This window comes from Protomyctophum parallelum (assembly GCF_964188405.1).
Source record: "Protomyctophum parallelum genome assembly, chromosome: 18".
NCBI lineage: Eukaryota > Metazoa > Chordata > Actinopteri > Myctophiformes > Myctophidae > Protomyctophum > Protomyctophum parallelum.
The window spans coordinates 12192631-12336809 of NC_139716.1; the positions used below are offsets into that span (position 1 = coordinate 12192631).

Below are 144179 nucleotides of genomic sequence, written 5' to 3' on the forward strand. Positions count from 1 at the left end.
TTTATAATATAGCGCCTTTATCCAAGGCGCTTTACATAAATTGTGCATTACATTCACCCATTCACACACACATTCATACACCGATGGCGGCGGAAACCATGCAAGGCACCAACCAGCACATCAGGAGCAATTTGTATGTATGTACGTCAGGGGTGGGCAACTGGCGGCCCGGGGGCCACATGCGGCCCACCCCCCACCTTCACTTAATGTGGCCCTCAGGTTAATGTCAGAATACGGATATAATATTGGTTTCAGCTGTTTACAATTCCACAACATGCAAAAATGACCCACTTTAATTACTTCAGTCTAAATTAGTAGCTCAATGCTCAACACATGTATAATTGAAGGCATTTGAAATTACATAAAAAAATATTTTCAGGATTTAAAAAATAGCAAGAAATAATTAAAGATTTCAATTCAAGCCAATCTACAAGCTCAAAACGTGTCGCGCTGCGACGCGTTTTGAGCTTGTAGATCGGCTATTTTTTGCTATGACAGTATAATATGGCCCTATAGGGAGTGAGTGTGTAAATACAGTTTCCCAGCCCTGATGTGCGTCATTCGTCCCTTTTACTGGAAGTGAAAACATGGAGCTGCACGGGAGAGAAGAGAAGAGCTTGGAGGAACCTTTGGCGGGCACTGAGGAGGAGAGTTGTGTTGGTGTTCTGAGGGAACTGTTAACTTATTTAGGCCTGGCGTCAAAATAAAAAAAAACATTTGCTCTTAAAGAATATATTCAAAGATTTGTGCCGCATTTTTACGATTTAAAAAAAATAGCAGACCTACAAGCTCATAGCACGCCACTCTGTGGTGCGCTATGAGCTTGTAGATCTGCTATTTTTCAATAGCTAAAGTATAACATAATGCTTAGTTAAAACACCAAAAGGGGTTCTCGCCCAGAATGGGTTAAGGCACTGATGCAAACAGTCATTGTGCCCAAGGAAGGGGTTCGACTCATGGATGGCTGGACAAGGCATTTTTCTGGGGGATATATACTTCTGTTCTATAAGATTTCTCACAGGAGTGTCGCCATAATTCAGCACAAAGAAGACGAGAGAGGAGATGCCGTGGGAGACAAAGGATATAACTTGAACTGATATTAATTAACCACTGTGAGTGAGAGGCGAGCACTGAAAATATAGAAATAGATACAGCGCTGCATGTCTCCAACTCCCTGGAGACACTCTCCACAGAATAGGTAAAAGAATGTCTCCAAGAATGGGGTAATTTTGTCTGGAGTGCCAGTTACGATAAGCATTAATGTAACTGGAAGAAACTATACAACATCATCACCAGTTTTCTCGTGAACAATTACCACCTTTTTTAGCCTATATGCACAAAAAATACTTTTGGAAAGAGAGAGCGATTGGCATCAGCCATCAACAACGTCAATGTGAGCTAATAGGAATACATTATGAATGAATCTCATTTGCCCGGATAGACCATTCTGCTTGTGATCTCATTCCCTTCCAAAACCCACGAAGCCACAAATATTGTTAATTTCCTAGTTAATGAATGGGTGTATAATATATATTTGGGTTTCATTAAATCAAGGCCAACTTTCACAGCAGACATTCGACAGGTAAACACAGCTGAATAACAACATTCATTGTGGGTGTGTGTCCATGCAGTTTCTGTGCATCATTCAGCGTGAACTGTGTAGGACCTGTCTATGCAGACCCCTATATGAAACACTATTATTATTATTATCATCATCGTCAATTACAGCTCTTACAATTTGTTACATCACGAATATTATTGATTTGGTCAGCTGTGTTTACTTATCAAAAAACTTGTCAATGCTGACATTTCAACAAGGCAAAAAAAAAGTATAGTATACAGTTTAGCCATCTCCAAACTTAAGCATGATTTATCATAGTCAATTAGTCATACTGAGATCATTTAAATCGATCAGAAAACACAAAAAGTACAAAATCCCAAGACAATAAGTTGATGTTTATGATAGGTGATAATCAGTGTAGCTGAGTTTCTTTACCAGTGCGGAATCAATTTTTTTGGAGTGGTGCAACCACTCCAAGGAACAGCAATGTTCCCATGTCCCTCCCTATGTTCAGAGTACCAACAGGGGGCGCTGTTGCACCACTCACTTCAGAGTCAGACTGGTCTGATTGTTTTTCTCATGATAAGAGATGCAGGCATGATGCAGCCTTCCTTCCACTCAAACTAGTTGGAGAAACGTTGAAAACGGAACTAACTGTCTCCTGCTCCTCAAGGACATGGGGGGGGGGTAATTAGAAGCCAATTATGTATGCATATACACGTTAAACAAACATTGACCTCAGCTGAGTGCAATTAGGAGTTAACGGCTGTTCAAGTTACGAGAGAAGCCTGAGGGAAAATAAGCATTATCCTGGAACACTGCCAGGACAGGAGCTGCTGGACAGTGGACATACATACAGAAACAGAACCACTGGTGGAGTGGTTCTGAAACCTTCTCCTGTGGACCCCCATCTAAACATATGCCAGGGGGTCCCTCGACTGACTAACCAGCAGGCTCTTTCTGACTTGTTCCGCCCCTAGTTCCACCTTGTTTATGTTGAATTAGCTATAAGATCTTTTTTTTTTTGGGAAAAACAAACATGATATGCCCTGCAGTCACCATGCTGCACCTGTGATGTTCCTTTTTACTGACACCAAGTTTAAAATAAGAATTGAACGCACAGAATATCAATATGAAGCAAATTTAAAAAAAACACGTTATTTCAATGGTAGTGGATGGAGAGAGAGGATTTTTGTCCAACCACGAAATATAGGCAGGACTTGACAAAAGGGTGAGGGGACCCCCCCTCAGTCTCAAGGACCCCTGGGGGTCCCCCTCAGCCTCAAGGACCCCTGGGGGTCCCTCAAGGGTCCCTCAATGACCACTGGGGGTCCCCCTCAGCCTCAAGGACCCCTGGGGGTCCCTCAAGGGTCCCTCAATGACCACTGGGGGTCCCCCTCAGCCTCAAGGACCCGTGGGGGGGCCCCGGACCCCACTTTGAGAACCACAGGTCTACTCTACAACACAGTAGGCCTATAAACTGCAGTGCTCAACCAGTAAGAAATGGACTCAAATAACCTGTGGGGTTTCAAACAGAGTAAAGCACATAGAGTTTGGCCTAATTGGAACAGAACCTTAAGGCCTAATTAGTAACATTAACAGTTAACTGTCTACCCGCAATGAATTGTTAATTAAGGATTGGCAGGGCATTTCTCAAGTTCACTGGCCACTAGTAAACCAGTATAGTAGACCTGCCTATCTATTCTAAATTATAGTATCGGTGGCTCAAACTGGCATAATATAATATAAGTCACCGTAAAGGAAGTTATTTTCTTTCTTAAAGAAAAGGCAAAAAGTGCGGACAAGACTGTCACCACGACATGCTCATGGCTTATAGGTTTCAGGTGCATCAATTAAAACATGCACATTTGGCAATATATGATATTATTATCCCCCAAACAAGATAAAAACAGTCAAATACAAACAAACTAGCCCTTTTCGGGACTAGTTTGTTTGTATTTGTCACTCTTTGTTCACCTTTTCTGTATTTGGGGACACAGAAAAGAAACAAGACAAGAGTCCCGCCGTCAGAAAGGGCGCTAATAACAAACATCAAAGAAACAGGCGGCATGCACCCTGTTGTCCTACCCTGACCAGGAGAGGAACTCGCAGCCTTCTTCAAGTTCTTCTTGTCCACTCTCTTCTTGGACTCCATACTTCTTTCTTGGGGGACTTGAAGTAGATTTGTTTGAGGCAAACAAACAAACAAACAAACACCTGCAGCCAGCCGTCGGTCCGGTTCGGTTCGGTTCAGCGAAGTTTCCTCTCTGTCTGTCGAGTCGAGGTCCACGAGGACTGGAGGACTTCCCTGTGCCGTGTGTGTGTGTGTGTGTGTGTGTGTGTGTGTGTGTGCAGGCTGGTTGTTGGTTTTAGCTTTTTCTTCCAACACAGGTAAGTTTCTGACGGCTACGAACCGAGTGGACTGACTGACTGTGACTGGACTGACTGACTGACCAGCTGACTGACTGCACTGAACTGATTCTGATCTGATTGGAGTCTGCTGCGAGTGCACGTTCGCGCCACTGTTCACGGGAGCGTGCATTAATGATGACGACGGAGGGCGCGTTAGGAAATATGGAAAGAGCGCACTGAGCGCACTGTGCAATGCAAACTGTGCGCACTGTGCGCTCCCGGTGTGCCTTTCCGAACGCACCCAATGTGTAGCGATCACTGATCAGAGATTCAGAGGGGGGCGGGCCGGTGCGTGCGGGTGCGCGACGTTTTAAAACTGTTATTTACAGTTATATTAAACCTTGAAGGGTCCCGAAAAGGGCTAGTTTGTTTGTATTTGACTGTTTATCTTGTTTGGGTGATACTGACTGATATCATATTACAATTATTGCCAATCTTTGCATGTTTTAATTGATGACTGTTACAACAAATCGTTTAAACTTTTTTAAGCCATTTTCTTCTGATAGTTCGTCAGACTCATCTTTTTTTTTTTCTTTTATAAATATTTTTACATTTAAAAACTGTACATTGGTGACTAGTCTATCTATAACTATAATCTACCTGATATTGTGTCCTTATACAAAATCTATTTTTCTTTTCTTATCAACTAGTCTACTAGTTCCAACAAGGTCGACTAGTGCATGTACTAGGCTAGGCGTCTATTTGCTTATAATAATAATAATAATAATGTCTCCTTTAACCTAGTAACCATTAACCATTAAAATAATGTATTGGTCAAATCATAATTTAAATATTTAATCAATAACAATATGAAATGGCAATGTATATATATTCTGGTTGCCAACTGTCTTCAGCAAATCAGGAGATTTATCAGCTTCAATTTAGTGTTCCAATTTCTTTGTTTTATTACTTCCAATTTATCTTGTTTAATCTCTGTATCCTGTTTAAGTTCTCTCTCATTTGATAAGATTGGTATCCAGGTCAGTGTAGTATGTCAAACTCACAGATGTTATAGTGCATTTCCAAAGTGATACAATTATTTTGTGCAATTAAATGGTCAGCTAGATCAGGTGGGGACTCCTGGAAATGCTCCCCCCCCCCTCCCCCATACAAACTAACCTTTCCAGCCATTCAGTTGCAAAAATTAAAAAAACATTTTTATTTATTTATTTGGGGAAACCATGTAAAGGCTCATTCATAGTCTAGATTTTCGGTGGTGAGGTGACCACCGAACTACAACATGACGTCACTGAGCCGCGGTGAAGAGCAAACCACCGCCACCGCCCTTCTCTCTGTTTTTACTCACCACCGCTCAACGTTATTTCAGCTCTGGTGGTCACCAACCTGCTCAGCAATTAGGGGTTCAGTGCCTTGCTCAAGGACACTTGTTACACTGCAGTAACTCTAGAAGAGCCCGGGTTCCAACTGGGACCTGATGGTCAAGATTCAATGTATCCTCTGAGCAAGCAGGCAGCCTTTATTAGCTCAACGGTACCGTATAAATGTCCAGCACTTGCACCAGGAAACCGGGTTCAAATCTGGGGTAGGAGAGGAAAGTTACACTGTAGTGCAGTGTTGTTTTTGGCAGCAAATTTCGATTGTAGTTTAGTCATAGTCTTTGGACTGAAACTCCATTTAGTTTTAGTCACATTTTAGTCACCTGGAAATGTCTTAGTGTTAAGTCTAGTTTTAGTCGACAAAATGTCATAAGATTTAATCTACAGGTGATTTAGTCGACTAAAATGTGTTTTGGTGGACTTTGATGCCGTCGTAATGAGTGTTTTTACACTTGCTGAAAATAGCCTATTCTACAGCTATTTTCAGCATGCAACCAAGTGTAAAATGACTTATACTGGATCTCTTGTACACTAGTCTCTTCCTAACATTTCTCGACGAAATTGTCAGTATATTTAGTCTTAGTTTTAGTCATCATAGCTTAGTTTTAATTTAGTTTCCATTTGTTTTTTGTCAGTGGAAAAAGGTAGTCGACGAACATTTTTCGTCTTAGTTTTAGTCGACGAAAACAACAGTGCACTGTAGTGCGGTGCAGTGCAAGTTTATAAAAAGAAGAAAGAGAGTAGAATATCTGCAGCCCTCGACAGTTTTCACAGTTCCATCTCAACTCTCAACGGCTCAGATGTCATCGTGGCCACTGAGCACACACGGCCCACGGGAGGAAATGTATCTCCCAGCTGCTATCAATTACCACTTTAGTATTGTTAATGTTTCTTTGGTGCACTAACAAAGTTTGACTCTTACTCCTGTTGTAGATTAAATAATCTTCCAAAGATGAAGGAATGACGAAGTGAAGTGTTGAGACTTTATTCAGAACAACATACAGAGAACAATATACAGAGAGAGAGTGAGGAACAGGCCTCCTTGCCTGTTCCATCAGCCCCTCCGGGCGCAAGCCTCCTCAACCCCATTCTCAGACAGTTCTTATAGTCTTGTCCTAACAGAGATGTTATACTGAATGTCCATATAAGGATCTGCGCTAAACATAAGGGCGACACACAAATAAGTATACCTTTGCTGACAGTGTGGAGGAGTCAAGTCAGCTGTTAGATTGACAGCTACAGTTGAATTAGACTGAGCACATTGGTGAGCAAAGAGACTTAATGGAAGGCAGAGAAATACAGAACAATGCATATATTTGGCAATGTATTTGTCATTCTAGAATTTCCATTACACTCCTTACTTCCTGGAATTGTGTCATGGCATAAACATTCACCTATAAAAACAATGGTAACACAATTTGAACAGGTGTGCATAAGAATGACATTACGCTTATAATGGACATGAAATAAACAAAACACCCGAATTTGAGTTCAGAGTTTCCAAATGCCTATTATTACGAAACAACAAACACAATGTCCTAGATTGCATGATCAAAGGATGAAAACGAATAAAGCTGACAGTTCCCCTCCCCAGCAAATAAAGGAAAAAAAATCACTTGACACGTAGAGTTTGCAAATGAGTGCAGAACTGTTTGCCAGATACGGCTGGGAATGCATGTCCTTCGTCTCGTTCTAAAACACGCACTGCCAATTTACTTAATACATGCAGACATGTAGGCCTAGTGTGAAATAGAGGGACTGTGGGAATGAGGGACTGTCCCACACAAGTCCCTCATTTCCAAGACTTTTCAGGCGTCCCACAAATTGAGTGACTGGCAGGCAATTGCATCAGTGTTCAAATGCCCTAAATAGTTTAGTCCCCTAATAGTTGCCGTTGTGTTGTAAAGCTCTCTCATTGTCTCTTCCTGCAAGATGTGTTTTTAAGCCTGTTAAAATAGCATTACAAAAATAAAGCATGATTTTAAAACGAAATGTACAAATGCACAATGTCCCATCACAGTTCCCTACTCCCACCCCATAGCTGACTACTCCAATGAACCACTATACATCCAAAGCCTCTTCAATATCACCTCACTTAATGAAGTCCAAGAACTTCAAAAATGCTAGGCAAAGGTTAATTAATAAGAAGACAATTTGCATCAGGTGTCGTCATCAATTCTGGAGAGGTTTCCAGTTTCCACGTCACTCTACAATACATGCCCACACAGATCGACCCTCTCACACATCATCCAGTGTCGATCTGAGAAGTGATAGTGAACCACTAACAGACAGTACTCTCTTCTTTTCTTACAGGTTACCTGACAAATGAGCATCTATTTCTGACACACTATGAAGGCTCATCTCTGACTGCATACCGGTAGTCTGTCAAAAGAAAAACAATCGGGGGCACGGTGGCACAGTTGGTAGTGCTGTCGCCTCACAGCTAGAAGGTCCTGGGTTCGATTCCTGCTCGGGACGCTGTGGGTGCTGGCGGCGTGTTCCCTCCTCCGCGTCATCAGTGCGGGGTTTGCGGAAAGGGCCTTTCTGTGTGGAGTTTGCATGTTCTCCCCGTGTCCCATAGGGTAGGTACCCTCACAGAAGACATGCAGTAATCCTGGTCAAGTCCGTTGCTCTCCCCTTGTCCCCCATATATGGGGACTAGGTTGGTGGAGGGTGCGTAGAGCCCAGGATCACATTAGATAATTGACACAGGGTTGAAAAATGGGTTACAAAATCGTGGGATAAAAAATATAAAAAAAAGAACAATCAACTATCGACATCTATTTTGACTAAGGTCTCTCTCTAGAGTGTTTTGATAAAGGGATTGAACATCAAATAATTTCCCTTATCAAATACACTTTATTTTGATTATTATGATTGGATTTGAATGTCCTTGCCAAAGTGGATAAAATCTTTTCTGGAAGTCAAGAGTAGAATGGACGTGGCATGGTTGAAATGTTGGCACTCAGTCAGCATAAGAGAATAGATGGAAATGCATTGATTTTGCAGACCAGGAGGAAAGGATGTGTACAATATGTATTCTCCAAGCCATGACAAGTCAGAATATGGGTTTTTGCCCATTTTGCCCACCCACTTATGTTGCTATTCTGGTAATCTGGACACCAGGATCAAATGAAGTATCCAATGCTCACACTCAACATCTATCCACATATTCTAAGAATCATCTGTTTTTGCTCCTGCTAAACATTCAATTTGTCTTACTGTGCATCTTGTTTTAGTAAAAAGGCAACTTGAGCTTATAATATCAATTCTTGAAGTACAGTACTCTGTGGCCAAGGGCAGAAGAGAATAAATACCTACCGATTAGTAAGATAAGAGTGGTGAAATTTGATAATCCATGAACATATTGTTCTTAATCGAGGGCATTGATACGATGGTCCCCTGACTCCTACAGCGAGAGTACTGACATTTTGTCTTCTCAAGTTCTCAACTCTTGGCTGGACAATGCCCGACCTTCAATGGAGATGAGTGGTGGTTTAGCACAATGACAATGACTTGGACGTCATAATGGTTCCAGCTCTCCTTCACAGTAAGAATTTATAGGCCCAGCAAATGATGATGTGGGGCAGTTGAGCCATAGGGGTATAGTAACACTTGGCTTTGACATAATATCCATCACAAACATACTCCTCTATTTCCTCAGAAATAATCTACAAGGATCATAAATCAAAGATAGATTTTCATAATGTAATATGAAACTGGACCCCCAGTTTGACATGCATTATTAGTCTATGGACCCACCATTTAGTGGCATTTCCATCTCTGAGACCCCAATTTATATTGTAATATCAATGTTAATTTAACTCTGAGAGTGTACAAATGGAACCAAGTGGACCCGTTAGGGTCCATTTGGTTCCAAACTATCATTTAGCTGGGTACCCCCTGGAACTCCCTCAAGGACCCCTGGGGGTCCCCGGACCCCACTTTGGGATCCACTGGCCAATGGGATATCAGAACAGGAAGGATGGGTGGGGTAGGATCAACATATGGAATGTCAGAACAGGTCAGCTCCATATATAGAGATCAGAATTCATTCCATATGTTGATCTGATCATTTACTGTATCAAACCATTTTGGGGCGGGAACCTCGTTTGGTGTTAGCATTATGTTATGCTTTAGCTATTGAAAAATAGCAGATCTACAAGCTCATAGCGCGCCACCGAGTGGCGCGCTATGAGCTTGTAGGTCTGCTATTTTTTTTTAAATCGAAGAACGACTGACATAGAAACATAGCTTTTTCAGAAAACTGTCAGGATGTAGAAGACATTCTTAGAATCTGATCTCAGGTCAAAATGGGTTTAGTTGTAGAGTTTCTTTGTAGAACCCTGCATGCCCTGAACCCAAAGCTAAATCTCCATATTATTGTTTCACTTTCTCCTCATTGTAATTAAATGCTAATGAATGCTTTAATCTATATCACCAGCCTCTGAAGTCTGTGAGATCACACACAGGCCAGGCAATAGATTCAGGTTCCCATGGACAGTTAACCAATTATGGGCCGGAACCCCTTTTGGTGTTTTAACTATTATAAGCATTATGCTATACTTTAGCTGTTGAAAAATAGCAGATCTACATAGCTCATAGCGCGGCACTCGGTGGCGGGCTATGAGCTTGCAGATCTGCAAAAAAAAAAAAAATCGTGAAAATGCGGCGCAAAGTCTTTGAATATATATTCTTTCAGAATAACTTTTTTAATTTATTTTAATTAAAAAAAAAAATCAATGTCAGGCCTAAATGGGCTAAGGACGGCTAATTGCACCGAGCACAGATGGCTTAACTTTCTGCAGATTATCAATCTTCATTGCAGTGGCAACGTTTTCCACAACACACCCAGATGCTTCGTCCACTCACTATAAGGGCAGCCAGTGGAAATGGTAAGCGATGCATTACTTACTTTGTCTCGTGCTGGTTGTCGTCGCTGTGCATTCAAGCTAACAGTGGGTTAGATTATGAGAGGGGAATTATTACTTCTCCATCTACTTTATAGTCAAGACAAAAGCCCAGCTAGGGTTGCATTGAGGCTGTGCTGCTCCTGCCCACCCGATCAGACCAAAGTGGTTTGACTTTGAAACAACCGTCATGGCCATCATTATATCCCTGCTATGCTTCCACAAAGGGCACTCAGAGCTGGATTGCCTGGCCAGGGAGGATAGGTTAGTTGTGGGTTCAGGGAGTATAGCCATCGCTCCCCACTGACTTTAATCTGCCAAACGGTGCCTGATACCTCCTTATTGAGACCATGGGGGAAGACTTGAACTTGCTGTGGTGGGGAGTGGAAAAGGGTGAACAATAAAACAAGAAGCTGAAATGGTAAATGGTGCATTATATATAGCGCCTTTATCCAAGGCGCTTTACATAGATTGTGCATCACATTCACACATTCATACACCGATGGTGGCGGATACCATGCAAGGCCCCAACCTGCACATCGGGAGCAATTAGGGGTTCAGAGTCTTGCTCAAGGACACTTCGATACCAACTCTGGGGGAGCCCACAGGGTTCAAACTGGCAACCTTGCGGTTTACCATCCAGTCACTCTACCCCCTGAGCCACCGCCGCCCCAAAATGGGAGGAACACAACTGTGCTTGCTCACAACAGTGGCTATATATGGACTCTGACGCCTCAAGAAGTTCGGCCTGAAGTCCACAAAACATCAGAGGGACAGTTGAGCGCCTGCTGACAAGCAACCAGCTGGTATGGGAGCTGCACACAGACGGGGACCATGGCTCCTAGAAGGGTGGTGCGCACAGCCCAACAGTCCTAGAAGGGTGGTTCGCACAGCCGAACGCATCACTGGATGTCGGCTGCCCAGTTTGGAGGAGCTGCAACACCCATCACTGCCTGGGGAACTTTAGAACGGATGGGATTATTGCTAAAGAAGCTTGGCCATCATTTTTAAGATCACTCAAATCTGAAAAGCCGCCACTAATGAGAGTATAACTGCTCCATGCATAATTCAAAGTCTTATTATAGTTTTGTCACATCCAAGATGAACCATGCAATACATCTCTGCCGGTGTGTGAAATATGACCATACCCCCATTATACCACCTGGTGAATATGCATTAACGCATTCTGGGCGGGAACCCCTGTTGGTGTTTTAAGCATCGTTATACTTTAGCTATTGAAAAATAGCAGACCTATAAGCTCGTAGCGCGGCACTCTTTCTTTTTTTTCACACTTTTTTTTTTATTGTGAAAATGTGGCACAAATCTTTGAATATATATATATATTTCAGAGCGAACATTTCTAATCAAAATATTGGCTTCTGAGGGGTCCCTGGAATTACATATTTTGAGATGGGGGTCCGTGGCCCAATAGAGATAATTCTGGGGGTCCTTGACATGAAAAAGGTTGAGCACCACTGACATAGAAACATGGGGTTTTTCAGATTTTATTTAGGATTTAGAAGCCTTTTTTTTAATCTACCTCAGTCCAAAATGGCTTAACGGACCAGCCCAGGTCTCGGTTCTGCTCCATGTCTTCTCAGAACACGGGTCACTTCATGACGGTTGGTGATGATCAATCTCATGTACCATATTTTAGAGGACATTTTCCAGCATGACCTCCAAAGGTTCAGGATGGTATAATTATGCTGAGGTATAGGAACGGTGAGGAAAGATTGTCATTACAATTACATAAAAAAAACATCAACCTTTCTGCCTGACAGTGCATTTCATCCATACTGAGAAAGCAGTAGTAATTAAACGCAATATATATTTTAGCATGATAATTGGTTGTACTTACAGTAGAACCAATTAAGTTATGTTATACTTAGGATATTCAAAAATATCCCATCTACAAAGACACAACACGTCGCATGTACATCTGCTATTTTTGACACAATACTGTCAGTATATATTGATTCAAATGCTTTTGTACTTTTTTGTAGTCATTTGTAGTCAAATTTAGCGCACAGGTCATTTTCTTGTGTCGTTTTTCTCCTATATTGTGGTATTGCTATTTTTACTTAACCCATTCTGACCGGGCACCCATTTTGGTGTCAGCATCATGTTATGCTTTAGCTATTGAAAAATAGCAGATCTACAAGCTCATATCGCGCCACCGAGTGGCGCGATACGAGCTTGTAGGTCTGCTATTTTTGAAAAATCGAAGAACGACTGACATTTGTTTAATCTGATCTCAGGTCAGAATGGGTTAAGTAAACAATCTTAGAGTACTTCTTCCACTGCCCTCCCTCGCCCTGTTGTTCCGTGAAGGTGATGGTAGACTCCTCTAACGATCTGTCTGTCTCACGGTAGACCGTACGGGTGGCCTCAGAGTCAGCCACAGACGAGGCATCAAATCAGTGCCACCCCGGAGAGAGAGAATGTACGATGAGTTGACACCCCCATCAGATCCAGACACCTGTCCAGCCACGTTCAATTAAAGTGTGGCCTCTTTGGGGGTCTCGGCCCGGGGAGGGTATACTTGAGAGAGATGACCCCTAAGTTCAGTGAAAACCCCTCCAATTATACCAGCAACAGTACAGTTTCTTGGAAACAAAGCAATTGATGATATCCACACGGCTGTCATCTGGCCAGCAAGGTGATACCTAGGTGACACTTCCCATAGACAACCCATTCATCCAAACAGAAAAGTCCTTTCAAATTATATTACACCAAAATCACCAACATTGCAGCTGTAGGGAAAGCTTGAATTACCGTCTTACTATCTGCAAAGTGTTTGTTTCATCAAAATCCACCGTAGACATTTTATGAGCTACTTCCCGTCAAGAAATTCCTTGCAGATGATTTTGTTCTCAGTGCTGGAGTTTGGAAGCGCTCGTTGAATATCACTCAACAGCCCTGTGTATCACCTGTTTTGAATGTGCACATAATGCAGGAGGCAGCAGGAAGTTGCTTTACTGATAACGAGCGCTTCCAAACTCTGATACTTGAAAATAATCATCTGCAGGGAAATTCTTGACAGGAAGTATAGCTCATAAAATGTCTACGGTGGATTTTTATTAAACAAAAACTTTACAGATAGAAAGAGGATACTTCAAGCTTTCCGTGCAGCTGCAATGTTGGTGATTTTGACGTTGTTTAATACAATCAGAGAGGCCTGTTTGGATGAATGGGCTGCCTATGGGAAGTGTCACCTAGGTATCAGCTTGCTGGCAAGATGGCAGCCATGTGAATATACCGAATTGTAACTTACAACCTCTGCACTGTCTCGCTCCGAGGAGACACAAGCAGAGATATTGTGGATGTTTAATAGGGCTGTCAAAAAAAATCGATTCGAGTTAGAATCGCGATTCTAATGCCGTCCGATTCAGAATCGATTCTCATTTTCCAAAAATCGTTTTTATTTTTTTGCACAAATGTACCTGTACCTGTACCTGACAGGTACATTTGTGCAAAAAAAAAATGCATTATGGCCTGGGTTTCTGCATAGTGCATTTACTACCAGCTAAGCTAAGCCTGCCAATTGTATTTATTTTACACCTGTTTTAATACTAATGTATTGTTCTGGTATTGAGTGAGAAGAGATTTTGTAACTTTTGTACTGGTTCAAATTTGTGCAAGCTAAATAAATGAGACATGTTCTTACTCTTGGATTTAACCTTTGTGTGTTTAAATCATTCAGTTGATAAAACCTTTACAATTATACAAGCTTTTTACTAAATGTACTCTGCTTTCATGCCAGAAGACTGGAGTAGATCATGCTAAATTTCTATTTAATTGTTTTTAATAAAAATAAAAAACTGCTTTAGAATCGGAAAAAAATCTTTTTTGAATCGAGAATCGGAAAAATCGAAAAGACCGTTTTTGAATTGAATCGTCACCCCAAGAATCGGAATCGAATCGTGGGACACCTAAAGATTCGCAGCCCTAATGTTTAATATCACAGGAATACAAGCTTTCATTTATAGGTGAGTGGAACTATTAGTTTATTATGTTGGAACAAACTGGAAAACAGGGGGTGGAGGGTGGGGTGGGTGACGCCCCAAAAGGTTACGCAACACACACGGGGGGCCACAGCACAGACCATGCAGATCCAACCTCACAAACTCAACACATCGAGTGATGGGGGGGGGGGGGGGTTTGGGATTAAATGATATAAAAATAGAACCATTTACAACAAAAAAAAACAATGTCAAAAGTTTGAGTTTGCAAACTCAAAACAATGCGTCATTTTGTCCAATAATTATAATATTTTCACAGAACTTTCCCCACCCCTCCCCCCTAAGAAAAATGTACAACCGAAAAACCAAAAAAAAAAAAAAAGTAGAAAAACATTTCACAGTTGAGGAGGAGAGAGAGAGAGTGCACAATTTAACTCCGCTGGCAAGTCTTTTAACCCATTCTGGGCTTGGGAACCCTTTTTTGTGTTAAAGCATTATGCTATGCTTTAGCCATTGAAAAATAGCAGATCTACAAGCTCGTAGCGCGCCACTCGGTGGCGCACTACGAGCTTGTAGATCTGCTATTTTAGAAAAATAAAGTTGGGGCGGGTGGGGGGGGAAACTGTAAGTTTACTACACAGTAGTTTCGTGTTTCCATAAGCCTGTCTTTATGCTGGCCGTGCACTCCGTCGTGCTAATTAAAGGCATTAAAGGTTGTCCTCCTCCGTTCTCCTTCATCAGCGCCATCATGCCGCCATTTTGTGTCACCAGGTTGAGCCCGTACGACTTTTGGGGCTGGCTCTCCACTAGCTCCACGTTGTTGCCTCCAGGCGGTTTCACCGCGCCATTGTCTTTAGTCGAGCTCGAAGCAGCGTCGACAGTCGTGGCGGGTGAAAGCTCAGTCTCTATGGATACTATTACTCCTCCCGCTACCCCGTTGTCCAGCGCTTTACCCCCCCCTCCTCCCTTGTCCGCGGTGGCGCGCGCGCGCCGCGGCAGGCTGGCGCTGTCGCTGCTGTCCTGATGCAGCTGGCTCTGGTGGCGCTCGCGGTACGCCATGTAGGCCGCCCGCCGGCTGTTGCGCGCGGCCACGTCGTGGTGGTGGTGCTGGTTGTGGTGGTGGCGCCGTTGGTGGCCCGGTGGGCCCGGGGCGCTCTGCACGCTGCCCTCCACGCTGGTGGGCACGTCGTAGGCGTACTCGCGCAGCACGGTCAGCCGGTTGGCCCGGTGGGCCCGCGCCCGGTTCTTGTGATGGTTCCGCCCCCCCAGCTGTCCGTTTGGAGGCGGTACCGTGGCCGACGCGGGGAGGAGGAGGTGGTGGTGGTTGTGGTTGTTGTTGGCGGTGGGTCGGAGGAACTGGACCGGGTCGGTGGGCGCCGTGTGCATCTTTATCTCGTTGTCCAGAGAGTGCTCCGTCAGGCTGTTGTCTAAGAGCGCCGCGGCGGCGCTCCCGTTGGCGGGGACGGGGAGGAGGGGCGTCGGCTTACCCTGCAGCGCCGCGGCCTCGGCGTGCAGGTTGGTCAGCTTGCTGCCGTGCGCCGAGTTACGCGTTACGCTGCAGGGGGCGCTCCGGTTGGTGCACGAGGACTCGGCGCTGCTGTGGCGACTGTGGCACTTGGCGGCTTCCCCCCCGTTGCCCCCCCGGCTGAGCGACCCGGCCGCGGAGGAGGAGGCCGTCTGGGCGGCGCCGCCCGCGCCCGTCCCAGGCGGCAGCAGGACGTCCTCCTGGGCGCTGTAGGCCCGGCGCCCCGAGCAGCACGCCTGGGACCAGAAGCGCCGCATGTCCTGGCGGTTGACGCAGTGGTGCGCCACCAGGAAGGCGCCCAGCGCCAGCGCGGCCACGCCGAACAGGCAGGTGAAGGCCAGGTCCACGGGGTGCTCCCGGGACACGGCCATGGCGCCGAACACCCACAGGGCGCCGTAGAGGCCCAGGGCGGCCGCCGCGCCGCACAGCTGGGCCGCGAACGTGTGCTCGTTCTCCAGCGCCGACAGCGCCACGGCCGGGGGGCGGGGCGCGGCCGAGGCCGACACCGAGGAGGACGAGGCCTCGTGGGGCGTCTGCAGCCCGGTCAGCGGGCGGTGGAGGTGGGCGTCGGCCTCCGCGGCGTTGGACGAGGACGACAGCGCCAGGCGCTGCTGCTCCTCCGTCAGCTCCTTGAACTCGTAGCGGCGCTCCGGGTGGCGCCGCAGCTGGAGCAGGATGCTGAGGAAGTACATGCAGTCCACGAAGACGATGAAGCCCACCGGGCCGTAGAAGGCTCCGATGCTGGGCTCCCACGACATCCAGCAACTAGAGGACAGAACAGAACAGAGGTTAGAACGTTGAAGCAGATTTACAAACTATTTAGAACAATTATTCAGGTAAAAAGAAAGACAAAGGAAGAGGGAGACCTGACTGTACAATGCAAAATTATATTTGTTATTCCTTCTAACAGCTATACAGTATTTGTTGCTGTCGGGAGGAAACCTCATAACTCCATTTTTGAGGTTTTAGATTTTTTTGTTTGTTGCATAAATCAGTGCTATTGAACACCAAAGTGCTTTGGACAAAACCTCTTAAATCCATTGGACCCACAAACTGTCTGCTAAAGCAACCAACTCCACCACCTCTCCTCCCTTTCATGGAAGTAATTGACAATATATAAAGTTACAACACCAAATTTGATGAGGCTGTTATTGCTTTGTTTTAAAAATATAAGGTTTATGTATATTTTTTTACATTTTGGAGTTATAAGGTTTCCTCCTGACAACAGAGATATACATATAGAGTACAAGAGTACAAAATGCGTTTCTGAGTAGTATTCTTTTAAGGAAATTATAGTCTTTTAAGTCAATTGTTTGTTTGTTTTCAAAATATTGCTGTTTGAACTTTGAAGGCATTACATTTATTATTTTACACTGTACATGTGTTCTTCCTCCTCAATGTGTTGCATTGTACTTTTCCCTCCTTTGGAAACCATAGGAATTATTCAGGCATAAAACAGTATTTATTTGCATCAGTAAACATAATACAATAAGTACACAACATTAACATTTACAAAAGGCAGAGGAGTCATTCAAGGTAGGCGGAAAAGGTTTGCTCTCCTAGTTCAGGAGTATCCGTTCCTCTGCATTCCATTCCATACGGTACGAGGCCGACTTAATCTCGCTGGCTCGAAATTAATTAAACTCCAAAGACTTCAGATGGATACATGTCCAGATTTCTCAATTAGTCGACTGGAAACAGCTGCCACTTGTGAGGGTGAGGGAGGGGGGGGTTTGGTAGTGGTTGCTAGGCACTTAAACACACGCGCACTATAAATAATCATAACTTTATGGACTTAACTTCTCCTGTACCCTCTAACCAAAGATGTATTATTTACTAAAGCAATAAGGGAAGACAGACAGACAGACAGACAGACAGACAGACAGACGACAAATATGATAATGAAAGCAATTTTTTGGATAGAATGCGAACGATTTGGGAGAGGTTCTTTTTTTTTTTTTACACGATTTTGTAACCCATTTTTCACCCCTGTGTCAATCATCTAATGTGATCCTGGGCTCTACACACCCTCCACCAGCCTAGTCCCCATATATGGGGGACTAGGCAATGACTTGAACTCATGCTTCCTTCATGCCTGCAGTGTCCAAGTTGCTCCTTTACACCTGACAGGGGGGAGTTTCCCTGGTTGGACGTAGCGCGTAGCGGAGATCGTGATGGCAGTTTCATGGGCAACATAATCATATGGAAGTATTAGCATCTTTTAATTGTGACAGCTGCAGTGAGATGGACCAGTTCTTACTACGGTGCGTTGGTCCGGCTGCCGTAGTTCTTGATGTTGGCTGCCGCGGTGATGCCGCAGACGATGATGGGTATCCCTCCGCCGATTAAGTAGAACCTGTGGGGGCGGAGGAGGAATATGGACGTTACAGGAGAAGTGCTTTACCTTCGGCTCTCTGGTAAGACTGTAGAATATAGAGAATGGACTTGTGTTAAAACCCATTTGGGGCGGGAACCCCTTTTGGTGTTGATGTTATACTTTAGCTATTGAAAAATAGCAGATCTACAAGCTCATGGCGTGGCACTCGGTGCATATTTTCAGATGGGGAGTCGGCGGCCGATTACATGTATTTTTGGGGGTCTTTGACATGAAATAGTTTGAGCACCACTGACATAGAAACATGAGGTGTTTCAGGAAACAAAAAAGAAGACATTTGAATCGTCTTCAGGTCTAAATGGGTTGCATTGGAACCTCAGTCTCTACGCTGACACCTTGTGGCAGAATCTCACCAACACAGACAAGAACCTTTCTTTCTCTTTTTTCTCCCTTATGTTGCTTTGTTGTTTTCTCTAGATTTCCTTTTCTTTTTCTACCTCTTATTCTTATTTCTTGCTGATTGTTGACCTTGTATCTGTCTTCAAATAAGTGTAATTATGTGAAAGTATCAACCTCAATCTTCTTTCCCCAAAAGCTGCCCTTTTTATAATTTTTTCTGCCTTTATAGCTGAAAAGAATTGTAACTTTTGGTCATGATCGAGAACTGGAAATGTATCTGGAAAAATGAGTCATAACACAACGCATGTTTTTGAAATTTACATTTGATAGACTCAAGAACATGTAATATACCAGATGATGCTAAACTGTTTGCATACAATGACCAAAAAAAAAACATAATAAAAAAAAAACAATGACCAAAATAAAAACATAATAAAAACAAGAACAATAACATTTCAGGCTAAACATTCATAGTTCCGTCACTTATAGAATACAATTTCACTTGTGAGCCTCACAGCCAGAAATATATATCAATATCAATCAACTGCATGCTGAGCTATTCTGGGAAGATGATGGCCAGAAGCCAGAGTGGTTGTTTTAACGATTGTAGTATTTAACCCATTCTGAACGGGATCCCATTTTGGTGTTAGCATCATGTTATGCTTTAGCTATTGAAAAATAGCAGATCTACAAGCTCATAGCGCGCCACCGAGTGGCGCGCTATGAGCTTGTAGATCTGCTATTTTTGAAAAATCAAAGAACAAGAACATTTTTAGAATCTGATCTCAGGTCAGAATGGGTTAATCAGACCAGTGTGTGTCCAGTGGAAACCTCGTATGAATCTGATCTCAGGTCAGAATGAGTTAAGAGTCGACGGCACATTTTGTTCTGGAGCCTGGAGTGGAAGACAATCTCTGCTCTTTGAGTAACAGTCTCCTGTTATGATGTGAGGTAACAGGCCCAACGTTGTATTTTAGGTTGTATTATTATAATTATAGTATTTAATCTGCCATGTATGTATTGGGAGTTTTAGTTGGTTATTCATTTGATCATCGTTTGTGAATTGTCAGTTCATTATGTCAAATGAAATGTAAAAGTGTCCACATGGGATGGGCTTCCTCAGAAGCATGACACTGACACATCAATCAAATCATGTATGAATAATCAATCCATTGATTAACAAATTAAATGCACTGCAAATTCTTGATTGCAATTTAGAATTTAGGCATTTAGCAGACGCAAAAAAAGCATACGTAAGCTAAGAACCCAACAGTGGAATATCTATGAAACAATGAATACACTGTAGAGTGCTATGTCTACATAAAATGCTATCTAAGGTACATACGTTGAGCCTTTGCATACGCCTGTAAGGTTCGTCAAGGCTAGGGCAAGTGCTACGGGCTAAGATAGAGTCTGAAGAGGTGGGTTTTCAGACTACGGCGGAAGATTGGGAGTTGAAGTTCTGATTGCAATGGGAAATTGCTCGACTGAAATTGAAGCCTTTAAATATTTTAAATACTGCATTGTGGGAGATGTAGTGTATTGTACCTGAGCATGGGTCGCGGTGGGGGTGAGAGGCATTGTGGGAGATGTAGTGTATTGTACCTGAGCATGGGGTCGCGGTGGGGGGTGAGAGGCATTGTGGGAGATTAGTATTAGTACCTGAGCATGGGTCGTGGTGGGGGCGAGAGGCATTGTGGGAGATGTAGTGTATTGTACCTGAGCATGGGGTTGCGGTGGGGGGTGAGAGGTATTGTGGGAGATTAATATTAGTACCTGAGCATGGGTCGTGGTGGGGGTGAGAGGCATTGTGGGAGATGTAGTGTATTGTACCTGAGCATGGGTCGTGGTGGGGGTGAGAGGCATTGTGGGAGATGTAGTGTAGTATTAGTACCTGAGCATGGGTCGCGGTGGGGGCGGAGGTTCGTCCAGCTCCTCGTAGCGTTTGGCCTTGCGTGTCAGCTGCTTGTAGATGTTGCGTGCGGTCACGCCCACCCAGAGCGCCGTGGCCAGGGTGGAGTAGTGCAGCAGGATGCCCACCTGGAAGAGAAACCATCACCACCATCTATTAAACCATTTGTTTAACACACTATGTTTCTATGTCAGTTGTACTCAACCTTTTTCATGTCAAGGACCCCCAGAATTATCTTTAATGGGCCACGGACCCCCATCTAAAAAATATGTAGTTCCAGGGACCCCCAGAAGCAAATATTTTAGTTAAAGATGTTCGCTCTGAAATATATATATTCAATGATTTGCGCCATATTTTAACGATTCAATTTTCTTTGCAGATCTATAGTAGCGCGCCACTCGGTGGCGCACTATGAGCTTGTAGATCTGCTATTTTTCAATAGCTAAAGCATGACATAATGCTAACACCAAAAGGGGTTCCACTTCCCGCCCAAAATGAGATAAAAACACACTTCACAGCTGTAGCAATTTTACCCATTTAGACCTGACATCGAAATTTAAAAAACTGTTTTCTGAAATACCTCAGGTTTCTATCTCAGTGGTGCTCAATAATTTCATGTCAAGGACCCCAAAAAGTATGTATAATCGGCCACTGACCCCCCCCCATCTGAAAATATGTTATTCCAGGAACCCCTCAGAAGCAAAGATAAAAACGTTCGCTCTGAAAGAATATATATTCAAAGAATTCTGCCGCATTTTCACGATTTTTCTAAAATAGCCAAATTATAACAAAATGCCTATAACAACGAAAGGGGTTCTCGCCCCGGAATGGATTAAGCAATTTGAATTCCATGACAGTTTCACATCTCTGGAAAGATAAACGATGAAATAATTCTCCACAGTTTGACAAATTGCTAGAGCCCAACCAGATAAATCCCCTGCTGGGCTTCTAGACTCTTAGAATAAATGTCATGAGTTTTGCCATCTTCTTCTTCCATTTCTCATAATAAGATATATTATACTAATAATCTGGTGTTAACGGACATGACCTGTCTGTCTCCACATCGATGTACCATTGTGGGCAAGATGTGCAATTCATCACCCATCAGTTTTTTATGATTTTCCAATAAAGCAAACAAAATTCACATGACTTGGTGTTTTAAGCATTATGTTATACTTTAGCTATTGACAAATAGCAGATCTACAAGCTCATAGCGCGGCACCGAGTGCCATGCTAGGAGCTTGTAGGTCTGCTATTTTTGAAAAATCGTAAAAATGTGTCCGAAATCTTTGAAAATATATATTCTATTCTTTCAGAGTGAACGTTTTTAACTCAAATCTTTGCTTCTGGGGTGGTCCCTGAAACAACATATTTTCAGATGGGGGTCGGTGGGCCAAATACAGATAATTCTGGGGGTTCTTGACATGAAATATTGAGCACCACTGATATAGAAACATGAGGTATTTCAGAAAACTGTCAGGATTCAGAAGATATTTCTTAAATTTCGACGTCAGGCCTAAATGGCTAACTCTACAGCAGCATATGTTATTACAATATGACAAACGCATCTGCACACGCACACACACACCCACACCCACACCCACACCCACACCCCCCCACACCCCCCCCCACACACACACACACACACACACACACACACACACACACACACACACACACACACACACACACACACACACACACACACACACACACACACACACACACACACACACACACACACACACACACACACACACACACACACACACACACACACACACACACACACACACGCACGCACTCCTTTAGTTACCATACTATTTTGGTAGTCTCTCCGAAAGTGCCCAGATATTATTTTCTCTGATGCGACATCACAGGTCTCTGTTAAATAATGTTCTTTCAATAGAATAGAAACATGAGACGAATAAGAGAGGACTCGCAACTCACTTTTAGAATAATGCTCCCAACTTTATTTCCAGACAGGCAGTCAATAAATCTGACCTTTTGTCACTTGACAAGGACCGCAAGGTGGGAAACATTGGGTTTCCAGCAGAAATACAATGTTTTCCACCTTGCGGTCTTTCTTTGTCAAAGTGACAAAAGGTCAGATTTATTGACTGCCTGCTGCTGGAAATAAAGTTTTGGAGCATTTTAACCCATTTAGACCTGAGGCAGATTGTAAAAGAAATGTCTTCTAAATCAGTTTTCTGAAATACCTCATGTTTCCATATCAGTGGTGCTCAATATTTCATGTCAAGGGCCCCTAGAATTATATGTATTTGGCCGCCGACGCCCATTTGAAAATATGTTGTTCCAGGGACCCCCCAGAAGCAAAGATTTGAGTTAAAAACTTTCACTCTGAAAGAATATATATTCAAAGATTTGAGGCACATTTTCACGATAAAAAAAAAATAGCAGACCTACAAGCTCGTTTGTAGATCTGCTATTTTTCAACAGCTAAAGCATAACATAATGTAAAAACACCAAAAGGGGTTCCCGCCCAGAATGGTCTCCGAGTTTGCCGTCTTTGCAGTTTGTCTCAGTACAGAAGGTGGTATGATGTTTGTCTTTGAATGTTCAAACCATCTATTGATGTTAAGAAAAGCTGATGCTTCTCTACTTGAAAATCACCGTTTCATCACGTTGTAATTGGCTGTAAGTAGAGTGCAGATTGAGTTACGACTCGGTAAGGGCAAAATGACCACAGTAAGTAGTGTGAATCTGGTCGATGCCTATCTGAAACGGGAGGAGGGGAGGGGGGGGGGGAGTTCTCTAACAAACTCTTCCAGCCCAGACACCTCCCGTAGAGGACAGATTAATAAGTGAGATGACTCGACACAACAAGGAGAAGAGGTGGGGCGTGTCGACTCTACGCTATGGAAACAGTATCTTTCTCTGCAAATCCCTCCCTGTGCTTTTCATCAAGTCCCAACGCTGGGTGGTAAAAACAGCAAGATCCATAAGAACTCCTAGACATCGGCTTCCTTTGGCGGCTGAGTTTTAATGAGTTATTCCGTTTAGTATTTTTGGGTGGAGGTGTTGAGGCCAGTGTTGTTTTTGGCAGCAAATTTAGATTTTAGTTTTACTCATAGTCTTTTGAATATTTTTCCATTTAATTTTAGTCACCTGGAATGTCTTAGTGTTTGAGTTTTAGTCGACTAAACGTCATAAGATTCTAGTCGACTAAATATACGGTTGATTTAGTCGACTAAAATGTATTTTGGCGGGGCTTGATGCCGTCGTAATGACATGTTTCACACTTGCTGAAAATAGCTGATCTACAAGCTCACAACGCATGGCGCTGCGATGCGATGTGAGCTTGTAGATCGGCTATTTTCAGCATGAAACCAAGTGTAAAATGACTTGTGTCGTATACTCTTGTCCACTAGTCCCTTCCTAACATTCTACAGTTTTTATGTGTTGACGAAATTGTCAATATATTTAGTCTTAGTTTTAGTCATCATAGCTTAGTTTTCATTTAGTTACCATTTAGTTTTCACCAGTGAAAAAAGGTCGACGAACATTTTTCGTCTTAGTTTTAGTCGACGAAAACAACACTGGTTGAAGCACAGTGGGGTGTATGTATGTATACTCACTGCTTGGCACACGCTGGCATATCGTGTCTGGTTGACGCCACCGACGAAGACCCCGCAGGTGAGGAAGATGTGGAGACAGAGGTTGACCAACATGTGCCAAAACTTGCGGCTGACGCGGACCGACCTGGTGACATAAAGACACATGATAAACTACAATGCACACCTTTAGGTTCACCTTTTTGACTTAAAGGGCCACGACAAGGCCAGTACGTTGGAAGGTTATTACTTTAAACCATTCTGACCTGAGATCAGATCCTAAAAATGTCTTCTACATCCTGACAGTTTTCTGAAAAAGCTATGTTTCTATGTCAGTCATTCTTCGATTTTTCAAAAATAGCAAATGGCATGTGTGTGACTTTCTACTGCATGTCCTGTAGCAGAGCGATGAAACCACTCTCTCTTACCTGTGGTGATAGATGTAGCTGATGATGATGGTCAGGAGGCAGATGAGGAGGACGATGGTAGTGGCGTAGATGACCGGGTGAAGAGGCTGGATGCTGGGGGAGAAATACTCTACGCTGCTGAGATCCTGAAGAAGGAGAGACACATGGGGTTGAATTAAGACTTATATGTCACATGTCTGTCAATTAACCCATTTAGGCCTGACGTCGAAATTTAAAAAATGCCTTTTTAAAATGTTTTTTTCCCCCGAAAAACCTCATGTTTCTGTATCAGTGGTTCTCAATATTTCATGTCAAGGACCCCAAACATTATATGTAATCTGAAAATATGTAGTTCCATGGATCCCCCAGAAGCATAGATTTGAGAAACAGAAAGAAAAGAATATATATTCAAAGATTTGAGGCACATTTTCACGATTTTTCAAAAATAGCAGACTTGATCTGCTATTTATCAATAGCTAAAGTATAACATGCAATGCTTAAAATGGGTTAACAAGCTCTCTCACGCACGCACGCAACATATTGCCATGCACTTTTGTATAAAATACAAAAAGAAACCTTTATATTTTCATGGACTGCAGTTATGGCCAGGTCCAACGCTGCAGCAAGTATTCTAATTTACTGGTCTGTTGGTTTTGTACACTGCAGGTGGACAATATTTAGCACCACAGAGACTAAAATCAATTGAGCTCATTGATTTTTTTTACTTGGCATACAAGTTCAGTTTCAGTTTAATTGTCCCACGCTGGGCAATTTGTCTTAAATCGAGCAGCAGTTTAACCCATTCTGAGCGGGAACCCATTTTGCTGTTAGCATCATGTTATGCTTTAGCTATTGAAAAATAGCAGATCTACAAGCTCGTAGCGCGCCACCGAGTGGCGCGCTACGAGCTTGTAGGTCTGCTATTTTTGAAAAATCGAAGAACGACTGACATTTTTTAAATCTGATCTCAGGTCAGAATGGGTTAATCAGACCAGTGTGTGTGTGTCCAGTGGAAACCTCGTATGAATCTGATCTCAGGTCAGAATGGGTTAACCTTATCCACTTTCATACATCCTCCAGTGACGAGCGGCTTTTCCCCCGTGGCGCAGCCCGATCGACCACACAGGCCGTGGCCAAAACAACCACACACTCAGGACATGGTCATGGACAAACTGTGCTCGCGCAAATCAGAGTAGTTAAAGGACCACTTCACCACTTTTCAACTTCTCTTCCTATATAATTGGTCCTAAACTAATGTTCATGATAAAATACCACAATGTTTTCCTACTCAGTCAGTCTGTGTCTCATTATAGGAAGGCTGTTCGTATCCCCGGACCGGCACGTTAAAATTACCACCGCTGAAGTGCCCTTATACAAATATAATTTATGAAAAGCTACTACAGTGAAGTCTGTTCACAGAAGTTGTTGTAGGCTATGTGGGGATTATCTGACGAGGTACCATTTGAGGGGGCAAAACCTTACATATACTAAATAATACTAAATTGTAAAAGTAATAAATTATAGCCTTTCCACAGGAGTATCTTTTTATATTTTTCCAAAAAGAATACAAACAGCCAATAGCATATTACAAAGTAATCCCCCTCACTGGGGAAAATTCCGGGAGGAAAAACGGGCACGCACCGGGGTGAGTCTTCTTGTTACTCACCATCATCAGGCCGTAGTTGCCCAGCGCGTCACAGGACATGGTGGTGAAGTTGTCGTGGTGGGCGAGGATGCGGCAGCCGTCGGTCTGCCAGCCCCCCTGGCCCCCTGCCAGGCTGCCGTTCCAGGAGGCCGCCACGGCGTCTGAGCCGCGGGCGAACCGCCGCAGGGTGACGTTGACGGGGCTCCGCAGGGCGCTCAGGGACACGCCCTCTGAACACGCAACGACGCAGAGACAAGACGGGGGTTGGTCAATGGTGCATTCATAGAGCAGCCTTTATCCAAGGCGCTTTACATAGATGGTGCATTACGTTCACCCATTCACACACACATTCATACACCTTTACATAGATTTTGCATTACTGTACATTCACCCATTCACACACACATTCATACACCTTTACATAGATTGTGCATTACATTCACCCATTCACACACACATTCATACACCTTTGCATAGATTGTGCATTACATTCACCCATTCACACACACATTCATACTGTCATCGATGGCGGCGGAAACCATGCAAGGCACCAAAACAGCACATCGGGAGCAATTAGGGGTTCAGTGTCTTGCTCAAGGACACTTCTACACTAACTATGGGGGAGCCCACAGGGTTCGAACTGGCAGCCTTGAGGTTACCATCCAACCACTCTACCCCTGAGCCAGTAAAAGTCATTTTACACTTATGGTTGCATGCTGAAAATAGCAGATCTACAAGTTGTGAGCTTATAGATCGGCTATTTTCAGCAAGTGTAAAAACAGTCATTATTTACGACGGCATCAAGGCCCGCCAAAATACATTTCAGTCGACTAAATCAACTGTAGATTTAGTCGACTAAAATCCTACGATATTTAGTCGACTAAAAACTACACTAACACTAAAAACATTGCAGGTGACTAAAATGTTGACTGAAACTAAATGAAAGCTATTGAAGAGACTATAATATGACTAAAAACGAATACGTTGAGAGGTTATTACTTTAAACAATTTTGACCTGAGATCAGTCTTCTACATCCTGACAGTTTTCTGAAAAAGCTATGTTTCTATGTCAGTCGTTCTTCGATTTGTCAAAAATAGCAGACCTACAAGCTCGTAGCGCGCCACTCGGTGGCGCGCTACGAGCTTGTAGATCTGCTATTTTTCAATAGCTAAGGCAGAACATAATGCTAAAAACTATCAACCCCTTTTTCTCTTACCCATCCTGGCCATGAGGACGGGCGTGGCCACGCTCCTCCGCTTCCCTCCGTCGGCCAGCCCGGAGGAGTTGGAGGTGGACGGGAAGAACTTCCCGTTGCGGAAGGCCAGGAGGTGGAGCCTGTAGACCGCCTCGTCAGGCTGCTGCCCGGCGGTGGCGGCCGCCGTGGCGGTGGCGTGGGGGGGGAGGAGCGGCGGCGGCGACTGCTGGGACAGCAGAGACTGAGGGAGCTGCAGCGTGGCTTCAACCACCGTGTTCTGGAGGAGGAGGAGGGAGCAGGTGTAAGTGTTGTTTTTTAGCAGCAAAATTTATTTTAATTTATTTTATGTTTTTAGGCCACGCCCCTCGCTCTGAAAGAATATATTCAAACATTTGGGCCACATTTTCACGATTTAAAAAAAATAGCAGACCTACAAGTTCATAGCGTGTCACTCGGTGCTGCGCTATGAGCTTGTAGATCTGCTATTCTAAAACGGGTAGTCCCAATACTTGTTCTGGTTCTGATTGGCTGGTTACCGTCACGTGACCGGTGTAAATTCCACCGATAACCCACTCCTTCAATCACTTTATATCATTCGCAGCTGATTCCACATCTCTGTAGCTGAACTGGGGAAGGGGAGCGCTTGATTGCTTTACAAACACATGCAGTGCGGGCTTCTAAGCACCGCCCGGCTCATATGACTGTGAATGTGTGGCTCCAGGCAGCCCCGTAAAGACATCAAGCGCTATTCTCCCGTCACATAGTCTACTTGCCGAGAAAAACAAGGAAGTGATGTGGCTCGCTCTAGTGGAGCAAAGCGTAGCTACTTCTGTGCATTTAATAGTTTTATTAGGTTAATATTGCTATATGTTTGTAACCGTTTTAGAAAAGCAACAAGCCACTCAAGGCCCCAGCTTACCGGGTAATTTACAATGGCTGGGGGGTAGAAGACATTGTAAAACACCCGGTAACCTGAGACCTCTGAGGCTTTTTGCTTAGTTTTTCAACAGCTACAACAGTACAACATAATGCTTTAAAACACCAAAAGGGGGTTCCCGTCCCCAAAAAGGGACGTACTTTGTGCAGCATGCTGGAGAAGGTGGTGTTGCACTTCAGGGTGAGCTGTCGGTCCTGCGGTCCGGCGCCACTGTCGCTCCGGCGCTCCGGACTGGGCCTCTGGAACAGCATGCAGGTCATGCCGGTCCAGTCGCTGGCCCGGGCCATGTGGGCGTCCAGCGCTATGTTGGTGGACGTCTGGGACAAAACACAAGCAAAACAAACAAACTCAAATACAGTGATGTAAATAGGTTGTCAATGTAATGAGTACCAGGATGCAGGGATAGTCTTTTAGAAATGAGTCCCAGGGACATTTTATGAGTCCCACTTCAACGTTAGGAGTCATATTTTGCCTTTTTTTTTTTTTTACAAATTGCAGCATTTAACTCCCATTTCATTTTATATGGTTATAATGTGGTTATATTATTCATGTAGAAAACAGAAGAAGAAATGGTTATTATAAGTAAAGCTAGCAAAATAAAATAGAATAAAAACAGTACAGTAGTACAGTAGTGCATCCCGTGGATGCAGAGGTCGTTGTTTTATTGCGTCCCTTAACTATAAAATGCGTTTTGGGAATGTAAAATGCACCCTATTTTAATCTCTGCAAATCTATTCAAAAGATTTCGGGGACAGGAATCGTCCAAGTCAAACAGAGCGAGCAATCGCAACAGCTGCTAAAATAATAATAAATAATAATTTGAATGACCTTTATTTTTTGGTTTTCAGACAGCCAGCAATGAGTAGAACGCTCCCAAAAAAGTCTCTGTGACACAACTAGGGGCCACAATCTGCATTCAAAGATGTTCCTAGAAGCTTTGTCATTGGTCGAAAAAAAAAAAAACAGGTAGCAATGACTAACCAATCAGGAAGCAGACAGGCAAATCGACCAATGAACAAAGCTTCTAGGAACATCTTTGAATGCAGATTGCGGCCCAGACTGTGTCACAGACTAACTTTTTGTCGGAATGATTTTTTTTTACATTTTGACATATTATTGCTTATAGCAGCTTTAATGTCAATCTCAGTCGAATAAATGCATTAAAAACAAACATCTGCATTGAATTCCCTCCCATACTGTAGTACAATGGTTCTCTAACTTTTATTGATATGAAGGACCCCCAAATGAATATGTATTTGACCCCCCAGACCCCCATCTGAACATATGTTGGGCCATATATAGCCTATGTATGTATATAGGGTTAACCCATTTTGGGGCGGGAACCCCTTTTGGTGTTAGCATTATGCTATGCTTTAGCTATTGGAAAATAGCAGATCTACAAGTTCATAGCGCGCCACCGAGTGGCGCGCTACGAGCTTGTAGGTCTGCTATTTTTGAAAAATCGAAGAACGACTGACATAGAAACATAGCTTTTTCAGAAAACTGTCAGGATGTAGAAGACATTTTTAGAATCTGATCTCAGGTCAGAATGGGTTAACCAGTTTAACCCTATAGGTCATACGTGGGCAACTGGCGCCCCCCAGGGGCCACATGACACCACACGCCACCTTCACTTAATCAGACCAGGACACACGGAAACCTCGTATGAATCTGATTTCAGGTCAGAATGGGTTAATGTGGCCCTCGGGTTAATCTCACAATACTGATATAGTATTGATTTCAGCTGTTACAATTCCAAACATGAAGAACATGACCCGCTTTTAATTACTTCAGTAAGTTCAGTCTAAATTAGTAGCTTAATGAGTAGTATTAAAATGTTATTGTCTTTCTTTTTTTTTACGTCCAATGTATTTGTACTTAGTTAGGGTTAAAGTTAACATAACTACAATTTGAAAATAATCAGGATTTCAATTAAAATATAGCAAAAATAGCTGATATACAAGCTCAAAACATGTCATCTATTTTTGCCACGACAGTAATAATATGTGGCCCTCTGGCGTGAGTGGGGAACTATAGTGGCCCTCTCCATCGTCAAAGTCCACCACCCCTGTTGTAGGATATTTGAAAATTGCAGATCTACAAGCTCATGATGCTACTATATAAACGATCCTTGGGGCTCCCCCCAGAACCCACTTTGAGAACCACTGCCATAGTACAAGCTTGGCACGGTTGCCGTGCTATGAACTTGTAGATCTGCGATTTTTCAACAGCTAAAGTATAACATAATGCTTTAAAACACCAAAAGGGGTTCCCGCCCCAAAATGGGTTAACTGGACTGACCAGGGGGAAGGTCTGCGCCATGACCAGGGGGAAGGTGTGAGTGACCAGGGGGAAGGTGTGAGTGACCAGGGGGAAGGTGTGAGTGACCAGGGGGAAGGTGTGAGTGACCAGGGGGAAGGTGTGAGTGACCAGGGGGAAGGTGTGAGTGACCAGGGGGAAGGTGTGAGTGTTGTGAGGTGGACTGACCAGGGGGAAGGTCTGCGCCATGACCAGGGGGAAGGTGTGAGTGACCAGGGGGAAGGTGTGAGTGACCAGGGGGAAGGTGTGAGTGACCAGGGGGAAGGTGTGAGTGACCAGGGGGAAGGTGTGAGTGACCAGGGGGAAGGTCTGCGCCATGACCAGGGGGAAGGTGTGAGTGACCAGGGGGAAGGTGTGAGTGACCAGGGGGAAGGTGTGAGTGACCAGGGGGAAGGTGTGAGTGACCAGGGGGAAGGTGTGAGTGACCAGGGGGAAGGTGTGAGTGTTGTGAGGTGGACTGACCAGGGGGAAGGTCTGCGCCGTGACCAGGCGGTTGGCGGCCACCTTCTGCAGGCAGGCGATGATGCGGGTGCAGGCCTTGGCCTCGCGCTGGGCCATCCACAGAACCCTCTCGTCCGCCAGCATCAGGTTACTGGCCATGCTGACGATCACCTCGCCCAGCTGGGAGGAGACAAAACCAGGAGGAGAACCAGGAAACCAGGAGGAGAGACCATGCAGGAGAGGAGACAAAACAGAAGATGCATACAGTCAGTACCGTACCATCAGAACCATGCAGGAGAGGAGACAAAACAGGAGACAAAACAGAAGATGCATACAGTACCAAGGTAGCAGGTCACAGTGGAGAACCTGACTTTGTTGTTGTTTTTGTCGACTAAAACTAAGACGAAATGAAATGTTTGTCGACTACCATTTTTCACTGACGAGAACTACATGGAAACTAAATTAAAACTAAGCTACGATGACTAAAACTAAGACTAAAATATACTGACAATTTCGTCAACAAATAAAAACTAGACTAAAATGTTAGGAAGGGACATTTTACACTTGGTTACATGCTGAAAATAGCAGATCTACAATCTCACAACGCGACGCGTTTTGAGCTTGTAGATCGGCTATTTTCAGTAAGTGTAAAATCAGTCATTACGACGGCATCAAGGCCCACCATAATGCATTTTAGTCGACTAAATCAAATGTAGATTTAGTAGACTAAAATCTTATGATATTTAGTCGACTAAAACTAGACTAACACTAAGTCATTCAAGCCGGCCACTCTGCCTCCTAAACCGGTGAAGCACCAATTTTCCACAGGAGCGTAAATCACTCCAGTGGAGAATTTTTAAAACCCTTTCTATACATAAACGTATGTTAAAAAAAAAAACAGAATTGGGAAAAGATGCATGGAATCAATTTGACATGGACTCCTCAAAACTCTGTATTGACTCTGACAACCCCAGCATTGACTCATCAGTTGCAACTGAACCTTCAGCACATAACATTTAAAAAATAAGACAAATGCTGCAGAAATAGAAACCTAGCGTCCCAATAGAGCGTCGCAGTCCCGCCCCCTCGAGAGACCCGGAAAAGAAATCCCCGTTCATTTTCCTCATAGACTTTTCAGAAAGTATTTATTTAAAGACGTTTACACCGTGGACAAAGCCAACTCTTGTCGTGACAAATCATGATAACAAACACCATTTTTCAGGCCTTTCTTTGTTGGTTTTATTTTTTGTAATTATTTATTTGGTCCAAAATATTGTGTGTGTTGTCATGATTTGTCACGACAAGAGTTGGCTTCGTACGACACTTAAAAGGTCTTTAAATAAATACGTTTTGAAATGTCTATGGAAAAAAATGAATGGAGAATCATTTCCTGGGCCACTCGTCGTTCTGAAAGGGGGAGGGACTGCGACGCTCTATAGAGGGTATGCGTGTGACATGATCATCAAACCCGGAAGTTATGCGGTAACGCCCACTGAGTGGCAAAAAACTACTTTCTGGCCTCTTTGACAGCCCAGCATCCACACAGAAAAGTCCAATGTATGATTGCATTAAACGACGTTAAACAACGTTAAACTCACTTCGCCACTCACTTTGCCACTCGATTTGCCATTCACTTCATGCATGCACATACCCTTTATTCTGCGCATCATAACAGTGCAAAAGTAGCAAAAACTACAAGCTCACAACGCTTTGCAACGTAGCGTGCGGTGAGCTTCTAGATGGCCTATTTCTTTGTACAAAGACGAGATTTGGTGTAGATGGGGGGAGGGGGGGGACTAAGGGTATATCCCTGTGGGACGCTGGTCAACAAAGTACGTAGGGTTTAAGTGGTTAAATCTATCACCATCCTCTTCACAGGATGTTGTCACAGAGCTGCTGAGTGCTGAGTGAGAGCCTCAGGACTCCTCTCTCATTGGTGTCACATTCTCACCCGTCCCCAGTGAGCGCTGTCTGGGGCCAGGCGCGGCGCGCCACTGAAAGCCTTCCTACAGGAGTCCAGCAGCGGGGCGGGGGGGGGGGAATCTGACCCCCATCTTACATTCCCCCTCCCTCGGCTTCATAAAAAAAAAATCTCTCTCATTCCAGATCCTATCTTATCCAGTCTCATGTTGATTTCCCCCTGCGGATTTACAAGGAGGACAAGGTTGCTTTGTCTCGAACGTACAACTATGCAGGAAATGAGAATCCTGACGAGACACCGTCTTTCTCATTCTTTCCTTCCCGCACGGGGCCTATTTGAGAACTAAATCTTTTTTGTCCTTGAACCCGCTGGTTGCGCCGTCCATAGTACATAGCATTGCATTTCACTGCAAGACAGAAGATTATATTCCTTTTCTCTGTGGCTGTAGCTTTTAACCCATTTGGGGGCGGGAACCCCTTTTGGTGTTACATACATTATGTTATGCTTTAGCTATTGAAAAATAGCAGATCTGCAAGCTCATAGCGCGCCACTGAGTGGCGCGCTACGAGCTTGTAGATCTGCTATTTTTGAAGAATCGTTAAAATGTGGCGCAAATCATTGAATATATATTTCAGAGCGAACATTTTTAACTAAAATATTTGCTTCTGGGGGGGGGGGGGGGGGGGTCCCTGGAACTACATATTTTGAGATGGGGGTCCGTGGCCCAATAGAGATCATTCTGGGGGTCCTTGACATGAAAAAGGTTGAGCACCACTGACATAGAAACATGGGGTTTTTCAGAAATTTAGAAGCATTTTTTTAATCGACCTCCGTCCAAAATGGGTTAATAGTGATATGTAAATTAAAAGTGGCTCAGGAGCTGCTCTCTCTGAACAAAAGTCCCTGCCTTGATAATTATTAAGATATTTTTAATTAAATCGTTATTTGAATTTGCAAATAACTAGATTAATTTACATTCCGACACCTCCCAACAGCATCCATATGCCAATAAATATTGCATGCTATTTCTCCCCATATAAACACCTCCTTTGTATGGAGAATTCTTCAGGAGCATTACACTATCCTTTGGGGTTATTTAATTAATTACACTATCCTTTGGGGTTATTATATTAATTACACTATGCTTTGGGGTTATTATATTAATTACACTATCCTTTGGGGTTATTATATTAATTACACTATCCTTTGGGGTTATTATATTAATTACACTATGCTTTGGGGTTATTATATTAATTACACTATCCTTTGGGGTTATTATATTAATTACACTATCCTTTGGGGTTATTATATTAATTACACTATCCTTTGGGGTTATTATATTAATTACACTATCCTTTGGGGTTATTATATTAATTACACTATCCTTTGGGGTTATTATATTAATTACACTATCCTTTGGGGTTATTATATTAATTACACTATCCTTTGGGGTTATTATATTAATTACACTATCCTTTGGGGTTATTATATTAATTACACTATCCTTTGGGGTTATTATATTAATTACACTATCCTTTGGGGTTATCATATTAACAGGGCTAGATGGGACTTGCTGGGCTGCGTGTAAAAAAAGAAACAATAGTGACAAGACATCAGTCAACGAGCCTTGTAGCTTGTTAGGGCACTGATTATAATGAGAATACAGTGGACGGTGTTTCATTGTTTGATGATCACGCTCTATGCATGCTTAGAGGACAAGGTGTGATATCAGCCTATCTTAACCCATTCTGACCTGAGATCAGATTCTAAAAATGTCTTCTACATCCTGACAGTTTTCTGATAAAGCTATGTTTCTATGTCAGTCGTTCTTCGATTTTTCAAAAATAGCAGATCTACAAGCTCATAGCGCGCCACCGAGTGGCGCGCTATGAGCTTGTAGATCTGCTATTTTTCAATAGCTAAAGCATAACATAATGCTAACACCAAAAGGGGTTCCCTGCCCCAAAATGGGTTAACCCTAGAATACTAAACCCTGTCTTTGTCACACCATCACTAAACCCGGGTATATTTTATTTACCCTATGTAATAATATTCCATAAACTTCTTATAAAATATATACCAGTAGGACGCCTGAGGGCGAGAAGTGACCCGGGGTTAGTGTTCTAGGGCAGGGGTTCTCAACCCGTGGGTCGCGACCCCTCGGGGGGGGTCGCCAATTTACTTTGGGGGGGGTCCCCAAATTATTTTCAAAAAAATGTAAAGATTTTTTTTAAGATTTTTTCTTTTGCAACTGAATGGCTGGAAAATGGAAATGAAGAGTTTACATAGTACACATAGTACATGCATACACCTTCACTAATGATTATATCTGCTTTCAGTATTCATTTATGGTGTATTGTCTCTTATTATTAAGGTTATTGTAGCAGTCAATTTATATTGGGGGTCGGGAGGAGGCGGGGTCCCGAGACTTTGCCAAAGTATTTCCGGGGGTCCCCGGCCAAAAAACGTTGAGAACCCCAGCTCTAGGGTTAAATGATATATTGTCAAAGTGGGAACAACACAGCAGGCTCTAGGACGTCATCGAGGACAGCCAGTATACTTAAACCAGTATAACAACACAGCAGGCTCTAGGACGTCATCGAGGACAGCCAGTATACTTAAAGCAGTATAACAACACAGCAGGCTCTGGGACGTCATCGAGGACAGCCAGTATACTTAAACCAGTATAACAACACAGCAGGCTCTAGGGCGTCATCGAGGACAGCCAGTATACTTAAACCAGTATAACAACACAGCAGGCTCTAGGACGTCATCGAGGACAGCCAGTATACTTAAACCAGTATAACAACACAGCAGGCTCTAGGACGTCATCGGGGACAGCCAGTATACTTAAACCAGTATAACAACACAGCAGGCTCTAGGACGTCATCGAGGACAGCCAGTATACTTTACTTACGTCCTTGAACTTCTCCGAAAACTTGCTGAACTTCTCGATCATTTCGGCGACAAAGATGATGTCCATCTTGTCAGAGAAGTTGGCAGCGTTGTCCGTACAGACGAGCAGTCGACGGGCCCTGGTCACCACGTTGGTCACATTCAACGGTATCTGGTGGACACAGAGAGGAGAGAGAGAGGTTTAGAAATAATGAACTAACATTCAACGGTATCTGGTGGACACAGAGAGGAGAGATGGAGGTTTAGAAATAATGAACTAACATTCTCTGGCCCGCACACAATAGTTCTAACTAACATACTCTGGCCCGCACACAATAGATCTAACTAACATACTCTGGCCCGCACACAATAGTTTTAACTAACATACTCTGGCCCACACACAATAGTTCTAACTAACATACTCTGGCCCGCACACAATAGTTTTAACCCATTTAGACCCGACGTCGAAATTAGAAAAAAAGATCTTCTAAATCCTGACAGTTTTCTGAAATACCTCATGTTTCTATGTCAGTGGTTCTCAATATTTCATGTCAAGGACCACAAAAATCATATTTAATTGGCCGCCAACCCCTTTCTGAAAATATGTTGTTCCAGGGAGCCCCTCCCCATAAGCAAAGATTTGAGTTAAAAACATTCACTCTGAAAGAATATATATTAAAAGATTTGCACCACATTTTCACGATTTTTCAAAAATAGCAGACCTACAAGCTCGTAGTGCGGCACAGAGTGCCGCACTACGAGCTTGTAGATCTGCTATTTTTCAATAGCTAAAGTATAACATAATGTATAAAACACCAAAATGGGTTCCAGCCCAATTAAACTAACATATTGTTAGACTGCACACAAAATAGTTCTTTTCATGAAGAGAGTGACACGTCTTTGTATGATCTTCGTTGGATCATCTGCGGATGTCGCACTACGCTCCGTATGTCAACATACGTGATTTTGCACATGTCACGTACGGTAGCACACACTATTGAGATGAGCGAAAATGAGAGTTTCACATGGTTGAGCCCAATTGTCGCTACACCTCTCTCTCACAAAGCATGTAACTCCCTAGATGCCTGCTCTCTTCTCATTGGAAATTAATTACTAGGCAGTACGCATGTCAAGTCACTCCTCGTGTTAAAAAGTACTTGTGTGTATGTATACTGATCAGGCCAAGCAGAGAAGTAAAAGGGAATAATATAGTGTAAATTATATTTCTAATATTATGCATTATTAATGTATGTTTTCGAATCAAAATTAAAATCGCCAAAGTAACTAAAGTTTTCAAATAATTGTAGTGGAGTAAAAGTACAAATTGTGACACTGAGATGTAGTGGAGTAGAAGTAAAAGTACTGGAAATTGGAAATACTCAAGTAAAGTACAAATACCTCAAACCCATTCTGGGCGGGAACCCCTTTTGGTGGTAGCATTATGTTATGCTTTAGCCATTGAAAAATAGCAGATCTACAAGCTCATAGCGCGCCATCAAGTGGCGCGCTATGAGCTTGTAGGTCTGCTATTTTTTTTTAATCGAGAAGACATTTTTTAAATCTGATCTCAGGTCAAAAGGGGTTAAGTACAGTACTTAAGTAAAAGTACTTAGTTACTTTCCACCACTGCTAAATGACCTGCTAACTATAGCCAAACCAAACCAGCCAATCATCATCCCAGTCTAAACACAGACCTGGTTGATGACGTAGAGAAACCTGGTGACATCTTTCTGGTACTGGCATCGTGAGTAGTCCTCCTCGGCCCACACGCCCCGGCGGTCACAACGCCGCCACGCCCGCTGCTCCTCCCCCGAGATGCCCGCGCTGCCCGACAGCCGGTTGCAGGGCAGGTAGGCCGTGATCCCTGCCAGGGTGCGAGTCCATCTGGAGGGAAGGGGAGGGAAGGGAACACGGAGGATGTGGTGGAATTATTTAGACCGTTTATGTATTTTTTTACTCAATTTGACCCTTAGATCAGATTCTAAAAATGTCTTCTACATCCTGACAGTTTTCTGAAAAAACTATGTTTCTATGTCAGTCGTTCATTGATTTAAAAACAATAGCAGACCTACAAGCTCGTAGCGCGCCACTCGGTGGCGCGCTATGAGCTTGTAGGTCTTTTTTCTAATTAGTGTAGACTTCTTGTAAACTAAGTATTGCACAAGTTTAACAATACTTGTACTCTCTCAAGAGTCTATATAAGGGTCCATTTGGTTACCAACTCTCCCTCATTTAGGTTTACCTGGGGACCACCTGGAACCCGCTCAAGGACCACTGGTGGTCCCCGGATATAAGAATACCCTAGAACTGGACCGAAATGCAACTTTATGTGTCCAGTAAAAGTTTGAGAGTTATGACACTGGGTTTGCCTTTTGACCACAAGGGGGTGCAACTGTGCTTACAACTTGAGCTAAATAAGTTCCTTCAAACACTATACCTGTACATGTAAATATTAAAATGCACACACACACACACACACACACACATCAGAGATTCTGAGCACGTCTCAGCGTGTCTCTTCTCTTCCTCTGTTTCCGTTGGCTGACCTGAACTCCCCCTTGTTGTTGGAGACGCGTTCCGGAGCGCAGTACTTGGCAGAACTCTCCAGAACCACGATGTGGACGGTCCTGGTGGTGTTCCCTCTGCTGGTCCAGACCCGACACTCCCAGTTCCCCGTGGAGCCGGGCTGGATGTTGGAGATGGTCAGGGCACTGGAAACAAAAGGTCTATCAATGTCTATCAATGTCTATCAGACAATGTCTATCAATGTCTATCAATGTCTATCAGACAATGTCTATCAATGTCTATCAATGTCTATCAGACAATGTCTATCAATGTCTATCAGACAATGTCTATCAATGTCTATCAATGTCTATCAATGTCTATCAGACAATGTCTATCAATGTCTATCAGACAATGTCTATCAATGTCTATCAGACAATGTCTATCAATGTCTATCAGACAATGTCTATCAATGTCTATCAGACAATGTCTATCAATGTCTATCAGACAATGTCTATCAATGTCTATCAGAACACTGGAAAGTAGAGATGCTCCGATAATTGTTCACCGATCAGAGATCAGAGATCGGCCCGTATTCACTCCGATAGGTGATCAGCAATTTACCCTACTAGTCCTTACTCGTTGTGAGATATTTGCCCCCCTCCCTTGTGGCCGTGAAGGGTACTGCGCCCGGGTGCATTTGTAATTGACTAATAAATAAATTAATAATTATTAATGTGTCAAATCGAAAAAAGGGCTTCGTTACGCCCTCCATATGCATATGGTCAATGCCTGTGTGAAAAAAATGGGAGCGATTGGTGCAGGCAGTAAGGAGTTACGGCACTGTTTCTGACAGACACACACACACACACACACACACACACACACACACACACAGACACACACACATTTGGTTAATTATAGTATGATGTAGAGAAACCGATCTTTACACTCAATATTTGCACACCAATGAAATAAGTTTCAACGTGGGTGGATCATGCGTCTGAATCAGGCATGTGTGGCAATGAACCAAGACCATTCAAATCACGACTTCATCATTTAGTAGTCCCATGATCCCACTTAGCATGAATGGACGTATAGATATCTGGGCAACACAATGAGGCAATGCAAATGAACCGCGTGACACTCCACCGCAAGGCCTGGAGGCCTGCTGCACGGCGAGGCCCGCTGCACAGCGAGGCCCGCTGCACAGCGGGGCCCGCTGCACAGCGAGGCCCGCTGCACAGCGAGGCCCGCTGCACAGCGAGGCCCGCTGCACAGCGAGGCCCGCTGCACAGCGAGGCCTTCTGCACAGCCACGAGAGATGAACATCTCATTCTGTGTATGGAGTCCATACTGGAGGACACAATGACTGAACACTGAAGCATCAGCTCAAATTAGCCACTTAACCTATTTAGACTTGAGGACGATTCTACAAATGTCTTCTAAATGCTGACAGTTTTCTGAAAAACCCCCATGTTTCTATGTCAGTCATTCTCAAACATTTTCATGTCAAGGACCCCCAGAAATATATGTAGTTGTCCGCCGACCAAAGTATAAAGTATAACAGAAAAGGGGTTCCCGTACAGAATGGGTTAAACTCTCTATACTTAGTAAACTGGACCCAAGTCACTTGACTCTACACATTTCTTCATTGAAAATAATAGATTATCTACAAGCTAGCAATGTCGTGATCTTGTAGATCGGGTATTTGGGGGTGGAATCGCGGGATCGTTCAAGTTGTTACAAAACACACATAAATAAATAAATAAAATAAAAACTACCACCAGTCAGTGAATGTGTGTAGTAGGCTACAGCAGCACCATACCTGGCGATGAGGGAGCAGTTCTGCACCATGCTCTTCTCGATGAAGATGCCCTGCGCGGCGTCGGGCTCCACCATGCGTCCGTCCTGGTACCACAGAACCTGCATGTCCTCGGCCACGAAGGAGGCCTGGCACTGGAACGGGAGACTGTCCCCCTGGAAGACCACCTGGCGTTGGGACGGAGTCAGCTGGAAGGATGGGAGCTCTAGTGGCGCGTCTGGGGGACGAGACAGAGACAGATGAGGGACAGACATGGGGGAGACAGGACATAAGTGAGTAAGTAGCCTTGCCGAGCCATGAGGCCCCATAGGGGCAGGAGCCTATCTCCTGTTTCTGTAGCCATGAGGCCCATAGGGGCAGGAGCCTATCTCCTGTTTCTGTAGCCATGAGGCCCATAGGGGCAGGAGCCTATCTCCTGTTTCTGTAGCCATGAGGCCCATAGGGGCAGGAGCCTATCTCCTGTTTCTGTAGCCATGAGGCCCATAGGGCAGGAGCCTATCTCCTGTTTCTGTAGCCATGAGGCCCCATAGGGGCAGGAGCCTATCTCCTGTTTCTGTAGCCATGAGGCCCATAGGGGCAGGAGCCTATCTCCTGTTTCTGTAGCCATGAGGCCCCATAGGGGCAGGAGCCTATCTCCTGTTTCTGTAGCCATGAGGCCCGTAGGGGCAGGAGCCTATCTCCTGTTTCTGTAGCCATGAGGCCCATAGGGGCAGGAGCCTATCTCCTGTTTCTGTAGCCATGAGGCCCATAGGGCAGGAGCCTATCTCCTGTTTCTGTAGCCATGAGGCCCATAGGGGCAGGAGCCTATCTCCTGTTTCTGTAGCCATGAGGCCCGTAGGGCCAGGAGCCTATCTCCTGTTTCTGTAGCCATGAGGCCCCATAGAGGCAGGAGCCTATCTCCTGTTTCTGTAGCCATGAGGCCCATAGGGGCAGGAGCCTATCTCCTGTTTCTGTAGCCATGAGGCCCATAGGGCAGGAGCCTATCTCCTGTTTCTGTAGCCGTGAGGCCCATAGCAGGGCAGGAGCCTATCTCCTGTTTCTGTAGCGTGAGGCAGCTTGATGTACAAGTACACCCCCTGGACATGACGCTTACCCCCAATCCAACCCTTGATGCTGAGTGTCAAGCAGGGAGGCACTGGGTCCCATTTTTACAGTCTTTGGTATGACCCGGGCCAGGGGGGATCGAACCCCAGACCTCCCAGTCTCAGGGCGGACACTCTAACCACAATGACACTGAGCTGGTACCCAATCTATAAATTGCATTGCAACAATGCACTGTTAAAAAGCCAACAGTCATCATAACCAAATTAAATAATTAATCATTTTAGCTACAACAGGCCTAATACAGGAGGCAAGCTTGGGGTGGATATTTCAGGCGATGGCGACGGTCACAGCAACACAGACTTCTTGAAGTAAAATACTTAACTTAGTGTGACACAACAACAAAATGTGATTATACGGTCCATTTCTCACATTTATCTAAGAAACTCCTTCCATGGTTTATTTTGACGGAGAGAGAGAGAGAGATGGTGCCCTGAATTGTGTTGTCATGCGACTAGTGGCCCTTTGCTAGGCTTATGCAGTGTTATTTCATAACCCGCCTCTGTGACGAATGCCTAGAACTGATAAGACGTGAGCGAGTGCAAACAAAGGCAGCGCTGGCCTGGACTCTTATCTCCTGTCTCGTTGCACAAGAACCCCAAACACCACCAAGGGACAAACAGCCGTTCTGACAAAACTGATATATATACAGAGTATTACTTTATTTTAGCCCTTCAAAAACAGATAAGAAAGAATTTCCGTTAATACTTAGATAGATTGTACTCAAAAACGTCACTGGCATGTGGGACAACGTTGCATGGATATGTATCCCTTTATCCCATTCTGACCTGAGATCAGATTCTAATAAAATGCCTTCTACATCCTGACAGTTTTCTGAAAAAGCTATGTTTCTATGTCAGTCGTTCTTCGATTTTTCAGAAATAGCAGACCTACAAGCTCGTAGCGCGCCACTCGGTGGCGCGCTACGAGCTTGTAGATCTGCTATTTTTCAATAGCTAAAGCATAGCATAATGCTAACACCAAAATGGGTTATGTACGTGTAAATGTGCCTCTGTGTGTTCGTCCTTACCGCAGGTGAGCAGCTCAGGGTTGATTGAGGTAACGAGCTTGCCTTGCAGGGCACGAGGGAAGGAGCATTTGGTGTCCTTCACGCCTATGTTCCGGTCTTTGATCCAGCGCAGAACCCACTGCAGGTTGCAGTCACACAGCAGGTAGCCGGTGTCAAACTCTCTGTGGAGGGAATGGTTAATATCAGTATGAAAGCAGTGTTGATTTCGTCTGACGAAACACTAAATGGAAAGGAAATGAAAACTAACCTATGAGGACTAAAAGTAAGACTAAATATACTGACGATTTTCGTCAACTAATAAAAACTAGACTAAAATGTTAGGAAGGGACTATAGTGGACAAGAGATCCAGTATAAGTCATTTTACACTTGGTTGCATGCTGAAAATAGCAGATCTATTTTCAGCAAAATCATGAACGCAGCGTGCAATTTACGTGAAATCTTTCACAGACTTTCCTGCTAGGCTGAGGAATATATCCCACCCTTTTCCACATTGGCCTGTTATAGCGCCAAAACACGTTTTTTGGAACAAAATGCCTCAAATCATCCAATTACCATCCAAGGCGTAAGAAGAAAATGGAACAGTTTTCACATTGGCCTATTATAGCGCCACCAGGAGGCCACAACCTGACCTGCCCTGGTGGAGACCTGTACACTTTTTCTAGTTAGTATTACAATTAACAAAGACATCCTCTTAGTCGGTTAAACTTGAGGTTAAATCTGTGTCATATCTGATCACTTCTATCACTTTAACGATGTTTGTTCAAAGTCACGTGCCTCACACTGACTGTTTGCAGAGCATAGATTCATTCAGGCCTCGTGAGGCTATGCTTTACTCATTGGATCACTAAGTGTGTTGATTCTATGCTTTACTCATTGGATCACTAAGTACAGTATGTTGATTCTATGCTTTACTCATTGGATACAGTATGTACAGTATGTTGATTCCTAACCGTACTTACATTGTCTTCAGAGTCACCAAGAAGCTGTCAAAGGTGCCCTGAGTCAACGAGGAGAACTTGTTCCCCGACAGAATCCTGGGGAGAGAGAACACAGTTAATGTAAGCGGTTGCCTTTTAAAGAAACAGAAAGAGAGAGAAAATGGAAATCGCTAATGCTGGAATAACTTATTTGAAGCACGTCTGCATGATATGGGCAAGCAAACACTCCTCTATATGTCAATGTTCATTCTATATTTCAAACGGCAGCAGTTCCTGTTAACACCTTACACTATTTAAAGAACTTACAATCTTCCCAGGTTTGTCAGGCCCTTGAAGACATCCACATTGAGGCAGCCAATTTCATTTTTGGACAAGTCTCTGTCAAACAAACAGAAGAAGGACAGAACATTGTGATTAATAATAATTTCAACACCACCATACAGCAAATCGCAAAACACGCCGCATCGCTCATCTGCGTTTTTTTTCTTTAAAAAAAAAAGAATAATCATGGAAAATCAGAAATGATCCTGTAAAAAAAGAACGACAGAGATAGTATACGATCAGGTCGCCGACATACAGCCAGCCGGGACAACACTCCACACGTCCCAAACTCTTCTCCCTTCTGGCTCCAAAACTATGGAATGCACTTCCCATTGCAGTCAGAACTGAAGCATCACTCCCAATCTTCCACCATAGTCTGAAACTTCACGTTTTCAGACTCCATCACGGCCCATAGCACTTACCCTACCCCCCTTTATGTAGACTTAGATAGCATTTTAAACAGACTTATTGCATGTTATGTAGACAGCACTAGAATTGTATTTTGTGTAGTCATGGCACTTCATAGTACATAATGTATAGTATGTATAGTTTATATGCTTTTTTGTTCTTGCTTATTGTAAATCGCTCTGGATTAAGAGCGTCTGCTAAATGCCTAAATTGTAAATTGTAATTATTGTAGACAGTATTTTCAACACCAAAGCAGGGCCTCGACGTCGACGTGGGGCACATTTACAACTTCTCTGGACGATTTCAGATGATGTCTAATGTATGTTGGCCTCGGGGGAGGGGGGGGGGGGAGGGGGAGCACATCAAAGGGGAGAGAGCAACACGCAGGGAGGTGATTGATCTACCCGGATTGGTGTCGAACACGTCAAACATGTGTGTTTTTTATCCTGGGGTTGGGACATGACACGATGTCTCTGGTTAGTGTCAGTGGGGAATTCGGTAGACGGAGGATTCTGTGGCCTTGTGGAGGAGAAATGTCCACGGGACGGACGCCAGGAGGAGCGAACGAATGGGGGGAAAAACACAGGTCCCCTGTCTCTATAAATTATAACTCATGCTTTTATACATTTAGAGATAACTAGCAGTGGGGGAAAGCGTCTTGAATGGAGGCTGCACATTAATCCATTTAGACCTGGGAACGATTCTACAAAATGTTCTTCTAAATCCTGACAGTTTTCTGAAAAACCCTCATGTTTCTATATGTCAGTGGTGCTCAAACTATTTCATGTCAAGGACCCCCAGACATATATGTATTTGGCTGCCGACCCCCATCTGAAAATATGTTATTAACATTAGTTAAAACATAGTTAAAAACATTCGCTCTGAAAGAATATATATATTCAAAGATTTGCACCACATTTTCACGTTTTATCAAAAATAGCAGATCTACTAAGCTCGTAGCGCGGCACCGAGTGCCGCGCTACGAGCTACGAGCTTGTAGATCTGCTCTTTTTCAATAGCTAAAGCGTAACATAATGTTAAAACACCAAAAGGGGTTCCCCCACAGAATGGGTTAAGATTTGTGCACTACACTGACATGACTAGACAGACCATTAGAAACAATGTGTCAGGTGAGAATACATCTTTCTGAATATAAATATATTTTTTGAGAGACAGTTTTCAACGGTTCCACACAAGGTATAATAAGAAATATAGTTGTCAGACACTGACAAAATTTAGTATCTAACTTTCACTATTGTTCAAACTCCAAAGCGCCTCAGGTTAGGTATGCAGAAAATGACACAAAGTGAAACCTGGAAAAATAACCAAAAGACAACAAGCTAACATCTGAACACTAGCTAGTGTACGTTTCAAATTAGAGTTGTCCCGATAACATTTTTTTCAGACCAAGTACTTCTTGTACTTAATTTTTAGTACTCGCCGATACCGAGTACCGGTACGAATACTTTATTTTTGTTGAGTAACAACTTCTTTGAGCCCCTTTTCCTCTTAGATGCAGATGGTTCTCCGATCTACACTCATGTATGTTTGTAGATCGGCTGTTTTTGGGTGATTTGCTGCAGTGTTGGGTCAGACTTGCTCCTTGTTGCATATATAGTGTATATATATATACTATACACTATATATATGCCTATAGTGTCAATTGAGATGTTCTGGTACTCGAGTCACGGGGCCGGTTCCGAGTACCGAGTACCGAGTACTTGAGGGTGGTATCGGCCCGAGTAACCGGTACCAGTATCAGAACAACTCTAATTGAATTGTCCTGGAGAGCATGCAGCATTAACAATGCAGTTACATGGGCCAACAACAACAACAACAACATTAATAATATGAATAACTTACAATCTTCCCAGATTCGTCAGGCCCTTGAAGACATCGATGCTGAGAGAGCCAATCTTGTTTTTGGACAAGTCTCTGTAAAACAAACAGAAGAGAAAAAAAGAAAGAACATTAGTTACTCATTTCATCACCTATAGTCCTACACAGTAGACATTACTACAACACGCCATGGCAGCAACCTCTCCTTCTCCTACCAGTGCTGGCTGGCAGCCCCGCATTTAGAAAACCCGTGATCCGAGTGGCCAATTCCTACTTTGACAACCTTGAGAAAGGCCTATAATATCCACCTTTTTCCCCCCAACAAGGTACTGGGGGCTCCTTGTGTGTTTGTGTGCTTTGTTTTCCTTCAGGCCGTGTTGCCATGTCTGCTTATTATAAGCAACCTTTGACTTGTTTCTTTCTGTAAAGTCACTTGCAAATACATTATTGTAGTTGCTGGTTGATGTTTTTTGGGCTTGTGTATATAGTTGCTTCCACATTTCTTCACATCAAGGAACCCCAGTTTAATATGTAATTGTCCACAGACATCCATCTGAACATATTTTGTGCCTTTTTTTTTATATGTTTTAAAAATATTCAAAGTATTTCGATTTATTCTCAATGTATTTTAAAAATAACGTACAACCTCACAATGTGTCGCTGTGAGCTAATCAGCTAATTTCATTTGTGCTTGTTTTCATAGACCTGGGCCACTTGTTTCTCTTGCAAAACTGGCAACATAGAAAGCGAAAGAGGAACTTATGCACACACACAAACGCAATGCACCATGGGCTGTAAGAAAAAAGGTGAATACAGATCCTTTCCATCATGAAGAAGAAAAAAAGGCATAAATTCCAGATAGTGTATGTATGTATGTTCAGGCTGCCTGTTGAACATACAGCCAGACACGATTTTCAACACCAAAGAACCAGGGCCTCAACAACGAGGACAGGTCGAGGCAAGAAGCCCAAAGAATTCAGATTTACAACTTCTTAGGTTTGATTTCGTATATATGTCTATGTTTTGCCTCGGGGGGGTCGGGGTGGGTGGGGGTCAGCACATCAAAGTGAGAGCAACACTCCGGGAGGTGATTAATCTCCCGTGATTAATGTCAAACACGTCTGTTTCTTCCGTGGAGCGGGACCTGACACACTGTGTCTCTGGCAAATGTCAGTCAGTCGGGAATTTGGTAAGACACAGGTTTTCTCTGGCCTTTTGAGGGAAAAGGTCCAACACTTCTAGACCAGGCCAGGAATGAACATGGAAATAAATCTAATTCATTACATCTCCTGTTCAAACATTTAGAGATTACTACATGGGGGTGAAAGATTGAAGAACTCGTTGAATGGAAGCTGCAAGATTTAAGATTTGTAAACTTTCTACTAGAGCTACATCGCTGACTTAGACAGGCCACTTAAAACAATGTTGGTGTGAATAAAAAGATTGTTGTGACGAAAAGAGTTGAGCCAGAAGGCAAAGCTCTCCGTCTACCGAGCAATCTTCGTTCCTACTCTCGCCTATATGGTCATGAAGTGTGGGTCATGATCGAAAGAATAAGGTCGCGAATACAAGCGGCCAAAATGAGTTTTCTTCGACAGGTTGCTGGCGTCGCCCTTAGAGATAGGGTGAGAAGTTCAGTCACACGAGAGAGACTCGGCGTAGAACCGCTGCTCCTTCACCTGAAAAGGAGTCAGCTGAGGTGGTTCGGGAATCTGGTTAGGATGCCTCTTGGGCGTCTCCCTAGGGAAGTCCTCGACGCACGTCCCACTGGGAGGAGACCGCGTGGCAGACCAAGGACCACGTCCCACTGGGAGGAGACCCCGGGGCAGACCAAGGATCACGTCCCACTGGGAGGAGACCCCCGGGGCAGACCAAGGACCACGTCCCACTGGGAGGAGCCCCCGGGGCAGACCAAGGCGCAGTTGGAGGAAACACATCGACTCACTGGCCTCGGAACGTCTCGGAATCTCCCAGGAGGAAGTCACTAATGTTGCTCTGGAGAGGGAAGTCTGGAGCACTCTGGTGGAGCTGTTGCCCCCGCGACCCGACTACGGATAAGCGGTTAAAGATGGATGGATGGTGTGAAAAATTCCAAAAAACGTATGAAAGACAGTTGGCAACACTTAAAACTAAAAGGGTTGAGAATGGACGGTTGCCAGACATTTGCAAACATCGTTATCTATAACTACTTTCACCCCTGTTCAAATCCCAAAGGCTCATCAGGATCCTGCAGTGCCTGAAGGTATGCAAGAAATGGCACAAAAATAACCATAAGGCATACGCTAACATCCGAGCACTTGCTTAACCCATTTAGGCCTGACGTCGAAATTAAAAAAATGTCTTTCTGAAATACCTCATGTTCTCAATATTTCATGTCAAGGACCCCAAAAATTATATTTAATATGCCTCCGCCCCCCCCCCCCCCATCTGAAAATATGTTGTTCCAGGGACCTTCCCCAGAAGCAAAGATGAGAGTTAAAAACGTTCGCTCTGAAAGAATATATTTTCAAAGATTTGAGGCACATTTTAACGATTTTTCCAAAATAGCAGACCTACAAGTTCGCTATGAGCTTGTAGATCTGCTATATCACAACATAATGCTTTAAAAACACCAAAAAGAGGTTCCCCCGTCCAGAATGGGTTAATTATTGTTGTTGGTCCTTTAAGGTGGCGGCTGGGGGAATTTACAGTACGAGCTTATTAGTTCCGCTTGGAATGGAAGAGAGAAAAAAGTCTTTTATGGGCTTGCCAAATTATTGTGCTCACATTACGTGTCGGAGGAACGGATAACACAGTGGCAGGCAGCAACGGTGTGTGTGTGTGTGTGTGTGTGTGTGTGTGTGTGTGTGTGTGTGTGTGTGTGTGTGTGTAAGCTGTGGGTTAGCTGGAGGGATAAGCCTTCATCTTGCAACATTACTGGGATTTAAAAGAGTTTAAATATTTTCACAAAGAAAGTCAATCTTACTGTAATAACCACAAGTAAATACTTCAGCGATCTGCTATGTTGGCCTACGGTTCACCTATTATGACATGGAATAGAGGGTATGCACGTGACATCATCATTAAACCCGGAAGTTATGCAGAACGCCAAAAAACTACTTTCTGGCCTCGACAGCCCCATGCATCCAAACAGAAAAGCAAATCTGTTTGCATTAAACAACATTAAACAATGTTAAAACTCACTTTGCATGTTGCTCTGCCACTCGATTTGCCACTCGATGTGCCATTCACTTTAAGCATGTGCACATACCCTCTATTGGGATGTGGTTAACATGGTTCTCCTATAGAAACGATTCAGAAACGGGTCTCATGGTCGCAGCCAGGCAACGTATTTCCTGTAGGCGGAGTCGACATATCTGCGGTGATAGCACTTTATGTAGACTTAAATAGCATTTTATACAGACTTATAGCATGTTACGTAGACAGCACTAGAATTGCATTTCGTGTAGTCATAGCACTTCATAGTATATATTTATAGTATTGTATGTATAGTTTATATGTATAGTTTCATCGTATAGATATTCCACTGTTACGATCTTAGCTTAGGCATGTTTCATGACAACTACTTTTTATGTATGTGATGTATTGCCATGCTTTTGTTCTTGCTTAATGTAAGTCGCTCTGGATTAAAAGCGTCTGCTAAATGCCTAAATTGTAATTGTAAATTGGTGTAAACAGTAAAATCTTCTACTACATTGAATGGAAAAGTGACTCTTCCTACATCATACTTTAAATGTTTAGTATGAGGTATAAAGTACAGCAGCCTTGTGTTCATACTTCATACAACAGAAAGATTGGGTATTGGGTAAGACTTGTCTTTCAGGACCTTTCAATGCTTCGTCTCAACCATTACTCTATGGCTCTGGTCTCAGCCACTGCAGTGTTTTTTTTTTTTGACATTCCGTTTCTCTCCAAAGTTGAATGTTGCCACTACTGTTGGAGCAGCCATAAACTACACAGGTTCATCTCTACTGTTGGAGCAGCCATAAACTACACAGGTTCATCTCTACTGTCGGAGCAGCCATAAACTACACAGGTTCATCTCTACTGTTGGAGCAGCCATAAACTACACAGGTTCATCTCTACTGTTGGAGCAGCCATAAACTACACAGGTTCATCTCTACTGTTGGAGCAGCCATACACTACACAGGTTCATCTCTACTGTTGGAGCAGCCATAAACTACACAGGTTCATCTCTACTGTTGGAGCAGCCATAAACTACACAGGTTCATCTCTACTGTTGGAGCAGCCATACACTACACAGGTTCATCTCTACTGTTGGAGCAGCCATAAACTACACAGGTTCATCTCTACTGTTGGAGCAGCCATAAACTACACAGGTTCATCTCTACTGTCGGAGCAGCCATAAACTACACAGGTTCATCTCTACTGTTGGAGCAGCCATACACTACACAGGTTCATCTCTACTGTTGGAGCAGCCATAAACTACACAGGTTCATCTCTACTGTTGGAGCAGCCATAAACTACACAGGTTCATCTCTACTGTTGGAGCAGCCATACACTACACAGGTTCATCTCTACTGTTGGAGCAGCCATAAACTACACAGGTTCATCTCTACTGTTGGAGCAGCCATAAACTACACAGGTTCATCTCTACTGTTGGAGCAGCCATAAACTACACAGGTTCATCTCTACTGTTGGAGCAGCCATAAACTACACAGGTTCATCTCTACTGTTGGAGCAGCCATAAACTACACAGGTTCATCTCTACTGTTGGAGCAGCCATAAACTACACAGGTTCATCTCTACTGTTGGAGCAGCCATAAACTACACAGGTTCATCTCTACTGTCGGAGCAGCCATAAACTACACAGGTTCATCTCTACTGTCGGAGCAGCCATAAACTACACAGGTTCATCTCTACTGTTGGAGCAGCCATAAACTACACAGGTTCATCTCTACTGTCGGAGCAGCCATAAACTACACAGGTTCATCTCTACTGTCGGAGCAGCCATAAACTACACAGGTTCATCTCTACTGTTGGAGCAGCCATAAACTACACAGGTTCATCTCTACTGTCGGAGCAGCCATAAACTACACAGGTTCATCTCTACTGTTGGAGCAGCCATAAACTACACAGGTTCATCTCTACTGTTGGCGCAGCCATAAACTACACAGGTTCATCTCTACTGTTGGAGCAGCCATAAACTACACAGGTTCATCTCTACTGTTGGAGCAGCCATAAACTACACAGGTTCATCTCTACTGTTGGAGCAGCCATAAACTACACAGGTTCATCTCTACTGTTGGAGCAGCCATAAACTACACAGGTTCATCTCTACTGTTGGAGCAGCCATAAACTACACAGGTTCATCTCTACTGTCGGAGCAGCCATAAACTACACAGGTTCATCTCTACTGTCGGAGCAGCCATAAACTACACAGGTTCATCTCTACTGTCGGAGCAGCCATAAACTACACAGGTTCATCTCTACTGCCGGAGCAGCCATAAACTACACAGGTTCATCTCTACTGTTGGAGCAGCCATAAACTACACAGGTTCATCTCTACTGTTGGAGCAGCCATAAACTACACAGGTTCATCTCTACTGTTGGAGCAGCCATAAACTACACAGGTTCATCTCTACTGTTGGAGCAGCCATCAACTACACAGGTTCATCTCTACTGTTGGAGCAGCCATAAACTACACAGGTTCATCTCTACTGTTGGAGCAGCCATAAACTACACAGGTTCATCTCTACTATTGTTGGAGCAGCCATAAACTACACAGGTTCATCTCTACTGTTGGAGCAGCCATAAACTACACAGGTTCATCTCTACTGTTGGAGCAGCCATGAACTACACAGGTTCATCTCTACTGTTGGAGCAGCCATAAACTACACAGGTTCATCTCTACTGTTGGAGCAGCCATAAACTACACAGGTTCATCTCTACTGTTGGAGCAGCCATAAACTACACAGGTTCATATCTACTGTTGGAGCAGCCATAAACTACACAGGTTCATCTCTACTACTGTTGGAGCAGCCATAAACTACACAGGTTCATCTCTACTGTTGGAGCAGCCATAAACTACACAGGTTCATCTTGATGTTCTGGGCATCTTTGTAAAGTTAGTGTTAGTAAAAAGCAGGTAAAAGAGTAACGTTTGAGCAGACTAACATCAGTCACTTTCCCATTCAATGTAGTAGAAGAGCCAACTGTTTACACTGCAGATATGTCGTCTCCGCCTACAGGAAATATGTTGCCTGCGACCATGGGACCCGTTTCTGAATCAGTCTGTACTAGGCAACATCGTTTCTAAACATTAATATAAATAAATCGGTCACAGACTTTTACTTTAAAATGCTATGAAGCCATTAGTGGTGGTCTGTTCTCCATTCCTCCTCTGGTTCTCTTCACAGTCAACTAGCACTCATTAATGCCAGAGTGTAATCTCAACACTGTCTGTCTGTCAGGCCACAGGCATGTTGCACGCTGCACAGCACAGTTTACAGTTCTCGTTGTGAGGAACGATACCGTCAGGCTGAAACCTTGTATGTCTAAAAATGCTAAAAAGCTAAATGGAAAACAGAACCCTGTGTTCCATTGTATCCAATGCAGTTATTTAGCCACAAGATCGTTTAAACCCATTTAGACCAAAGATTTTAGTTAGAAATTTGCTCTGTGAAGCATACATTCAAAGATTTGCGCCACATTGTCACGGGTTTTTCAAAAATAGCAGACCTACAAGCTCGCTATGAGCTTGTAGATCTGCTATTTTTCAACAGCTAAAGTACAACATAATGCTTTAAAACACCAAAAGGGGTTCCGCCCCAAAATGGTTTAAATACTTTTCATCGGTTAAAAATGTATAATACCCACGGACAGACGTAACCACTTTCTTCAACTAAAAGATGCCGTCTCTATTTTTGGCCATGTCATTATTAGCAAAAAACCTTTCACACATTTTCAAATAACTAATTGTGTGATGTGTTGTACACTAACTAGTACGCTAAGCATGGAATACGGATGTGTATATTACAGGAAACTCCCGTTAAACTTTCCAACAAACTCCGGTAAACTGTAAATTGTACAATCACACCTGTATATTACCGTATATTAACTGTATATGCTGCTAAAACGTGAGGTTTACGGGCAAAAAACAGTGCCCATAATTGTCCCGATAACTTCCTCTTTTCACGCAGGTGTTCCGCGTGACAGGGGTGCGTGGCGTTGCGCGACAGGGTGTAAAATAGGTCGGTCACTTACGAAAACAAACACCATAAAAAGACTAAAAGATGGAGTTACAACAAGGTCTCTCTCTCTCTGCCCGACAACAACAAAGATATGGAGAATGCAGAATGCAAAAAATAGCCCCGGGCAACGACGTGATTATGCCTCCCGACGGTCCAGTCCGTTCGGGGCCAATGGCTGTTCAGCTGTTGCTGGAATGCTGGGGGGGGGGGGGGGGGGGGTGACTGACAGGGGGAGGGGCTGTGGCCCGGTTGGATGCATACGGGATGTGTGTATGTGAGTGTTTTGACAGAGAGAAGAGAGAGTCCAAAGAGAGAGAGAGAGAGATTGGGGGAGAAGGCGACGGACGGACGGACGGACAGACAGACAGACAGACTGTAAGAGAAAACGTGTGCATGTACGTGCATGCATTAGTGAGCACACACACACACACACACACACACACACACACACACACACACACACACACACACACACACACACACACACACACCACTGCAGTTATTCATGCGAGTGTGAAGAGGTCATGGGACCCCGGGAGGTCAAAAGGTGCACAGACTTGACCTCTCTCTGACGCTATAGCCCGGTAGTATATCCTGCTATATATATATATCCCCACCCCCCCCCCCCCCCCCCCCCTCACCATGCAGCCCCCAAATAATAATGAACCCCAGACAACTGGGACGGGGACCACCAGGCACCGGGATGGGATGTTTAGCCTTGTGTCAGGAGGGGCCCCAGCGCAAGAGCAGAGGGGTTACTAAGGCTCAATTTAGCTCCACATAGGGGTTGAGTTTGACCTGCCTCAGAGGCAGAGAGTATGTTTTAGTATTTAGTTCATACATTCAGGCTAACATTGGATGTGTTGATAAGCATACCAGTGGCTTTACAGCAGCACAGACCCCCATGCTCGTAGTGCGCCACGAGCTTGTGGGTCTGCTATTTTGAAAAATCGAAGAATGACTGACATAGAAACATAGCTTTTTCAGAAAACTGTCAGGATGTAGAAGACATTTTTAGAATCTGATCTCAGGTCAAACACGGGACATGATAGTTGAGACTGTGAACTGTGCCTTTAGAATATCAGTGTCCATTTGAAATGGGGGACCAAATTCCATTTGGGGATTCATCCGTGACATGAAAGCATTTTAAAGATCACGTCTTATACCAGGGGTGGGCAACTTTGACGATGGAGAGGGCCACTATAGTTCCACACTCACTCCAGAGAGCCACTATAGTTCCACACTCACTCCAGAGAGCCACTATAGTTCCACACTCACTCCAGAGAGCCACTATAGTTCCACACTCACTCCAGAGAGCCACTATAGTTCCACACTCACTCCAGAGGGCCACTATAGTTCCACACTCACTCCAGAGGCCACTATAGTTCCACACTCACTCCAGAGGGCCACTATAGTTCCACACTCACTCCAGAGGGCCACTTATAGTTCCACACTCACTCCAGAGGGCCACTATAGTTCCACACTCACTCCAGAGGGCCACTATAGTTCCACACTCACTCCAGAGGGCCACTATAGTTCCACACTCACTCCAGAGGGCCACTATAGTTCCACACTCACTCCAGAGGGCCACTATAGTTTCCACACTCACTCCAGAGGGCCACTATAGTTCCACACTCACTCCAGAGGGCCACTATATTCCACACTCACTCAGAGGGCCACTATATTTCCACACTCACTCCACAGGGCACTATAGTTCCACACTCACTCCAGAGGGCCACTATAGTCCCACACTCACTCCAGAGGGCCACTATAGTCCCACACTCACTCCAGAGGGCCACTATAGTTCCACACTCACTCCAGAGGGCCACTATAGTCCCACAATCACTCCAGAGGGCACTATAGTTCCACACTCACTCCCAGAGGGCCACTATAGTTCCACACTCACTCCAGAGGGCCACTATAGTTCCACACTCACTCCAGAGGGCCACTATAGTTCCACACTCACTCCAGAGGGCCACTATAGTTCCACACTCACTCAGAGGGCCACTATAGTTCCACACTCACTCAGATGGCCACTATAGTCCCACACTCACTCCAGAGGGCCACTATAGTTCCACACTCACTCCAGAGGGCCACTATAGTCCCACACTCACTCCAGAGGGCCACATTGCATATTACTGCTGTAGGAAAAAAGCTGATCTACAAGCTCAAAAATCCTCACGGGGACAGCTGAAATCAGTAATGTATATCACGGGCAGTGGTTCCTCAAAGTGGGGTCTGGGACCCCTAGGGGTACTTGAGGGACTTCCAGGGGGTACCTATAGCTCAATTAGAGATAGATTGTCAGAAAACTGTCAGGATTTAGAAGGCATTCGTAGAACCGTCCTCAACCTAAAGTCTACATGGGTTTTAAAACCTCGACCATGATGAGGGTTCACTTCACGGCAGACTTTACCTCATCTGCTCCCTCGCTTATCCTCTCCTCCTCCTCCTCCCTGCCTTCTCTTTTCTACCCGTGGAAAATACCTCCACGGCTTAACGGATTCTGACCTGGGAACGATTCTGCAAATGTCTTCTAAATCCTGACTGTTTTAATGAAAAGCTATGTCAGTCGTTCTCAAACGCACTTTCATGTCACTTTTCACGATTCTTAAAAAAATAGCAGACCTACAAGCTCGTAGCGCGCCACTCGGTGGCGCGCTATGAGCTTGTAGATCTGCTATTTTTCAATAGCTAAAGCCCAAAGGGGGTTCCCGGGCCAAAATGGGTTAACGGACGAGCGAGGAGTGCGTCTGGAAATTAATCACGCTGCGATAGAGGGGCCCGCGACGCAACAACGCCAACCAAGTCACTGCAAGCGTGCGTTGCGTTGGCCGGGAGACTTATTTGAAATAACATACAGATTGGTATGAAATGAATCCATGGAGAAATGGGCATGAATATGTAGAGAGAGAGAGAGGAGGAGGAGGAGGAGGGGAATTAAAGCCATGTCTGAGCCAAGACGCGCAAGACTTCCTGTCTCCACAACACCAGCAGCCAAACTCAGAGTTTGTGTTGGCAGTCACCGGGCCTCGTATCGGATCATTCCAAATCACACTGTGTCCAGACGCACACAGGCACGCACATTACACACAGAAAGAAGGCACAAATTAAGCTTAGGGTTTGAGACACACACACACAAACACACACAGTCACACACACACACACACACAGTCACACAGTCGCACACACACAGAGCCCCCTTTTCCCCTCGCGTGTGAAAGTGGAGAGGGCCTCATGCTGTCTGAGTGGTCCCTGGCCAGGAGCCGCCCAGGCCCGGTAGAGAGAGAGCCCAGAAGTGGAGGGTGGGCTCTGGGAGGAGCCCAGACCCAGACCCAGGCCCGGAGAGAGAGAGAGAGAGCCCAGAAGTGGAGGGTGGGCTCTGGGCTGCTGCTTGACCACCATTCCCTTATAGACACCAGGAAACACTACGACAACTACACAACAGTACAGTTCTCTTAAAGGAAAGCTGCATTGTTGAACCCTTGTTGTGGCAGGGGGGGGGGGGGGGGGGGGGGGGGGAGACCGGACCAGATTCATTCTATGTCAAGGACCGCCAAAATTGCCCACAGAGACCGCGTTCAATGTTTTGTTGACACTAGGATTTATGTCGTATATTCAGTGATTTCACTTAATTCAAATATCACTTATTTTTTTTGTTTTGTTGTGATAATTCTCCCTACTATAGAGTGTGCTGCTGACCATATAAGGAGTTCCTCCCTGGGTCGAAAAAGGTTTTGTTTTTGGCTAGGTGGCCCAGCCTTCATCCAATCAGGATAGAGAGGGGCCTTCCGCCAATCATGGCGGGTCATCTGATTTTTGATACTAAATTAGCTAATTTTTGCTCCAGACCCCCTGGAACCTCCTCGAGGAGCCCTGGGAGGGTCCACGGACAACACTTTGGCCCCACTTCACTACAAGACTGGCGAGGAGGGGGCGGGGCACACAGCAGGAACCAATCAACAGCTGTGGGTTCATAACGAGACGGATACGTGACGAGAATTTTACTTACTTTGCACAAAACAGTTAAAAAGCATCGAAACGCACAACCACACAATGCTGCTTAGTACGCACATACATGCCTCATTAACCCGTTCTGACCTGAGATCAGATTCTAAAGATGTCTTCTACATCCTGACAGTTTTCCATTCTGACCTGAGATCAGATTCTAATATGGATATATAGACACGTGACTCATGGTGACATCAGCGAGATGTGACGTAGCATCCATCAGAGCTCTATATAAGCTCTAATGGATGCTTTAGAGAGAAGCAGTGTTTCTCTCCAAGACAGCACTTCTTTCTCGCCACTTCAACCTGACGCTTCCTCCACTTTCACTTTGACTATCAGCGGTGTAGAAATGGCGTCCACCAGCGGTCTCCTGTCTGAAGAGCACTTCCTGTGCTCCATCTGCATGGATGTGTTCACTGATCCGGTCGCCACTCCGTGCGGACACAACTACTGCAAAGCCTGCATCACACGTTACTGGGACACTAGTGATGTGTGCAGGTGTCCACTGTGTGCAAAGACCTTCAATGCGAGGCCGGACTTATCTGTCAATAGTTTTATTTCTGAGATGGCTCAACAGTTCAGGAGTCACAAGTTGAAAGAAGAACATAAAGCAAAGACTGAAATCCAGCAGATGATCCAGGAGAGACGAGAGAAGATCCAGGAGGTCAAACGCTCAGTAGAGATCAGCAGGAAAGATGCAGACACAGTGATAGCAGACAGTGTGCAGGTCTTCACTGCTCTTATCAGCTGTGTTGAGAGAAGCCAGGCGGAGCTCATTGGTGTGATTGAAGACAAGCAGGAAACAGCAGAGAAACAGGCTGAAGGCTTCATCGAAGATCTGAAACAGGAAATCACTCAGTTAGAGGAGAGAAGCTCTGAGATGGAACAGCTTTCAAACTCTGAAGACCACCTCCACCTCCTCCAGAACTTCACATCCAACAACACAGGGTGGAGACCCACCAAGGACTGGGCAAAGGTCAATGTCCGTCCGTCTTCACATGTGGGGACTGTGAGGACAGCCGTGTCTCAGCTGGAGAAGACACTCAGTCAAGAGATGAAGAAGAATCTGTGTGATGTTGAGCTGAAAATCATCCAGAAATATGAGGTGGATGTGACCCTGGACCCTGACACAGCACATCCCAACCTCATCCTGTCTGAGGATGGAAAACAAGTGAGGCATGGAGACGAAAGGAAGAATCTCCCTGACAACACAGAGAGTTTCTCTCTATGTGTCAATGTCTTAGGACAACCAAGCTTCTCCTCAGGAAGGTCCTACTATGAGGTTCAGGTTGGAGGGAAGACTGACTGGGATTTAGGAGTGGCCAGAGAGTCCATCAACAGGAAGGGAACAATCACACTGACCCCCACCAATGGTTACTGGACTATAAGGAGGAATGGAAATAAGTACTGGGCTGCTGCTGGCCCTTCTGTCCTCCTCCCTATAGGAGAGGAGCTCCAGAAAGTGGGAGTGTTTGTGGACTATGAGGAGGGTCTGGTCTCCTTTTATGACGTGGAGACAAGAGTTCACCTCTACTCTTTCACCGGCTGCTCCTTCACTGAGAGACTCTTTCCAATCTTCAGTCCAAGTTTGAACGAAAATGGTACAAACTCTGCTCCTCTGATCATCTCTCCTGTCAACATGGACGCTGGTCTCGGGGAAGACGGAGGGAACATGTTCCCTCCGTCTTCCAAAAGAAGAAAAACATGAAGTCTCCAATAAATGATTTAAACGTCTATTGATGCAAAAATAAATGGAAAAAAAGAAGAAAAAAACACCAATAAACTATTTTAAAATAGTGTGTGTCTAATTTCCGGCGTGGGTCACGTGGTGGGGTTTCAGCCAATGGGAAGAGCTTAATGTAGTGTTGCCAGGTCCACGTATTGTATGCGAGTGGTAGTGTGTGTAAGTAGCGTGTTGAATGACATTTTTTGTGGGCTTGCTTTCATAGACCTGGTGACAGTGTTCTCTGTGTGTGTGTGTGGTGTGTGTGTGTGTGTGTGTGTGTGTGTGAACGTGTGCGTGCGGGGGTGTGGGTGCTTGGTGCATGGCCTGCCCCGGGGTCTCCTCTCAGTGGGACGTGCATCGAGGACCTCCCCTATAGGGAGGTGCCCGAGAGGCATCCTAACCAGGTGCCCGAACCACCTAAGCTGGCTCCTTTCCAGGCAAAGAAGCAGCGACTCTACTCCGAGTCTCTCTCGTGTGACTGAACTTCTCTGAGCATCTGACCAAGTACAACCACCCCATGTCCCTGTGAGCATCTATACCAAGTACAACCACCCCATGTCACTGTGAGCATCTGACCAAGTACAACCACCCCATGTCACTGTGAGCATCTGACCAAGTACAACCACCCCATGTCACTGTGTGCAGTGTGTATGTGTCATAGCTCACAGCGCGCCACTCGGTGGCGCGCTATGAGCTTGTAGATCTGCTATTTTTCAATAGCTAAAGCATGACATAGTGCTAACACCAAAATGGGTTCCACACAAAATGGGTTAAAACTCAGACAATGTACTACTACAGCCTCTCTGGGGAATCTGTGGTTGCAAATATATTTCCAACAAAAGAAACAAAAGAAAAAGAGAACAAAAAATAAAATAGCACACTTGTAATGTTGACCCACACACATAAAAATGAACATGAAAACACAATTAACACTTTGCTAAATCTAACAGAAACACTGGTTGTTGTGTTATTGTTGTCTTACAACACATTTCATTAACCCTCGTGGAAACCACAGTAAAAAGAATGACCGGCAAATGAGTGTGTTTTGGTGGGTATAATCGTAAAAACGTCTGGAGGGAGGGAGGGAGGAATGCATGCAGCATTTATTCACTACAGACAGAGGAATGCATGTAGCATTTATTCAGTACAGACAAGGGAATGCATGTAGCATTTATTCACTACAGACAGAGGAATGCATGTAGCATTTATTCAGTACAGACAGAGGAATGCTTGTAGCATATATTCAGTACAGACGTGAACTCATGCTTCCTTCATGCCTGAGTGTCCAAGTTGCTCCTTTACACCTGACAGGGGGGAGTTTCCCTGGTTGGACGTAGCGCGTGGAAGGAACACGTTATTCCGACCAGTTCCTTTCCCCTCCATCAGGCGCCCCGGCTGGCCAGGGGGAGGCAGTTTAGAGACCAGTTCCTTTCCCCTCCATCAGGCGCCCCGGGTGGCCAGGGGGAGGCAGTTTAGAGACCAGTTCCTTTCCCCTCCATCAGGCGCCCCGGGTGGCCAGGGGGAGGCAGTTTAGAGACCAGTTCCTTTCCCCTCCATCAGGCGCCCCGGCTGGCCAGAGGATGGCAGTTTAGAGACCAGGATTACTGCATGTTTTTGTGAGGGTACCTGCCTACCCTTTTTTTTGGGACTTTGATAACAAACCCATAATGAGGCATTATGTAGGAAAATATGCAAAATAATCGAAAATATGAAAAAGCTACTTGTATTGATCCTATAAACAATTTAATATAGGTCTAGTTTTTCCCACCAATTTTGGTTATCTGGCTCATGGACTAAGAACCAAAAAGAACTGAACCGGTACCCATTGGGAACCAACCGGTGGAAAAGGGGCCAGAGAGGAGAGGAGAGGAGAGGAGAGGAGAGGAGAGGAGAGGAGAGGAGAGGAGAGGAGAGGAGAGGAGAGGAGAGGAGAGGAGAGGAGAGGAGAGGAGAGGAGGTGGCGCTGACAATGAGCTGGTGGTTACTCACAGTTTCTTGAGTGCTGGCAGGCCAAGGAACGCTCCTGGTTCGATGTGGTTGATCACGTTGCTCCGCAGGTCCCTGTGAACAAACAAACACTCGAGTTTAGGCCACGAACAACAAGCTTATTATAACTGCCATTTTACACATTCCTCTCTTTTGGTTCTTCTTTGCATAAATAGGATCACGTTATTCAAGCACATTTGGAAACCCCTCACGACAGAGAGAAGTATTAACCAATTTTGGGCGGGAACCCCTTTTGGTGTTAGCATTATGTTATGCTTTAGCTATTGAAAAATAGCAGATCTACAAGCTCAAGCTACGAGCTTGTAGGTCTGCTATTTTTGAAAAATCGAAGAACAACTGACATTTTTAGAATCTGATCTCAGGTCAGGTGGTACCACCATCATTCCATGATGTCAGGTGGTACCACCATCATTACATGACGTCAGGTGGTACCACCATCATTATGATGTCAGGTGGTACCTCCATCATTCCATGACGTCAGGTGGTACCACCATCATTCCATGACGTCAGGTGGTACCACCATCATTATGATGTCAGGTGGTACCTCCATCATTCCATGATGTCAGGTGGTACCACCATCATTCCATGATGTCAGGTGGTACCACCATCATTCCATGATGTCAGGTGGTACCACCATCATTCCATGACGTCAGGTGGTACCACCATCATTCCATGACGTCAGGTGGTACCACCATCATTCCATGACGTCAGGTGGTACCTCCATCATTCCATGACGTCAGGTGGTACCTCCATCATTCCATGACGTCAGGTGGTACCACCATCATTCCATGATGTCAGGTGGTACCACCATCATTCCATGACGTCAGGTGGTACCACCATCATTCCATGACGTCAGGTGGTACCACCATCATTCCATGACGTCAGGTGGTACCTCCATCATTCCATGATGTCAGGTGGTACCACCATCATTCCATGACGTCAGGTGGTACCACCATCATTCCATGACGTCAGGTGGTACCACCATCATTCCATGACGTCAGGTGGTACCTCCATCATTCCATGATGTCAGGTGGTACCTCCATCATTCCATGATGTCAGGTGGTACCTCCATCATTCCATGATGTCAGGTGGTACCTCCATCATTCCATGATGTCAGGTGGTACCTCCATCATTCCATGATGTCAGGTGGTACCTCCATCATTCCATGATGTCAGGTGGTACCTCCATCATTCCATGATGTCAGGTGGTACCTCCATCATTCCATGATGTCAGGTGGTACCTCCATCATTCCATGATGTCAGGTGGTACCTCCATCATTCCATGATGTCAGGTGGTACCTCCATCATTCCATGATGTCAGGTGGTACCTCCATCATTCCATGATGTCAGGTGGTACCTCCATCATTCCATGATGTCAGGTGGTACCTCCATCATTCCATGATGTCAGGTGGTAACTTAACCTAGCCTCGGAGGCCGCAGGCATTTATTGTCTCCCGAAATTGATTTCTCAGAGACTTTAAGTATGAGTTTACATTAACACAGTGAACCCCCGACCTATAGAGTAGCAGTTTAAAGCTCCACACTGACCCACTCACTGCTACGGTTAATTGTTGTGCACAGCAGAAAAGACTGGCACGCACACACACACCCCATCAGACCCCCCAAGCAGACACCTGTTAGAAGAGCACACGACCCCCCCCCCCCCCAATGCAATCAATCATCATCACACAACCACTGACGACAACCTGGCGAGAGAGACACACACACACACACACACACACACACACACACACACACACACACACACACACACACACACACACACACACACACACACACACACACACACACACACACACACACACACACACACACACACACACACACACACACACACACACACACACACACACACACACCAGTTCCAGGCAGAACCTCCTCCTCGGCGAGCTTCAAAGGCTCTCTTCTTGCGGTCACAGAATACCTGCAGCGTTCACCTGCGTTGGCACCGCACAGTCACTCATTACAGAGCGGGTTCAGGGGGGGGGGGGGAGGGGGGGCGAGTCGCCACCTGAGCCCCGTATACAGACGGTCCCTCTGGGGAAACTCGGGTCGTTTGATGTTTGAGGAGGAGGAGGGAGCCGTCATCCCCAAATGGAGGGTTGGGGGGGGGGGGGGGGGGGGGGGGCTGGGCTGGAAAGGCCGGCAGGAGTGTCGTCAGGCTTCGGAATATAGCTCACAGATGGTGGGGGGGGGGGGGGGGGGTTATCGCTAGCCATAGCTTTTCATGTGAGCTAGCATTTAGACCCGACGTCGACATTTTCAAAAAATGTCTTCAAAATCCTGACAGTTTTCTGAAAAGCCTCATGTTTCTGTATCAGTGGTCAGCTCAATATTTCATGTCAAGGACCCCAAAAACTATATGTAATTCCCCCCCCCCCCCCCCCCCCCATCTGAAAATATGTTGTTCCAGGGACCCCAGAATCAAAGATTTGAGTTCAAATGTTCACTCTGTAATAATATATTCTCAAAGATTTGAGGCACATTTTCACGATTTTTCAAAAAATCAGCAGGTGAGTTGACTGATGAGATTGGCTGAGCACGGAATGTGATGTATGATGATAAGAGCGCCCCTCACTTCACACAAGTGTGATTTATTTCGTACACTACTTGACTACTTGCCCCATCCTAGAGAATAGCACCTGATTTCTTCCTTTTACTTCAACAGTATTGTTCTTAGCCTAGGGCTAAGAACTCCCACATTCCACAGTATTGTTCTTAGCCTATAGGGCTAAGAACTCCCAAGTTCCACAGTATTGTTCTTAGCGTTCTTAGACGTCACTGAGCCACGGTGAAGAGCAAACCACCGACACCGCTACAGCCCTTCTCTCTGTTTTTACTTACCACCGCTCAACGTTATTTCAGCTCCGGTGGTCACCTCGCCACCGAAAATACAGACTATGAATAGGCCTTAAGAACTCCCAAGTTCCACATTATTGTTCTTAGCCTATAGGGCTAAGAACTCCCAAGTTCCACAGTATTGTTCTTAGCCTAGGGCTAAGAACTCCCACGTTCCACAGTATTGTTCTTAGCCTAGGGCTAAGAACTCCCAAGTTCCACAGTATTGTTCTTATCCTAGGCTAAGAACTCCCAAGTTCCACAGTATTGTTCTTAGCTTAGGGCAGCACTGACTCCCTCAGTTCCACAGTATGTTGGAGCTCACAGAGAGGGCAAAACATCACATGTATCAGATTAATTCACCATTGTGACCAACCGACCGTTCCTTTAAAGGTCCCAGGACTAGTGAGCCTTGAGGAAAGGCAAGATTTTAACCCATTCTGACCCGAGATCAGATTCTATCCTGACAGTTTTCTGAAAAAGCTATGTTTCTGTGTCAGTCGACAGCAATGTCTATGTCAGTCTATGTCAAATAGCAGACCTACAAGCTCGTATGCTCGCTATGAGCTTGTAGATCTGCTATTTTTCAATAGCTAAAGCATAGCATAATGCTAACACCAAAAGGGGTTCCGCCCAAAATAGGTTAACTGGTGAGAATTCAGCCATCATATTTAACCCATTGGGACCCGAGGCCCGGCTTCAAGTTTTCTGAAAAAACCCATGTTTCTATGTCAGTGGTGCTCAACCTTTTTCATGTCAAGGACCCCCAGAATTATCTGTATTTTCAGATGGGGGGCCCACGGCCCCCCCCATCTGAAAATATTGTTGTTCCAGTTCCAGTTCCAGATTTGAGACACATTTACACGATTTTTCAAAAAATAGCAGATCTACAATTTAGGCATTTAGCAGACGCTCTTAATCCAGAGCGATTTACATTAAGCAAGAACAAAAAGCATGGCAATAAAACATACATAAAAACTAGTTTGAAACATGCGTAAGCTAAGAACCTAACAGTGGAATATCTATATAATGAAACTATACATATAAACTATACATATATACTGTACTATGCTATACATATGTACTATGAAGTGCTATGACTACATAGTACATACAATGCAATTCTAGTGCTGTCTACATAACATGGTAGAAGTCTGTATCAAATGCTATCTAATTCTACAAAAAGTGCTATCTAAGGGGGTGGGGTAAGTGCTATGGGCCATGATGGAGTCTGAAAAGGTGGGTTTTCAGACTATGGCGGAAGATTGGGAGTGATGCTGCAGTTCTGATTTAATGGGAAGTGCATTCCATAGTTTTGGAGCCAGAAGGGAGAAGAGTTTGGGACGTGTGGAGCGTTGTCCCGGCGTTTTTAGTGAGGGTACTTCCAGTTTCCCTGCGTTGGCTGATCTGAGTGCGGCGGGAGGGTTTGTAGGGTTCGATCATACTTGCGAGATATGGGGGAGCCGTACCTTTGGTTGCTTTGAATGCCAGCATCAGAGTTTTGTATTCTGTGCGGGCAGCGACCGGGAGCCAGTGGAGGGAGAGGAGAAGGGGGAGACGTGTGAGAATTTTGGCTGATTGAAGACCAAGCGAGCTGGAGCATTTGGATCAGTAATGAGGGAGTTACAATAGTGAAGTTTTGACAAGACTATTGTCTGGATTAGGAGCTGGGCTGACTCCTGGGTGAGGAACGGTCTAATTCGTCGTATGTTATAGAGTGTGAACCTACAGGATCGAGTCGTGACAGCTGTGATGTGAGTTTTGAACGAGCGCGGACTGTCCAGGACAACACCAAGGTTCCTGGCTGTCGGTGCATACGTTACCAGGGCGTTGTCTACGGAGAGAGTTAGCTCCGGCATAGGGCAGGACTTAGCTGGGAAGAAGGGAAGCTCAGTCTCGTCTGGGTTCAGCTTGAGGTGGTTGGAGGACATCTACAAGCTCGTAGCGACATCTACAAGCTCGTGGGACATTATATGGGAAAGTGACAGCCTGTGGTTGAACAATTTTATTGACCTGCTGACATCTTTATAAACCTATTAGTAGGAACACGCTTAATGTCACACTCTGTAAAGAGAATTACTGGATGAATTTAAATTATTCTGAATTTGTCCTCATCCTCCTCCTCGTGCTAAGAAGATTCCAATGAAGTTATTTTGAGAGGCTGCTCATCGCTGTGAATGTCTAGAAGCGGTTTCTTGTATAGTTTATAGTGACATTTTGTGACATGATATTTAAGTCCCTGAATTAGTCATGGCCGTGTTTTGGGCATAACATTAACAGATTGTGAAGAAGCAAAGTGTGCAACGTTGACTTTAGTCAGGAAGGTTGCACTACATACACAGGAAATTGGGGTTCATCGTCCAGAGATAGATATGGACATCTTGACAAATGACTACAGATTTAAGTTTACCCCATTTAGGCCTGACCTCAAAATTTTAAATCCACTCGGTGGCGCGCTATAAGCTTGTAGATCTGCATTTTTGGACTTGAACATGACGTATATGATGCGTTTGAATTGTGACAATACACTGTGAACACTCCCACTGCAAAGAGACAATCGAGCAGCTCAGAACAGTATGATGGATTGCTACTTGTTTGTTTTTGACCTGAGATCAGATTCTAAAAATGTCTTCTACATCCTGACAGTTTTCTGCAAAAAGCTATGTTTCTATGTCAGTCGTTCTTCGATTTTTCAAAAAATAGCAGACCTACAAGCTCATGGCGCGCTATGAGCTTGTAGATCTGCTATTTGTCAACAGCTAAAGCATAACATAATGCTAACACCAAAAAAGGTTCCCGCCCCAGAATGGGTTTTAACCCCCCCATTCTACCTCTCAACAGTAAAGAAATATAAACACATTGCCGAATAACAACTTCACACACAGACTTTATGATCGTACAGATGTGTATGCATGCTACACACAGACTTTATGATCGTACAGATGTGTACTATGCAGTAAATGTGCAGCAGTTACTAATCATTTCAGCAGGCAACACACATGGCGTGCCTCGGCTGTAATTTCCATTAGAAGCACTATACTCTGAGTCCAAAGCACTGCATTTGGCCAAAGGAATTAGCATGCAACTCGTGTCCCTCATGAAGCCGTGGCTCATAATATTAATACATGTCTGTGAGGGGAGAATGTGATAATGGGTTTTTTTTTTCTTTCTGTAGGGCCCAGCCACAACGCATTTTAATTCAGTCAGTCAGTGACACCTTTTTGGCCCCGACCAAAAGCAGCGGTCTCCACAGTTACTCTGCGATTTCACGCTGGGCGCCAGAGGAGAGGGTTAATTGATTCTCCCTCCCTCGCCATTCAGAGCAGCTGCCGTTGCCTCAGTGAGCGTTGGTTCACAACTGGATGCGGGCAGTCGAGGGAGAGACCATAGTCTCTCTCTCTCTTCCTTTGTCAAACTACGGGAAACTGTGAAAAGATAAGAAGTGTCGGAGGAAGGAAGGAATGTGGGGAAAGGAAAAGAGCCTGGATACCTTTAGGAGCATATTATTATTATTACAGACAGACCCATAAGGCACCAGAAATCACCTCTTCTTTCTTTACTGTAAAAAATAACCTTCTCTTTTTTTTTACTGTGAAAGCAAGAGGTGTGACGACGGGGTGGGGAGTGTGAGGGAGCCAATGAAAGGGGGGAGGCTTCTAGTATGTAGCCGCGCTGGCATTGTGTGTGTGTGTGTGTGTGTGTGTGTGTGTGTGTGTGTGTGTGTGTGCGTCATGCTGCCGACACCTCTGGCCTCGGCTTGGCCTCATTACAATGACAAAGCAAGCGAGCAAAGCAGCTCTTCACTGGATGTGGGTGTGTGTGTGTGTGTGTGGGGGGGGGGGGTGGAACAGGGTGGGGCTGTCGGGGGGGGGTCTCTACGGCTAGTCACAATGGGAGCTGCTCTCTGAGGTAAAGCTAGCCGGTAACAAGACAACTCACCCCGTTTCTGTTTTCCTCCCAGATTCTTCCCCAGTGAGGGGTGGGAGAGGCTGGACAGCAGACGGCTGGACTTTGGATTTCTCTAACTATAAACTTTCATGACAGCAGACAGCCTAAGTACAAATATAATTTATGAAAAGCTACTACAGTGAAGTCTGTTCACAGAAGTTGTTGTAGGATATGTGGGGATTATCTGACGAGGTACCATTTGAGTGGGCAAAACCTTACATATACTAAATAATACTAAATTGTTTATAGGGTCAATATAAGTAAAATAATATAGCCTTTCCACAGGAGTATCTTTTTATATTTTTTCCAAAAAGAATACAAACAGCCAATAGCATATTACAAAGTTATCCCCCTCACTGGTGAAAACTCCGGGAGGAAAAACGGGCAAGCACCGGGGTGAGTTGTCCAGTATTCAGCTAGCCTATGGACAGAGACAGACGGCTTCTTCCCCTCCACTGTCATCTACCTAAACTCCTAATCCACTCCTCTCCCTCCTCCAGCGTCTGCCAGCCCCCCCTCCCCCAAACCCATCCACCATCCCTGTCCCATTCTGACCTGAGAACAGATTCTAAAAAGGTCTTCTACATCCTGACAGTTTTCTGAAAAAGCTATGTTTCTATGTCAGTCGTTCTTCGATTTAAAAAAAAATAGCAGACGAGTGGCGCGCTACGAGCTTGTAGATCTGCTATTTTTCAATAGCTAAAGCATAACATGATGCTAACACCAAAAGGGGTTTCCGCATCCGAGACTCTGGACACATCCTAGTCTATAAGTTATAACACTATGTGGACTCGTGTGATAATATGGCCACTGGACTTGTGGAATAATATGCATGGTCTCTGGTCCTTAGTTTAGCACTCTGTGCATTCAGGGCCACGTGCAATAATATGGACAGATCATGTCTTTCTTCTTCCTTCTCATATCATTATTTATTTATTTATTGAAATGACTATACTGCTCAGCCCATTCTACGGTTACTACTGCACTACTGTAATTAATGTATCCTCATTACTGACATTTGTTTGCACCTTTGGTGGTGAGATGCGAAAAAAACTTTTCGCTGTGCTGTGCTGCACTTGTACTGTTGAGGCAGCGGTGGCCGAACGGTCTTGATATCGTGAAGGTCGCTATAGTTCATATCCCCGGACCGGCACGTTAAAATTACCACCGCTGAAGTGCCCTTGGACAAGGCATTGAACCCCTACCATGAAATGTTCTATGAGCAGGGCCTGGCTGTAAACAAGTTCTTGAGCTTAGTCCAGTTACCCTGGGTAAACATGGTACCTTTCCTTTCCTTTGTACATTGACAATAAATTGAATCTCATCTCAATCTCATCTCACAGACAGACAGACAGACAGACAGACAGACAGACAGACAGACAGACAGACAGACAGACAGACAGACAGACAGACAGACAGACAGAAGGACCAGCCGTTGGCAGAGAGCAACAGTCGCGCCTCGAAGGCTTCCTTCCTTCCCTTCCTCTGATAAAGGAAGATCAAAGCCTTTCCTTCTTTACACTTTGTGTATCCGGTGGGTCGGTCGGTGTGTACTGCAGCCTCATGTTTGTCTGCTCCAACCCGAGCTTTGAAGAACTCTGACCCAATCCAAAGGCCAGGAGGGAGGGAGCATTTCCTACAGATCCTTCAAATCAATCTATAGGACCATCTAGGGTGGATATCTTTACCAATATATGCGAGTTAGCAGTGGTGGAAAAAGTACTCGGTTGTTTTACTTAACCCATTTTGACCTGGGAAGGATTCTATGAATTTCTTCTACATCCGGACAGTTGTCAGTCGTTCTTTGATTTTTTTAAAAATAGCAGAGCTACAAGCTCGTAGCGCGCCACTCGGTGGCGCGCTATGAGCTTGTAGATCTGCTATTTTTCAATAGCTAAAGCGTAACATAATGCTAACACCAAAAGGGGTTCCCGCTCAAAATGGGCTAGGACATGGTTAGATATCTTTACCAATATATGCGAGTCAGCAGTGGTGGAAAAAGCACTCGATTGTTTTACTTAAGTAAAAGTACCAATGCTGCAATTTAGAACTCCTTACGTTACAACTAAAAGTACGGAATTGAAAATGTACTTGAGTAAAAGTAGAAAAGTATCAGCATCAAAATGTACTTAAAGTAAGTATTCATATTGCAGAATGTGCCATTTCACACAAGTTCAAAATGTGTACAAAATATATTGAAAATAGCCGATCTACAAGCTCACAATGCGACTATAAAAGTCTATAAATAAATACTTTTTGAAATGTCTATGAGGACTGCGACGCTCTAGAATCCAGAGTGTTAAAGGACCACTTCACCACTTTTCAACCTATCTTCATATAGTAGGTCCTCACAAATAATCATGAAAAAAATGGCGCAATTCTTTTCTACTCGGTCTGTGTCTCATAGGAGGGCTGTGGGCAGTTCAGAAATCGTCTTCCAGTGACATCATCGATGGGGAATACAGGCTAATAGAAACTGCAGGCTTTCTAGTCCTGAAAAGTTGCAATGCGAAAATGGAAGCCATCGTTCTCACGATAATGAAAATCTAAACATTTTTGTAAAAAAAAATCTTGTTTAAAAATAAATCTGCCTAATGATGATGTCACTGGAAGACGGTTTCTAAACTGCCCACAGCCGTCCTATGAGACAAAGACTGAGTAGAAAAGAAATCGTGCAATTTTATCATGATTATTAGTGAGGACCTATTATATGAAGATAGGTTGAAAAGTGGTGAAGTGGTCCTTTAACTGACTAGTTGACTAGTGTTAACAGTGAAGTTACAAAAACAAAACAGGCATGACTTCCCTGTTGGATCTCTGTCTGTCTTGTCCAAATATGGAGGGACTGACATTATGAATTCACAATGTGAGAGATATTCATGGCTGGGGGAGGGGTTGGGGGGAAATCACATTTTCTTCCTTGTGCACTTGTGTGCACAAGTAATTTGGCGCTGATTGGTCTAGTGGTTTGACAGATTAGCCGTGGAGACACACACACACACACACACACACACACACTTCTAGACAGCTAGCCCCTTTTAGAAGTCACGCTGTAAAAAGAAAAACTGTTGTAATTTCTCCTGTGAAGAAGTAGACGCAGAGACGTCGACTCTCACCAAGTTATGAGACATTATAACATTATAACATTAAGCGAGGACCGCTTTTGGTGTTAGCATTATGTTATGCTTTAGCTATTGAAAAATAGCAGATCTACAAGCTCATAGCGCGCCACTCGGTGGCGCGCTACGAGCTTGTAGGTCTGCTATTTTTGAAAAATCGAAGAACGACTGACATAGAAACATAGCTTTTTCAGAAAACTGTCATTTTCAAACAGACATTTCTAGAATCTGATCTCAGGTCAGAATGGGTTAAGGCATGTTTGTACTCTCTATTCAACCACTTTGGCAGTGGCTGCTGAACCGGTACCAGATGGCCCAAAACGACGTACCTCCCACAGACTTCTGGCCTTTTTTAACCCATTTAGACCCGATTCTACAAATGCCTTCTAAAATCCTGACAGAAGTTTTGTGAAAAATGTCAGTCGTTCTAAAACATTTTCATGTCAAGGACCTCAAAACGTACATGTAAGTCGACCCCCGACCCCCATCTGAAAATATGTTGTTCCTGGGACCCCCCCCCCCCCCCAGAAGCAAAGATTAGAGTTAAAAACGCTCTGAAAAAAAAACAAAAAACGATCTTCAAAGATTTTTCACGATAAAAAAAAGAATAGCAGACCTACAAGCTCGTAGCTTGCCGCGCTATGATGAGCTTGTAGATCTGCTATTTTTCAATAGCTAAAGTATAACGTAATGCTTTTTTTTGGGTTCTCGCCCAAAATGGGTTAACAAGAACTGGAGAAATGACAGGGAAAAAAATATGCCCTTAGAATTCCGCATCAATGCAGTCACAAGTTATCGCAGCTCTGGGGTAAGAAGCTCGCCCCTATTAACGGTCTGGTTATTTTATCAGCGTGAAGCCAGTCCAGTGCAATAAATCACCATCATCGTATCGGGCCCTGGGCCCCTTGCGTAACGGCGGGCCCCAGGGCCATTTCCTGGAATCTATGAAGACGGGGGGGGGGGGGGGGGGGAGAGGACACGGGTGATGAGATTACAGAACCATAAAGTCCATGTTGCTCTTCACTCCATGGCGAGAATGACATCTCACCGCGGACCGGACGGTTCACACGATCCTTCCAAAGTGTATTCAGTGCTGCCAGAGCAGAACATACAACCAGCGCTCAATAAAATGTCTTCTATTCGCCATCCTACTGGAATGAAGCGAAGCACTGAGATTTTTCCATCTTTCTCTTCTCTTCTCTCGCCTCCCTCTATCTTCTGTTCTCTAGTAAAAGGCTTTCTATATTTCAAACTTCAAAGTTGAAAGGTTTCCCTCCAAGCGGAAATACACACAACCTTTTAAAATCTTTATAGGAACAATCACCTGCCAATGACGATCCATCCCACAAACTAAACATCTAATTCATACAAATACAGCTTTGTTTACGTTGTTGTACCAGCATTGGAGGAGGCTGCTTGTTTTTGCAAGTCATAAAGTCAATTCAAATTTAAAAACCACTCTCTACGGACGGCTGCAATTCGAAACTGGCCCCCGTAAAATCTGAATCCCCCCCCCCTTTTTTCCCCCTCACTGTATATGTATCTTTTCCCTTTTTGCTTCCTTTATGATGAATTCCTGTTCTGTTCTTTAACTATATAGAAGTGTCTATTTGTACGTCTCTAAATGTTTTGATGAATTGAACATGGTGGACCCTGTTGTAAACAAGTGTAATGCATAATTGGGTCGTCCACTCACAGTTAACAGTCTTTGTATTGAGTTTGTGCTTGAAATGTACTGTAATTCTGCAAACTGTTAATACATATTTCAATCAATCAATTGATTTCTGCCTACTGATATGACCTCACAACAGCCAGCAATGGGTAACACCCTCCCATGTGACACATCTAGGGGCCACGCAATCTGCATTCAGAGATTTTCCTAGAAGCTTTGTCATGGTCGATTTGCCTGTCTACTTCCTGATTGGTTAGTCATTTCGACCAGGTTTTTTTTTTTCCGACCAATGACAAAGCTTCTAGGAACACCTTTGAATGCAGATTGTGTATTAGATGTGTGACAGAGACTACATTTTTGGGAGCGTTTTACTCATTGCTGGCTGTCTGTCTTTATATATATATATTTTTTTTATAGGAGGGACAGACAGTAGGCTGACAGGAAATGGGGAGGGAGTGACATGCAGTAAAGGCCGCCGGGATCGGGAGTCGAACCTGCGGCACACTGCCAGACTGTTAAATTTTTGACATATATTGCTTATAGCCGCTTTTAAACCCCAGCTGCAAGTATAATTTCCCTCAGCAGGACAAGAAGATTTGAACCCTGAACTCAGTGTCGTCATCCCTCCATCCATCCTCCTGCATTCAGTATGTTTTAACGCATTCTGACCTGAGATCAGATTCATAAGAGGTTTCCACTGGACACACACTGGTCTGATGAACCCATTCTGACCTGAGATCAGATTCTAAAAATGTCAGTCACTCTTCGATTAAAAAAAAAATAGCAGACCTACAAGCTCGTATCGCGCCACTCGGTGGCGCGATATGAGCTTGTAGATCTGCTATTTTTCAATAGCTAAAGCATAACATGATGCTGACACCGAAATGGGTGCCCGGTCAGAATGGGTTAAGAGCATCCATCGAACCCTGAACTCTGTGTCATCCATCCCTCCATCCATCCTCCTGCATTCAGTATGTTTTAAGAGCATCATCTGAGGCAGACAATACACTACCCTGACGGCTTTTAGCTATAATTAACCCATTTTGACCTGAGATCAGATTCTAAAAATGTCTTCTACATCCTGACAGTTTTCTGAAAAAGCTATGTTTCTATGTCAGTCGTTCTTTGATTTTTCAAAATAGCAGACCTACAAGCTTGTAGATCTGCTATTTTTCAATAGCTATAGCATAACATAATGCTAACACCAAAAGGGGTTCCCGCCCCAAAATGGGTTACCCATGTAGGCCTGACGTCGATGACGTCGATATTTAAAAAATGTCTTCTAAATCCTGACAGTTTTCTGAAATACCTCATGTTTCTGTATCAGTGGTTCTCAAGATTTCATGTCAAGGACCCCAACAAATATAAATTGCCCACCGACCCCCATCTGAAAATATGTAGTACCGCACGGACCTCCCAGAAGCAAAGATTTGAGTTAAAAAACGTTCGCTCTGAAAGAAAATATATTCAAAAGTTTTGCACCACATTTTCACGACTTTTCAAAAAATAGCTGACCTACAAGCTCGTAGCGTGCCACTCGGTGGCGGCGCGCTACGAGCTTGTAGGTCTGCTATTTTTTTCAATAGCTATAAAGTATACCGCTTTAAAACACCAAAAAGGGGGTTCCCAACTCCCCGCCCAAAAGGGGTTAATGTTTCCTAGCGGTACTATTCCCAAGGTCTTCCACCGTTGACCGATATTCCTAACTGAGGCTAATTGCTATAGGCGGGTATTTTCTATGACCTGGACCTTTCCACTGGCGCGCGGCCAATGTGTGTTTTACGAGCCCCCCCCCCCCCCCCCCCCCCCCCCCCCCGACCCCACAACTTCGCCCAAACTTCACTTTGCGGTGTGATAGATGGTCCGTGCTAATGCACTGTGTGTAGGTGGAACGCCGGCAAAATACAGCCTTCGCTGTCTGACGTTGAGATCTAGATCAACTCGGTGCTATAACATACTTTCATGGACACAGACATACCTTATAGGACGTCTAAAGGAGGAGGATCTGAACACACAGTGGTTAAAAACTATGGTTAGCTACTTCTTCTGTCTGACGTTTATAAATCACAGCCGGCCACCTGCCACTTTTAACCCATTTTGGGTCGATTCTACAAATGTCTTCTAAAGAAGACATAAAGGTGAAGTTGAATTAAAAAGATCTTCAATTATTCAAATGTTTTCAGATATAGATTCCCTGGGCCATGAATTAAGGCAGCTGAAGAAAATCTTCTCTCAACATCAAACGTCAAAGAAATGAATGACATTTGACAGGAAAATGATGTGCATTTACAAATATAAGTATCAAAATAGCCATACTTATTCAAGTGTGCAATGTTCAGAGCAGCATAGATGAGCAATCACAGACTAATTGTGTCGAAAACAATGTCAATGTTTTTTTTTAATGTTTTTTCGCCTTTATTTTATATATTTTTAATAGAGGGACAGACAGTATAGGCTGACAGGAAATGGGAGAGAGAGAGAGATGGGGGAGTGACATGCAGTAAAGGCCGTCGGATCGGGAGTCGAACCCGCGGCACACTGCCAGACTCGGGCTACCGGCCAAGGTGCCTGGACCGCTGAGCCACGGCCCAGGCCAACAATGTCAACGTTAAGTAGAGGCGTGTTGTTTGCAGAGACTGTTTCATTCAAAACCAAGTAAAACAATACTGGTAGTTACTACTTAATAGTTAATACTCACAGTCGTTCAAAGTAGACAATCCAATGAAAGATCCATTCGTCAGTTCTTGAATCTTATTGTTGCTTAAAGTTCTGTGAAGAAAAAAACAAGTGTATAAGCATCATTAAAACAACATTTAGAATTGATGACATTTGTATCCATTTGTGTAGCCTATATATTGTAGTCAACAAAAAGTAACACTGCATTGACAGAATATAAAATATGTCTTTATTCTGGTTAAAAACCCTTAACCTTTCCTAATTTCAAGTTAGTGTCTGTCTGCCTGCCTGCCTGCCTGTGCGCGCCCGTGCGCGGCGGGAGGCTGGGGCAACCTGATCTCCGGCCTGCTATTTTCTTAAATGATGTTAAATTGGTAGCATCTGAGCCATGTACCCTTCATCCAGGTAGCATCTGAGCCATGTACCCTTCATCCAGGTAGCATCTGAGCCATGTACCCTTCATCCAGGTAGCATCTGAGCCATGTACCCTTCATCCAGGTAGCATCTGAGCCATGTACCCTTCATCCAGGTAGCATCTGAGCCATGTACCCTTCATCCAGGTAGCATCTGAGCCATGTACCCTTCATCCAGGTAGCATCTGAGCCATGTACCCTTCAGCCAGGTAGCATCTGAGCCATGTACCCTTCAGCCAGGTAGCATATGAGCTATGTACCCTTCAGCCAGGTAGCATCTGAGCCATGTACCCTTCAGCCAGGTAGCATCTGAGCCATGTACCCTTCAGCCAGGTAGCATCTGAGCCATGTACCCTTCAGCCAGGTAGCATCTGAGCCATGTACCCTTCAGCCAGGTAGCATATGAGGCTGAGCCATGTACCGGTTGTACCCTTCAGCCAGGTAGCCAGCATGATTAAAATACAAGGTACCATAACTCGATCCAAAGCTGTGGTGACTCACTGGTGACACATTTAGCTGATCGTTTTTTCCAAACCGCCCACATGAGGTTATTTAATCTGCCAATGGGGATAATGTTTGATCAAAGGCGGTACTACTAGCTAGCTGCTCACAGACTTATAAACTTAAAGTACTTTCGCAAAGCTTGATATTTGAATGGAACATTTGTCCGTTCAAAAATAAAGAAAAACAAAACAAAACTGCACAATACTATTGACATTTTAGCAACACCACATTTTATGCACCTTAACCCATTCAGGCACGACGTCAAAATGTCTTCTAAATTATGACAATTTTCTGAAAATGTCAGTGGTTCTCAATATTTCATGTCAAGGACGCCCAAAAATATATGTATTTGGCCGCAGACCCTTTATCTGAAAATATGTTGTTCCAGGAACCCCCCCAGAAGCAAAGATTTGAGTTAAAAGCACGCTGAAAGAATATATATTCAAAGATTTGCGCCACATTGCGCCAAGATAGTTAAAAAACGATTGCTCTAAATATATTCAAACATTTGGGCCACATTTTCACGATTTTTCAAAAATAGCAGACCTACAAGCTCGTAGCGTGGCACTCGGTGCCTGGTAAATGAATAGTGACGTTGGGTTTAACTCATAGATAGAAGCATGATGCGAGGAACTGCTGTGGTCGGTGTTTCAACTTCAAGGCCAGCCCGGGAAGGGATGTTGTGTGGGTGACATACATGCTAACATCACCCACAACCCGGCGGTGGCCAGATTGGAATCATTATAGGGTGTTGAGGGGATGTTTTATTACAGGGTTGGCCGAGTTAGAGACTCAGAGAGACTCATAGGGAGATTTTTGTCGTTTGGTTCCCAAACCCCTCGGAGCTAGAGAGCTAAGCGACCCACAAACAGGGCCGTGTTTCACAGCAGGGCTCTTGTTGTGCGGGCTTCAGTGTATGTGCTGAAACAACAGATGTTAAGAGTGTGGTGAGGCAGCGGGACTGCAAAGTCTATCACGGCCTTTAGCCTGCCCTGTGCTCTCATCATGGCCTGATGACATGGACAGACACCCCCAGGCCTCCCACAGCGCTCTTTGGTCACGAAGAACTTGTATTTGCATTGAAAAATGATTTGTTTTTGCGGTGAGGATCTGGGGAACCGTGGACGGATGATGACTTTATCATATGAAACAAAGTCGGGACTACTACTAGCGTTCATGTTTAAACGATTTTGTTTAATTCAAATTGCTGCTCAGATTTGTCTTTTGGTTTACTTGGTTATTTAATATAAATAAGAAGAACCGAGTTTTTCAGGAAATTTGTTCATTTTAGGTTATGTCCAGTGAGTGCAACACATAGCAGGCAAGTTTATCTATCGTTGCTTATTTTAATTCAAATGTTTATTTAGTTTTAGGATCGACACTAGCTAGTGCATAGCACGCGCGCGCGAGCACGCGCACGCGCACGCACAAACACACACACACACACACACACACACACACACACACACACACACACACACACAGGATATTGGCAGTTATCTTCACGTAAATTAAGTTTACAGTAAAAAAAAAAGAAAAAAACTCCACCACAACCAAGTAAATATACAGTAACTTTGGAGTCCTGCAGCATAAATATACACTTCACATCACATGAGTCTAATGTACCGTCCTAATAAATAAATCTATGTCCGAGACTCCTCCTGAGAGTCATGAGACCTTTCCTTGCCCTCTTTCCATCGCCCTTCTCGTTCGCACACTTCCTTCCTTCCTTCTTTTCTTAACTCTGTGCCTCCTCCTTCCTGGCCTCTCCCACATGACAGCAGGGTGACCTCTGTGTCGGAAGCTGCCCCAGAGAGACAGGTATGCATCCATTGCTCTGTTGGTCAGATTGAAAACTGCTGACCAGTAATATTGTTCATGTCTCATTTGGAACAAGGCGAAAAAGGAATGAAGAATTATTATTTTTCGCATAGGTGAAACATCTGTCAAATAGTTGAGGGGGGGGGGGGGGGGGTTGGCAAGCAACTTAGGACGCTATCTGCATTAATGTTGCAGTACCCTCCATATGTGCAATCTTTAGACAGGTGGTGGTACACAGAACTCAAACACCTAGAATAATTCATGACTGCACAGGCAGTGTTGTGGTTTTGGCAGCAAATTTCTATTTTAGTTTAGTCATAGTCGTGTTTGGACTGAAACCTTTAGTCAGATTTTAGACACCTGGAATGTTTTAGTGTCATGTGATTTTAGTTGACTAAATGTGCAGTTTAGTAGATCTACAAGCTCACAACGCAACGCGTTGTGAGCTTGTAGATCTGCTATTTTCAGCATGCAACAAAAGTGTAAAATTACTTATAGTAGATCTCTTGTCCACTAATCCCTCCTAACATTTTTGTCTGTCATCTGTTGACGAAATTGTCAGTACATTAAGTCATAACTTTTTTCATTTAGTTTTCCTCAGTAGTCGACGAACATTTTTCGTCTTAGTATTAGTCGAGGAAAACAACACCGTTGCACAGAGTTCATTCACTGAACGTTGCTCATTACACGACGACAACATTGGGAGTTTCTTCAAACAAAGTCTAAGTTGGCAGAGACAAAAGACGATAAGCCAAGAGATGTCCGTACAGGTGGAGTATTGGACCAAACTAATAATTACAAAGAAGAAAAACAACCAAAAAAATGTTGTTTTTTTCTTCTTTCTAATTCTTTGTTCGGCCCCATAAAATTGTGTTTGTTGCCATGATTTGTCACAACTCGAGTTGGCTTTGTACGAGGCTTAAAAGTCTATGAGGAAAATGAACGGGGAGTCATTTCCTGGGCCCTGGTAGGGTGACCCAGGGGTGGTCTTCTAACCCATTCTTACCTGAGATCAGATTCACACGAGGTTTCCGCCGGACACACACTGGTCTGATGAACCCATTCTGACCTGAGATCAGATTCTAAAAAATGTCAGTCGCTCTTCGATTTTTCAAAAATAGCAGACCTACAAGCTCGTATCGCGCCACTCGGTGGCGCGATATGAGCTTGTAGATCTGCTATTTTTCAATAGCTAAAGCATAACATGATGCCGACACCAAAATGGGTGCCCGGTCAGAATGGGCTAGATGAGTCCCACTGTCCCAGGCACATTTTATGAGTCCCATTTCAACGACGTTAGGAGTCATTTATTTTTACCAGTGGCTTGAAAAGCACTGGTCTAATGAATACCCATGAAAGTTTGACATGCTAGTCATACTGACGGGTAGTTCTGATTGGCTGCCTTTCTACGCAACCCATAGAGGGGGGGGGGGGGTCGCAACCAGACACTTTTAATGCCATAGATGAAATGGTCACGCGAGCGGTGCCGCCGCCATGACGCCTCAGCGGTAGTAAAGCAGAGCACACACCCGCCGATTTAACAGTAACACATTGGGACCATCCACGCGGCGCCGGCCTCCGCGGGGACCCCCTCCGGCGCCGGTCGACCTCCGTTGGGACGCGCCGATCCGCGGACGCCCGCGATTTTGACACGTATGTTCTATGTTCTCTGTACCTGTACCTGCCAGGCCAATGTCAACACTCTACAACACACAGCTGTGTGTGAGGTGAGGCGAGACTGATATAAATGGCTCGGAGAATGTGCTGTACCTGAGAGAGTGCACAAATACAACCAAATGGACCCCATATATTAAACAGGCCATTTGTATTTCCATCAGAGTTTATTGTTATGTGTTGTTTCCCATTCACCCGGGTCCTGCTCGTCATGCACAAAAACAGTTACCCTAAAGAACTGTTGAGAGTTGCGACAACTCCCACTTCATGGGTGTATGAAGACTATCCACCACATGCATGGGTCACGTGACTGCGCTGTTGTCTGCCCCCTCGGTGACACCACTCTCTCTCTCTCTCTCTCTCTCTCTCTCTAAGTATGAGGCTGCGTTCGCTGCGCAAGATGGCAACACAACACCGTTAGGCTAGGTGCACAAAAGGTGGCATTTTGTTGTGCAAAACAAATAAGGCCTACCTACGTCATCTGTACCCGAGTGGAAAAACCCCCACAATGAAAACTGTCAGGATTTAGAAGGCATTGGTAGAATCGTCCTGGGGTCAAAACGGGTTAAGCCCTAGAACCTCCAGAACCCTGGGGGGACATCTGCGGTCGGTCGGAACCGTCCTTCGCTTCCTCTGCGTCTGTCTGTCTTCCATCGACAAACCCTCTGGCTCTGAAAACGACAGCCTGCGGAATTCCTCCGGGCTACGCCTGGAATGATGGAGGACGGACGGGGGAGGGAGTCGCCCCTTATCTCCATGCACAGATAGATAAGCCCTGCACTTGTCTTCAAGCCAGGAACCAACTAACTGCAGTGGGATCCACACAGATCTCACACTAATGTTCTGCCCTGGGGAGTAAACATCTCAAGGGGCAGCAAAGAGCGAGTCGTCCACCAGGCCCGGAAATCTTTGCTTTCAAAGTTTGAATGTAAGTGCTCTCAAATGTGTCTATTTTAACCACTTAACGCATTTAGACCAGACACCAGATTCTACAAATGTCTTCGAAATCATGACAGTTTTCTGAAAAACCTTTGTTTCTATGTCAGTTGTGCTCAACCTCTTTCATGTCAAAGCCCCCCAGAATTATCTTTAATTTGGCCGCCGACCGTTCGCTCTGAAAGAATATATATTCAAAGTTTTGCACCACATTTTCACGATTTAAAAAAATAATAGCAGACCTACAAGCCTGTAGATCTGCTATTTTTCAATAGCTAAAGTATAACGTAATGCTTAAAACACCAAAAGGGGTTCCCACCCAGAATCGGTTAAAGTCTTAAACGCCATTGACCAGAGTCTCACATGTTGACTACACTAGTTCCCTCTGGAGTCAGTCCATACCAAGTTACCAAACAAATATCTTTGGCAAAAAAAAGCTGATCTAAAAGCATCACAAGGCATCATGTTGTGTGAGGCATTGTGAGCTTGTATCTCTGCTATTAATAGGAATGCTTGTTAATGTTGTAATTAATGTGGTTAATCGGCATTTAAAAACAACCCTATATAAACCAGAGCTGTTTGTGTTTCATACGGTCTACAAAAAAGGGGAGTATTATTCTTAACGCCATCAGCCATGAAGAGAAAGAGAGGCCTAGTGCCTACCCGTCATTCAAAGAACCTCGCCTTTGAAAGCGTAGACTTTACAGGTATTAAAAAAAACGTTAACCAGTTGTGAACTAGAAACAGACAGCCAGCCACTGCAGCACAACCCCCTCATAGACACACAAGCTCGTAGCGTGCCACCGAGTGGCGCGCTACGAGCTTGTAGGTCTGCTATTTTTGAAAGAATCAAATAACGACTGACATAGAAACATAGCTTTTTCAGAAAACTGTCGGGATGTAGAAGACATTTGGGTGGGTGGGTTAAAGGACAAAGCCAACTGGTGCTCCCTCTCTCTCTCTCTCTCTCTCTCCCTCAACACTTTCTTTATGCTCAGGAGGCTTTTAGACAAAGAACTCCCACGAGTTGGGGTAGCTAGCTGTATTCCCTTCAAGGGGGTTTTAAAAAAGAAAAAGAAGAAAACACAGTTTCAGACTTCAGTTGAGCTCATAAAACTCTGCTAAAAGTGACTCCCTGGCTGTGTTGGTTTAATGAATGGCAAAGTGGCGCTTTCTGACTCAGGTGGTTAAAGGGGAGGTTAAAGGGGTGCTTAAAGGGGAGGAGGGTCAACATGGCTGACGGCGGTGCTGCTGGGACTTGCCACGGTATTTCTTCTTGTAACGTTCAAAGACTTTCCCCTTTTCCCCGAAACAAATTTGTCTACAAAGATACTTATAGCCGTGTTGTAAGGCCTATAATTTATTAAGCCATTTTGGGCGGGAACCACCTTTTGGTGTTTTAAAAGCATTGTTATACTTTTAGCTTATTGAAAAATAGCAGATCTACAAGCTCATAGCGCGCCACCGAGTGGCGCGCTATGAGCTCGTAGATCTGCTATTTTTAGAAAATTCGTGAAAATGTGCCTGAAAAATTGAATATATATTCTTTCAGAGCGAGTTTTTAACTCAAATCTTTGCTATACTGAGAGGGTCCCTGGAACAACATATTTTCAGATGGGGGTCAGCGGGCCAATGTCATAGATATTTGGGGACCTTGACATGAATATTATGTTTGAGAACAACATGTTTTTTAATTTCGACGTCAGGTTTAAATGGGTTAAGAGCATTTGGCTACAAAGACTCACGTTTTCACAGAACATGACGGGCATTTCTACGCTGTCTCATGCCAAATATACAAAATCTGCATTACTCCCTCGACTCTCATAGACTACCAAAGCATCCGTTTTACCTGTCTCGATCAGTTAACGTACAAGTTAAGCTACTTGCACCTAACTCAACGCAGTCTCCCTGCCGAAAGAAAGATTCTTCTAGGCCTGTAAGAGAATCGTCTTTGCCCGAGGCGAATCTGAAAAGGGCAGTGTGTCATGCAAGCTCTCTCAGCCCCATCATTCACTCCCTGATGTCATAGCCTGACAATATCCCCTTTCCACTCACAGCACGCCAACGTCTGTCTCAGGACAGAATAGAATGCATTCACCATAGGTAGCTTCTCCTCTGACTGAATGGGAAAATGATCTGTTATGCAAACACACAATAACAAAAGCAGAGATCAGCAGAGCAGTGAACAGAAACTGGCAAGGTAACGCCATTATCCCCACAGCACCTGCTGCACATAAATGAACAACTTGTAGCTATGGGGGCCGTGCAGTGTGCAATGGTTAAGAATATAGTAATACTAGACATATTGCTCTGCAGTGTCCTTGTGGTTAGAGTGTCCGCCCTGAGACTGGGAGGTCGGGGTTCGATCCCCGGCAAGGTCATCATACCAAAGACTCTGAAAAATGGGACCCAGTGTCTCCCTGCTTGACACTCAGCATCAAGGGTTGGATTGGGGTGTAAGTCCCTGCGACATACTAGCGTCATGTCCAGGGGGTGTACTTGTACATCAAGCTGCCTCACGCTACAGAAACAGGAGATAGGCTCCTGCCCTATGGGCCTCATGGCTACAGAAACAGGAGATAGGCTCCTGCCCCTATGGGCCTCACCCTCATGGCTACAGAAACAGGAGATAGGCTCCTGCCCTATGGGCCTCATGGCTACAGAAACAGGAGATAGGCTCCTGCCCTATGGGCCTCATGGCTACAGAAACAGGAGATAGGCTCCTGCCCTATGGGCCTCATGGCTACAGAAACAGGAGATAGGCTCCTGCCCCTATGGGCCTCATGGCTACAGAAACAGGAGATAGGCTCCTGCCCTATGGGCCTCATGGCTACAGAAACAGGAGATAGGCTCCTGCCCCTATGGGCCTCATGGCTACAGAAACAGGAGATAGGCTCCTGCCCCTATGGGCCTCATGGCTACAGAAACAGGAGATAGGCTCCTGCCCTATGGGCCTCATGGCTACAGAAACAGGAGATAGGCTCCTGCCCCTATGGGCCTCATGGCTACAGAAACAGGAGATAGGCTCCTGCCCTATGGGCCTCATGGCTACAGAAACAGGAGATAGGCTCCTGCCCCTATGGGCCTCATGGCTACAGAAACAGGAGATAGGCTCCTGCCCCTATGGGCCTCATGGCTACAGAAACAGGAGATAGGCTCCTGCCCTATGGGCCTCATGGCTACAGAAACAGGAGATAGGCTCCTGCCCTATGGGCCTCATGGCTACAGAAACAGGAGATAGGCTCCTGCCCTATGGGCCTCATGGCTACAGAAACAGGAGATAGGCTCCTGCCCCTATGGGCCTCATGGCTACAGAAACAGGAGATAGGCTCCTGCCCTATGGGCCTCATGGCTACAGAAACAGGAGATAGGCTCCTGCCCTATGGGCCTCATGGCTACAGAAACAGGAGATAGGCTCCTGCCCTATGGGCCTCATGGCTACAGAAACAGGAGATAGGCTCCTGCCCTATGGGCCTCATGGCTACAGAAACAGGAGATGGCTCGGCAAGGCTACTTAATTATACGTACTGCGATACATGAGTTATGATTCATTGCGACCAAAGGTCACAGTTAACGATGGAATCGCGCATTTCCCATCAGTGTGTCGGGCGCCATATTTATGGCGCCCAGGTCTCGTGACATCATGTGACATCATCACGGAAAGAAGTGTGGAGAGACCCTGATGATGTCACAGTAAATGTGACCTGGTGTCGCAATGGATACCTGTCTCCATTCAAACTCTAGACGGTCCTGTTGACTGATACCTGTCCATTCAAACTCTAGACGGGCCTGTTGACAAATACCTGTCCATTCAAACTCTAGACGGGCCTGTTGACTGACACCTGTGTCCATTCAAACTCTAGACGGGCCTTTTGACTGATACCTGTCCATTCTAACTCTAGACGGGCCTGTTGACAAATACCTGTCCATTCAAACTCTAGACGGGCCTGTTGACTGACACCTGTGTCCATTCAAACTCTAGACGGGCCTTTTGACTGATACCTGTCCATTCAAACTCTAGACGGTCCTGTTGACTGATACCTGTCCATTCAAACTCTAGACGGGCCTGTTGACTGACACCTGTGTCCATTCAAACTCTAGACGGGCCTTTTGACTGATACCTGTCCATTCAAACTCTAGACGGGCCTGTTGACTGATACCTGTCCCTTCAAACTCTAGACGGTCCTGTTGACTGATACCTGTCCATTCAAACTCTAGACGGGCCTGTTGACTGATACCTGTCCATTCTGCCTGTTGAGAGTTCTCTTGAGAGTTCTCTCAACAGGCCCGAAAATGAAGGCCTGGCCCTACCTGGGTCCTCATCAAACCCTGTAAACTCAATAAAGTGTCCCCGCTACCACCCTTAGATCTCCATATATACTGTATGGAGCTGACCTGATCTGACATTCCATATGTTGATCTGCCCCGCCCTCAGGCGTCTTACTGGTAGCTAGCCAGTGAGTAGTCTAAGGCTAATGTGTGTGTGTGTGTGTGTGTGTGTGTGTGTGTGTGTGTGTGTGTGTGTGTGTGTGTGTGTGTGTGTGTGTTCCAACACATTTGAATTAAAATAAGCAATGATAGATAAACTTGCCTGCTATGTGTTGCACTGGACATAACCTAAAATGAACAAATTCCAAAAAAGACTCAGTTCTTATTTATATTGATAATAACCCAGTAAACCAAAAGACAAATCTGAGCAGCAATTTGAATTAAACATCTCTCCGATTTGATTGAAACTGTGCCAAATGTCTTTGTTCGTGTGTGTGTGTGTGTGTGTGTGTGTGTGTGTGTGTGTGTGTGTGTGTGTGTGTGTGTGTGTGTGTGTGTGTGTGTGTGTGTGCAAACATAGTATATGGTTGAATTTATTATGTTATTGTGTGTGCATACTTACTGCAAAGGTGGATGTTTACGTGATGTTTATGTGTTTATGGGGATCGGTGTGAATTTATGTATTATGATTATTGTGCCCCCCCCCCACCCCCCACCCCCATTAATAATAATAAAGTGTTAAGTGTCAATACAATGTTTTTGAGAATAAATACTGTATCACAAAACACAATTGTACTAAAATGGTATCAATATTTTTCTTACGCCGGGAATTTCTGGCAAAGCCAAGAGCTGAACCAGGTCAGTGTAATGAAAGAGTGTCAACTGAGTGAATACTCAGCTGTCAAGACAAGAGTCTAGCCTCAGGGATTCGGTGTCTCTTCAGGGCAAACACCACAGAATCTCAAAGGAAAACACACTGCTTTAGTTTAGACCCAAAGGCTTGCCTAGAAGGCAAAAAACACAAAACTTCTGTAATCTGTAAAAAACCACCGGATATGCATGAAAGCAGACACCACCGACCTGGGTACTAGTTACACAAGCTTCAAAAGGCCTTCCGGCATGCCAGAAAAATCACTTTCTTCATGTCAGGGGTAGAGGTAAACAGTTCTGATAACCGAGCTAGGGGGAGGATCCTGCTTTATCCCATTCTGACCTGAGATCAGATTCATACGAGGTTTCCACTGGACACACACTGGTCTGATTAACACATTCTGACCTGAGATCAGATTAAAAAAATGTCAGTCGTTCTTCGATTTTTCAAAAAATAGCAGACCTACAAGCTCGTAGATCTGCTATTTTTCAATAGCTAAAGCATAACATGATGCTAACACCAAAAGGGGTCCCCGTTCAGAATGGGTTATAATACAATGATACCTGAACCATATGAACCTAGTGTCCCTATTCTGGAGCGATCATAAAACAAGATGTGAACTTGTGGATTGGCCACCACCAGATCAGTCTCAATCAGTATCTGCCCTGAGAAAAAAATCATACCGACCAATCCCTTTGAGGCAGCGGTGGCAGGAACGGTTTGCGGAGCGGTCTCGATATCGTGAAGGTCGCTATAGTTCGTATCCCCAGGACCGGCACGTTAAAATTACCACCGCTGAAGTGCCCTTGGACAAGGCATTGAACCCCTACCATGAAATGTTCTATGAGCAGGGCCTGGCTGTAAACAAGTTCTTGAGCTTAGTCCAGTTACCCTGCAGGGTAAACATAGTACCTTTCCTTTCCTTTACCGCCAGGCAGTAACTTTTTGGATTACTTATACTTATGTCTACAAGAAGAGACGTTTCACTGGACTTTATTTCAACTCCATTGTGGGCCGATGTCGCAGATGAGGGGAAATTTATAATGTCTCCAGGAAACCAGATGCACATCTGACCTTAACTCATGGCTCCGTGTGCTGCAGTGAACCGTGCCACAGTTTACTGCACTCCGATGTGTCATCAGGCCAAGCATGCTGTTCCTGCAGTGGGCAGGAAATCCCTGCCTCTTCCTGACATTAATCCTATGCTGCTCGGTCGGGTTCGGGGGGGGGGGGCGCAGAGCCAGGTGTGCCTGCCCTGACTGCACTGCACTGGCCTGGGTGCAGCCCAGCCCAGGTGCTTTATGGGAATGCTTCTTTGATTACACTCAACGAGTCCCAAAGCAATGACATACGAGCCCAGGGTAACCGTAGTGTAGAACTAAGAACAGAGCCGGCTTATATATATATATATATATATATAAACTGTTCCTGTTCGTGTGTCTGCATTGGCATGTAGGCTGAAACATGAATAAAGTGCACAAGAATACACACACTACACACACACACACTACACACACACGCCCATACACACTAGTGTGTAATATTATGCACGTAACGACTGATCCCACTCTGCAAGTGCAAAGGTCAGGTTCAAGCCCCGGCATTATATAGCCCCGAGTCCTCCTTACACTGACATGAGGCCAGCTGTAAACACATTTGTGTCATTTCCTCTCACATTACTTAGGCATGCGGTATCACTTTAAGACCACAAATGTAGGGAATGCATCACTCATCCTTTCTCTACAGAGAGAGGCATTCAGCGGAGCTAACTAGAGGAACTGCAATGGACGACTGCACAGGCAGGCGCATTCCAACATCTGGCAACAAAAAAGAAAAACCAAATAAATGCTAGTGCTAAGTCAGACAAAATGATGTTTGACTTTGTCACTTGACTTGTGTGCCAGACAGACCATAATCAACGTAGAAAAGGCACAACAACATTAAGGCCAGACGTATCATAGTTCTCTGTTGGTTTCGCCTTTGTTTACGATACATTGTCTAGCATGGAATCAAACCAACCCTCGGTCTAAAAGGCCTTTCAGTTTCAGACGGGAAGCGAAGAACACATGTATGTAAGAGACGAACATAACCATATGACTAGACAAGCCAGTTCGGGTGTTTTGGTGGCACCTAAACCAAGAACAAATATTCTTAAATATTCTATTATCTATAGAGCAGTAATAGGTTGGAATGCACTACCAAAGTGTATAACCAATACAAATACAAAATTCATCCTTAAAATCAAGTTAAAAGAACACCTTTTATGTAAACCATACTGCAGTAACCCTGGGAAAATAATAATTCAAATGTATAATGTGTTGAAAGTGATTTTTTGCTATGTTTTTCTTTGTTTTTTATTTCTCCTATGTTTTTTATTTTTACTATGTTTTATTTTGAGTTAGTGTTTGTATATAATTGTAAGTATTGCCTTTGTTAAATGTTAAATGTTTGTCTGTGTCGGACCACAGGAAGACTAGCTTTTGTCAAGGCAAAAGCTAATGGGGATCCTTATAAACAAACAATAAACAGGTCTGGATCAACGACAGGTCTGCTACAGGTCTGCTACAGGTCTGCTCAAGAGGGGCGCGACAACGCAAGTGTAAAAAGAAAAGCTAAACAGAATCCAGGTCTGGTGAGTCGCGGGGGGGGCGTGAAACAAGCTCGCGCTCAACAAATTCACGGGACCGCCGCTCACGTAAAGACGTCGCTTGCGTTGTCGCACCGCGACTGCTCCGCGCAAAAAAAACGCAGGTCTCAATGAAAACAAACTATAGGCGATTTAAATCGCTTCGCGTTTGAAAGGCCCTTAATGCTGCGTTCACACTGGTAGCTACAAAGCTTCAGTCTACCATTAATTGCAAATGGAAGACAGCAACGCTACAAATACAATACAAAGTTACAAATACGCTGTGTAGTTTTGTATATTTTGTATCTGCAGCATATAAAGGGTTAGGCATTTTGATGAACATTGATGAAAATATCTCAAGGATTGTATTTTTTGGTTTGGTTCTCTCTGTGAGGTACTCTGCAGACTGGGTAAATGGTAAAGGGGAAGTACATGGCCCAAAGAGAGGGGTAGGTATGATGAATGAGTGGCTAATCACACCTAAACTTGTATTATCGTGTCTGGAAAGGCCTTTAATTAACAGACAAGAAGGCGTGTCAATGTGGACAACTTGAAAGCCAACCAAATACCAAGGGACAGCAAATAGCAGATCTACAAGCTCATACTCATATGAGCTTGTAGGTCTGCTATTTCTGAAAAATCGTTAAAATGTGGCGCAAATCATTGAATATATATTTCAGAGCGATCATTTTTAACGAAAATATTCGCTTTTGGGGGAGGTCCCTGGAACTACATATTTTGAGATGGGGGTCCGTGGCCCAATATAAATAATTCTGGGGGTCCTTGACATGAAAGAGGTTGAGCACCACTGACATAGAAACATAGGTTTTTCCGAAAGATTTTAGGATTTAAAAGCATTTTTTTAAATTGACGTCAGTCCAAATTGGTTAACTACACCTACAGACTAGTAGAGAGGAGTCGTTCATAAATGCAATCTTTCCAATGGCAAATGTTATGCATATGGAACGGCCCACTGCAAACTGTGGATTCACTCCAACAGAAACCAAGGAGAGATGTGTTTGTTTGCCAGCTAACGATGGATGGATATGCAGGTCATATAGACCTATGCCCAGGTCTATGTAATGAGCAAAGAACACGCCCTCAGTAACCCAAATCACAGGATAGTATTTTTGACGCATATCTTTACAAAAGGTCATACACAAAATAAGCCATTTTGACCTGAGATCAGATTCTAAAAATGTCTTCTACATCCTGACAGTTTTCTGAAAAAGCTACGTTTCTATGTCAGTGGTTCTTCGGTTTTTCAAAAAATAGCAGACCTACAAGCTCGTAGCTTGTAGATCTGCTATTTTTCAATAGCTAAAGCATAACATAACACCAAAAGGGGTTCCCACCCAAAATGGGATAAAGCAGGCCTTGTATTTCATTTCAAATAAGCCAAATGCTATCCTCCAAACATTTCCATCAATTCGTCACATCAGGGGCTGACTTTCTGGCAGTTAAGTTGCACATACGTAAGTTCCAGCAGGTCCTCGGTGGGGCAGTGTGTGAACTCAAACGGCTCGTCCCAAAAGAGCGATATGACTCAGTCAGTACCAATAACATTGATGACTGCATGGCTTCAGTCAGTCCCAATAATAATAATTGATTAGGAACCGTTCCCTCAGGTCACCGTAGTGCAGACCAGCTGTGTCCAGCTGTGACCAGGGCAGAAGGCCACTCTCGACCTAATGGAGAGACAGCAGGAGAGCCATAACCCCTTTCCCCTGAACCGCCACAGTAACTCCAGGGGAGGCCAAGACCCATTTTACAGATCATAAATAAAACACCCCCAAAAACACCACAGTGCTCAAAAGGGAATTCAATGCGTATTTCACTGTCACTTTCTTCCACGGTAACTTTACAAACGGCGAGTCCATTTTGGAAGGAGATTTCCAAACCACTTCTTGCTGTTTTTTTGAATTTCTTATCCTATTTTGGGGCGGGAACCCCTTTTGGTGTTAGCATTATGTTTATGCTTTAGCTATTGAAAAATAGCAGATCTACAAGCTCATAGCGCACCACCGAGTGGCGCGCTACGAGCTTGTAGGTCTGCTATTTTTTGAAAAATCGAATTACGACTGACATAGAAACATATATTTTTCTGAAAACTGTCAGGATGTAGAAGACATTTTTAGAATCTGATCTCAGGTCAGAATGGGTTAAAGGGGGGAGGGGGGCATACTGTTGAGTTAGAGTTCAACCAGAGGGAATCAACAAGTGGAACTGCAGCGAGAGGGAAGTATATATATGTTCCACTGTGAGCCGTCCCTAGGCCAGCTAATTAGATCTTTTGTTGAGTAGAGGACATTCCTCAATCAGAGTGCTTCGGCTCAATGTTAAACCAAGAGAAACACGTTTTCCCCTCTCTCCGATCCATCACTGTCATAACAATGACAGACTCCAAGCCCGTAGATACACAGACAAAGCATAACATCCGGACTAGGAGTATTTTGGTATGATTTCAGCAACCCATTTACAATAGATGGACCTATAACAAGACACAGGGAAAGAACCCGAGTGGTAGACGTGGTTGCAAAATACTCCTAACCCCAACCTCCCACGGGGCAGCACACCTAAACTTAACCCATGTCTAACCAATGACTAGTCTAAACTAAGTATGCACCCCGATATCCTAACTCTTACCGTGTGTGAATCTTCCCGACAAACACAGCCCTGGTATTCCCCACGCCAGGCCAGGGCTCCCCCTGAAGTTCAGGAGTTGGATTCTAATTACTAGCTCAGTCCATGAAGTAAATATAAAGCTTCTGAGGGACACTGTTTGGTCATAAGTTTGCTCTCACGGGGGTTTTGTTTTCCCAGATCTGACAGACTGACAACTGTACCAATAATGTCCCCATGTGGGACCGAGTCAATACTGTATGTAATGTAACTCAACTGTCTGCCATGCATGGGCCATCCTTTCAACTACACCATTTTGGAAGAAAAGGTACGGATCTCACAAAACAATTATGGCATTTAGCAGACGTATAAGAGCGTCTGCTAAAATGCCAAAATTGTAATTCATAGCGACAACAACAACAACTGAAGCCAATATAAAGTGTAGAAGTGGATAACATTCATGCCCATTCATTCACATATGTATGTGCATATACAACAGGTATGTTATGTAACAACACAATGACCCGTATCAATGGTTGAACTTGTCCACTGTGGCTGCACTGCACAAACTAGTACTGTGAGGCCCCTTTTCCACCGGTTGGTTCCCAATGGGAACCGGTTCAGTTCTTTTTGGTTTTTAGTCCATGAGCCAAAGCTACTACTGTGGAAGGGTTATCATGTATTTATTTACTTGTATTGATCCTATAAACAATTTAATATAGTGTATAGTTCGTCCACAAATGTTGGACCTCTGGCTCATGGACTAAAAACCAAAAAGAACTGAACCGGTTCCCACTGGGAACCAACCGGTGGAAAAGGGGTCTGAATGTACTTTACTTGCACAGTCAATGCAATAATGACTGAGAGAGAAGCATTGCTGGGATGATCGATGCAACAGATGTTGGGGTTTAAAATGAAATAGTAGACGCGCGATCTTTGACCGTTTTAATCAACATACCTTACTATATATATGTTGAGACATAATGTGGTTAGGCCTACACACACACTCACACTCTCTCTCTCCCTCTCACACACACACACACACACACACACACACACACACACACACACACACTGTGGCTGATAAATATAGAAGTGATTTTCGCATCTGTTGACAAGTATAAATAACAGTCAAATGAATCAAATATAGATTCTATCCAAACTAAAAAAAAACTTTCAGTCACATACATACACAGCTTGCCTGTGTGTATTTTAAACTATGCATTAAAAAAAAGACAAATTATGAAAAGAACAACATTAAAGTTTAAGTCCAGTGTGGAATGGCGCTGCACTGCTGCCATATGCAACAAGCCACAAAAAGGAGTATATTAAACAACTGATTCGTAGAAATCTAACGTCCACGTAAGTGGATTACTTGTTAATTCAAGGAACCAGGGTGATATTTAACCACTTGAGCCCCCACTAGCACAGCATTCCCAATTCTGTAGTGAATATATAAAAACAGCAGATTTATTTATCCATTGTATAGATCTACATTGGCAGATCGGTTTTGCCAAAAGAGGAGGAAAAGGAGGCACCAACTAACAGTGAAACTCTGGTCCGTTTGACTCAATATAAAAAAGGGGTTTTTAAGTGGTTAAAATTGTACGACCGGACCGGGGGCCTCCTGTCCTGTGATTGAGAGGTGTGTCTTTTAGTGCAGAGTTGAGTTAGACAGAGCATGACATGACATTATAACGTTGATTTATGGAGTAGAGTACTCACAGAGTGACTGTTATGTTGGGGAAGGAGTCGGGCGGTAGCACCTGACGGAGCTCCATGTTGCTGCACACCACTTTCTTCCCCGCCTCGTACGACTTGCAGTCGGACGATGCCGCCGCCGAGGAGCCGCCGCCGCCGCTGATACACACAATAAACAACAACTGCAACAACACATCCAGCCTCATGTTTTCTCTTCACACGGCTCCACAAATCCACCGCAGCATTTGGCAAAAAGAAAAGGGATATGTTAGCCTTATTAAAGTGGGAATAAGGTGGATGTTGTGAATAAAGGGCAGGCTCCGCCGCTGCGCTGAGCACGTTTAAAATTGAAATCCAGACTCAAAGAAGAAGGATCCATTTGGAAGTGGAGACGAAAAATACAATGTTTTTCCATGTTGGGGGAAACACAGCTTGGCTCGGCTCAAAATGAACCTTTATAATCCTTCGACCCCCACGTTTTCCCCCTTCCTAGTCGCTTTATTCGGCGGTAGGTAGGTAAGGTAGGCATCGATCCATCCAGCATGTGTATATGATCCGATCCTTCCTTTGTTTGTTTGGCCAAAACCACCCAGAGACAGAACTATACGTTTATAAATCCATGCTTCTTCTTCTTGTCCTCGTTTCGTTTTAGCTCCTGTGATTTATTATTTCCCCCCTTTCTGGAACTCACGAACAAACGTGTCCGTCTGCCGGCCGGTGGTGGTCGTGGTTGTTAAAGAAGTTCTCCTTTCTTTGGTTGTAGGTAGAAGGACTTCTTTCTTTGTTTGGATCCGAGTGGAGTGAGTAGTGGGGAATGTTGTCTGTTGTACCCAGAGAGAGGATCGACACACACACACAGACAGCTGCGGTCGGTCGCTTCGGTCACATCCCCTCCAATCCAATCCCAGCAACAACAAAACTTCACGAAATCTGACCTGAGATCAGATTCTAAAAAAGTCAGTCGTTCTTCGATTTTTTTTCAAAAATAGCAGACCTACAAGCTCGTAGCGCGCCACTCGGTGGCGCGCTATGAGCTTGTAGATCTGCTATTTTTCAATACCTAAAGCATAACATGAACATATTTTTTTTTCTTTCTTGTTACTATACTTTCCCACGGATGTTTCCAGGAGGATCCCCGGCGTCTGTCGTCGTGTTTTAAAAAAATAAATAGAAAAATAAAGTAAACTTTGTTTTTCTTCTCTCTATCTCTCTCTCTCTCTCTCTCTCTCTCCTGCTGACTGGTTGGGTAAGGGTTTACTGTTGTTTTTTTAGTACAAGACGGGAGTAAATTATTTCACTGTGAGAATAAGAGGAGGAGGAGGAGGGGTGGAGCAAATAAATATCTCGTAAAAAAAATAAAAGGGGGGTGGGGGGGGGGGGTTCAGCTAGCTAGTCGTTTCATTCTTTCAATCCGTCTCCTTTCTTTCTCTCTCTCCATTGAGAAGTGTTGCCCCACTCACTACTCCAGTGTCCAGTCACACACACACACACACACACACACACACACACACACACACACACACACACACACAGTCACACACTCTCTGACTCTCTCTCACACACACACACACACACACACACACACACACACACACACACACACACACACACACACACACACACACACACACACACTCACTCACTCACTCACACGGCACGCCACTAGAGACCTGCCCCGAGCGGAGAGCTCCATGTTGCATTTACACCCGTGTCGTCACCGCCACCTCTTGGCTAAAATAATAAACAGATCTATAAGCTATCGACGCGCCGCAGTGCAACGCGTTGTTGAGCTTGTAGATCTGTCCTTTTTTTGGGGGCCAAGACACTCCGAGCCGGTTCTCAATGGAGTTCATTTATAATATCGTTGGCTTTAGTTTATACATTTATTTTTTCACAAGATAAAACAGTAACGGACGTATGAACGTAAAAAGTATAAAATATGTAATATTCTAGCCTACAACTTGGTTTAATGTAAATATGGGAAATTACTTTTAAACGGGTTCTTAAATGATTTGGATGTTAAGTTTTGAGTTTAATCGGCGGAATCGTTTGATTGATTGATTTATTTTACAGTAAAGTACAATACAAAAACAAAACTGTTAACTGTGAGTGGACGACACACCATGTCGCACTACACTTGTTTACAACAGGGCCCACCATTTTCAATTCATCAAAACAAACATTTAGAGACGTACGAATATACACAACTATGTAGTCAAATAGTCGTAGCCTAATCATTGAGTACGAAAATCACCCACTCTGTAACAATTATATATCTCCAAAGCGGCTGGGACAGCTCTAGGCCTCTTTATCTCTGCTGTAGCCTGTGGGCTTCAGGATGTCTGCACTCTGCAGCGCAAACAACAAAGAAGCCCCTTCTCTGTTCTCTCCCCTCGAACAAGTTGAGACTGGCCACGATAGAAGTGGAACAGGAAGATATCATATGGGCACTACTAGGCAAGGCAGGGAAACAATGTGCTTGTTTTGTGTTACATGATGCTCTGTCTGGGTATAATATGTGCTGCAAAGTAGGCTAGAGCGTTGGTTAATGGCCACAGGGCAGCTGCTCATCTGATGTGTGCATTTGTTGTTATGATGATCAGATGATCGGCTCGGTTGAATCACAGTTCATTTTAATACACAGCAGCACTGGAGCTAGCCCTAGAATGGCTCTTGTTGTGTTTCATACAGTATATACAGTATTTCAGTATCTCATCATATAATTAAATGATCACAGGCATTCTAGGTCTACACTGGAGCACGCCACAAACCTGCTGCTGCTGCGGGTACCTTAAGTTCAGGCCACGATGATATGGAGCTTAATTTGATATATATTGATATAGTACTTCATTGTCAGTTCACACTGAAATAAATGTGTCTTGCGACACAGCAGCCAAGTAAGGGAGTTAAGTTTGTTTTTCAGGTAGCCAGCTATAATAGTGAATTTGATGTCAAATTAAAGGACTTAATTCGAGCCAGTCCGTAAACAAAACATGTCCCCTGGCTGAGCTGAAACCCTCAAAGAAAGAAAGACAACATTTATTTTTAATATTTTTTATAAAGTTTCCATAAACTTGACAGGATTAAAACCGCAACCCCGCTCTCCCTCTCTCCCCCCTCGCTCTCCCTCTCCCTCTCTCCCCCCTCTCTCCCTCTCCCTCTCTCCCCCCTCTCTCTCCCTCTCTCTCTGTCTCCCTCTCTCTCTCCCCCTAGTCTGTATCTCTCTCTCTCTCTCTCTCTCTCTCTCTCTCTCTCTCTCCCTCTCTCTCTGTCTCCCTCTCTCCCCCCTCTCTCTCCCTCTGTCTCTCTCCCTCTCTCTGTCTCCCTCTCTCTCGACCCCTCTGTATCCCTCTCTCTCTCTCTCTCTCTCTCTCTCTCTCTCTCTCCCCCCTCTCCCTCTCTCTCTCTCTCCCCCCTCTCTCTCTCATCTGCGTTATGACGTCACGTACGTGGAGCGCGAGGTGTTCACGGAAGTCGGCTATTATTACTGATTTCTTGTGTTTATTGTCAATAAAGACGTACAGTACACGAGAGAGAGAGAGAGAGAGAGAGAGAGAGAGAGAGACAGAGAGATTGTGTTGTCTGGTATGGTTTGAGGCGAGGAGGAAACCTGCGGACGGAGCATAGACTAGAGGCAGAAAGTCTGGAAACCAAAAACTTGTCACTGTACAAAAGCGTTGGCTACTTGTTTGATTTAGCTTATTTAAACACATACAGACATCATGTTCCCATGTGACTTCGCATGGGGAGCGGCGACAGCAGCGTATCAGATAGAAGGTAGGCTATTAAAGCAACCAGAATACACGCAAGTACCGTTAGTTCCAAATATAGCGAATACACGTGTTGTGTATTAAAGGACCACTTCACCACTTTTCAACCTATCTTCATATAATAATATTAATAAGCATGAAAAAAATGGTGCAATTCTTTCCTACTCTGTCTGTGTCAGTGTGTCTCATAGGAGGGCTGTGGGCAGTTCAGAAACGTCCTTCGATGGGGAATACAAGCTAATAGAAACTGCAGGCTTTCTAGTCCTGGAAAGTTGCAATGCGAAAATGGAAGCCATCGTTCTCATGATAATGAAAATCTAAACATTTTTGTAAAAAACTAAATCTGCCTAACCGTCCTCACTGGAGGACGGTTTCTGAACTGCCCACAGCCCTCCTATGAGACACAGACCGAGTAGAAAAAAATCCTTCCATTTTATCATGTTTATGAATGTGAGTATATCTATTATATGAAGATAGGTTGAAAAGTGGTGAAGTGGTCCTTTAACTGTATTTGAATTAACTGTATCTCATCTGTACAGACAGGCTTTTACATGTAAACCACATACGTTTAAATTTGCATTTGCAAATGCCAAAGGTATTATATATTTTTCTGTGTGTACGTGTTTATAGGTGGCTGGGACTCCGACAACAAAGGTCCAAGTATCTGGGACACGTTTTGCCACGGCGATAAAGGCGATAAAGTGTTCGGGGGGCAGAATGCAGATGTGACCTGCAGCAGCTACACCATGTGGGATAAAGACCTGCAGTGTGTCCAACAGCTCGGACTGAGCCACTATCGCATGTCTCTCTCCTGGGCCCGCTTGCTCCCCGATGGGACCACCAAGAATGTCAACCAGAAAGGTCTTCCATTCCAATACTTCTACCAGTCTCATGTGTCCTTGACTGCCCATATTTCACCCACCACTGTACCCTTGTATACGAAAATCTCAATTTACCATCTCCCACCTCAAGAAGACAGCAGCACTGGCTGCAGTTCATCTTTAAATGTATTAATTTAAAGCGCAAATAACATGCATAAAACTGCTTTTAATATTTAATATCATATTGTCTATGTCCCTCAATGTTATTTCTAATGGTTTGAGCCTCAATCACCACTCTGATATAACCAGGCCTTGTCATTTCTTTCTGGACTTTCAAAGCAGTTTTAGCTGCAGTACCACACTGTCCTGAGGTGGTGGGGGTGCTGATATGCAGATTATTTAATATTTGAGTCATTATAATACTGACGCTAGATAAAACCAGGCTTGTTTCCATTCCATGCCAGCTTGGAAAATCAACAATGGTGGACATTGTAAACAAAGTGGAAATGCAAATTTGGAACTGAAGACTGAAGAACAGGAGGAATTATACAAAGTAGGTTGACATTGATGACATCACGATGAGGCCAAAATCAGTCGAGCTGTTCCTGAGAGCAATTTCCATTAAAACACCCATATGATATGAAAGACTAATTGGTTATTTGTGGGGATAGAAAACACATATGGGAGCCGCAAAAACACAAAATAAATTGAAAAAGTTGAATTAGACATTAGACATTGCTCACAGGTTTACTTCAATATACCCACATCAGTTGGCAAGAAATAATTCATGTTCAAAGCTCCTTGTGACACAAGAACAATCTACCTGTCCATATTCGTTCAATATTAAACATATTTTCATTCGTTTAAAACTGTGCTGTCCTCTCACCTTGAGACTACCTGTTCATGTTTTCACTAATCATCACTGTAGCAGATCCATGATGCAATAATGATCCATGTGTTATGTCTACGTTATGTCCATGTTATGTGAAATGTTGTCTTGTTGCAGTTTTTGTTTTGTTGTTGTTGTTTGTTTCTTGTTTATCTAGGAATTGTATTGTTTTGTCTTGTTTTGTTTTGTCTGGTTGAATTGTTTGTAAAAAAGTGTCTATGTATGCAGTGTACTTTGTGAAAACGAGATGGTTCATCTCAAGGGATTGTTCCTAATAAAGACATTTCAGACAATATGGGGCGGCTGTGGCTCAGGAGGTAGAGCAGGTCGTCCAATGATCCATGGGTCGGCGGTTCGAATCCCGGCTCCTCCTCCTCGTGTCCTACATGTGGAAGTGTCCTTGGGCAAGACACTGAACCCCACGTTGCCTCCAGTGAGTCGGTCGGTGTGAGCTCGCCACCGTCGGTGTGTGAATGTGGGAAGTGAGGACGCTGGCGTCGACTGTTCGCCGCTTCACCTCCCAATGTATGAATGAATGAACCATTGTGATGTAAAGCGCTTTGAGCACTTGGGAAAGCGCTATAAAAATGCAATTCATTATATGAGAGCTACGTCTAAAACTGTGGCCTGTGTGGTAGAGATTTCTGCATCACTAGTTAGTGGATTTCTAAGCAATGAAAAGGGCTGGGTGGTCCCAGAATATATGAATTACCTTGTTATTGCCATCTATGACTATCTTTTTGTTTTGTTTTCTCGTTTTGTGTTTTGTTTTGTTGTTTTTGTTGTTTTTTTTGTTGTTCCTGTTAACTGTATTGTCCTGTCTGTCTTTGTTTAATGTTATGTTTGTTTGTTTTTGTTTTGTTTTCTTGTTTTTTTTCCCCCTTCTGTTTGCTTTGTTGTATTATTTTACCTATGAAAGCCATTTATCTGTTAGAAGGATAGGCACTATAAGCTTAGGCTTCAGCCTACACCTTTTTGGTCAATGTTTCTTTTGCAAAAAAAAGCAGGCACTGTATTGATTTGTTTTAATGACCAAAATAAATAAACTCTCTCTCTCTCTCTTTTTTAATCTGTCTAACAGGTGTACAATACTACAACAAGGTCATTGACGACCTGCTGCTCTGCAGAGTGTCCCCCATGGTCACACTTTACCACTTTGACCTGCCTCAAGCTCTCCAGGAGCAGGGAGGCTGGAAGTCGCCCGACATGGCGACCCTCTTCGACGGCTACGCCCGGTTCTGCTTCCAGACGTTCGGGGACCGCGTGAAGCTCTGGATCACCGTCAACGAGCCGTACGTGTGCGCCAAGCTGGGGCACGAGGACGGCGTCCACGCACCGGGGGTCAAAGAACCCGGGGGCACCGCCGCCTACCTGGTGGGTCACAACATGCTGCGCGGGCACGCCCTGGCCTGGCACAGCTACGACACCCTCTACAGGTCAGTGCTGTTTTCGTCGACTAAAACTAAGACGAAGAATGTTCGTCGACTACCTTTTTTCCACTGACATAAACGAAATGGAAACTACATTACGACGGCATCAAGGCCCACTAAAATACATTTTAGTCGAGTAAAATAACTGTAGATTTAGTCGACTAAAATCTTATGATATTTAGTCGACTAAAACTAGACTAACACTAAAACATTCCGGGTGACTAAAATGTGACTAAAACTAAATGAAAACTATTCAAGAGACTAAGACTAAAACTAAAATGGAAATTCTCTGCCAAAAACAACACTGCTACAGGTCCGAGCAGAAAGGTGCCGTGTCGATAGCGCTCAACAGCGACTGGGCCGAACCGTTGGACCCGTCCGACGCCGAGGACGTCGCCGCCACCGAGCGGTATCTGGCGTTCACACTCGGGTGGTTCGCGTGGCCGGTGTTCGTCACCGGGGATTACCCGGAGATAATGAGGGCGGCCGTCGATGCTCAGAGCGAGACGCTGGACTACGACGGCGGCGGCGGTGGTGGTGATCGTGGTGGTAGACTGCCCACGTTCTCCCCGGACGAGCCCGCCGTTCTCGGCTCGGCCGATTTCTTTGCGTTGAACTACTACACGTCTCGCAAAGTGAAGCCGAGACGAGGGGGGAGTACCGGACGTGCGTCGTTGGGTGTAAAGAGCGACCAGGACGCTGAAGACGTGATGGATCCGTCCTGGCCCGTGTGCGGGGTGTCCTGGCTGGCGGTGGTACCACACGGCCTGAGGAAACTTCTCTGCTATATCAAGGTATTACTTAATTAATTACTTTAATACTAGTAATTTAATTTAATACTAGTAAACTACTTAATTAATAATACTTAACCCATTTAGGCCTGACCTCAAAATAAAATAAAAAAATCTTCTAAATCCTCCAGTTTTCTGAAATATTTTTTTTTTCACGATTTTTCAAAAATAGCAGACCTACAAGCTCGGCGCGCAATGAGCTTGTAGATCTGCTATTTTTCAATAGCTAAATTACAACATAATGTTTAAAACACCAAAAGGGCTTCACAATACACATATGTGTATTGTGATTTCACTAGTTGGAGAAAACACCATTGGGGAGGATTTATTGACAGTAAGGAATGAATGAAGGAGTTTGGGTGTGTAGGTTCCAGGAAGGGGGGTCGCCGACCCTGGAGTCTTTGGGGAGGAGGTCGTATGGGAGGAGGTCGTATGGCGTTCGTTGTAAGGCGTTCGTCGTAAGGCGTTCGTCGTATGGCGTTCGTCATAAGGCATTCGTCTTACGGTGCGCATGGACGATCACCCCCCCCCAGCAGGAACCTGAGGAGGAGAGAGATGTTTGTTTTAATCGTTTGTTCCACTTTGGTGAAGTGAATGCAGTATTCCTAGTGCCGATAAGCTTTGAGGGGAGAGGGGGAAGGGGCTACTATGGAGGTGAAGGGGGTGGGGGGGTGGGATGCGAGAAGCCTGTAGGAATGCGGCTAGTGTGCGACGCAGCGAGGCGGGCGAGACATGGAGGATTCTGGGTGCTACTGGGCAGGTATAAATAAATGGCGACAGGTAGGTTGGCGTGGAGGGCGGAGAGTGGCGTGGAGGGCGGGGTCAATGTGTGGTTCTCTGCCCTCCTGAACGTCTGTTGTTCCAACGCCATATATTCACAGTTCATACTTAGGCAGAATGTAGTCAGAATTGGAGAATTGACCTCATCATAAAGGAAAAATCATTAACAAGACAAGTATTAAAATTGAATTTCCCCCAAAATGGCTTCAACCAAATGAGAGAGCTGATATGTGGGTAACCATATTATTATTATTGTTGTGTAAACATTCTCTTAACCCATTTTGGGGCGGGAACCCCTTTTGGTGTTAGCATTACTAGTCCTTACCCGTTCTGAATATATGAACAGCAAATGATGTTCAGTGTGGGTAATGTGTTGTAATACACACTAAACCCAAGCGTTTAGGTTATAAACTGTTTTAAACACATATTTGTAACACTTTTTAAACGTGTCACAGTGTTTAGATTATAAACAGAAGAACATTTTTAATCGCTTGTAACACTTTAAACACATAAACGTGTTTAGTTTTTACAATCAAAGTCAGTCATATAGGTGTTTAGAATTTGAACACTAGGTGTTCTCGTGAGGTGTTTGAGTGAACTCGTGTTCTACTGTATTTTATGACCATTATTAAACATTTGGCATTTTATTATTACACACATGGTGTTTAGGTTTAAACGCGTCACATGTTCCAGGGATTTACAGTGTAGATCACATTACTGATAGGGGGGAACGGGGAATTGTTTACAGATGGTCTTGGGAAGTTAGGTTGGGCACAAAAGTAGGCTAATTAGTAGGCTACTGTAGTTTATTTTGCAATCAAATGCTGCAGTACAATCATAAGTATACCATTGATAGCTTGGTATTGTGGCTGCTTTGGAGAGGTTATCCTTTAAGATGAATAATCAGTTGGATAAATATGATTCGGAACGTGTTCGTCAGTCATGTTGCAGGTCCTTTGGTGTGATCCATGGTCAGGCAATGCCCTTTTGCTTGTTTATTGTATTAATATACATAGTCCTTACCCGTTGTATGGACTATTGCCACCCATAAATATATTTAATTGCTCTTCATTTTAACTTGTATAATATATTTGTGTCTTTTTTGTGTGAATAAAAACAGCACTATAACATGAAAATATTTGTATAAATGCATGGTAGGGAAATGTTTTCATGGCAAGGACTGTAAAATGTACACTTATTAGCCCACAGACCCCCATTTGAAAAGTATGAAAGACCCCAGTTTGACATGCAGCACAGAAAGTATGGGCTGTCGCACAGGTATTCCCAAATGTACAGTGTGGGTAATGTGATGTATAAATAGATCATATTATTGATATATGTATTTTGAGGAAGATTTGCTTTAATATAGACTTGTTTACTGGAAATGGAAAAACAGTACATCATAGTCATACATAGAAGTGAAAGTCTCAAACAGTCATTGTCATGTTAGTAGTGTAGTAATTGCATTTATGGGGAGATGAGTTGTTCAGTACCCCCCTTGTGGCCGCGGGGGGTACTGCGCCCTGGGTGCGGTTGGATTATTATTTCATATAAATGGGTGATGTAAAAACAATATCTGTACAGTAAATATGACAGTTGCGTGGGTAAAATGTAGCCTAGCTGGATTGTGGGAGCGTGCAGATTTTTTTTGGCATGGAGAGATGTGTGCTAATAGTGTGGCTCGGTCGGAGATAGACCACAGACAAATAAACAGGTTTTTATTCACTAATAAATTCATTATTAATGTTATTGAAAAAATGGCTCCGTTAAGACCTCCATATATATATAATATATATATATATAATATATATATATAATTATGGTCCATGCCTGTGTGAAAAGTGGGAGCGATTGGTGCTGGCAGTGAGGAGATACGGCGTTGTTTCTGACATTCATTCATTCATTCAGACATTCGGTTAATTATAGTATGACGATGTTATGCTTTAGCTATTGAAAAATAGCAGATCTACAAGCTCAGCTACGAGCTTGTAGGTCTGCTATTTATTTTTTTAATCGAAGAACGACTGACATAGAAACATAGCTTTTTCAGATTTTTTTTCAAACTGGGTTAAAATTCAAAATGGGTTAACCCCCCCCCCCCCCCCAGAAACATGCCTCATAAATCATTGTTGTCACATCAAGTAAAGGAGTTTAGCTGATAACTAAACTATTTATTGTGAACGTCAAATTTCCTGCTGTTGTGACTAAAAGGCTTATAAATGCAGCATAATATGGTTCTATGTATAGACCTTGCCGTCTCTCACTGGTTTGATTGACAGTATCTTCTGCCCCGTCTGTCGCTTTCCAGGACACTTTCAACAACCCAGAAGTGTACATTACAGAGAACGGCTTCGCCCAGACCGGCCCGCTGCAAATGGAGGACAGTGAGCGATGCACATTCTATCAAGACACCATCAATGAAGTGGCTAACGGTAAAGAATGCTGGTGTGTGTGTGTGTGCGTGTCTGCATATATATATATATATATACTTTGTATTAGAATTTATAACCCATATTGTATTTTATTTACTACTGCTCGTAGACTAGTATTAGAAAAGTGCAACAAAGCACAAGAGTTCTTAAAAAGTTCTATGCCTTGAGTTAATATGTCACTGTGGAAGGAGGTATAAGAAGGTGGCGAACTTAAAAGAGGGTCCAAGGCAGCTCCTTTATTTCATATTAAAAACAAGGGTTAAAAACACGACCAACGCGTTTGGGCCTGCATGGCCCTTCATCAGGGTCAACTGAATGAATTAATGAATGAATCGTTACACAAAAACACTTTACTTTTTATTTTTAGGTGATGGAAAAGGCATAGGCAGAAGCTTAAAGCTTATTAGTGCCTATCCTTGTCTCAATGTATTCCAAAATACTATTGAAGATATGCATAACAATCAACAAAACAAACAAATTACATTTATAGAAGGAGAAAATTAAACAAACAAAAAACAAAAACAGAAAACAGACAACGAGAAACAAGGAGGAAAAAAGACAAAAACAGACAAAGCTAAAATGTTATACCTTAGTCCAACACTACATAGCATAACATAGCTTAACTGGAAGTGCAACAGTCCAATGTTTCTTCTTGTTGCAGATAAGTTGACCACTTAAACCCTATAATAGTTAGTTGACTGAAGTCCCAGTTGTGCTCGAAATGTACAGTAATTCTCCAAACTGTTAATACATACTTCAATCAATCAATCAAAACCACACGGCTCTATACGATCCTCTAATTGTTTCTCTAAATGTTTTAAATCCTCTAAGATTAGTGGAGGATATTAAGTCAATATTTCATGAGAATCGTTCACTTTATGGTACAAGCACCAAAATTGGCACACGAGTGCTTCGGAACCTACTCTCTCAGAAAAGTACGTTGTCCACTTGAAAAAACTAAATGGACACCATTTTTCAAGATGGCCGCCAAATGAAAAAGGCCTTTTGTGGCGAGACCGGGCACTGCACTCCCTGTGGGTGTGTGGAACGTGTGTGTCGAATTTGAAGTCGGTGGGGCGAACGGTTCTCGAGTTACGTGGATTACAGACGTACACACACACAGAATTTGTGCAATTAGCAGATCATTGGAACGGTTGTTCGCTTGGTGATACAAGCGTGACATTTGCCGTGAACATTCCTTTGGTCAACTCTTTAACTTTTTAAACCGAGCCATCCAAAAATCCAATATGGCGGTGATATTTCAAGATGGCCACCAAAATTAGACTGGTTTTGCATTTCAGCATATATTTGGCTATACCTTTGTGATGTACTGTGCCATACTACTGTATAATACTGTACGGCACTGTAGGACACCATACTGTACCATACTGTACCATACTGTACTGTACTGTACCATACCGTACCATACTTTATGGTATCATAATGTACCATGCCGTACCGCACATTACTGTACCGTACTGTACTTTACCATACTGTACTGTAACATACTATAGTGTACTGTACAGTACCGTGTGTGTGTGTGTGTGTGTGTGTGTGTGTGTGGGGGTACATGTGTGTGTGCACGTGCAGGGAAAAGGGGAGGGGTCGGTTAATGTGGAAATTGTAATGTAATTTGTGTCACAGTGAAATGTTGTGCAATAACAGTATGTCATACAAAAGCAATATTTGTACAGTAAATATGACATGGATGCAATGTAGTGCAGATGGATTTCTGTGGCATGCATCATTTTTTGTGTGCTAACGGAGTGATTTGGTAGGAGAAGTCGGACGGATAAACGGACATATTGCTTTGCATCCCCTATAGTAGTAGGATCTAGGATGAGCATCAAAACTATATATTTTAAATACTTTTCATTAGCACATGCTTGAATTTTACATTCCATAGGGCTGGACCACACATGGAGCCCATTTGGTTTTGTTTTCTGTATCTTCCTCTGTGACCTGCCACCTTCATGTCATCTCTCACAGCATCCTTAAACCTCGTCTTTGGCCATCCTCTTACCTGGCAGCTACATCTTCAGCATCCTTCTCCCAATGTACCCTCATCCCTCCTTTTCACATGTCTAAACCATCTCAACCTCACCTCTCTTGCTTTATCCCCAAACCTTCTAACCTGGGCTGATCCTCTAATTCAGTAATTTCTGATAATGTCCTTCCTTTTCACTCCTAATGAGAACCATAGCATCCTTAATTCTGCCACCTCCAGCTGTGCCTCCTTTTCATCAGTGCCACCGTTTCCAACCGTACGGCATGGCTGGTCTCACTACCATCGTATACATCTTCCCTCTCACTGGTAGCCTTCTGTCACAAATATTTCCTGACCCATACTATGTCCCATATTCTCAATACATTGGCTTCTCTTGCTAGAACATTTCCATCTCTATACTCACCTGACCTTAACCTGTTACACTACTGTCTACTGTCTGGTCAATTGGTACAAATAATTTTCTCCCTCCCTCACCATCTCTCTTTGCACTTACTGTACATCTCATATAGCCCTGACCACTTCTTAGCCCACACCACCTGACATCACATCTCTCTCTTCTTACCCATCATCTAAAAAAAAACCCAATGGGCATTGCCCATTGACATATATTCAAGTCTGTGTGTGTGTCACAGACACACACGTTCCACACACCCACAGGGAGTGCAGTGCCCGGTCTCGAGTCGGTCGGACCCACGGTTGTCCAGAACCGCCACAAAAGGCCCTTTTCATTTGGCGGCCATCTTGAAAAATGGTGGCCATTTAGTTTTTTCAAGTGGACAACGTACTTTTCTGAGAGAGTAGGTTCTGAAGCACTTGTGTACCAAATTTGGTGCTTGTACCATAAAGTGAACGATCGTGTCATTAATATCCTCCACTATCTACAGTCTACACCAAATCACAACATGTCTGATTGTGCTCATGTGTAGATCTAACCCTCCTAGGCCTAGTCTAACCCGCCCCAGAACACTTGTAGATCTAACCTTGGGCCTAGTCTTACCCGCCCTAGAACACTTGTAGATCTAACCTTGGGCCTAGTCTTACCCGCCCCAGAACACTTGTAGATCTAACCTTGGGCCTAGTCTTACCCGCCCCAGAACAGGGACACGAAGTGGTTAATCCCATCGGTATGCTTAGTTTAGAAAACCCAATTATGGCACCGTGATAATCTAGATTAAGATGCGTGCCATGGCGCCATGGGTCACATGGGTGGAAGAGATGGTCATCGCAACCAGCACACAATAGAAGGATTGTTGACGAACATCCACTTTATGGAGCCTTAGAGGACAGAGTGTGCACCTTTAGTCGTATAGGCTCACCTTCCCTCAGGACAGAGTGAGCACCTTTAACCCATTCTGACCTGAGATCAGATACATACGAGGTTTCCGCCGGACACACACTGGTCTGATGAACCCATTCTGACCTGAGATCAGATTCTAAAAATGTCAGTCGTTTGATTTTTTTCAAAAATAGCAGACCTACAAGCTCGTATCGCGCCACTCGGTGGCGCGATATGAGATTGTAGATCTGCTATTTTTCAATAGGTAAAGCATAACATGATGCCAACACCAAAATGGGTGCCCGGTCAGAATGGGTTAAGGCCTATTCATAGTCTGGATTTTTGGTGGTGAGGTGACCACCGGAGCTGAAATAACGTTGAGCCGGTGGTGAGTAAAAACAGAGAGAAGGGCTGGAGCGGTGGCGGTGGTTTGCTCTTCACCGCGACTCAGTGACGTCATGTTGTAGTTCGGTGGTCACCTCAGTGACGTCATGTTGTAGTTCGGTGGTCACCTCAGTGACGTCATGTTGTAGTCCGGTGGTCACCTCAGTGACGTCATGTTGTAGTTCGGTGGTCACCTCACCACCGGAAATCCAGACTATGTATGAGCTGTTTAGTCGTAGGCTCACCTTCCCTCCGAGAATAAACACACAGTGGTATAGACTATAGAGCGTCGCAGTCCCGCCCCCTCGAGAGACCCGGAAAAGAAATCCACGTTCATTTTCCTCATAGACATTTCAGAAAGTATTTAAAGACGTTTACGCCGCGCGGACAAAGCCAACTCTTGTCGTGACAAATCATGACAATTTCACTGCGGGGGATAATAAAGTACATCTCATCTCAGTCAGTTAAAATGGAACATTAACTCTTGGTCACATGTCTCTTTGTTCTGCTCAGCTATTGGACAGGACGGTGTCGACGTTCGAGGATACTTCGCCTGGTCACTCATGGACAACTTCGAGTGGTCCGACGGCTTCAGCGCTCGGTTCGGACTGTTCCACGTGGACTTCTCTGACCCGGAACGAACCCGGACCATGTATCGCTCTGGACGGGAGTACGCACGGATCATCTCCAAATACAGATCTCAGACCAGTAGCTAATGGCTGGCACCAAAAAAGGGTAGTGTATAAATAATAAATAACACATTTACACATATAGAGCCAGATATACAGTATAACAAAACAAAATCATCGCATGGATGCACCTGGGACGTATCCTCAGTGATGTCATCTGGGTTTCGGGTCTCTCGAACATCATACCCCTCACTCAGGCGACCCAGCCGGGGTTGATCAAGTCCCGACTTACGTCCCAGTAGCCAATACCCTCGATCAGACCCACTAGGGAAAAACCAGGGCCACACAATCCGTTGGAACTAATCCAGAACAACTCTGCCAGGGCTGGGAGGTACACTTCTGGCGCATGGAGGGACTATAGGCTCTGTGGGTTGACTCCTGTCCGGGCCCCTCCTACGTCTCTAGGCTCTGTGGGTTGACTCCTGTCCGGGCCCCTCCTACGTCTCTAGGCTCTGTGGGTTGACTCCTGTCCGGGCCCCTCCTACGTCTCACCAGGTCCACTCCTGCTCCTCTCACCAGGCCCAGGACCTGTGCGTTGCACCAGAGTGCCCCAGCACCAGGCACTTCATTCAGGAGTGGTGGGCAATGGTTCCGCAGACTCCATCTTCTGAGTCACTATAAATAGAACAATACATATACAATACATTATTAGAATGATTTACTATAGCCTAACACAGCTCAACAAACCAAATGTCAGTTCCTTTGTAAATCCCTATCTTAAAGCCCTACCATTTGTTACCAGGCATTTTGTTAGACAATGCTGCTTCACTTCAGGAAAAAGCTTAGTCGGGTTGTTTCTTTGCACGAAACGTCTGCCTTTGGCAGGGGAGCTATAAGGACGAAAGCCAAACGGTGTTAAGTTTATTCAACGGAATGGAAATTAGCGTTCCATCCTGCCCAATTCCCAGTCAATCTGTACATGAGGGTTATGGGGGAGAACTCCCTACGCAGCGGGCCAGGCCAGCTGTAAGCCTTCCAGACCAAGTCACTTGGCTGCTGCCGACAGCACGGTGGGTGGAGGATAAGTAGAAGGAGTAGTATGTGTGTGTCTCTCTCTCTCTCTCTCACACACACACACACACACACACACTTCAGTACAGTGGTTCTCGAACGTTTTTCATGTCAAGGACGGACCCCCACGTTGATATTCTTCGCCACAGACCCTGGAATCTGGTGGTTCTAGATCAAAAACATTCAATGAATGCACAATAATGTCTGCAGACTCTGGGAATCCCACATACTGTACACGCTCGTTAGGCAGGCCTAGAGTTATATTTTATCGATATAATCAAACCATAATTCATAGAGATGTAAAAGAAAGCAGAAGCCCTGTCCCATGCATGTACAGTATAGGCTACTTATCCCATTTAGGCCTGACGTCGACATTTAACCCATTCTGACCTGAGATCAGATTCATACGAGGTTTCCGCCGGACACACACTGGTCTGATGAACCCATTCTGACCTGAGATCAGATTCTAAAAATGTCAGTCGCTCTTCGATTTTTCAAAAATAGCAGACCTACAAGCTCGTATCGCGCCACTCGGTGGCGCGATATGAGCTTGTAGATCTGCTATTTTTAAATAGCTAAAGCATAACATGATGCTGACACCAAAATGGGTGCCCGGTCAGAATGGGTTAAAAAAATGTCTTCTAAATCCTGACAGTTTTCTGAAATACCTCATGTTTCTGTGTCAGTGGTGCTCAATATTTCATGTCAAGGACGCCAAATGTAATGTATTTGGCTGCCGATCCCCCCATCTGAAAATATGTTGTTCCAGGGAAGCAAAGATTTGAGTTAAAAACGTTGGCTCTGAAAGAATATATATATTCAAAGATTTGCACTATACATTTCTCAAAAATAGCAGACCTGCAAGCTCGTAGCGCGGCACTCGGTGCCGCGCTATGAGCTTGTAGATCTGCTATTTTTCAATAGCTAAAGTATAACATAATGCTTAAGACACCAAAAGGGGTTCCTGCCCCAAAATGGGTTATACATAATACAAGAAGCGTGTGAAGAGAGGGGGTCATTTTTTAGATCTGGGGAAATCAATTCTGCCCTGTTTTTGTGAGTGATTTTTCAGAGAAGAACAGCAGCAATGATTCAGTCGGGTTTTAATGATGTTCTTTTGTCTTTGATCAAACTTCACAGCAGAGCAGCGATGGTGTCAAGTAGAGGCTAAGAACACATTCTAGAAAAGCAGCAGAGATGCAACAATTCCAAATGAACGAAAAGGATATTTATTGGGATTGTTGAGTGTATTATTATTATTGACAACAAACAAAGTTTAGCATCTCGTTCATCAGATAGCTGATGCGTCAGCAGTCATGTCATCAAAGCATGAAATCAATCACAACAAACAACAAAGAAACTGTACAGTAGATAACAGCCTGCACACACTCACAGATGCCCGATAGATGTTGCAAATTCTTTGTGTCCACTGTCTGTTAGATTTCCGTGCACTGACTGTACTGTCTGTAACTCATGTTTAGATTTCACTCGTTTTATTTGAGTTTATTTCCATTTTCTGTTCTCTTTAATACTTTTTTTTAATGTCCTTTTATATTACCGGTGTGTCTTTCTTTTGCACTACATCTCAATGCATTTAATGTTTGTTTAAACTACGGTAAGTGTTTTGAATTGCCTTGTCTTGTCGAAATGTGCTATACAAGTGAACTTGCCTTACCAAAAAATAAACATAAAAGCACAAGCTTGCTGTGTCATATTTCCATCTCTCAATGTATCTGACCAGACTATATTTTAACCCATTTAGACCAGACACCAGATTCTACAAATGTCTTCTAAATCATGACCGTTTTCTATAAAACCCACGTTTCTATATCAGCGGTTCTGAACTATTTCATGTCAAGGAGCCTAAAAATTATATATAAATTGGCCGCCGACCCCCATCTGAAAATATGTTGTTCCAGGGACCCCCCCCCCCAAGAAGCAAAGATATGAGTTAAAAACGTTCGCTCTGAAATAATATATATTCCAAGATTTTTCAAAAATAGCAGAGCTTGTAGATCTGCTATTTTTCAATAGCTAAAGCATAACATAATGCTTAAACCACCAAAAGGGGTTCCCGTTCTGAATGGGTTAATCTCAGAAGAAATACAATGTCCTATGTCCTATGATCTAAGACAATGTCCTACGATCTAAGACATAAAGGGCTGTATTTTGCGTGTCTTAAGTACCAGGTCTTATTCCCTAACTTGAGTAAACTAAAGACCTGGAGGCGTGGTCAATGCTCTTTGGCCACTCAGAATAGCCAAATGGCATTGATCACGCCTCCAGGTCTTTAGTTTACTCAAGTTAGGGAATAAGACCTGGTACTTAAGACACGCAAAATACAGCCCACAATGTCCTACGATCTAAGACATACAATGTCCTACGATCTAAGACATACAATGTCCTACGATCTAAGACATACAATGTCAGACTATATGATCTACACGAATAGCTATCATAACACTGTCAGGCTGGATTAGCCACACTCCGCTGGCTTCAGATGGGACGCCAACTGAGATCAACAGATGCCATTCTGCAGGAAGGGAAAGAGAGAGAGAGAGGGTAATGTCATGTGTGTGCGCGCACGCGAGTGTGTGTGTGTGCGTGCGTGTGCCCACAGCTGTGCAAACTCCCCACTGAGAAAGGAACGACAACACAAGGTGAAAAGTCATCCCGATCAGAGCTCGTGTTGACTCTGAGTCACGTAACGCTGGTTTAAGGTAGATAATATTATGAACTGCTGAACAATGCACTGTACAACGCTCAACTGCTGTCTATGCTTGTGGTTGTAGCCGTTTGTTGTTAGGGAGAACGACAACAGGGTGCTCAGAACCATACGAGAGACAAAGAGATGTTTTCTTTAGAAAAATGTGCCCCGTTTTGTATTTAGTTTAGAACTTGATTTCTATTTAGTATTAGAGAAACTGTGGGGAAACACATGAACCGGTTCAGAGGATGGATGGGGGGATTATTTTGTGAACCTAGAGTGCCACTGTGTGGTACTAAGTGGAACTGCACTGCAGTCTTTGAAAATGCCCCTAAAAAGCAGTGCACCACTGGAGCATATAAATGAATATGGTTGTATCAAACAATGCGTTTGCTGAATAAAATGCATGTTATAATACCGCCATAACAACAAAGCAAGTGAAGCAGTTCCCCTAAACGTAATATATCATGGATTTAAACCATTCTGACCTGAGATCAGATTCTAATTATATGTCTTTGCCTTGCTTTTCTTTTTTTTCTCCATTGCTCTGTAAAGCACTTTGAGCTGCATTTCATGTCATGAAAGGTGCTATACAAATAAAGTTTTATTATTATTATTATTATTATTATTATTATACATCCTGACAGTTTTCTGAAAAAGCCATGTCTCTATGTCAGTCATTCTTCGATTTTTTCAAAAATAGCAGACCTACAAGCTCGTAGCGCGCCACTCGGTGGCGCGCTACGAGCTTGTAGATCTGCTATTTTTCAATAGCTAAAAAGCATAGCATGATGCTATAACACCAAAAGAGGATCCCGCCCAATATGGGTTAACACAATTAATATTCATGTTCTCTCCCGATATATGAAGGCAAATGTCATTTATATTCCACGTCGTCGGGAGACTTTGTTTGCATTAATAAGCGGCGGAGTATCGTGACATTCCAGTTGGCTGTGCATATTGTTCTCAACAGATGTGAATAATGCCCTCGTGGCCCATCCTCCGTCTACGTCAAGCAGAGTGAGTCTCTCTTTTGTCTTATGATGAATAACCCATTCTGGGCGGAACCCCTTTTGGTGTTAGCATCATGCTATGCTTTAGCTATTGAAAAATAGCAGATCTACAAGCTCGTAGCGCGCCACCGAGTGGCGCGCTACGAGCTTGTAGATCTGCTATTTTTTTTGAAAAATCGAACCACTGACATAGAAACATAGCTTTTTCTAGAAAACTGTCATTTTCAAACAGACATTTTTAGAATCTGATCTCAGGTCAGGATGGGATAACACGCTATTGTGCAGCAGCGATGAATAATGCCACTGCCTGCCTATGCCTTGCGTGTATCTGAACTTCTACTCTGCGGTATTATTTTAAACACAAAGTTAAACCGTCCACATCTCATCCCCAACAAAAACAAGTCACTGTAAAACCCAGTGGTGGGAAAAAAGTACTCAGTTGTTTTACTTGAGTAAAAGTACCAATACTGCAATTTAGAACTGCTTCGTTACAAGTAAAAGTATGGAATTGAAAATGTACTTGAGTAAAAGTACAAAAATATCGGCATCAAAATGCATCTTATGTACTAAAAGTAAAAGTATTCATTGTGCAGAATGTGTACAAAATCCATTGAAAATAGCGGATCTACAAGTTCACAATGCAATACATTGTGAGCTTGTAGATCGGCCATTTTCAAATGGCCGAAATGTATAGGGTTGAAGTGGTTAATGGATGTTTTCTAATCAAAATGTAAATCTCCAAAGTAACTAGTAACTAAAGTTTTCAAATAATTGTAGTGGAGTAAAAGTAAAAATTGTGGCTCTGAGATGTAGTGTAGTAGAAGTAAAAGTAATTGGAAATACTCAAGTAAAGTACAAATACCTCAAAATTGTACTTAAGTACAGTACTTAAGTAAAAGTACTTAGTTACTTTACACCACTGCTCAAAACAAGTCACTGTATCCACATATAGAAACACATTAAGAGTAAAAAAAAAAACACACAAGCGAGAGGATAACGCAATCACAATCTAGTACCCTGACATTAGACATTAGCATGTTTGACAGACCTCTAGCTGGAGAAAATAAATAGAGCAGCGTTGTGTTTACTGAACAGTCGTTTCCGACACTCACATGATGCACGTGTTGTGCATTTAGCTGGTACTTCTGCGCTGCCTGGGACAGTGTGCATTGCAAGCAGTGTTGTTTTTGTCAGCACATTTTGATTTTAGTTTTAGTCATAGTCTCTCTTCAATAGTTTTCATTTAGTTTCAGTCACATTTTAGTCACCTGGAAATGTTTTAGTGTTAGTCTAGTTTTAGTCGACTAAATATCATAGGATTTTAGTCGACTAAATCTACAGTTGATTTAGTTGACTAAAATGTATTTTGTCGGGCCTTGATGCCGTCCTAATGACACTTGCTGAAAATAGCCGATCTACAAGCTCACAACGTGTCGATCTGCTATTTTCAGCACGCAACCAAGTGTAAAATGACTTATACTGGATCTCTTGTCCACTAGTCCCTTCATAACATTTTAGTCTAGTTTTTATTTGCTGACGAAATTGTCAGTATGTTTAGTCCTATTTTTATTCATCGTAGCTTAGTTTTCATTTAGTTTCCATCTAGATTTCGTCAGTGAAAAAAGGCAGTAGAAGAAAAGTTTTCGTCTATAGTTTGTTCGACGAAAACAACACTGATTGCAAGTCTTCGCGTCCATGACATCAGAGACACTGGGTTCACTGCTAACATCTAAAACCTCATATTACACACAGAAAGACCCCCAGGAAAGTGTTCTAAATCTTCTAAATGTCATTAAACTAGTGCGATTGAGAGATTATAAAATGATGGGGGGAGGAATGAGAGAGAGGAGAGATGTTGTGATATTATAGAAAGTGATCTCTCAGTGCTGCTGAGGAGAGGTAGATTGGGATGGGGGGGGTCTAGGGAGGGGGGGACTAGGGGGGGGGGTCTAGGGAGGGGGGGACTAGGGGGGGGGGGGGGGGGGGGTAGGGGGGGCTGGCGTCTCTTCATCTCGATACCAAAGCAACAATCTAATCTCACTCCTCTGGGATTAATATGCATACGAAGGTTGATCGGTAAATAGAAATAGGGTAATTCTTTTTGCCAGAAGTCGCAGGCTTTTTTATACATGCATGTAAGCACCTTAATCTAAAGATCAAGATTTCTTTCCCCCTATAATTCATTATGAAGATATAGTTTATTAGCTAGTTAAATTATTCACTTAATTTATAATAAGTAAGTGACTTCCTCATGCTGTTGAATATTTTATATATCGTGTTCTGTCAGAATGGAACGAGTTAAGTTTTGGTCAAATACAAATGGCCTCCGAGGGTAATTTGCCCAGAATGTTCCGTCGGCGCGGAATGTGATTGAATGTTACAATTAAACGTTGCTAATTCATTGTCAAAAGCAAACTTATCTATACACATGATATATTTGGTGTTTAATTGGAAAGCGCATTTGGAAATGGTTTCTTTGGTGCACTTTCTACATCACGGCCTAATCAGAATAAATTTATCTGCCCCAGTAATGAATTGAAGCTGTATATTGGTAGTTGGGGCTATTAAAGGGAGACGCTGGCGCAGTGAATTATTTAAATACTAATTAATGTTTCAGCTTTCCAATCTGCAATAAGCACATATTATTCCTTGCCTCTCACAAATGGCTAGACGCGATATTCGCCAATCGCGACATTTAACTCATATTTCATGCAATGAATTGCACAGCAATGGTGCCTATTTAACCACTTAAACTCTACTTTGTTAAACAAAATAAAAGCCCTCCCACGTCGGTTAAAGGGACCTTTTTGCAAAATTTAGACTGAGGACGATTCTACAAAATGTCTTCTAAATCCTGACAGTTTTCTGAAAAACTCATGTTTCTATGTCGGTGGTGCTCAACCTTTTTCATGCCAAGGACCCCCAGAATTATCTGTAATTGGCCGCCGACCCCCATCTGAAAATATGTAGTTCCAGGGACCCCCTTTTGAGTTGAAAACGTTCGCTCTGAAAGAATATATATTCAAAGATTTGCACCACATTTTCACGATTTTTCAAAAATAGCAGACCTACAAGCTCATAGCGCGGCACTCGGTGCCGCGCTATGAGCTTGTAGGTCTGCTATTTTTCAACAGCTAAAGTATAACATAATGCTTAGAACACAAAATGGGGTTCCCGTATTGAATGAGTTTTCTGAAAAACCCCATGTTTCTATGTCAGTGGTGCTCAAAGTCTTTCATGTCAAGGACTCCCAAAAATATAATGTAATTGGTATATCGTTGCTCATATACAAGCAAAACGTGCCTCATGCCTTATTCTCTCCGTCTGTCTCTCATCAACGTCGTCCCCTCTGTCTGTCTCTGTCTGTCTCTCTGTCTCTGTCTCCTCTCATAATGGCATTGTGTTCATTCTCCATCGACAACATGAGTATCAGAGTGTGAGGACAGCTGAGGGGGACGGGGGACGGTAACAGCACCAACTTTTCTAAATCCCATTGACCTACTTTACATTCCCAGACATTTCACTGGGAATTCATATTAGTGTAAAAGAGTTGGAGGAAGAAATGTTTTCAAAATGTTTCTCCTCTACACCCCCCCCCCCCCCCCCCCCACCCTCTCTTCTTTCTTTCTCCGCCCTCTCTTTCAGCTAGAAGCCATTTCCTAAATGGGTTATTCTGGTGGATAAACGCTTCATAAGTGATGCTTCGGAGCTCCGGCGCCACTTTTGTCGCGTGGCGTAAGGGGGGATTATTGGGGGAGGGTAAAAAAAGGCGCCTCATGGCCCAGGCGGTGGCGTAACCGTCTGGGCACCCGACTGGTGATCCAGTCGCAGTGTGCCGCGGGTTCGACTCCCGAGCCCGACACGGCCTTTACTGCATGTCTTCCCCCCATCTCTCTCCCGTTTCCTGTCAGCCTACTGTCTGTCCCTTAAAAAAACCAATAAAAGAAAAATATATATATATATCTTAAAAGAAAAAAAGGCGCCTCAGAATGCCTCCTTTGTGATTGTCAAATTTGGAGCAAAGAGACACGATGGAATGGCATGAATATCGCATTTAGGCCCCGACTTTGAAATAAAAAAAAGTCTTCTGAAAGAATATTATATTAAAAGATTAGTAGCCGTATTTTCACGACTTTTCTAAAAATAGCAGACCTACAAGCTCACAGCGCGCCACCGAGCTTGTAGATCTGCTATTTTTCAATAGCTTAAAGTATAACATAATGCTTTTATATTTAAAACACTAAAAGGGGGTTCCCGCGCCCAGAATGGGATATTATTACCCTGCAAGGCCTTAATGGAGACAGGAAGTGGAATTATGAGCAAACCCATACAGAGAAAGAGAGAAATATTTTCTTTCAAGTCGTCCCTCCCCCAAGAGACTAAGGATGACCCCGCTAATGATTGGGGACGGTTCCATTCCCCTGAGTGCGATGGCGCAGCGTGATATGTGGGGTGGTTCATATAGAACTAGAACCTGCTTGAAAAATGTTAGAAGCCCCAAGAATATATACTATTTTTTGTGCCTTCCCTTCCCTGTGCTGCACAGTGGGTGGGTGGGGTTGTGGTGGCTGGGCGCGCACGCACACACACACACACACACACACACACACACACACACACACACACACACACACACACACACACACACACACACACACACACACACACGGATGGGAGGGTAGTCAGGGGGTTTGAGGATGGTGGCAAGGCCCCAGCGGGGGAGGGGGGGAGAGAGTCAGCCAGGCTAGTGTGTGTGTGTGTTTGTGTGGGGTGGCCAATGAGCTGGGCGCTGTCTCAAGGGGACAATTGCAGCTGTGCGTGCGTGCAGCGTGCATGCTTCGTGTGCGCTCGTGCGTGCGTGCGAGGCAACAATAAGTGAGAGTGTGTGGAAAAAGACTAAGTGTTCACAGAGCCGCCCTCTTCGAAGAGAGCTTTGAATCAAGGGTGAATATTCGCTGATGGTGATGCAGTTATCAGGGGCTGAATCCAAGAGAAGAGAGTAATGACATGGATATAACCTTTGGCTCTAAATATGCAAACACAGACTCTCCTCCTCCTCAGCAAAGAGAACTAGAACTGGAGAAATGCTGCAGTCCTCGTCCTCGTCCAAAAGCACACTAACCTAACAGACCTATAACAGACACACAGTGGATTCCTGACAGTTATGATCGATGGCGGCCATTGAGAGGAAAGCAAGGAGCAACTTAAGGAGTCATACCGCATTCTGCTTTGGACCTTTCTATCGTATTTTAGTCGTTGAAGATGTTCTGGGTAATTCTGCCAGCCGGTGCAAAAGGAGGGAAGTCGCTAGAGACTGACCATCTCACATATAATATATATAAAATATATAAAACACGCAGAGAGACAGAGAGCACGCTATAATATATATAAAATATATAAAACACGTAGAGAGACAGAGAGCACGCTATAATATATATAAAACACGCAGAGAGACAGAGAGCACGCTATAATATATATAAAATATATAAAACACGTAGAGAGACAGAGAGCATGCTATAATATATATAAAACATATAAAACACGCAGAGACAGAGAGCACGCTATAATATATATAAAACACGCAGAGAGACAGAGAGCACGCTATAATATATATAAAACATGCAGAGAGACAGAGAGCATGCTATAACATATATAAAACACGCAGAGAGACAGAGAGCATGCTATAACATATATAAAACACACAGAGAGACAGAGAGCATGCTATAACATATATAAAACACACAGAGAGACAGAGAGCATGCTATAACATATATAAAACACGCAGAGAGACAGAGAGCATGCTATAATATATATAAAACTCACAGAGAGACAGAGAGCATGCTATAATATATATAAAACACGTAGAGACAGAGAGCATGCTATAATATATATAAAACACGTAGAGACAGAGAGCATGCTATAATATATATAAAACACGTAGAGACAGAGAGCATGCTATAATATATATAAAACACGCAGAGAGACAGAGAGCATGCTATAACATATATAAAACACACAGAGAGACAGAGAGCATGCTATAATATATATAAAACACGCAGAGAGACAGAGAGCATGCTATAATATATATAAAACACACAGAGAGACAGAGAGCATGCTATAATATATATAAAACACGCAGAGAGACAGAGAGCATGCTATGACATATATAAAACACGCAGAGAGACAGAGAGCATGCTATAATATATATAAAACACGCAGAGAGACAGAGAGCATGCTATAATATATATAAAACACGTAGAGAGACAGAGAGCACGCTATAATATATATAAAACACGTAGAGAGACAGAGAGCACGCTATAATATATATAAAACACGTAGAGAGACAGAGAGCATGCTATAATATATATAAAACACGTAGAGAGACAGAGAGCATGCTATAATATTTATAAAACACGTAGAGAGACAGAGAGCATGCTATAATATATATAAAACACGTAGAGAGACAGAGAGCATGCTATAATATTTATAAAACACGTAGAGAGACAGAGAGCACGCTATAATATTTATAAAACACGTAGAGAGACAGAGAGCATGCTATAATATATATGAAACACGTAGAGAGACAGAGAGCATGCTATAATATTTATAAAACACGTAGAGAGACAGAGAGCATGCTATAATATATATAAAACACGTAGAGAGACAGAGAGCATGCTATAATATTTATAAAACACGTAGAGAGACAGAGAGCATGCTATAATATTTATAAAACACGTAGAGAGACAGAGAGCATGCTATAATATATATAAAACACGTAGAGAGACAGAGAGCATGCTATAATATTTATAAAACACGTAGAGAGACAGAGAGCATGCTATAACATATATAAAACACGTAGAGAGACAGAGAGCATGCTATAATATATATAAAATATATAAAACACGTAGAGACAGAGAGCATGATATAATATATATAAAACACGCAGAGAGACAGAGAGCATGCTATAATATATATAAAACACGTAGAGACAGAGAGCATGCTATAATATATATAAAACACGTAGAGAGACAGAGAGCACGCTATAATATATATAAAACACGTAGAGAGACAGAGAGCATGCTATAATATATATAAAACACGCAGAGACACAGAGAGCACGCTATAATATATATAAAATATATAAAACACGCAGAGAGACAGAGAGCACGCTATAATATATATAAAACACGCAGAGAGACAGAGAGCATGCTATAATATATATAATACACGTAGAGACAGAGCACGCTATAATATATATAAAACACGCAGAGACAGAGAGCACGCTATAATATATATAAAATATATAAAATATATAAAACACGCAGAGACAGAGAGCACGCTATAATATATATAAAACACGTAGAGAGACAGAGAGCACGCTATAATATATATAAAACACGTAGAGAGACAGAGAGCACGCTATAATATATATAAAATATATAAAACACGTAGAGAGACAGAGAGCATGCTATAATATATATAAAACACGCAGAGACAGAGAGCATGCTATAATATATATAAAACACGTAGAGAGACAGAGAGCACGCTATAATATATATAAAACACGTAGAGAGACAGAGAGCATGCTATAATATATATAAAATATATGAAACACGTAGAGAGACAGAGAGCACGCTATAATATATATAAAATATATAAAATATATAAAACACGTAGAGAGACAGAGAGCACGCTATAATATATATAAAATATATGAAACACGTAGAGAGACAGAGAGCACGCTATAATATATATAAAATATATAAAACACGTAGAGAGACAGAGAGCATGCTATAATATATATAAAACACGTAGAGAGACAGAGAGCATGCTATAATATATATAAAACACGTAGAGAGACAGAGAGCATGCTATAATATTTATAAAACACGTAGAGAGACAGAGAGCATGCTATAACATATATAAAACACGTAGAGAGACAGAGAGCATGCTATAATATATATAAAATATATAAAACACGTAGAGACAGAGAGCATGATATAATATATATAAAACACGCAGAGAGACAGAGAGCATGCTATAATATATATAAAACACGTAGAGACAGAGAGCATGCTATAATATATATAAAACACGTAGAGAGACAGAGAGCACGCTATAATATATATAAAACACGTAGAGAGACAGAGAGCATGCTATAATATATATAAAACACGCAGAGAGACAGAGAGCACGCTATAATATATATAAAATATATAAAACACGCAGAGAGACAGAGAGCACGCTATAATATATATAAAACACGCAGAGAGACAGAGAGCATGCTATAATATATATAATACACGTAGAGACAGAGCACGCTATAATATATATAAAACACGCAGAGACAGAGAGCACGCTATAATATATATAAAATATATAAAACACGCAGAGACAGAGAGCACGCTATAATATATATAAAACACGTAGAGAGACAGAGAGCACGCTATAATATATATAAAACACGTAGAGAGACAGAGAGCACGCTATAATATATATAAAATATATAAAACACGTAGAGAGACAGAGAGCATGCTATAATATATATAAAACACGCAGAGACAGAGAGCATGCTATAATATATATAAAACACGTAGAGAGACAGAGAGCACGCTATAATATATATAAAACACGTAGAGAGACAGAGAGCATGCTATAATATATATAAAATATATGAAACACGTAGAGAGACAGAGAGCACGCTATAATATATATAAAATATATAAAATATATAAAACACGTAGAGAGACAGAGAGCACGCTATAATATATATAAAATATATGAAACACGTAGAGAGACAGAGAGCACGCTATAATATATATAAAATATATAAAACACGTAGAGAGACAGAGAGCACGCTATAATATATATAAAATATATAAAACACGTAGAGAGACAGAGAGCATGCTATAATATATATAAAACACGTAGAGAGACAGAGAGCATGCTATAATATATATAAAACACGTAGAGAGACAGAGAGCACGCTATAATATATATAAAACACGTAGAGAGACAGAGAGCACGCTATAATATATATAAAATATATAAAACACGTAGAGAGACAGAGAGCATGCTATAATATATATAAAACACGCAGAGAGACAGAGAGCATGCTATAATATATATAAAACACGTAGAGAGACAGAGAGCATGCTATAATATATATAAAATATATAAAACACGTAGAGAGACAGAGAGCATGCTATAATATATATAAAACACGCAGAGACAGAGAGCATGCTATAATATATATAAAACACGTAGAGAGACAGAGAGCACGCTATAATATATATAAAACACGTAGAGAGACAGAGAGCATGCTATAATATATATGAAACACGTAGAGAGACAGAGAGCACGCTATAATATATATAAAATATATAAAACACGTAGAGAGACAGAGAGCACGCTATAATATATATAAAATATATAAAACACGTAGACAGAGAGCACGCTATAATATATATAAAATATATAAAACACGTAAAGAGACAGAGAGCATGCTATAATATATATAAAATATATAAAACACGTAGAGAGACAGAGAGCACGCTATAATATATATAAAACACGCAGAGAGACAGAGAGCACGCTATAATATATATAAAACACGCAAAGAGACAGAGAGCATGCTATAATATATATAAAATATATAAAACACGTAGAGAGACAGAGAGCATGCTATAATATATATAAAACACGTAGAGAGACAGAGAGCACGCTATAATATATATAAAACACGTAGAGAGACAGAGAGCATGCTATAATATATATAAAACACGCAGAGAGACAGAGAGCACGCTATAATATATATAAAATATATAAAACACGCAGAGAGACAGAGAGCACGCTATAATATATATAAAACACGCAGAGAGACAGAGAGCATGCTATAATATATATAATACACGTAGAGACAGAGCACGCTATAATATATATAAAACACGCAGAGACAGAGAGCACGCTATAATATATATAAAATATATAAAACACGCAGAGACAGAGAGCACGCTATAATATATATAAAACACGTAGAGAGACAGAGAGCACGCTATAATATATATAAAACACGTAGAGAGACAGAGAGCACGCTATAATATATATAAAATATATAAAACACGTAGAGAGACAGAGAGCATGCTATAATATATATAAAACACGCAGAGACAGAGAGCATGCTATAATATATATAAAACACGTAGAGAGACAGAGAGCACGCTATAATATATATAAAACACGTAGAGAGACAGAGAGCATGCTATAATATATATAAAATATATGAAACACGTAGAGAGACAGAGAGCACGCTATAATATATATAAAATATATAAAATATATAAAACACGTAGAGAGACAGAGAGCACGCTATAATATATATAAAATATATGAAACACGTAGAGAGACAGAGAGCACGCTATAATATATATAAAATATATAAAACACGTAGAGAGACAGAGAGCACGCTATAATATATATAAAATATATAAAACACGTAGAGAGACAGAGAGCATGCTATAATATATATAAAACACGTAGAGAGACAGAGAGCATGCTATAATATATATAAAACACGTAGAGAGACAGAGAGCACGCTATAATATATATAAAACACGTAGAGAGACAGAGAGCACGCTATAATATATATAAAATATATAAAACACGTAGAGAGACAGAGAGCATGCTATAATATATATAAAACACGCAGAGAGACAGAGAGCATGCTATAATATATATAAAACACGTAGAGAGACAGAGAGCATGCTATAATATATATAAAATATATAAAACACGTAGAGAGACAGAGAGCATGCTATAATATATATAAAACACGCAGAGACAGAGAGCATGCTATAATATATATAAAACACGTAGAGAGACAGAGAGCACGCTATAATATATATAAAACACGTAGAGAGACAGAGAGCATGCTATAATATATATGAAACACGTAGAGAGACAGAGAGCACGCTATAATATATATAAAATATATAAAACACGTAGAGAGACAGAGAGCACGCTATAATATATATAAAATATATAAAACACGTAGACAGAGAGCACGCTATAATATATATAAAATATATAAAACACGTAAAGAGACAGAGAGCATGCTATAATATATATAAAATATATAAAACACGTAGAGAGACAGAGAGCACGCTATAATATATATAAAACACGCAGAGAGACAGAGAGCACGCTATAATATATATAAAACACGCAAAGAGACAGAGAGCATGCTATAATATATATAAAATATATAAAACACGTAGAGAGACAGAGAGCATGCTATAATATATATAAAACACGTAGAGAGACAGAGAGCACGCTATAATATATATAAAATATATAAAACACGTAGAGAGACAGAGAGCACGCTATAATATATATAAAATATATAAAACACGTAGAGAGACAGAGAGCACGCTATAATATATATAAAACACGCAGAGAGACAGAGAGCATGCTATAATATATATAAAACACGCATAGAGACAGAGAGCACGCTATAATATATATAAAACACGTAGAGAGACAGAGAGCATGCTATAATATATATAAAACACGCATAGAGACAGAGAGCACGCTATAATATATATAAAACACGCAGAGAGACAGAGAGCACGCTATAATATATATAAAACACGTAGAGAGACAGAGAGCACGCTATAATATATATAAAACACGCAGAGAGACAGAGAGCACGCTATAATATATATAAAACACGCAGAGAGACAGAGAGCACGCTATAATATATATAAAACACGCAGAGAGACAGAGAGCACGCTATAATATATATAAAACACGCAGAGAGACAGAGAGCACGCTATAATATATATAAAACACGCAGAGAGACAGAGAGCATGCTATAATATATATAAAACACGCAGAGAGACAGAGAGCATGCTATAATATATATAAAACACGCAGAGAGACAGAGAGCACGCTATAATATATATAAAACACGCAGAGAGACAGAGTGCACGCTATAATATATATAAAACACGCAGAGAGACAGAGAGCACGCTATAATATATATAAAACACGCAGAGAGACAGAGAGCACGCTATAATATATATAAAACACGTAGAGAGACAGAGAGCACGCTATAATATATATAAAACACGTAGAGAGACAGAGAGCACGCTATAATATATATAAAACACGTAGAGAGACAGAGAGCACGCTATAATATATATAAAATATATAAAACACGTAGAGAGACAGAGAGCACGCTATAATATATATAAAATATATAAAACACGTAGAGAGACAGAGAGCACGCTATAATATATATAAAACACGCAGAGAGACAGAGAGCACGCTATAATATATATAAAATATATAAAACACGTAGAGAGACAGAGAGCACGCTATAATATATATAAAACACGCAGAGAGACAGAGAGCACGCTATAATATATATAAAACACGCAGAGAGACAGAGAGCACGCTATAATATATATAAAACACGCAGAGAGACAGAGAGCATGCTATAATATATATAAAACACGCAGAGAGACAGAGAGCACGCTATAATATATATAAAACACGCAGAGAGACAGAGAGCACGCTATAATATATATAAAACACGTAGAGAGACAGAGAGCATGCTATAATATATATAAAACACGCAGAGAGACAGAGAGCATGCTATAATATATATAAAACACGTAGAGAGACAGAGAGCATGCTATAATATATATAAAATATATAAAACACGTAGAGAGACAGAGAGCATGCTATAATATATATAAAACACGCAGAGACAGAGAGCATGCTATAATATATATAAAACACGTAGAGAGACAGAGAGCACGCTATAATATATATAAAACACGTAGAGAGACAGAGAGCATGCTATAATATATATGAAACACGTAGAGAGACAGAGAGCACGCTATAATATATATAAAATATATAAAACACGTAGAGAGACAGAGAGCACGCTATAATATATATAAAATATATAAAACACGTAGACAGAGAGCACGCTATAATATATATAAAATATATAAAACACGTAAAGAGACAGAGAGCATGCTATAATATATATAAAATATATAAAACACGTAGAGAGACAGAGAGCACGCTATAATATATATAAAACACGTAGAGAGACAGAGAGCACGCTATAATATATATAAAACACGCAGAGAGACAGAGAGCACGCTATAATATATATAAAACACGCAAAGAGACAGAGAGCATGCTATAATATATATAAAATATATAAAACACGTAGAGAGACAGAGAGCATGCTATAATATATATAAAACACGTAGAGAGACAGAGAGCACGCTATAATATATATAAAATATATAAAACACGTAGAGAGACAGAGAGCACGCTATAATATATATAAAATATATAAAATATATAAAACACGTAGAGAGACAGAGAGCACGCTATAATATATATAAAACACGCAGAGAGACAGAGAGCATGCTATAATATATATAAAACACGCATAGAGACAGAGAGCACGCTATAATATATATAAAACACGTAGAGAGACAGAGAGCATGCTATAATATATATAAAACACGCATAGAGACAGAGAGCACGCTATAATATATATAAAACACGCAGAGAGACAGAGAGCACGCTATAATATATATAAAACACGTAGAGAGACAGAGAGCACGCTATAATATATATAAAACACGCAGAGAGACAGAGAGCACGCTATAATATATATAAAACACGCAGAGAGACAGAGAGCACGCTATAATATATATAAAACACGCAGAGAGACAGAGAGCACGCTATAATATATATAAAACACGCAGAGAGACAGAGAGCACGCTATAATATATATAAAACACGCAGAGAGACAGAGAGCATGCTATAATATATATAAAACACGCAGAGAGACAGAGAGCATGCTATAATATATATAAAACACGCAGAGAGACAGAGAGCACGCTATAATATATATAAAACACGCAGAGAGACAGAGTGCACGCTATAATATATATAAAACACGCAGAGAGACAGAGAGCACGCTATAATATATATAAAACACGCAGAGAGACAGAGAGCACGCTATAATATATATAAAACACGTAGAGAGACAGAGAGCACGCTATAATATATATAAAACACGTAGAGAGACAGAGAGCACGCTATAATATATATAAAATATATAAAACACGTAGAGAGACAGAGAGCACGCTATAATATATATAAAATATATAAAACACGTAGAGAGACAGAGAGCACGCTATAATATATATAAAACACGCAGAGAGACAGAGAGCACGCTATAATATATATAAAATATATAAAACACGTAGAGAGACAGAGAGCACGCTATAATATATATAAAACACGCAGAGAGACAGAGAGCACGCTATAATATATATAAAACACGCAGAGAGACAGAGAGCACGCTATAATATATATAAAACACGCAGAGAGACAGAGAGCATGCTATAATATATATAAAACACGCAGAGAGACAGAGAGCACGCTATAATATATATAAAACACGCAGAGAGACAGAGAGCACGCTATAATATATATAAAATATATAAAACACGTAGAGAGACAGAGAGCACGCTATAATATATATAAAATATATAAAACACGTAGAGAGACAGAGAGCATGCTATAATATATATAAAATATATAAAACACGTAGAGAGACAGAGAGCATGATATAATATATATAAAATATATAAAACACGTAGAGAGACAGAGAGCACGCTATAATATATATAAAATATATAAAACACGTAGAGAGACAGAGAGCATGATATAATATATATAAATATATATAAAACACGCAGAGAGACAGAGAGCATGCTATAATATATATAAAACACGTAGAGAGACAGAGAGCATGCTATAACATATATAAAACACGCAGAGAGACAGAGAGCATGCTATAATATATATAAAACACGTAGAGAGACAGAGAGCACGCTATAATATATATAAAATATATAAAACACGTAGAGAGACAGAGAGCATGATATAATATATATAAATATATATAAAACACGCAGAGAGACAGAGAGCATGCTATAATATATATAAAACACGTAGAGAGACAGAGAGCATGCTATAACATATATAAAACACGCAGAGAGACAGAGAGCACGCTATAATATATATAAAATATATAAAACACACAGAGAGCACGCTATAATATATATAAATATATATAAAACACGCAGAGAGACAGAGAGCATGCTATAATATATATAAAACACGCATAGAGACAGAGAGCACGCTATAATATATATAAAACACACAGAGAGCATGCTATATATATAAAACACACAGAGAGCATGCTATAATATATATAAAACACGTAGAGAGACAGAGAGCATGCTATAACATATATAAAACATGCAGAGAGACAGAGAGCACGCTATAATATATATAAAATATATAAAACACGCAGAGAGACAGAGAGCACGCTATAATATATATAAACATATATAAAACACGCAGAGAGACAGAGAGCATGCTACAATATATATAAAACACGTAGAGAGACAGAGAGCACGCTATACTATATATAAAACACGTAGAGAGACAGAGAGCATGCTATAATATATATAAAACACGCAGAGAGACAGAGAGCATGCTATAATATATATAAAACACGTAGAGAGACAGAGAGCATGCTATAATATATATAAAACACACAGAGAGCATGCTATAATATATATAAATATATATAAAACACGCAGAGAGATAGAGCACGCTATAATATGGTCAAAACGCCAACGCTAAAACCATGTCACTGGACAAACTATAACAAGCAATGATTTTTAACAAAAGTATAGCAATGAATCATATGTCTGCTATAATTTTTGTGATGTTAAAGCAGTAATTCCTAAACGTATTTATAGACAGTGCACCATTTAAACTATAACACCCTAAACATGTTGGTTCTTATTAAAGTGACGTCTGGGGAAACCCCAGGGATGCTATATATTGTGTTAATATAACTGAAATAAACAGTTGAATCACTTTAGCAGCTTGTAGATCTGCTATTTTGGGGAAGAAGGAAAATATATTGAAAATGTCACGTCTATAACACATTTTGGGGCGGGAACCCATTTTGGTGTTAGCATCATGTCGTGCTTTAGCTATTGAAAAATAGCAGATCTACAAGCTCATTTATTTTTAAATCGAAGAGCGACTGACATAGAAGACATTTTTAGAATCTGATCTCAGGTCAGAATGGAAAACTGTCAGGATGTAGAAGACATTCTTAGAAACTGATCTCAGGTCAGAATGGGATAAATTCGACACACGCGTTCCACACCACCACAGGGAGTGCAGTGTCCGGTGTCGAGTCGGTCGGACCCACGGTTGTCCAGAACATTCCCCTCCATATTTGGGCATGCCTGACAAATAACTCCATATATGGAGTCATTAGTCATTAGTCCTACAACTACACAACCTATCTCAAACCCTCACCCTAACCTCCCACGGGGCAGCACACCTAAACCTAACCTGAACCCATGTCTAACCAATGACTAGTCTAAACCCTAACCTCCCACGGGGCAGCACACCTAAACCTAACCTTAACCCATGTCTAACCAATGACTAGTCTAAATCCTAACCTCCCACGGGGCAGCACACCTAAACCTAACCTTAACCCATGTCTAACCAATGACTAGTCTAAACCCTAACCTCCCACGGGGCAGCACACCTAAACCTAACCTTAACCCATGTCTAACCAATGACTAGTCTAAACCTAACCCGAACGGCCCTAACCTCAGTAAAACGATGCCTTTCCTGGGAGTCAATCGGACACATGGTGAGGCGGGTCTACCCCTAGAACGTTGGTGGGATTCATAATCACGCTCCCACCACGGGAAAAAGCTTCCCTAGTACATCTTTAACCCCCTAAGACCCAGCGTTGCTTTATAGCAACAAGTTATATTTTATATTTTAATGAATTACTTTTTTCTGAATCTGTTCACCTAAACGTCATCAGTGATGTTCATTGCAATGCCATTTAAATGCCATTGGTCATGATATTTGCATATAAATACCCCCTACAGAGGCTGAAATTCATACAAATTAAACGTTTCTGGACTGTGCAGTAAAATAATTGTAATATATGTTTTGTGATCATTAGAATGTCTAGAACATGTTTTATTCGTTATTGTGAAAGATATCCCCCAAATGTAAATTATTAATTTATTATATTATATAATTATTATATAATTATTATAAATGTTTCATCAAACTTTATTTTTTTAGTCTTAGTCCTAGTAGTACAAAGTAGTAGTAAGGTTGAAATCTATTTTTTGCAAGTAGAAATTAATGTGGGTCTTAGAGGGTTAAATCCGTATAAACGATGAAGACGTCTCCAGTCCTGCGGGTTGTAAGGGAGCGTGTGGGGCAGAGCAGAGAGGCAGCGACAGTGCAGCGCTTGGTCTAATTAACTCCAAAGTGTTGTACGACATGCTCCCTCCTTCACCCACGGTGTCACTCAGGGTTTGAGTGGCGCTAATGAGAGAATTATCTATAGCCCCGGACCCTCGTAATGCATTCAAATGAACAACCATGGCCGACCTGACCTATGATATGGCTGTTTAATCTCACCACTTAACCCATTCTGGGCGAGAACCCCCTTTTGGTGTTTTAGCATTATCTGAAAACCCTGTCAGTGGAGCTCAATATTTCATGTCAAGGACCCCAAAAATTATATGTAATTGGCCACCGACCACATCTAAAAATATGTTGTTCCAGGAATGCCCTCAGAAGCAAAGATATGAGTTAAAAACGTTCGCTCTGAAAGAATATATCAAAGATTTGAACCACATTTTCACGATTTTTCAAAAAAATAGCAGACCTACAAGCATTATGTTATGCTTTAGCTGATGGAAAAATAGCAGATCTACAAGCTCATAGCGCGCCACCGAGTGGCGCGCTACGAGCTTGTAGGTCTGCTATTTTTTTAAAAGTCGTGAAAATGTGGCGTGAACCTTTGAATATATATTCTTTCAGAGTGAACGTTTTTAACTCAAATCTTCTGTGGGGGTCGCTGGAAATATTTTCAGATGGGGGGTCGGCGGCCAATTACATATATTTGTTGGCGTCCTTGACATGAAATATTGAGCACCACTGATACAGAAACATCCTTCAGAAAACTGTCAGGATTTAGAAGACATTTGTAGAAGAAGTCAAAAGAGGAAGTCTAAATGGGTCCAGATGGGTTAATACCAATCAGACCTGCTTTGTACATGTGTCCAGCACTCCGCATCAGGAGAGCCCTTCACTCCAAAACCACGGTGTCTTATTATTATTTTATTTTGTGCGCTATTGGTCCTGGTTGGAGCATGAATTATATTATACGTTGGATGACTCCGGCAGGCCTTTCTGGTCCTATTGAGAAAGGGAGCCTTAAAGGCTCATTCATAGTCTGGATTTTCGGTGGTGAGGTGACCACCGAACTACAACATGACGTCACTGAGCCGCGGTGAAGAGCAAACCACCACCGCCACCGCTCCAGCCCTTCTCTCTGTTTTTACTCACCACCGCTCAACGTTATTTCAGCTCCGGTGGTCAGCTCACCACCGGAGCGGTGGTGGTCACCTCACCACCGGAGCGGTGGTCACCTCACCACCGGAGCGGTGGTGGTCACCTCACCACCGGAGCGGTGGTCACCTCACCACCGGAACGGTGGTCACCTCACCACCGGAGCGGTGGTCACCTCACCACCGGAGCGGTGGTCCCCTCACCACCAAAACCAGACTATGGCTATAGGCCTCATAAGGTGTGAGATTTTGGAATAGGTGGGAAGGGTGGCGGAGGTATGAGACTCGGGTGTTTGCGACTGTGTTGGTGCTATGTATAAACCCCTTATCATGAGTACCCAGTTGAGGATTAAAAAAGGTTAATAAGGTCATGAGTTTTGCAACAAACTCGGCGACATACAATAGGGCTTTGCCTTTGTTGGATTACCATAATCATCCTTTTGGCGCCCAAACCTGTGACTCCATTGTTTTTACAACGCAATGCAAATGTTCTGCAGGGAATTAAATAACTACCTGTTGGTATTAGCAAATTAAGCATTCATAACGCTACACCTAAGCCGGTGTTAAATCGGATAAAAAACATTGTCAATTTGTTGTTAATCCATTCTCTTGGTGTTTTTATAGCATTATGTTTATACTTTAGCTATTGAAAAATAGCAGATCTACAAGCTCCGTGCTACGAGCTTGTAGATCTGCTATTTTTGAAAAGTCTTGAAAATGTGGCGCAAATTTGGAATATAATATGTTCAGAGCAAACATTTTTAACTCAAATCTTTGCTTCTGTTGGGTCCCCAGAACAATATATTTTGACATGGGGGGGTTGGGGGTCCTTGACATGTAATAGTTTGAGCTCCACTGACATAGAAACATAGGGTTTTCAGAAAACTGTCATGATTTAGTAGAATGGTCCACAGGTCTAAATGGGTTAAGTGCCTGGGCTTGGCCTGAGCCAGACGGCAATGAACCTGAGCAGTATAAAGCACAGCAGGGTTCTCACAAATGTTTGGGCTATTATTGAACCATATATTCCCCAAGAATACAAGTGTCACGGTGCATGTCAGGTGCACCCCAGAAAGAAGCAGAACACTGCAGGCAGTCAGACAGTGTTGTTTTCGTCGACTAAAACTAAGACGAAAAATGTTCGTCGACTACCTTTTTTCACTGACTAAAACTAAATAAAAACGAAATAAAAACGAGTCTATGATGACTAAAACTAAGACTAAATATGCTGACAATTTCGTCAACAAATAAAAACTAGACTAAAATGTTAGTAAGGGACTAGTGGACAAGAGATGCTGGGTTGCATGCTGAAAATAGCAGATATACAATCTCACAATCTGCTATTTTCAGCATGCAACCAAAGTGTAAACTATGTCATTACAACTACATTATGTCAAAACACATTTCAGTCGACAAAATCAACTGTAGATTTAGTCGACTAAAATCGTATGACATTTAGTCGACTAAAACTAGACTAAACACTAGAACATTCCAGGTGACTAAAATGTGACTAAAACTAAGTGAAAACTATTCAAGAGACTATATGACTAAAACTAAAATAGAAATGTGCTGCCAAAAACAACACTACAAGCAGATAAAGTTCAGTAGTTATTAACTTAGTTATTACACAGACAACAGGAACACAACGTAACAACGCTGAACACAGGGAGGCTTAACCCAGAATCTGACCTGAGATCAGATTCTAAAAATGTCTTCTACATCCTGACAGTTTTCCATTCTGACCTGAGATCAAATTCCAAAAATGTCTTCTATGTCAGTCGCTCTTTGATTTTTCAAAAAATAGCAGACCCACAAGCTCGTAGCGCGCCACTCGGTGGCGCACTATGAGCTTGTAGATCTGCTATTTTTCAATAGCTAAAGCACGACATGATGCTAACACCAAAATGGGTTAAATAGACACAGACTAACTACACACAGCAGGTGAAACATAACTCTTTCACACTTTGAGACCATATCCGTGGTCATCATATGGGCATATACCCAACAATGGATGCCAAATAAATGGGCAAATTCTCATTTCTGTGTGTTTTTATATCAAAAGTCCATAAAAAATATATTTTTTATTACTTCCTGAAAATGAAAATGTGCTGCGTGATGACGTGTAGAGATAAAAGCCAATAAAAATGAAGCTCACCCGTTTAATTCCCCATATCGGCGCATCCGTCCAACACAGCTGCTTCTGATTACAGAAATCCTCATTTTTTATTCCCATTCAAGATAACATCCAGACAGTGTATTACTCGGTTTCAACTTAATCTTCACGCTAGAATATGTATCTGTAAACATTATAGGGTAGAAATAAGCCACATAACAGTAAACTGGTACAGCATGGCCGACTATCTGACTTGTAAACAAACACACACCACGCTGCTGCGTATAGCATAGCTACCGTCCCTATAGCTACCGTCCCATCGCCTGAGGGGATGCAACGCTCTGATTGGTTCAGAAACTTCACAGCGGTGTTTCATGTTGAAAGGTCATAGGGTCACTCAATTGGTTTAGGATTCAATTGGTCACTCAATTGGTTTAGGATCCAACCTCTAGCTCTAAAGGGAGCATGAACACTCATGAAAATGGACAATCTACAAGCTCACAGCGTGTCGCGCTGCTATGTGTTGTGGGCTTGTAGATCGGCTATTTTCATAAAGTGAAATAAACAGTCATTGCCACGGCATCAAGGCTCACCAACAATATGATATTTAGTCGACTAAAACTAGACTAACACTAAAACATTCCAGGTGACTAAAATATTGGTGGCCAATTCATTCTGACATGAATGTTTTTTTCCCCCAAAACTCCAGTTTAAACCGAACGTTCATGATTCAACACTTTAGAGATCTACGGGGAGCTGCTGGTGAAACTGGCGTTCCGCTGGAACCAGAATAATGCCCGGATTAGATGGACAACGATCATTATCCATCCTGTCCCTTTTTGTGTCGCAGAGGGCTTGTTTTTTATGCGGACTGGCATCTGTCGCTGTTCGTCAGCTGTGTTCAAATGGACAGGCAGCACTATGCGAGGTTGCCAGGTTTTGAGATTTGAGCACGGCTGTATACTTTCACCATTTTGGATATGTGACCAAAACTATAAAGAAAAACACAAACACACATGTACACCATTAGCAACATTAATCCATTTTGGGCGTGAACCCCTGTTGGTGTTTTAAGCATTATGTTATACTTTAGCTATTGAAAAATAGCAGATCTACAAGCTCATAGCGCGCCACCGAGTGCCGCGCTACGAGCTTGTAGGTCTGCTATTTTTGAAAATTCGTGAAAATGTGCCTGAAACGTATGTTTTCAGATGGGGGTCAACGGGTCAATACATCTACACAAAAATATGGGTTTTTCCAGAAAACTGTCAGGAATTAGAAGGCATTTGTAGAATCGTCCTCAGGTCAAAATGGGTTAATAGCAGCCAAAGGTGTGGCTATATTTGTCAATCACGCTGCTTACATCTCACTGGGTGACAGTTAAAGGTTATAAAGATAGTTTGAGTGTTGTCTCAAGGCAGTGTGTGCGTGTATGCGTGTGTGCGTGCGTGTGTGTGTGCGTGTACGCTATGTGGCGAGCGCTGTGTCGTTTGTCTCTGCGTGTCGGCCCACAGGCCCATTGTCATGCAGGGACTCAGGTAACGGGTCGGTCCAGTCGTCACTCATCCACCTGACGCCTGCTGCTATCTGCCCCGACTGTGACTGATGACGGCCATGTGTGTGCGTGTGTGTGTGTGTGTGTATGTGAGAGAGAGCGAGTGTGTGCGCGTGTATGTGTGTGCGAGCGAGCGTGTGCGTTAGTGTCATTCTGCAGGGGGTCTATGGCAGGCCGGGAGGCGTTGAGGGAGGCGAGATGGATGCCACCCGGGACACAGCCTCAGTTGGGCGCCACGCTGGGACGACTGAGAGGGGGCAGAGAGGGGGCAGAGGGCACACCGACCAAGGACAATAGCCCATTTAGACCCAAGGACGATTCTATACAAATGTCTTCTGATTCTACAAATGTCTTCTAAATCTACAAATGTCTTCTAATTCTACACATGTCTTCTAAATCTACAAATGTCTTCTGATTCTACACATGTCTTCTAATTCTACACGTCTTCTAAATCTACAAATGTCTTCTGATTCTACACGTCTTCTAAATCTACAAATGTCTTCTAAATCTACAAATGTCTTCTAATTCTATACACATGTCTTCTAAATCTACAAATGTCTTCTAAATCTACAAATGTCTTCTAATTCTACAAATGTCTTCTAATTCTACACATGTCTTCTAAATCTACAAATGTCTTCTAAATCTACAAATGTCTTCTGATTCTACAAATGTCTTCTGATTCTACAAATGTCTTCTAAATCTACAAATGTCTTCTAAATCTACAAATGTCTTCTAAATCTACAAATGTCTTCTAAATCTACAAATGTCTTCTGATTCTACAAATGTCTTCTAAATCTTGACAGTTTTCTGAAAAAACCCTGTTTTTCAGAACCCACGTCGGTCGTTCTCAAACATTTTCATGTCAAGGACCCCCAAATATATATGTAATTGCCCGTCGTAGCTACGAGCTTGTAGATCTGCTATTTTTAAACTAGCTAAAGTACAACATAACAACACCAAAAGGGGGTTCCCGCCCAGAATGGGATAGTGTTGACATGATGGATATTCCCATGCATGGGCAGCAGGCATGAAGAAAAGAGAAATAGATGTGTGTTTGTCCGGTGTGTTGTCTTCTTGTTGTCATTGTTTGGTCGTATTTATTTGGGTATCTGGGCTGACAAAAGAACTGAGAGGCTTAGCGCCTTAGACGTCTGTGGAGAAAGCATATACGCCAGGCGGTCGGAGGTATTCATCATGTTTCTATGCCCGATGATTGCCTTACATTTCATACACACCGTTCCCCACATGGGAAGTCTTCGCTGCTGCGTTGGCGGGGTATAAACAATCATTCCACTATAACCCATTTTGGGCGTGAATCCCTTTTGGTGTTATAGCATTATGTTATGCTTTAGCTATTGAAAAAAATTGCAGATCTACAAGCTCATAGTGAGTGGCGCGCTACGAGCTTGTAGGTCTGCTATGTTTTTACGACTGACATTAGAAACATAGCTTTTTTTCAGAAAACTGTCAGGATGTAGAAGACATTTTTTAGAATCTGATCTCAGGTCAGAATGGGATAACTCAAACCAAACCAAGATATACTCTTCTGAGGATTATGCCTCACACACACAGGACGATTACACACAGTTCAAAAACTGTAGTGTGTGTGCGTGCGTGTGTGTGTGCATGCGTGTAAGATATTTTATTGATCACCTTTCTGGCCACAACGATGACTTGAGCTCCCTCTAGTGGAGACAACATGTCATCCCATTTCCAAACAGACACAAAGTTAGCACATTTAGACTTTGAGTGTCGCACTACGAGCTTGTATAGATCTGCTTTTATTTTATTTATTTTTAATCGTGAAAATGTGCCTCAAATCTTAAATATGTATTGTTACAGAGTGAAAGTTTTGAACTAAAATCTTTGCTTCCAGGGGGGGGGGGGGTCCCTGGAACAACATATTTTCAGATGGGGGTCGGTGGCCAATTACTTAAGCAATAGGCCACGAGAGGTCTCAGGTTAGCGGGTATTTTACACAGGCTGGGGGCGTAGGCAGACCCGACGCGCAGCCGAGGGTCTTCTACCCCCCAGCCAGTGTAAAATACCCGGTAAGCTGGGGCCTCGAGTGGCTTATTGCTTTTCTAAAACGGTTACAAACATATAGCAATATTAACCTAATAAAACGATTGAATTCGCAAAAGTAGCTACGCTTTGCGCCACCAGAGCGAGCCACATCACTTCCTTGTTTTGCTCGGCAAGTATAGCCCCAGTGATTGAAGGAGTGGGTTATCGGTGGAATTTACACCGGTCACGTGACGGTAACCAGCCAATCGGAATTAAGTATTGGGACTACCCGTTTTAGAAATATAATTTTTGGGGTCCTTGACATGAAATATTGAGCACCACTGATACAGAAATATGAGGTATTACAGAATACTTATTAGAAGATATTGTAAAATGGCACGTCTACAAAAGCTCACAACGTGTCGCAGTGCGACGCGCTGTATATGCAACGCTTTGTGAGCTTGTAGATCTGCTTTTTCTCTTCTGATCAGTGTTGATCTATTTTTGAAAAATCGAAGAACGACTGAATTTTTTTATAATCTGATCTCAGGTCAGAATGGGTTAATCAGACCAGTGTGTGTCCAGTGGAAACCTCGTATGAATCTGATCTCAGGTCAGAATGGGTTAAGGGCCGAACAGTCCAGATAAAGTCTACAAGAAATGAAGCAATCCAGTGGACGGAACTATAAGACTCAACAAAGTGAGATATAACAAAAATAAACTTGCAATGTTGCTTCTTATTCCAGCCTCATGTTTACATTCATATCACTTCCTTCCTTCCCCTGTGTCACACTCATATCCTTCGCCTGTGTCACACTCATATCCTTCCCCTGTGTCACACTCATATCCTTCCCCTGTGTCACACTTTATAGAAATGAACATTTCTTCTACTCCTTCTCCTGCTGCTGGGCCCGGTCCAATCAATGGGATTTGAGCTCCTTCCCTTGTAAATGATTTATTATAAGCCAATCAATATCGGTATATCCCCCTGTACACATTATGGTACTCTCTGTACTGTACTGTACTTGGATACAGTATTGTTCTCATGGCCTGGCCTCTGCATTGCAGATTCATGTAAGACCAGGATCAGGATGGCTCACGGAAAACAAGACACTTTTCCATGTGTGATAGACCCCCAAATTGACACTAATTATCCCACGGACGCCCCATTTAAAAAGACATGCCAGGGACCCTATATAAGATAAGATCTTTAAGGCTCTAGCAGTGATTCTCAACCAAGGACCCCCAGTTTGACATGCATTAGTCTACGGACCCCCCATTTAATGGCATTTCTATCTCTGGGACCCCTAATTTATATTGTAAAATCAACGTTAATTTAGCTCTGAGAGCGTACAAATGGAACCAAATGGATGCGTTAGGGTCCATTTGGTTCCATTTGTACACTCTCAGAGTCACAGACCCTATAAGGGTCCATTTGGTTCCAAACTATCATTTAGCTGGGGACCCCCTGGAACTCCCTCAGGTACCCCTCTTCCTACTTTACGAACCACTGTAATAGACAGCAGCAGCGATCAAGCTAATTGAAAACCTAACTCTGACGAGAATAAAAACACACCTTTTTCGACTCCATTAAGCGTACTGTACTGTACATGATGTAAATTGGGTGTTTTAATTATTTTCCAAAATGTTGCAGGTTTGTGGGTCATTTTCATTTTTCTATAGAGACCATTTAATATTACGACATATTCCCCGGAATATAAGCGTTGGAAGCTTTTTTTAATTTCCCAGCGTGGGAGAGGAGTAACATTTCCACACTAACTCCCTGATTTGATGATGCTAGTAGTAAATTGGGGTTATGCGGTGGTCACATGCATATGAGCACAGCGGCGTGCTCGGTGTCTTTTGAAGATATATTTCCCTATCACTGATGTGAGTCTATTGTTCCTCCCTCTTTAGCCTATTAAGACCTACAAAATAACGCCTTCTAAAGTCCTGACAGTTTCCTGGAAATACCTCATGTCAGTGGTGGTGTTTAAACCGGCCCTTTCATGTCTCAAGGACCTCCAAAAATTATATGTAATTGGCCGCCGACCCCCATCTGAAAATATGTTGTTCCAGGGACCCCCCCCCCCCCCATGATCCAAGAAGCAAAGATTTGAGTTAAAAACGTTCGCTCTGAAAGAATATGTATTTAAAAAAAACCCTATGTTTCTATATCAGTGGTGATGAATTATCTGCATTTGGCTGCGGACCCCCCATCAGAAAATATGTTGTTCCAGGGACCCCCTATCCCAGAAGCAAATATTTGACTTAAAAACGTTCGCTCTGAAAGAATATAATATTCAAAGATTTTGCGTCCACATTTTCACGATCTTTCAAAAATAGCAGTGCCGCGCTATACGATCTTGTAGATCTGCTATTTTTCAATAGCTAAAGCATAACATAATGCTTTAAAGAAACACCAAAAGGGAGTTCCTCCATCCCGCCCAGAATGGGTTAGAAACCCAGGCTCGAAGCCGTTATACTGGTATAGAAAACGTACAATGGGACAAATGGAGGTTTAGCAGGCTTTAGCAACATGAAAGTACCATAGGAAGCCCCCCACCGCTCCTTAGGGGGTCCAAAGTACCATAGGAAGCCCCCCACCGCTCCTTAGGGGGTCCAAGACTTTTCCCTCGGAAATGCAAAACAATATAGCGTGTAGTCGTGGAAGGGATTGCATCATCAAAGGCACCTCATACTTCAGCTCGTGTGTGCCTTCTCTCTCTCTCTCTCTCTCTCTCCCCCCCTCTCTCTCTCTCTCTCTCTCTCTCTCTCTTCTGACCTGACATGGATTAATTACAGCCCGCTGCTCAATCTACTCCCTGCTGGAACAGTGGCAGAGAGTAAAGAATGGTTGAAATGTGAGCCCGGGTGACAGGGCGTTAGAATGCTGGATTGCTTTCGTTGCTGCATGTGCCACGTACAGTATACGTACGGTACCGTACGCCCCGCGATTCCCCGGCTTTTGCAGTGAGCATGTTTATGAGGCCACCGCTCGCTCGCCCCCCGAGGTGAGCTCCCGGTCTTTAACGCATTCTGGACGGGAACGCCTTTTTGTTGGCGTTTTACGTTATACTTTAGCAATTAGAAAAATATCAGATCTACAAGCTCACCGAGTGCCGCGCTATGAGCTTGTAGATCTGCTACTCTTTTTAAATTGTGAAAACGTGTGCGCAAATCTTTGAATATATATTCTTTCAGAGTGAATGTTTAACTAAAATGTCTTTGCTTCTGGGAAGTCACATTTTCAGATGGGGGGGTCGGTGGCCAATTACATATATTTTCGGGGGTCCTTGACATGATAAAGGTTGAGCACCCACTGACATATAGAAACATAGGTTTATCAGAAAGTTGTCTGGATTTATAGAAGACATTCTTTTTAATTTCGACGTCAGGTCGAAATGGGTTAACGTGACAAAACATCCTCGCTTTACTTCCAATACAGACCCGATGTTTCAACGGCTCCCAGCATGCATCAGACTAGCTCATATTTCTCCTTGTGTTGAAGTGGAAGCGCGTCTCTTTGTAACGTTTGTATGACTCCCCATCACTGTCTTCTATGCAGCTTGCCTTGGAAACTCAACTAGGGGGACGTGTGCGTGTGTGTGAGACGTGTGGCAGAATTTTGATGAATTGAACAAGGTGGACCCTGTTGTAAACGAGTGTAATGCTTAATTGGGTCGTCCACTCACAGTTACCAGTCTTTGTATTGAATTTGTGCTTGAAATGTACTGTAAATCTGCAAACTGTTAATAAATATTTCAATCAATCAATCAATCAATCAGACGAAAGGCGTGCAACGTTTGCACAACATAGACACTGAGAGACGACGCGCACATGAGTGGTCGAGGGCGAGGCAGTCCTCAGACATGAGGCACTATAGCGGGCACCTCTGTGTGGTCGAGGCAGCAGCCTCAGACATGAGGCACTATAGCGGGCACCTCTGCCAGTCAGTGTCAGCCTGGCAGAGCTCTGCCAAGGAGGTGTCACCGGGAATAACTGGCACACAGAAGGCCCTCTCTGCCAGTCCCAACGTCTAGCAGCCGGGCCGGGCCTGCCTATGAATGGTGTCTTTGTCAGAGGGAGGACATGTTGAGAAGGGCCCACAATAATTAACACCTGCTAAAATTAGAAAAGCATCGACCCCTGTGTGTGTGTGTGTGTGTGTGTGTGTGTGTGTGTGTGTGTGTGTGTGTGTGTGTGTGTGTGTGTGTTCTCTCACTTCCTCATGGATTCTAGAAAGTCCTTCTAGAATGTACCTTTTTGTTCAACAGACTGTTTGTCCTTTTGCTGAGAGAAAGTGTTGGAAAAACCAAAACATTCTGACAGGGTCTAGCCCATTTTGGGGCGGGAACCCCTTTTGTTGTTAGCATTATGTTATAATTTAGCTATTGGAAAATAGCAGACCTACGAGCTTGTAGGTCTGCTATTTTAGAAAAATCGACTGACATAGAAACATAGCTTTTTCAGAAAACTGTCAGGATGTAGAAGACATTTTTAGGATCTGATCTCAGGTCAGAATGGGCTAGCACAGAATCGTGATAATGGGGAGGGTGTGTGTGTGCGGGCACTGCAGGGGGGGCACATAAGGTGGCACCAAGCCAGAGGGGCCTGGGTGGGCAGCAGTGACTAGCTGTGTCGGTTCAGGTTAAGTGGACGTGTGGGGGGGGGGGGGGGGGGGCTATTTTGACACCTAGTGACCGATGGATCAATGCACTAAAAGGAAGGGTCAAAGGTCAAGCTGCTCAGTGGCAGTTCAGGGATTCAGAGTGACAGCCACCAAGGAGGAGAGAGAGAGAGAGAGAGAGAGAGTCATTGCTATATGCAACCACACATTCTCTCTCGCTCAGTTTATATACCGTGTGTGTGTGTGTGTGTGTGTGTGCGCGCGCAGTGGCGTGCACAGACATTTAGAGGGGCAGGTGCTCAAGTGAAAAAGGGCACCTTGTGCAGCGCGTGGAACCGGCCAGTTGCCTTAATTGTGTGAGATTTATAGATTTTTGGGCCTAAAGAATATATTAGAAGCTTTTTATCAAGAATGCGATCAATGTCACCCTGCATGGTCCACATATACGGCGCACACTGTCTATCTGCCCCCTAGTGTCTATCTGTGCACGCCACTGTGCGTGCATGCACGTAATGTGTGTGCACGCGTGCGCGTACTGTGTGTGTACGCGTGTGCACGTACTGTGTGTGTGTGTGTGTGTTTATTTATATATGAGTTGGCACTTTTCCGAGAAGAAAAACATTACAAAGTCATCTAAGATAGTATTGTATGCATGAGGCAACAGGTCATTTATCTTCTCAAATCTCTCCTCCCCAGAGATGGGGTGCTGTGTTGGCTCAGGGGACAGAACCTCCCCAGAGATGGGGTGCTGTGTTGGCTCAGGGAACAGAACCTCCCCAGAGATGGGGTGCTGTGTTGGCTCGGGGGGACAGAACCTCTCCAGAGATGGGGTGCTGTGTTGGCTCGGGGGGGACAGAAACTCCCAAGAGATGGGGTGCTGTGTTGGCTCAGGGGACAGAACCTCCCCAGAGATGGGGTGCTGTGTTGGCTCAGGGGACAGAACCTCCCCAGAGATGGGGTGCTGTGTTGGCTCGGGGGGACAGAACCTCCCCAGAGATGGGGTGCTGTGTTGGCTCAGGGAACAGAACCTCCCCAGAGATGGGGTGCTGTGTTGGCTCGGGGGGACAGAACCTCCCCAGAGATGGGGTGCTGTGTTCATGGCTCAGGGGACAGAACTTCCCCAGAGATGGGGTGCTGTGTTCATGGCTCAGGGGACAGAACCTCCCCAGAGATGGGGTGCTGTGTTGGCTCAGGGAACAGAACCTCCCCAGAGATGGGGTGCTGTGTTGGCTCGGGGGGACAGAACCTCCCCAGAGATGGGGTGCTGTGTTCATGGCTCAGGGGACATAACCTCCCCAGAGATGGGGTGCTGTGTTCATGGCTCAGGGGACAGAACCTCCCCAGAGATGGGTGCTGTGTTCATGGCTCAGGGGACATAACCTCCCCAGAGATGGGGTGCTGTGTTCATGGCTCAGGGGACAGAACCTCCCCAGAGATGGGGTGCTGTGTTCATGGCTCAGGGGACAGAACCTCCCCAGAGATGGGGTGCTGTGTTCATGGCTCAGGGGACAGAACCGGGCTGATATATCGGACCTGGACGGACGCCTGCTCTGAATGCATCCCAGCGTTGAGTGCAGAGGGATTCCTGGCCCCCAGGGGGCGCCCCGAGGCCTCAGAGCATCTCCAGTCATGGAGCCAACATCACATCTCAGCCAACAGTCACACTCAAGCCCTTTTCTACCCTGAGAGGGAAAAGAAACAGGTGCTCTCACCTTTTTCTTTCTTGACCTTTTATCTTTTTATTTGATTTGGCCAAGATTGAACACTCTTGCTGGCTTCCTATACCCACATATCAACGTTTTCCTCGGTGTCTCTCTCTCTCTCTCTCTCTCTCTCTCTCTCTCTCTCCCTGTCTCTCATTTCCTCCAGTGTCTCTCTCTCTCTCCTAACCCTGTCTCTCATTTCCATCCTCTCTCTCTCAGCACACTGACTCACTAAAATATCAAACTCAGACACAACCAAATTATACAGTTTTTATTTCTCTGTGTGATGTTTGTGTCTGTTTGTACGACAGACTTATGGCAGGAAATAAACAAGACCCCCCCCCCCCCCCCCCCCCCCCCCCCCCACCCCACACACACACACACACACACACACACACACACACACACACCAAACTGAAGAGTTTGACACCCCGCCCGCTGTGCATTCAAATTGCTGCGCGGCTGGTTTGACAGGCACTGTCAGGCAGCGCCCGCCGCCTGTAGGATTAGACTTCCCTGAGACGCTGTTTATTTGTGTCTGTGTTCACTCATGGATCTTTGTGGATATATCTTCACGTCTGTCTTCTACTCTACGGCTGTTGCTTTTCATCCTTCTGGCCCCCCTGACCACCATACTGCCCCGCCCCGCCCACCAACCCTCTTATCAGCGCTCTACAAAGGCTCTGTCAGGAGAAGCACTGACGCCAACACTCACTCCCCCCTTTTGAAGTCTTCCTTTTCCTTCTGCCACTGTGTGGCTCTCCCAAACAATCAGGCTGTTGGCTTGGCGCGCATCGCTGGGATTATCCATATGGGCTTGACAGTTTGCACTGTAAAGTTTGTTAATCTGTTTCGGGCGGGAACCCCTTTTGGTGTTTTAGCTATTGAAAATAGCAGATCTACAAGCTCGTAGCGCGGCACCGAGTGTCGCGCTACGAGCTTGTATAGGTCTGCTATTTTTGAAAAATCGTGAAAATGTGGCGCAAATCTTTGAATATATATTCTTTCAGAGAGAACATTTTTAACTCAAATCTTTGCTTCTGGGGGGGGGGGGGGCCCTGGAACAACATATTTTCAGATGGGGGTCCACGGCCAAATAGAGATAATTCTGGGGGTCCTTGACATGAAATATAAGCACCACTGTTATAGAAACATAGGCATTTCAGAAAACTGTCATGATCTTTTTTTTTTTTAATCTATTTCGATGTAAGGTCTAAATGGGTTAATGTCTTGGAAATGTTGCATCTCGAATATTGTGGGCATTTTTCGGATTGCATTTATTTCCCCCCACTAAGTATACCACAGGCTTTAAGCTTATAGATGTCTCACA

General features: G+C 43.3%; 3 protein-coding genes across 3 annotated transcripts; 2 read left to right on the forward strand and 1 right to left on the reverse strand.

Annotated features, from left to right (window-relative positions):
- Positions 1 to 14220: 14220 nt before the first annotated feature.
- Positions 14221 to 93229, reverse strand: adgra3 (adhesion G protein-coupled receptor A3). Its single transcript, XM_083789121.1, has 19 exons — positions 92347 to 93229; positions 74904 to 74978; positions 60595 to 60666; positions 43393 to 43464; positions 43108 to 43182; positions 42148 to 42308; positions 40020 to 40233; positions 38236 to 38400; positions 37384 to 37573; positions 35712 to 35861; positions 30895 to 31053; positions 28254 to 28430; positions 27198 to 27453; positions 26002 to 26210; positions 24357 to 24481; positions 23953 to 24076; positions 20336 to 20481; positions 17968 to 18063; positions 14221 to 16472 (listed from the first exon to the last, which is right to left on the reverse strand). The coding sequence occupies exons 1-19, from the start codon at positions 92526 to 92528 to the stop codon at positions 14816 to 14818; spliced, it is 4305 nt and encodes a 1434-aa protein (XP_083645247.1). The 5' UTR covers positions 92529 to 93229; the 3' UTR covers positions 14221 to 14815.
- On the forward strand, positions 57229 to 58587 carry LOC310875586 (E3 ubiquitin-protein ligase TRIM39-like; the record flags this gene model as incomplete). The annotated part of the gene is made up of 1 exon (XM_083788878.1): positions 57229 to 58587. One exon carries the CDS (start codon positions 57229 to 57231, stop codon positions 58585 to 58587), a length of 1359 nt encoding a protein of 452 aa, XP_083645004.1.
- A 2700-nt stretch (positions 93230 to 95929) lies between the features above and the next one.
- gba3 (glucosidase, beta, acid 3) lies at positions 95930 to 107619 on the forward strand (the record flags this gene model as incomplete). The annotated part of the gene is made up of 6 exons (XM_083789407.1): positions 95930 to 96099; positions 96723 to 96953; positions 98884 to 99238; positions 99546 to 100026; positions 103112 to 103235; positions 107417 to 107619. Exons 1-6 carry the CDS (start codon positions 96045 to 96047, stop codon positions 107617 to 107619), a joined length of 1449 nt encoding a protein of 482 aa, XP_083645533.1. The 5' UTR covers positions 95930 to 96044.
- Between the last annotated feature and the right edge of the window lie 36560 nt (positions 107620 to 144179).

Coding starts and splice junctions, on each gene's coding strand:
- adgra3 (XM_083789121.1), bottom strand. CDS start 92,528: ATGAGGCTGGATGTGTTGTTGCAGTTGTTGTTTATTGTGTGTATCAGC. Junction 43,183..43,392: donor CTGACAAACCTGGGAAGATT/GTAAGTTCTTTA, acceptor CTCTCTCCCCAG/GATTCTGTCGGGGAACAAGT. Junction 35,862..37,383: donor TTCTCTACGTCATCAACCAG/GTCTGTGTTTAG, acceptor TGTGTCCACCAG/ATACCGTTGAATGTGACCAA.